Here is a 119,022-nt window from a genome sequence, read left to right as displayed (position 1 = left end):
AGTTGATTGGTAGTACTTTGTAGTGACTTTTTTTTTTGGTCCCTAACATTCATCGAGCTCTGGACTTAGTAATTTTTTTTTTCACCATTGTGTCACTACCGAAACGAAAGTTTGTCACTACTGAAACGAAAGTTAAATCCGAAAAAATCACTAAGTCCAGAGCTCGATGAATGTTAGGGACCAAAAAAAAAAGTCACTACAAAGTACTACCAATCAACTCTAAATTGCCTGAAACGTACTCCTAACAGGTTTTTGGGCGGACGATTTTAGCCTCCACATTTAGTGATTTTTTTCGGATTTAACTTTCGTTTCGGTAGTGACAAACTTTCGTTTCGGTAGTGACACAATGGTGAAAAAAAATGTTACTAAGTCCAGAGCTCGATGAATGTTAGGGACCAAAAAAAAAAGTCACTACAAAGTACTACCAATCAACTCTAAATTGTCTGAAATGTACTCCTAACAGGTTTTTGGGGGGACAATTTTGGCCTTCACACTTGGTGATTTTTTTCGGATTTAACTTTCGTTTCGGTAGTGACAAACTTTCGTTTCGGTAGTGACACAATGGTGACATTTTTTTTTACTACAAAGTACTACCAATCAACTCTAAATTGCCTGAAACGTACTCCTAACAGGTTTTGGGGGGGACGATTTTGGCCTCCACACTTAGTGATTTTTTCGGATTTAACTTTCGTTTCGGTAGTGACAAACTTTCGTTTCGGTAGTGACACAATGGTGAAAAAAAAAATTACTAAGTCCAGAGCTCGATGAATGTTAGGGACCCAAAAAAAAAGTCACTACAAAGTACTGCCAATCAACTCTAAATTGCCTGAAACGTACTCCTAACAGGTTTTTCGGGGGACGATTTTGGCCTCCACACTTAGTGATTTTTTCGGATTTAACTTTCGTTTCGGTAGTGACAAACTTTCGTTTCGGTAGTGACACAATGAGTGTCACTACCGAATGTTAGGAACCAAAAAAAAAAGTCACTACAAAGTACTACCAATCAACTCTAAATTGCCTGAAACGTACTCCTAACAGGTTTTTGGGGGGACGATTTTGGCCTCCACACTTAGTGATTTTTTCGGATTTAACTTTCGTTTCGGTAGTGACAAACTTTCGTTTCGGTAGTGACACAATGGTGAAAAAAAAAAAGATAAATGTATTTGTCTTGTTTGTTGTTCAAGTCAAAGCACCAGGAAGGCTGTATTCCTTGGCCAACAGTTAGCTCAATGGGTTGAGACGCAGTATTCATGATCCAGAGGCCATGAGTTCAAATCCCACTGGTGTCTTTACTGTGATGCTTCCCTTTGCAGACTAACTTCTAGAAAAACAAGTTAAAACCACCAGGAAACCTTTAACTCTCAGCCAACAGCTTAGCACAACTGGTAGAGTGTCTGTCCAATAACATGACTTGATTTGAGTGGGTTCGATTCCCACTCGAGTCAAGTGTCCCCGGTAACTTGGGGCAACAGATAAATTGACTGATATCCTTAATGATGCTTCCCTTTGCAGACTAACTTCTAGAAAAACAAGTTAAACACACCAGGGAACCTGTAACTCTCAGCCAACAGCTTAGCTCAACTGGTAGAGCGTCTGTCCAATAACATGACTTGACTTGACTTGAGTTGGTTCGATTCCCACTCGAGTCAAGTGTCCCCGGTAACTTGGGGCAACGGATAAATTGACTGTTATCCTTAGTGATGTTATCCTTAGTGATGCTTCCCTTTGCAGACTAGCTTCTAGAAAAACAAGTTAAAAACACCAGGAAACCTGTAACTCTCAGCCAACAGCTTAGCTCAACTGGTAGAGCGTCTGTCCAATAACATGACTTGACTTGAGTTGGTTCGTTTCCCACTCGAGTCAGGTGTTCCCGGTAACTTGGGGCAACGGATAAATTGACTGTTATCCTTAGTGATGCTTCCCTTTGCAGACTAACTTCTAGAAATACAAGTTAAAACCACCAGGAAACCTGTAACTCTCAGCCAACAGCTTAGCTCAACTGGTAGAGCGTCTGTCCAATAACATGACTTGACTTTGTTGGCTGAGAGTTGGACAGCACACTCCTACAAGTTATTCTACGGATATCAGTCAATTTATCCGTTGCCCCAAGTTACCGGGGACACTTGACTCGAGTGGGAATCGAACCCACTCAAGTCAAGTCAAGTCATGTTATTGGACACACGCTCTACCAGTTGAGCTATGCTGTTGGCTGAGAGTTACAGGTTTCCTGGTGGTTTTAACTTACAGATTTCCTGGTAGTTTTAACTTGTTTTTCTAGAAGTTAGTCTGCAAAGGGAAGCATCACTAAGGATAACAGTCAATTTATCCGTTGCCCCAAGTTACCGGGGACACTTGACTCGAGTGGGAATCGAACCAACTCAAGTCAAGTCATGTTATTGGACAGACGCTCTACAAGTTGAGCTATGCTGTTGCCTGAGAGTTACAGGTTTCCTGGTGGTTTTAACTTGTATTTCTAGAAGTTAGTCTGCAAAGGGAAGCATCACTAAGGATAACAGTCAATTTATCCGTTGCCCCAAGTTACCGGGGACACTTGACTCAAGTGGGAATCGAACCAACTCAAGTCAAGTCATGTTATTGGACAGACGCTCTACCAGTTGAGCTAAGCTGTTGGCTGAGAGTTACAGGTTTCCTGGTGGTTTTAACTTGTATTTTTAGAAGTTAGTCTGCAAAGGGAATTATCACTAAGGATAACAGTCAATTTATCCGTTGCCCCAAGTTACCGGGGAGACTTGACTCGAGTGGGAATCGAACCAACTCAAGTCAAGTCATGTTATTGGACAGACGCTCTACCAGTTGAGCTAAGCTGTTGGCTGAGAGTTACAGGTTTCCTGGTGGTTTTAACTTGTATTTCTAGAAGTTAGTCTGCAAAGGGAAGCATCACTAAGGATAACATCACTAAGGATAACAGTCAATTTATCCGTTGCCCCAAGTTACCGGGGACACTTGACTCGAGTGGGAATCGAACCAACTCAAGTCAAGTCAAGTCATGTTATTGGACAGACGCTCTACCAGTTGAGCTAAGCTGTTGGCTGAGAGTTACAGGTTCCCCGGTGTTTTTAACTTGTTTTTCTAGAAGTTAGTCTGCAAAGGGAAGCATCACAGTAAAATTTATTTTACCGAAACGAAAGTTAAATCCGAAACAATCACTAAGTGTGGAGGCCAAAATCGTCCCCCCAAAAACCTGTTAGGAGTACGTTTCAGGCAATTTAGAGTTGATTGGTAGTACTTTGTAGTGACTTTTTTTGGTCCCTAACATTGAATAACTTAAAATAAATGTGTTACTTTTCACATTCGGGTCCACTGCCCAAATACTCGTCAATTTGGGGGGTTGACAACAAAACGTTTTAGAACCACAGACTCCAAGGAAACAGCTGTAGGTGAATGGATAGAGTCACTGACTAGTGAGCCACAGGTAACAGGTTCAAGGCTCAGCCACAGCAGCAAGTCAGGATGTCAAATCAAGTAGGTATTAGTAGGAGTGAAATGGTTGTGTTTTTTCACCCCAACTGCACAGGACAGCAGTTTTATATCTGTTTACATGTACGTGATTTTCAGTGATGGAGACAAACCGCACAGACGTTTACTGTACTTTAGTACATTTTGTAAACTTATGACTCTGCATAGCCTGACTTAAACAAATAACAACTTAGTATAGTCAGAATCTTTTTTACACAACTTACATTTTGTAAAGCTTGACTCTGACTCAGTATAGTCAGACTTTTGTTTCCTTTCATTTTATGACATGACGTTAATCAGAGTGCCATAGCAGAGTGGTTAGTGGGCCTGCCTTGTGAACCAGAGGTCCTGGATGTCCTGTGTACGACCCCAGGTCAAGTCAACAATGTGGCAATCTTAGAGTGATTTGAGGCTGTTAGTTGTTAAAGTGCAGAGGACACATTTCACGTATGTGCCTAACAGTATATACTTAGTGAGCACACTGACGTTTTTGTCACAACGTATTCGGCCTGTTTTTTGACCCCTAACTAGTCCTTCATACTTTTAGCTACAAACTCCGTTCCAACTCTACAACGTTCGGCCTACTCAGGCAATTTAAAGTTGATTGGTAGTACTTTGTAGTGACTTTTTTTTTGGTCCCTAACATTCATCGAGCTCTGGAATTAGAATTTTTTTTTTTTTCATTTCGGTAGTGACACCATTGTGTCACTTGTGTCACTACCGAAACAAAGTTAAATCCGAAAAAAACACTAAGTGTGGAGGCCAAAATTGTTCCCCCAAAAACCTGTTAGGAGTACGTGTCATGCAATTTAAAGTTGATTGGTAGTACTTTGTAGTGACTTTTTTTTTGGTCCCTAACATTCATCGAGCTCTGGACTTAGTCATTTTTTTTCCGTTTCGGTAGTGACCGCAATCTACCAATCAACTCTAAATTGCCTGAAACGTACTCCTAACAGGTTTTTGGGGGGACGATTTTGGCCTCCACACTTAGTGTTTTTTCGGATTTAACTTTCGTTTCGGTAGTGACAAACTTTCGTTTCGGTAGTGACCCAATGGTGAAAAAAAAATGTACTAAGTCCAGAGCTCGATGAATGTTACACTTAGTGTTTTTTTTCGGATTTAACTTTCGTTTCGGTAGTGACAAACTTTCGTTTCGGTAGTGACCCAATGGTGAAAAAAAAGTCAGTACAAAGTACTACCAATCAACTCTAAATTGCCTGAAACGTACTCCTAACAGGTTTTTGGGGGGACGATTTTGGCCTCCACACTTAGTGATTTTTGCGGATTTAACTTTCGTTTCGGTAGTGACAAACTTTCGTTTCGGTAGTGACCCAATGCTGAAAAAAAAATTACTAAGTCCAGAGCTCGATGAATGTTATACTTAATGATTTTTTCGGATTTAACTTTCGTTTCGGTAGTGACAAACTTTCGTTTCGGTAGTGACCCAATGGTGAAAAAAAAAGTCACTACAAAGTACTACCAATCAACTCTAAATTGCCTGAAACGTACTCCTAACAGGTTTTTGGGGGGACGATTTTGGCCTCCACACTTAGTGATTTTTTCGGATTTAACTTTCGTTTCGGTAAAATAAATTTTACCGAAACGAAAATTACCAATCAACTCTAAATTGCCTGAAACGTACTCCTAACAGGTTTTTGGGGGGACGATTTTGGCCTCCACACTTGGTGATTTTTTCGCATTTAACTTTCGTTTCGGTAGTGACAAACTTTCGTTTCGGTAGTGACACAATGGTGAAAAAATAAATTTACTAAGTCCAGAGCTCGATGAATGTTAGGGACCAAAAAAAGTCACTACAAAGTACTACCAATCAACTCTAAATTGCCTGAAACGTACTCCTAACAGGTTTTTGGGGGGACGATTTTGGCCTCCACACTTAGTGATTTTTAGGATTTAACTTTCGTTTCGGTAAAATAAATTTAACCGAAACGAAACATTTTCCAGATTTTTTTGGGTAGGCTTGAAAATTGGAAAAATGGCAAAGACATTCTTTGATTTTTATTCTGGGATGAAAGATTTGGGGAAAAAAAATATTTTGAGCTTTTCAGTGTCAGTCCCAAATCAAAAGAAGCCAAAATACTAAGCAGAATATCAGAAAAATTGAGCATTTTCCTGATTTTTTGGTGGGATAGAAAATTGAAAAAATGAAGCAATACGATACAACTTTGTCAGCTTTCACCGAAATTTGCTTTGTGTCCATGACGTCACCGTTCAAGATACAGGCAGGACATATACACAATACATTACACAAAGTACATTACAGGACATACATCACAGAAGCAGACAGAAACAAGCAATGTTTTATTTAGGTTCTGAAACGAAAATCAGTAAGATAGACTTGAGAAGTGAATTCGAATTGAATCTCAGATTATACTAAGATACCTTCACAGGGCCCGGGGGATCTTAGTATAATCTGAGCTTCAAATTGGAAGTGAATATTTGAAAAATTGAGCAATATCTAATTTGGAGTCTGAAAGGAAAATCAGTAAAATAATTGTTTAAAAAGTGAATTGGAATAGAATGTGAGATTATTCTAAGATCCCCTGACCGACATGCATGCTTGAGATTTTTTCTTTGAAATCATTTGTAGTTTTGGAGATATTTAACTTTAATGTAGTTTTAAGGCAGGCTTAAAACTACATACTTACGCCTAGTAACCTCATTCATACTTTAAAATGTTCATCTTACTGTGGACATGTTTGCCTGAAAAGGAATCTTTGAAATGTTTAATAGTTTTAGAATTGTACTCCTTTAAAATTTCAGAGATTTATAATGGAGGTCGATGGACGATTTTGGGACCTAAAATAAAACACTGTCACCTAGAAACTCCATTCACAGTTCAAAATTTCCACCTTACTGTGGACATGCATGCTTGAGACTTTTTCTTTGAAATCATTTGTAGTTTGGGAGATATTTAACTTTAAGCGTCCAATGCATTGACAATGCGGCAATGGACATTTAAAGGCAGGCTTACAACTACATACTTACGCCTAGTAACCTCATTCATACTTTAAAATGTTCATCTTACTGTAGACATGTTTGCCTGAAAAGGAATCTTTGAAATGTTTAATAGTTTTAGAATTGTACTCCTTTAAAAGTTCAGAGATTTATAATGGAGGCGGATGGAAGGTTAGGGTTAGGGTTAAGGGACCTCAAAAAAACACTTTCACCTAGAAATTCCATTCACAGTTCAAAAATTCCACCTTACTGTGGACATGCATCCTTGAGAGTTTTACTTTGAAATGATTTGTAGTTTTTCAAATATTTAACTTTAAGCGCCCAATGCATTGTCAATGGCAATGGATATTTAAAGGGAAAAGGGTACAAACTTTGCCAGGCTAAGTTAACAGAACCTCTGTGGTGCAGTGGTTTAGATACAAGACTTGCAACCAGAAGGTTACCGGTTCAAATCCAACCAGATCTATTCTCCAACTTTTACCTGGCGCTTTTACCTTTATCTAATCTTTCAGTGAAAAGCACGCAAGTGAACATGATAAGTAAGAACCACTGTGTCAATCTCAAGCATACATGTCCACAGTAACCCTGGAACAGCGCCCTCTACTGGCAGTGACGTCAGACTTCGGTGCTCTATATCCATTGCCAATTAAACATACTCCAGCACTTTTGAATTTCTTTCTGTGAAAGGTTAACTAGACAGAGTTCTTTCAGAAAGAACCCCCCACCTTCACAGAACAATCAAATACTGCCATTGTGATTTGCATATCAAAAACTCAAGGAACTAGCCATGAATGGCTGTGGCTGCAAATCAGTGATAATAATAATAATAATGCTATCCCTGCCTTGTTGACATAATTATTTTAGCCTGCTTTATGTAACCATGGCACAAATATCACAGATCATGTAACTTCGACTACACCACTTTGGGAGTTTCGCCCAAAGAATCAATTAAAGTGCTAAAGTAACTAACACAGGTACAACACAGGTTCGTTTGTAATTGACTGGAGCAGAGACGTGCTTCTCAAGGTAATCAATGATATTTATTATAAATGCCACCGTAATGTTATCATGCTTTTACAGTACTTTAATTAAACAGGTACATCACAATTGAAATCACAAATAAAAGGTTAAACTGATCAAAAGCACTATAAAATCTATCAGTGAGAGACACAGTCAGACTGTAGGGGGGGAAGGAGAGGCGGAGGAGTTAGTACAGTGACACTTCAAACACTTCAAACACTAAAAAACACACTTACACACAATACTAGGTGGGTTAGGTGCACACAAAACCACACATACGCATGCAGTGGACAGTAGAAGGTCTCCCCCACAGTGCGACTGGTCGCCTCCAACTAATGGGGTACAGAAATAGCAATTAGATAATTATAATAAACAGTGGCATAATCAGTGGCAGTTGGTGATCGATGCAAAAGTAAAATACAATAAAGAAATAACTAAGAAAAAGGGGCAAAGGCAGCAATGGAGCGCCTATAAAACAAAAGCCAACAGTTAGCCCCCACCAGGCATTATAATTATAAATCAACATACTTCCAAATCAAAATACAGAGCATTAAATACCTCAACAGTCAAGGTCTGTGTCTAGGGCAGGGGCATGGCAGCATACAGTGGCACCAAAGCAGCACTATACTGGCGGGAGAATACAGGGGCCTATAAGTACAGAATAATGTTATAACCACCATACTGTAGGAGGGCACAATCAATACAAAGGCAACTTTACACAACGTACCTCAGATTAAGTGAGGTTTGGGCCCTACTTGGCCTAGAAACCTCTTGGCCTTTGCTCTGCGCTCAACAGTGAGGCAGAGAGGAGGGCGCCTGAGGAACATTAATACCATTAATAAATACAAAACAACAGTAAACAGTTTAAAAGCAAAACAACACTCCATTGCCTACCTTGCTCAGACAAGCCAGTGCCTACCTACAGAGTCAGAGAGCCAAGGCAGAATGAGTGCATGAGCACTAGGCTTTATAGGGGAGGGGTTAATCAGCGATTACCCACACATGTGTGATTGGGGTGTGGACCCAGAGGCCTGAATGGAGGCAGGTCTCCCTGTTACATTTACATTATGTTCTTTATGGTAGTTAATATAGCAGTCATGTTTGCTTTATTGATTTAGAGGGAGGGGAAGGGAATTTTTTACCATTTCTTAATTCATTTTCAGTAATTAATCCCACCAGCGTCTTTTTGTGACGAGGTCTGACTTGGACGTTGTATCGACCTTGTATGGAGGTCATTTTTATCAGTGGTGAAAAGTAACTAAGTAGCCTACATTATAAGTTAACTTAACTTAGTTAACTTATAACTTAAGTACAATTTTGAGATATTTTTACTTTCTTCAGTATTTACAAATTTCCTTGGCCTTACTTCTACTCGACTACATCTCAGAGGCAAATATTGTACTTTTTACTCCACTACAATTTTTACTTTTGGTTATTAGTTAAAGTATATTTTGATGCCGATACTTTTGCACTTTTACTCAAGTACATTTTGAATAGGGGACTTACGGGACTTCTACTGTAACAGAGTATATCTAGGATGCAGTATTGAAACTTTGACTGAAAGTAAAACAAAGTGATACACGTACTTCTTCCACCACTGATTCGACAGACAGAGAGGTCTATCTTGGTCGTCGTATGGACGTTGTATGGACGTCTCTTTCGCGACGTCATATTGCGACGTTTGCAGAGGTTTGACTTGGACGTCGTAGGGACGTCGTATGGAAGTTGTATGGACGTCTTTATGCGACGTCGTATTGCGACGTCTTGGGTTGGGCGTTGCACAGACGTCGTATGGAGATTGTATGGACGTCTTTTTGCGACGTCAGATTGCAACGTTTACAGAGAGTGTTGTGGTCTGACTTGGACGTTGTATGGACGTCCGCAGCAGTGCCATCTCTGGTCCGCAGGTTGTGTGCCCAGTGGCCAGAGAGAGGTCCGTTGAAATGCAACGCTTAATCATGGATTTTTGATTGAAAAATAAACGTTTTTAGATAGCTTTCCCAACCTGTAGCCTATAACTCATGAACACCAGTGATATTGTCTTCTCAATGTGATGCCAAAAATAAGGTAATTACAGTGAGGTGACAAAATCCACCCTGAAAAATTAAATCAACACCAACACAACAAATTATAAATAACACTTAGTTCATTCCCCTACTAGCTTGGCTGGCACAGAGTTTAGAGTTTACATGTCAAAATACAAGAAGTAGCCTATCACTAAATACTACTTTTAATTTTGGTCTACTAAATACTACTTTTAAGTATTAAAACCCCCCTCAGCTCTCAGGAAACAGGGGGAGGGATGTGGTTAGTAAGTCAAGTTTGAAATACTCCAGCATTGAACTATTTTGAAGGCTTCATGTGTATGTTATACTTGTTTATTAGTTGAACATCCAAAAATCTACAGCACTACACTACTGCATTTAACTAGAGTAGGACTTGGACTGGAACATGGAATCTCCATGCTGAAAGTCAGACCATTACACCCAGTCACTCTCAATATGTGTGTCTTACACCATTGTTGAAGTGTTCTTTCTTTTGTACAGAATGTTAGCCTTCAGTTAGTAATGTTGAAATACTCCAGCATTTAAAACTGCATTATGTAAATTTTTAAATTCTAACCCAGATTTGAACTCCTGCATGAGTCCTGACATCATTACCCTTGAGCTAGTCGAGCCTGCTTGTTCAGGGTAGAAACAGGATCTTCAGGTCAAAACTCATGTCAAACCAGAAACATGATCATGTCAAACTATAGACACAGGATCTAAATACCAAATACAACCTACAACTAGTTGGGCATGATCTCACTTTAGACCGGGTTTAATAGTCATTGAAAGAAATGGATCACCAAAGTTCTGAATATAATAATTTGGGGAATAATGTCAGTCAACTTGTCATGGTGGTGTAATCACCATTCATTTCAAGGAGACAGCTTATTGTGCAAGACCACGGCTGTGTCCGAAATCACATACATATACATAAACATAAACATACAGTTTGCCAAATTACTGACCAAAAGCTTAGTAGCTACTAAATAGCATTCAACAGTGGACACATACTGTTTAGTAACAGTTGATAGGTCTACAACTATGCAGTAGGCTGAAAATAGCAAACTGTAGTAGTAGTAGTAGTAGTAGTAAAGTTAAGTATGCCTGTGATTTCAGGCGCAACTCATGTGACAGGATTTGATAACAAGAAAGGAACCCTAATGAAGCTAGCTGCTGCCTGCTAGGTCTAAATGTTGATATATTCCTTGTAGAAATACCTCCCTCTAGTGGCAAGTCTTACAAAGCAACTACGTATATGTACTCAAGTACTGTACTTACAATTTAGATATTTATTTATTTTCTATTATTAACCTTACTGGTGTATTTCCAAATCTCAATACTTTTACTTCTACTGATCTCCATTACACCTCAGAGGCAAATATTGTACTTTTAATCCACTACAATTATTGGAAAACTTTAGTTACTTTAACAGTTCAGCCCTAAATATACTTCAGCTATTTGAAAATAGCCGATCTACAAGCACACAACAAGTCACATCCCGACACGTTGTGAGCTTGTAGATTGGCTATTTTCAAAAGACATGAATACATTTTGAAAACGTGCTAAATGGTACATTCTGCTAAATGAGTAGCCTACTTTTACTTTTGGCATTAAAAGTAGATTTTGATGCCAGTACTTTTGGACTTTATCTAGAGTACTGGACTTTTACTTATATGGATACTACTAAAAATATGGATTTACTGGTATGGATACTTTTAGTAAAAATGAAAAGCTACCAACTCATTTAAAATTAATAATTTTACATTACTTAATACATACTATATTATTATTCTACCCCAACTTACAAGTAGTCATAATTTTGCAAGAGGGCAGTTTCTTAAAAAGAACAGATCTACAAGCGAACAATGCATGGCGTCACATGTTGATAGCTTGAAGGTCTGCTCAATTGTTTTTTTAAGATATGACAACCATTTACTACAGTGTATAAAGTATTAGGCTTAATATAATCTTATCTCGGTCCATAACAAATCACGGTCATTGTAACTCAGTTACTTGAATAGCTAATATTACTGTTTGGCTATTAATGTTTGGCAACTGTAATATGTTACACAACTAGTTCAAAATAGTGTAACAAAAAAGCAATATTGCAGTAATATATCGTTGCTGTCGGGTGGAAAACTTGTATGTCCAAAACCAATTTGTGTGACACTTGTAAGATAAAGGTCATTACTTTACGAAAAAAACATGAAAAAGTTTAAATTTGGAGACAAGAGGTTTCTGCCCGACATCAACAATGTAACTTAACTGACTAGTTACTGCTAGACACCCCCTCACACACACAAACATGCACAGCATCACCAGGCAGACAGTGAGGCCAAAATGGTTAGCCATCTTTATTATGAAACAAATAATTGGGACCAGATCATACAGCTGTTACACTTGGGTTTTGGGCCGCTCCAGTCCCTGTCCGTCCGAACATCCGTTCGTCCGGCACGCCCCTGGGACAGCCAGCCCTCTCCCAGCTGCGTACAAGGTGCTTGGTTCGAGGACCGCCCCCGCCCTGGGAAGGGGTCTAATTCTCTCCGCCGCCGGTACTGGGTTCCTTCTCCAACTTCCTCCCCATGTGACAAAGTTAGGTTCCCTTTTACAGCAGGGCGATTGAACAAGTATTATCTGCAACTGGTGTTGCGCTGACGCACAGCAAAAAAAAAGGATATATCTGCAACTGATGCGTGGCAAAAGGGGGCTCCTGTTATACGGTTGTTATACATGCGCTGTGGGTTTAATGCTTAACGTATTCTGCGTCGTACGGCGGTGTCGTGAGGCGGACATAGCCAGATGGCTATTTCCACCTCGCGACACCGTTGTAGGACAAAGTATTAACTCAACATCGAAGGGAATTCCTGCTTTGTTTAGGGTTGGTACCAACTAAGTGCCAATCGGAATAATTTAATGGAGGGAACCAAGAGGGGTTAGGAGAAACAAAGCAAAATGGCTCCTAGTTCCTCATGCAAACATAAGTGCCTTCTTAACTATGGATTCAGTGCCTTCTTAACTATGGATTCAGATCATCTCTAACTTATATCTACATTACAAAACAAAACCCGTCATGGGACACCATCCCGGCTTAAGAGAGCAGGGTTTTTGTGCCATTTAATTTGGCACTACAGACACAAAAAAAGCATTAATAAAAACCACCATTATGCTCTCCGGGTTAACTCAGCATGTTCGGAGTGTAAGGTCAAACCAATTCTTTTAAAATTAATTAATCATCACACGACTCCAACCTTCATTTTTTTCTTTTTTTTACTTTTTCCTTTCTTTTTTTTTAAACAACGTATTGAATAACAGGTGTACTGTGATATGATTCTACTGTGTGGGGGGGGAACTGAGAGCTGGCTCACTCCACAGAATACAGTGCACATCCAGAAGCTGCGTTCAGGATAGATGGGTGAAAGAATGTGGGGAGCGGGGGGTAGTATCACACACCTCCAGAACCTTGCTATGTCTCATAATTTCTTATTTTTTTATTATTTCCTTAACCAAGACAATTTATATAGATTTTTTTTTTTGCATTACGTAAAAGATACACCGCTGATGGTTTGCAAAGAGAAAAAGAGGTTTAAGGATAAATCAAACCAAAACATTTCCTCAAACAGGGAACAGAACTCGGATAAACTCAGGTCGGCGCTGGGGGCGGCCTGCTAAATCTTGCATGATGCTGCTTACGGAAAAGAGGGACAACGCTAAAACAGAAACCTTCAATGCGTTTTTGTTTTGTTATGTTTTTTCTCTGAAAAATGTTTTTTAGACACTTTCCTTTTCTGGCAAATTTTGTCAGCTTTTTTTTAATAACAATTAAAAAAACAAAAAACAAAAAAAGATGTAGAAAGTTAGTAATGGCCTGGAGCTACGTGACCAGGAGGAGAAGAGGAGGAGAGGGGAGGAGGACTTGGAGGAGGAACCATGTCGGATCCACAGCGAGTCCTTGGGTGGGGAGGGAGGCTGTAGGCGACCATCGCCCCGGTACTTCAGGAGAGCTGCTCCTGGCCTGCTAGGATGATGTGTGTGTATGTGTGTGTGTGTGTGTGTGTGTGTGTGTCAGAACAGGTAGGGAGGAAAGGAAAGGGTGTGTGAAAAGCATTGGTTCTCAAACTTTCTCATTTCAAGGACCCCCGTAACTCAGAGAGTGTGCAAATGTAACCGAAACTCAGTTCCGTTTGCACACTCTCAGAGTTACAGACCAGTAAGGGTCCATTTGGAACCCGGCTCAAGGAACCCTGAGGGGTTGAGAACCACTGGTGTATTGGGAGGGGAGGAGAGAGAGGGAGAGAGTGAGTGAGTGAGTGTGTGTGTGTGTGTGTGAGAGAGAGAGAAAGGGGGAGGGCAGGGATAGGTAGCGAGAAGGCAGGAAGAAGATATTTGGTTGGGCGAGTGAGATGAAGGGAGGGGGGGGGATAAGAGGGCGAGCGAGCGAGATACGGGAGCACACGCTCATCGGAGGGGAGGGGGGGCGTGATCAGTCCATTGGCCGCTTTTCACCGTGTTTCTTTGTAAACTCCTCTGCATTCTTAAAGAATTTTTTACGGTCCTTTGAGTATTCTTCTGCTAGGTCTGCCCTCAGAGGATGCTCCGGCTGCGGGTCGTTCACCAGGGCGATGAGGGACTGAATTACTGCAAGAGAAATAAAAACACAGCGGAGAGAGAGAGGGGAGAGAGAGAGAGAGAAACAAACACTTTTAAGTCTGTCTGAAACAAACCATTGTAGATTTATTAGGAGAACCCATTTTCAATAGTATCTTCATATAATAGGCTCTATGCACAGCAGCCATATTGGACAGAAATTGGGCCCCTTCCTTGCTTCCTTCACAGGTGTTACCAATGACACTAATGAAGGCTCTGTTCCATTTAGTGTAGCACAGTGGTTCTCAAACTTTTTAATTTCAAGGACCCCCATAACTCTGAGTGTACAAATGGAACCAAATGGACCCGGGAGGGTCCATTTGGTTCCATTTGTACACTCTCAGAGTTACACCCTCTCAAGGAACCATGAGGGTCCCTGGACCACACTTTGAGACCCACTAGTATTTCTAGTGAGCCAACATGCACAACATCAGCACCCTGACTCTGTTTGACCAGAATGGAACAGAGCCTTCATTAGTATCATTGGTAACACCTGTGAAGGAAGTCAGAAGAGGCCCAATCTTTCTCCAAAATGGCTGCTGTGCATAGAGCCTATTGGTCCACTCCTCACTAATGGTGCGTTCACACAGGAAGATTAAAAGATACAAAGATACAAAAATACACCGCATCTTTGTCGCTGCGTTGCTCAATGCGGTTGCTGACGGGCATCATCGGAGCTACAAATGTACAAATTCAAGTTGAACCCAGCTCAACTTGAATTTGTAGCTTTGTATCTTTGTCGCTAGAGCTACTAACGTTGGATGTATCTTCATGTCGCTGGTTTCCATAAAAATAGAATGGTAGCATGCATCTTTTAATCTGCCCGTTTGAACGCACCATAAGGCTCATTATAAGATGGGCAGTTGGGCACCATTTCTATCTACTCATTCTGTGTCTCACTGTTGGTGGGCTGTGGACAGTTCAGAAGCCTGCCTACCTAGAACATCATTGGTGGGAATTGAAAGTGAATAGAAACTATAGCCTTTCTCTTCCTGGAAAGTTAGCACGCTGAAATGGAAGCCTTCCTTCTTGTAATAGAACAATTTGGAAATCGTCTTTGACCTGTAGTGCCTACTGATGATGTCATTAGTAGGAAGGTTTCTCAACTGTCCACAGCCCACCAATGACAGACATTGTGAGTAGAAAGATGTGGTGCCATATTATAATAATATTAATGTGCATTAATGAGGACCAATTATATGAAGATAATGTTGACATGGGTTAAGTGATCCTTTAAGGCCTAATTTACTTCCATTTTTAATGTTATATATATACAATCTAATCTCATATTCTAGTTCTTTGTTTCTCTTTCACAAATGTTTACACAAGCACTTTACCCATATCCAATGCAAATTATGTTGCATTATAATTTACCATGCTATAGGAATATCTTTCAAACGATGTGGCCGTATGCCTGATTTATTGCTTATGTGCAGGAGTCACGCAACAAAAATAGCAGATATTTGTTACACTGGGATGCTGTGTAAGCTTGTACCGGCTATTTTCCGTAAGAAGTGTCATTCAGGCTTTAAAGGGCTATTTCACTTTAAAACACTTCTGGGGTCATTTTTACGTAGTTTTAAGGGTTGAATATTACAACAATGTTATATATTTTATTACCGGTATATTAAAACTTAAAACGCTAATGTCTAGCCTGTTAAGCTAACTTGACTGCATTGTCCTAACAGGTGAGGGGTCGTGTTTTTTCAATTACTTTATTTGATTGTATTTGTTTTTATTCTATTGCATTTATTTTAAATACAAAACTTTTTTTTAATAAACAAATTTAAAAAAAGAGCCCCCATCAAAGCCTGACCCCCATTTAAATGACCCCACACGCGTTTTCAAGTGAAATACCCTTTTTAAGTACAAGACCGGATAGTGAAGCGACCTTATAACTGCAAATCCCCAAATCCCTGGTTCGATTCCGACTGGAGGCTGGCGTTACATCATTCAGCCCCCTCAGCTTCCCTAAAGAAAATTCTTCCAGCTAGTTACTGAGCTTGCAGATTGGCCATTTTGGATTAATCTTTGACAAATTAAAAAGAAAATGCATATTCTCATCACAATATCACGTTATTTGGTTAAAATATATTACTTGATTTAGTTCACATTGCCCGGCCTTCGGCCTGTCACAATTTTTACATAATAATCTAATGGCAATTATTTGAGATAATCACAATTATTTTTGCATAATCGTCATAATCATTTCCATGTTGAAAAATGTTCATATATTTTCAAACATTTTCAAAAATAGTGGAAATATCAAAACGTTTTGAGCTTGTAGATCAGCTATTTCCACTATAGCCGATCTATATATACTATGTATATATATATATATATATATATATATATGTTTTTTAAATTAAATTATGCAAGTTATTAGTCATATCTGCCCTGTGCACCTTTTGTTTATGAAGCCTAAAGGCAAAACAGAAATGTTTTAAACCGATAGAAACTCAATTAAATCATTAATCACAATTATTTGAGTGACAATTAATCGTCAAGTAAAATGTCATAATCGTGACAGTCCTTACCGGCTCTAAATGACCAGACCAATAAGCAAGGCACCAGTGAAGCTCATAAAACGTACACAATGACTCACAGTCTCTGGATGCTATGCATTCAGGCCATGATGACATGCTGTCTTTACACGACTCACGACAGCATGGCCACCGACTTCCTGCTGTCAATGTCATGGAATATCTGATTGTTCAAGTTACACAGCTGAACTTGTAATTTAGGTTTTGCAGGTTCAATATGAACATTAATCGGGAAAAACAGCACATTGACATAGTTATGCCAACATATGGATTTCTACTTTTCTTGCAACAGCGTAATGTGTCATTCAGGGTTGTAAAACAATTAAAATGGTGGTATAAGTTATATTCTTTGGTTAAAACAAAAGATGGTAATCATTGATAGAGTGTTTGTTCACCAACATGTGTTTCCCTGTCTCTACAGCTCTTTAATAAACAGAAAGAATACATGTTCAGGTAGGTTACCAATTTCATCCGATGAGGAGAGAGCACGCATTTATCAGCAAAAAAAAATGGTGTTCCAATTCCAAATTAGCTTTCTCATATTTTGTTAATTCACTTCCAATTTCCCTTGTGTCTCCGGCATGAGTTCTCTCTCCTGATTGGATTAACTTGTTATTCCGGCCTGAAAATGTATTTTCTGTTCACTAAGTAACTGGAGAGAAAGGGAGACCCCTGTTACAGAACACTATAACAATGATTACTATGGGAATAGAGCTATATTAACACTTGTATTAACATAAACATAATTTACACCACCTTTATTGTACCTTTGGCTTTAAATGAACAGTGATTCTCAAGGTCAGTCCCATCTAGTTTCCTACGTTTTTAGGGGTCGTGCCCATTGAAAGGCTTTTTTCCCAGCTGCCAGCGCCTTTCTGTCATACATTTCTATGGTAAAGACTCTGCTATTAGTGCTAATAACGCAGATTACACACAGTTTGAGCACAGCATTGGTTGATAGGTTCGAACATCGAGCGTTGCGGGCATCAATAAATGCTCCGCGCTCCGAGCGCTCTGAACATAATATCCAAAGTGCTCTTTCGCTCAATAAACTCTTTCTGACCCTAAAATGGACTGCTATAGAAATGCATAGTCATTTTCTGTGCATTATGATGGTTAGGGATGCACAATACCTAAATTATATCCAATAACCAATTAATTGCACTGTCAAATCGATTGCTATACCCATTTTGAAATCGATATTGAAATGTAATTTCACAATGCCTTATGAGCTTGTAGATCGGCTATTTATTCTTTTCTTTTTTTTCGGTTAACACACCTTGGTCAGTTCTGGTGGCTGGCTTCCAGTTCTCCGCGCTGATCACAGGCAGACAAACCTGCCCTTTCTCATCGATGTTGGGGTGGTAGATCTTTGTCTTGAACGTGATCTTAGGAGGCTTGAAGGGGTACTCGGCGGGGAAAATGATTTCAATCCTGAAGGCCCCTTTGTCATAAGGAGGGTTATCCTGGAGAAGAGGAGGTGCACACATGGTCAAACTATGGCGGGAGTGTCACGAGACACGATGATGAAGCAGTGAACAGATTTCAGACAATAGGCTCTGTTTGACATGAAGGTGCCGTGTGTCTCCCGTTTATATCTGCTACTGGGACCATACACACATAAAGCTAGACGCCTCCTCCGGCTCTGGGGCGTCTGTATCTCGGGCGCCATTTTGGAGAAGGCATGCTTCCTGACTACTGGCCAATCACAGCATGTCTTTTCCGGGACTTGGCAGAATCTAATTGTGTAAAAATATAATGGGATATTTTTATACAACTAGATTCTGACAAGTCCCGGAAAAGACGCACTGTGATTGGCCAGTAGTCAGGAAGCATGCCTTCTCCAAAATGGCAGCAGCGATACAGGTCACTCCAATGAACTGCAGAGGCCAATGAGGTATCTAGGTTTCTATATCTATGACTGGAACAATCAAACAAAACTATGGGACACTGAACTGGAACAGGAAACAGGTATGCCACCCTCTGGAAACCTGAGACTTGAGTTGTGAACCGAGCCGATTCAATTTACAATTTAGGCATTGAAGCAGACACTCTTAATCCAGAGCGATTTACAGTAAGCAAGGTAAACAGATGATTTAAAAAAAGGAGTTGTCCCACACACCCTTCACTTACAAAAAACTCAGCTACCTAATGAAGGTCAGTTGACCGAAACGTTGTTCATCAATGAATAAAAAAAGACAGTGTGCGCGAGACAACTTCTATCTTATCTACGTTGGCTGTTCTCTCCTACACACCTGTCCTTGTAAGTAGTAGTAGGTATGCAAACGCACTTTATCTACCAAGACAATTCAGAAGCGACTTACAGGAACAATGAGCCCTTGCCATGTCAATATGTTTGATTCATCGACTTGAATGTTCCTGAAGTTTTTCATTCCAGACTTGCGAAGTTCTTCGAGTTCCTAAGAGAGCGAGAGGAAAACGAGTACAATGTAAATGACAGTTATGAGAGGAGGCACTGTGTCGTCTATGTATCCTCGCCAGTAGGGCTGGGCAATATCGACAAAATTAAATGCCATGATATTTTTGACCCAACACCTCAATATCGACACTGTGATAATATATTGTGATATAAAATAAAAAAAATGTGAAAATAGCCAATCTACAAGCTCACAACGCCCTGCGATGCGAAGCGTTGTAGATCAGCTATTTTTGGAAATCTCTGACCATTTTTACACAAGTATAAAATAAGGCTTACATGGTTAAAAACAGGACAAGACAACACTCATGCCATACATATCAATATGATAAAGAGACTATCTGATTTGGCCTGGAATTTAGGCTGATATCGATATTGCCCAGCCCAACTCGCTCACATCACTCACAATAACACATGCTCCTAGGGTTGCCAATTGTACCTTGCCATACGGAATAGACCCTTATTAGGAAACTAAAAACACATGTCCCTTGTTGAACTGATAAGGGACACACTTTGTTCCTTTTTGGGGGTAATAAACCAATGACACACCTCTTGGTCTTACAAGTTCAAACAGCTCATACATTATAATACAGGCTGTTAACCAGTTAAACCCTCTAGAGTTGTCTCTGTACTTTGACTGCATTTTTCTGTATACAATAAATGTCTTTGCATAAAATAGACGATCTACAAGCTCATGTGTTGCAACGAGTTGTGAGCTTGAAAATGTTTGGCTAATGACCCCCCCCCCCAGAATATGGATGCTTTGTTTCAATTTGTTGATATAATGTATAGATTTTATCTTTTTCTGGGCAACCCTTTTTTTGGTGTCAATTATGAATTGCAGGTAGTTGGCAACCTATACCTACTCCACAGGCAGCTAAGTGTAATGACTGATCACGTACATGTCGGACATTGAACCTGTAGTGTACTGTGACACAATTGTTCACAATGTAGACAGGTCTTTCCAGTAAGTAGTCCGTGAAACTTAAAATTCATACACCATCGCACAAGGGTGTCGCTCGCCAAAAAGAACATATCTACAAGCTCTATCAGTAGCGAGATCTGATTGTAGCTAGTGTAGATAGCTTCTTTTTGGGCCAGGGACACCAGTTGTACAATGGATTATAAATTAGGCTTTACTTTCGCTTTTGCATAACGTCATTGATGATGATGATGATGATCAGCTGACGATATAATTCGTTAAAAAAAATACACAAGTCAACTTAACGGATCGAGGTTATCTTATCAAATCCTTAAGTGTTATTTTTTCCCCATGTGGTTCTAATTTGTACTAACAGGAGTTAAATGAACCCTTTGGCTTTTACTGCGTTTGCCGGCTGCTAACAGCTAATCTGTCCCTTAAGTTGCGTGTGGATGTTTGACGGCTAGAGACTTGACGTCAAGCTAAAGTGAAACCAGAGCAACACAAACATCGGGTTTGCCTTTTTATAAATCGCTGACAACAACATTACAAACAAATAATGAAATTGATATGAATTAAGCACGTCTGCCTGGCTTAATTCACACGATATGATTCCCCACCCATCCCCAGAATGACGAAGTCCAAGTCTGAACCATACTAGCACCACCTAGCCTAGCTAACTTAAGCTAAAGCCAGCGGTTGTTTAAGCTACCAAACACAGTCAGCAGCGGGTTAGCATGCTAGCTGGAGACTGATATGAGGGTTGGGGAGGTTAGCATGCTAGCAGGACACTGATAGAGGTTAGCATGCTAGCTAGAGACTGGTAGAGGTTAGCAGGCTAGCTGGCTGGGCGACGGATAGGAGGTTAGCATGCTAGCTAACTGGTTGGAGACCGATAGGGGAGGTTAGCATGCTAACTAGCTAAGCTAGCTAACAGGGTTAACGCTCGTGTCACGGAAGGAGGGGGGGGAGAAGAGCGTCCGAGAGCGGCTGCGGACTCGAGCTGTTCGCGGTGTTAAAACAACGTTAGCCTAACATGCTAAGAGCCATTAGCTCGGCTTTGGGACGACGACGACGGGAGGTTCTCGCTTTCAACCGTGGTTCTCCTCCCAAAGCCCCGGGAGTTCCCCCCTCACTCTCGGAGAGCCGGCAAAAATTTAGGCCGGAGAGAGTTTTTCCGGCCTAAAAAAAATTGCCGGCTGCTCCGCTTGCCAGGAATCTTTCACAGTTAGCATCGCGGCTAACACAGTGAGGAGTGACTTCTCGCTTTTAGCGGGTTGTTTAGCACTGAACCCAACACACACACACACACACACACACGGGGGGGGGGGATATTGTCCCGCATTGGTCTCATATTGTCCCGTATGTCTCTTTCGTGAGACGTTACGACCCCCGCGCCCGCCCGCCCCCCTGGACGTCCCCAGTCCGTCATTCTACGTTCACGGGGATGTGATGGGGGGGAAAAAAAGAAGATCGGGAGATTTTACCTTGTGCAGCCTTCTGCTCGCCGCCATCTTGAAACTACTGTGTCCTTCCCAGGATTCACAGCGCGGCGGCTTAGATGCTTCCCCTTCTCTGCTGCTTTCCTGGCTGTCACGCCGAAAGCGGTGCCCCCCGTGTGATTCTTGAAACCACCAGAGGGCGCTGTTTTCAGACAAACTTTTTAACTCTGACAGTGGTACACATAGTGGTACTGGTACACATGGAACCCCTTTACTCAGTGGTGGAAAAAGTAGGCTACTGAGATATTTTACGTAAAAGTATCAATACTGCAATGTAGACATACTCCGTTACAAGTCAAAGTACTAAAAAGTTTGAAAATAGCCGATCTACAAGCTCACGTGGCTTTGCGACGCGTTGTGAACTTGTAGATCTGCTATTTTCAGATCGCCTATGTATAACATAGGGCTGGTTAATGTGTTTTATAATATAATAATTGACAATTGCAAAGTAACTAGTAGCTAAAGTTTTCAAATATTTGTTGTGGATTAAAAGTACAATATTTGCCTCTGAGATGTAATGGAGTAGAAGTAAAAGAACTGAAAACTGGAAATACTCCAGTAAAGTTAAAGTTGTACTTAGTACAGTACTTGAGTGAATGTTAGTTACTTTACACCACTGCCTTTACTTAGGGTCCATTTGGTTCCATGTGTTACACTTGAGTTACAGGGCTGTAACTAGGGTCCATGACCATGTGGTTCCTAACTATTTCGCTGGGGACCCTCTGGAACCCCCTCAGCACCCCATGGGGGTCTCCAAACCCTTCTTTGAGAACCACTGTCTAATAGCCACCAGTATTTGTAACATTAATGGAACCTTAATGGAAACAAGCCCTGGGGCTTGTTTAGGTTATCCTTATTACCTTATAGCATTATTTTTGTATAAATCTGTGCCACCACGCCTTTTTTTAAACTGTTAATTAAGTATTCCACAAAATGAAAAAAAGAAAGAAAAAAAAACTGTCTGTATAAAAAAAACACAAATCTTTTTCAAATCTTATGAGGAGACTTCACTTTAAGTGTGGATTAGCCGAAAACAGTGACCCCTGCGGTCACACAATTCAATAGCACACTACGTTTGGTGTAATAGCCTACATGTTCAGAAAAGTGAAACTGTGATGTCCAGAATTACTGTAAATCATAACTCACATCATGCAAGATAGTGAAATACTGGAGAGGAGAGGAAAATAATGAGATCCCGTTTGTGTTTACCGCTTGAATATCTTAAATACTTAAATACAACTGAGTCTGAGGCTATGTTACACAACTAAAATATATCCTACTCAAATAAGTAGACCTACTTTTAATTGACTTAAATATTACTCAAGTAGATGTAAGAATAGTCCTGCCACCTATACATGTCGTTGCTGTTGGGCGGAAACTTTTAGGAAATATGGGGATCCATGGTAGCCTATATTATACAAGTCACAATTGCTTTTGTTAATACTTTTCACTGGTTAAATTTGTTTAAAACCCACAGACAGACTTTGGCACCCAAAATATTTTTTGTAGATCGGCTGTTTTCACTAGTTTGGGTCCTAGGTAGACATCAAATGTATCTTTTGTGTCTCAAACTTTTAGCCTATAATGACATTCACAAAATAGGTTGAAAGTTGTTCAAATATATTTCTTTGGGTATATAATTTAACTCTGTATTGGGAAGTGTGAACACAAACTAGTGATAATTCATAACTTTTGTTTTACAGTAGTATTGCAGGAATAATGTGTGGTTGTCAATCCCAAGGCACACTTGGAGGGCGTACCATTTGAGAACCATAGGGACAAATCAGTGTTCTGAAACATATTCATGTCAAATGGATGCACATTATGTCACCGACCCTCATTTGAAAATATTTTCATATAAGATGTACATGTTAATAGATTATATTCAGTAGAGAATTCTAACTGACTATTCCAGTGTTTCACAAACTTTCTAGCTAGAGACTCAAGAAAAATGTGGTGTCTCCCCATGCAGGAGCCAAACTTACAAAAAATATGTTGAGAATGAACCACTTAATTTAATTGTGAAAGTAGCAGATAATACAAGCTGTGAGTTTGCAGATCTGCTATTTTCTCTTTTTCTTTTCTCCTGTGCACTGTAACTGCATCTATTATTTCTTACTTAATAGCTCACATAATTATCGCTATATAGTTACTTACAGTATATAGTTATCGTGCTTAAGTGTGAATGGCGCTTTATCTGGATCTTCACCAATGATATGTTGTTTAATACTGGAGATTCATAGGGCACATGTACACTTGTACGCAAATACTGATACACAGACACAAGGACAACACTAGCTATGTTTTTCCATCCAAGTATAGTTATGGGATTACTTCAGTGTTCTTACTTCTTTGCATCCTAATGTCATTTTATAATTGAATTATTGTGTTTCCTTTGCTTGATGTTTTGCGTAAAGCACATTGGATTGCCCTGTTGTTGAAATGTGCTATACAAATAAAATTGCCTTGACCTATTACAACTTTCTGGACAAAAAAAGGATATGTTTTTTAAACTTTTGAAGTTATGACAAACAATTGTAGGAAACGTAAAAAAAAAAAAAAATTAAAAAGGGTCCCGACCGACCGTTTGGGAAACACTGGAGAAAGAAACCTATGATTTGAATAGTCAATAGTATACATTATATTACTGCATTACCTTGTAGTATCCAGTGAAATAATAGTGAAATGAAACTGTTCCTCATTTTGTTGGGGATCCCGAAAGCCCATCTGTGTGGGATGTGGGTTAGATGGCAACATATCTTATTCAGCCACTGACTGTTCTGTAACAATTAATGAGTCTTAAAATCCCTCTTGTTGAGACAGGTCAAAATATGATACATGTTTTCCCATGATTGTGTTCAGTGTATATGTCTTGTAGTTGTTGGTGCTGTAGAGGGCAGCCAAGATCTACTGTGATCTACTATATCATTATTACTTAAGTACATTTTTGATGTACTTTTACTTTACTTGCTATGTCCATTTTTCAATACTATACTTGTTCTACACCACTACATCTCAGACTTAAATATTGCACTTTTTAGTCCTCAATTATTTCACAGCTTTAGTTACCAGTTGCAAAACAAAGACCAATTGTATAGTTTGTCAATTGAAAAATAATTGATATGAAAGATTTTGACAAAAATGGGTGACTTGTGAAATGGGACATTCTGCATGAGTACTTTTACATTTGGTACTTTAAGTATATTTTTATGCCGATGCTTTTGTAATTTGAAGTCATAATTTTGAGTATAGGACTTCTACTTGTAACACAGTATTTCAACGTTGTAGTATTGATCATTTTACTTAAAACAAAAATCTCAAGAGTACTTCTTCGACCACTGGTTATACGTACATCAGCATCCTTTCCCTCCTGACTGTCATAACAATAATATAATACCATGATACTACCACTGACTGTCAATAACACACTTAATCATCAACACTTTGAAGTCCCGTTTGTTTTAATAATTAACAACATTTTACAAAATAATTCCTTCCTGTTGGCAGAAGAAACTGCCACATCATTGCTGTCGGGTGGGAACCTTGTATGTCCAAAACCATTACTTTTCAACAAATGTAAAAAAAGAAAATAAAAAGAACCTGTGTTCCAATGGATCCAATCTATGTATTTAGTCACAAGCTCTTGTTAATACTTTTCACAGGTTAAATATTTATAAAACCCACAGACAGCATTTATAACGTAATTTAAATTAGATCTACAAGCTCTCAACGCATTGCGATGTGGCACGTTGTGAGCTTGTAGATCAACTATTTTCGTGACTATTGCTCGACACTGTCATATGGCAAACTAGGACATTAAAAGACAGAAGGAAAACAAAAAAACGTAAAAAGTTTAAATATGGACATACATGGTGCCCGACACCTACGATTGGTATTCAAACCTTGTTAAAGACTGATCCGTTTGCACATAACATTAATATACAAAACATAATGATTAAGACATGTTGATTAAGATGTATTAAGTGATGCTGTTCGCTTATAAAAAAGGCAATTAAAGGAACAAGTTGTTATCAAAAAAGATGAGGATGCACTGGGGAAACTGCAGTGTCAGAAGATGACACGTACCCAGTAGAGATGCTGTTCGTTAAACTCATTTAAAGTGTGAAAATGAAACTTTCAGAGTTGAAGTTTAACACAGACAGGATTTTATAGTTTACAAACACTTACAAACCACACAGAGAACAAGTAGCAAAAATGACAGCAGCATGATAACTGATCGCTTTATCTTAAGCATGGATCCAGAGTCACTCTCTTTCTAGAAGTACTGTATTCTTCCTGTATGAAACTGCCATCAGGACAGATCCCTGGAAATGTGTGTCTGAGTAGACAATTATTATTTGTTGACTCCTTTATTCTCCCACTTAAGTTGTTATGCCAATTAGTTCCTCCCACTGCTTGCCACTGCTGTTGTACCCTATACTCGCTCACCTGCCAGTGAGGAGCCCCCAATGGGAGGACATGGCGCCGCCGTCCTACTACTCCCACTAGGCTCTACTCACAGCAGCCATATTGGAAAGAAATTGGGCCTCTTCCTTACTTCCTTCACAGGTGTTACCAATGATTCTAACGAAGGCTCTGTTCCATTTAGTGTAGCACAGTGGTTCTCAAACCTTTTAATTTCAAGGACCCCCATAACTCTGAGAGTGTACAAATGGAACCAAATGGACCCTTATTATGGATCCATTTGGTTCCATTTGTACACTCTCAGAGTTACACACCCATAAGAGGCCATTTGGAACCCCCTCAGGGAACCATGAGGGTCCCTGGACCACACTTTGAGACCCACTGGTGTAGCAGAATGTTTCCAGTCAGTCAACATGCACAATATCAGCACCCTGACTCTGTTTGACCAGAATGGAACAGAGCCTTCATTAGTATCATTGGTAACACCTGTGAAGGAAGTAAGAAGAGGCCCAATTTCTTTCCAGTATGGCTGCTGTGCATACAGCCTCTTCCATATTCCTCACCAGCAGGCTCTGCCCCCAGCCCATAGGGTTACGTTCAGCGACAAAGATCGCCCTCCCCCAAACACGGGTCAATTGTGTTCGTATCTAGACGCTCAGCAAGCCGGATGCACCGCGGAGGATTCAAACCCCTAGACTCCGTGGTGGTGGGCAGGTACTTTAACCCTGCGCCACCCGAGCGCCCATGTCCATTCAGATTCAGTACAAATCAACCAAAGTCATTGCTCATTTCGGGCAATGTTCCATTAAGTGTTGAACATTTTTAGCACTTATTCAGGATATGACACAGGATATTATTATACAGTAATATATTATGTAATAATACACCAACATAAGTTAGATATGACCTACAGTAACATATGATGTCATTATAAACTAACGTTTAAGTTAGAGGCATTTCATTGACAGAAAAAAGGCACTCCAGTCAAGACCTAAACAACAAGAGAATTACAGGACCATTTTAATGGCCACACAGAATAGTAATGGCCGAAATATACCACAAAAAAAAACATTGTGATTAGAGACCTTTTAGAAATACTTTTTTTTGCATTTGGCACATGAGAATTCAACAAACATTCATTCTAATACAAATCGGTTCTGATTGCATAAGGGCCTATGTCCACAGAAAGCGTTTTTTTTTTGGGACGGAGCGCTTTGGATATAATGTCCAGAGCGCTACACATGCACTGAGCACGTGTTGGCTGTGTTTCTCTAACCTTCAGCATAGGAAAGTGACATTGATGGGCGGCGCACAGCCGCCCACCTCCTAAAAGTTGAACTATTTTTCTACTTGAAGCACCCAGAGCGCTCAGTGCCTGTAAAACGCTTGCTGAGAGCACTGAATCGTGATGCTTGGCGCTGAGTAGCGCTCCAGCGCGTCTTTACCATAGTAATGCATGGCAGCTCCAAACGTTCTGTGGACACGGCAACTAAAAATACAATGTAAAGGGCCATTCACACCAAGCGCGACAACGATGACGATAACTATAAATATGTTGCTTTAAAAATGGTTCCAACTCATATGGATGGCAGCGTCCACACCACAACTATAACGACAACTATATCGTTTGGATCACTTTCAGTGCAATTTTATGAACGATAGAAGCATTGACAGCCATTCAAAATCCATCTGACATCTGGGATGCAATCTGTCACCCACCCTCACCCTCAGAAAGTTTTGTTATTAGTGCAGATGAGGAGACTGTCAGGAAGCTAACCTCAGGTATAGGGTACAACTATCTCATCTCCTTACAATTCAGAATCAGAGTTAGATTATCCGTATATCTTGTTGCTCACATAATTATCGCTATATAGTTACTTACAGTATATAGTTATCGTGCTTAAGTGTGAATGGCGCTTTATCTGGATCTTCACCAATGATATGTTGTTTAATACTGGAGATTCATAGGGCACATGTACACTTGTACGCAAATACTGATACACAGACACAAGGACAACACTAGCTATGTTTTTCCATCCAAGTATAGTTATGGGAATTCTGACCTATTCCGTAAGAAAAGATTTAATTGGAATGGATTTGGATCCATTTCCTCAGTAGCAAAACAAGCCGTTTCTCTCGCTTTAGGAGAAAGAGTGATGGAAATCCATTTTGTCAATTAAATAATGAGTTGTGTTCATGCTGGCCAAAGCAGCAGCTTTCACACTTTTTATGTTTTTGGTTTTCAAAACAGTGGGTGTAGGTTTGATAGCGGCTGGTTTTCTCCGCCGTTCAAGCAAGTGGTTCTCAAACCTTTTCATGTCAATTAAGGAGCCCCAAATTGATATGTATTTAGCCACGGACCCCCATTAGATAATATTTTGTGCCCAGGGACCCCCATACAAGATTCTTTTTAAAATAGCAGATTGGCTGCTGTAAGCGAGACTGTAAGCTAAAAAAACTAAAAAATTGTCCTCCCCTTTACATCCCATAATACTTTAACGCTATACAATAGAAAATCATTTCACACCTTGGATTAGCGTTTTAAAAGTACAAATTATTGCATCTTCAAAACCTTTTGCTTTTTTTTGGCGCTGTTTTAGGAATATTCCACAACCTTTCATTTAAGTAATACTTAACAGCAGGTACAATACTTAATAACAGGTAAACTAGTAAAACAAACATCTTGAACTAGTTGAAATGTCATTTTGAGTGTAGAAATGGACCGATAAGGGAACAGTAAAGGAATGTCTCGCCTCCACCCCTCTTCCGTTTCACCATTGCAGTCCGGTAAATAAATCCTACAAGAAACCAAATTAGCCGAAGTTTATCTAGCTGCTTGCTGCTTATAGCAGAAATTCCTAAATATATTTTAAAATATATTTTCGTGAACGCAACAATGACAAACAGCTGACAGCCTCCGGTCAAAACTTTTGCAAGGCTGAGACTCTCTGTAGCGTTGGGAGATTGTTCAAGAGTTGTCTGTTTTAAGAGTACAGGTCAACTAAATACGAAGGGATTATTAAGGTGTTAATCTCGACCGCTCAACTTGAACGCAAACAACTCTAAGAGCCTTTTAATGAGCCAGTAGGTGGGAAGATTTAAAGGCTGTGGATTTCATTGACATATAAAACGTTATACAAAACAACAACACTAATTAGATGTACGAACGTTATGGTTAACACCTGTGTGTTATAGCACCAGGCGGCAAACACAAAGGCTGAGAGATGCTCAGTAGTTTGGCACACACTTTTGATTCATTTCAATCTGGGTTCCTTGGCCGAGCAGTAACCAGTTTTAAAAAAACTATTTCTTTACTTGTGACTTACTGCCCAGAAGCATTCTGGGAGTTGGAGTTCTCTGTAGCCTCTGCGGCCGCTGTGGAGGAGTCTTCAGCAAGGAGTTGTTCGGGCGGGCGCAGGAACACCACCAGAACTGTAATGTTATCGTTAGAACCGGCCGCTTTGGCGTGCGCCACCAGCTTCTGAGCGACACTCTCTCCCAAAGCGCTCTCCTCCGCTGTGTCGCCCCCCTCCTCCGGGTCTCTGGGCTCCCGGAGCGCCCCCAGGACCAGCCCTGGGACCTCTTCGAGTTTCACCGTGTCGAAGAAACCGTCGCAGGCTAGCAGCAGGTAATCCTCGTCGCCATCTAGCTGGACGGTGGAACAGTCTGCATCTCCTGACACGTACGGCTTCTGGTCAAAATCACCTGCAGCGGACACAAAAGGTGGAATGATTAGTAGTTAGTGGTCTGGAGCAGGAGTTCCACAACATTTTTCAGCTTGAGGGCGAAACGATATCTTTTATGTTTAACAAAAACTCTAAAGAGCTATTTAACCGATTAAAGTCTCGCGGGTGCGCAACGCATGGGCGCTGCGCTGCGCCCGGATAATGCGTTGCGCCCGGATAATAAAAATGCGGTTATTATCCGGGTTTGTTACCTTTTTAGGGGGGTTTTGTTACTTTAATGCGGTTAATTTGGTTAATTTGGTACCAAAGATGTACTCCATGAAGTGAAGATGTCGGTGTGTTTTTTCTTTTTTCTTTTTGTGTGATGAGTTTGTCATGGGTGCTCTTCATTTCCCCTGGGTGCTTTAGCCCCGAAGCACCCGCAGTATCGGCGCCCTTGAACTACACCATATCTAGTCGCCAGAAATAGCAAATCTACAAGCTCACAAGGTGTCGGGTTGTGACGCATTGTGAGCTTGTAGATGTGCTATTTTTGGCTGATGTTGCCCCCAGAATATGGATGCTGGGGTTCAAGTGGTTAACACTTATTTTAACAAAAAGAATATCACTTAGGCTCCCTTTAAGCCCCCAAAAATGGGGAAATGGGGAAAAAAAAGCCAATCTACAAGCTCACAGCGAGCCACATCGTGATACGTTGACACGTTGTGAGCTCGTAGATCGGCGATTGTCTACTACTTTTGAAAATGTTTGGACATTTCTGAAGATTTGCCTTTTTTATTTTGGATTTTTTTTTGAATGTTTGGTAAACACTGACCTATAGCTCTGGACACGGCATAGGTCCCGTTCACACGCCAGCAGCCCATGAACGCAATGCAGCCGCCCAGGTCCTCGATCCTCTGCTTCTCATCCTGGGGGGGGGGGGGGGTGGCAGGCAAAGGTGACAAGTTAAGGTGGGTGAATTTCTGTCTGTCTGTGGTTAGACCTAATAGGCTCTATGCACAGCAGCCATATTGGAGAAAAATTGGGCCTCTTCTTACTTCCTTCACAGGTGTTACCCAATGATACTAATGAAGGCTCTGTTCCATTCTGGTCAAACAGAGTCAGGGTGTTGATATTGTTCATGTTTTGGCTCACTGGAAACACTCGGCTACACCAGTGGGTCTACAGTTGGGGTCCAGGGACCCTCATGGGCTTCCAAATGGCCCCTTACAGGTGTACAGATATACAAGCTCATAGCGCGGCACGGTGCCGCGCTATGAGCTTGTAGATCTGCTATTTTTGAAAAATCTTGGAAAAAAAATGTTTCTATCTTTTTCCAAAAATATTTTTTTTAAGAATCGCCTCAGGTCTTAATGGGTTAATATCAGTACGGTATATACTGTTAAACAATTAATATCCCATTACAATTATCTCCTTGTTGAACTCGTACCTGTGAGTGTGTGTGTGTGTGTGTGTGTGTGTGTGTGTGTGTGTGTGTGTGTGTGTGTGTGTGTGTGTGTGTGTGTGTGTGTCCGTGTGTGTGTGTGTGTGTGTGTTCCCCCACCTCTCTCTCTGGTTTGTGAGGGTCCATCAGTGTGACAGGCTGTCCCTGTCGGACCAACATGCCCTGAGAGTCTCCCAGCCAGGCCACGCTCAGACTGTGTCCCTGGAGCAGCATCGCAACCCCGGTGCTCCCACTGCGCAGACGCTGAGCGCACAAAACACACACTCATTAAACACTTATCTCCATCTAACTTGTTGTGTTTTTTTCGTAAATTAACGCCCTACGTGATCATACTACAGCGTCACACAAAAGCATCAAAAGTAGCAGGTCTACGTTTCGAGCTTGTCGATCTGCTACTTTTGCTATTTTTGAATATGAGGTTTCCACCCGAGAGAGACGACTTAACAGCGGCGGAAATGAACTAAGTACATTTACCCAAGTTGCTGTACTTAAATACAATTCTGAGGTGCTTTTACTTTACTTGAGTATGCCCGTTTTTCCAAATACTTTATATACTTCTACACCACTACATCTCAGATGTAAATATTGTACTTTTTACTCCACTACAATTATTTGAAAACTTTTGTTACTGTTACTTTTACATTCAGATAATTAATACAAACAAATAAGTAAAAAAAAGACGAATGCACATTTGACAATCACTTAAAACAAACGCATTACACTTTAACTAAACCTGTTACTTTTTTTTTGTCAACTAAATCAACTGTAGTTTTGGTTGATAGATATGATATCTATCCAACTGAAATTTACATTTTTTTCATTTTCATTTCAGATGACTAAAATGTGTCTAAAACTAAAATGGAATTTTATTCAAAAGACTAGGACTAAAATAAAAAACATGTGGCTGATGCGATGGAAGGCGGATTTGAGGGTTATGGTTACGGTTAGGGTTATGGTTACCTCTCTGTGTGCCTTGCCTCTGAACATGTGATCGGTGCGGTGGAAGGCGGATTTGAACGCGGCGTCGGGGTCCTTGTGCAGAGCTTTCTGTTGGCTCAGGGCCACGTGGAGGTGGGCGGCGGCATAAGTGGCGGCGTCCAGGCCCCCGTGCCCGTCGAACACGCCGTAATACGCCCGCTCCACGCCGTCCTGCAACAGAGAGAGAGAATGTTTCAGAGAGAAAGAGAGCAGAGTAGATAGTATCTACAGTACTTTGTGGACCACTGATCACACAATGGTGTCGCTTGCCTAAAAGCTGACATGCGTGCATCGTCAGATTGTAGATCAGCTCTTTTTTTGGCAAGTGACACTGTCGTACTGCATTGTATAAACTACACTTTAACCTACAACATAAATGATAAGTAGGATCGATAAGGCAATCAAAATGGTTCAAAATGTACGATACATATCCCTAGTCTTCATGAGGGTTAACGATATAGTATAGTGCTGAAGAGGTATTGTAGTGCTGTGTAACTTCGGTTTTGGAATCGGCACCGTTTAAAAAAAATACCGGTTACGACCGGTATCGGATAAAACCCAATCGATACCGAAACCTAGATCACATTAGATCACTGTTGTACGTACCTGCAGGCCAAAGAGCTGGTTGAACTCGACCAGCGCCACGTGCTTGTCCTCCATCTTCCTGCGTGTGTTTCTGATGGCGTGCACGGAGCACAGGAGGTAGTGGCCCCTGGAGGAGGCAGCCGGGAGAGCGGGCGGACTGCGGTGCCAGGCCGCGGCCACCTCTCTCAGCTGGTTCAGGAAGAGACGCTGAGCCGCCTCCGATTGGACCACTGTGGTTCGGACAGACCGACAGAATCAAAATAAGTGTGGAATAGGGATGAAACCGTGTACTGTTTTATGTCAGTGGTTCTCAAAGTGGGGTCCGGGGACCCCCAGGGGTCCTTGAGAGGGCTCCAGGGGGTCCCCAGCAAAAATGTGTGAACATAGCATCAAAATCAGTTGATTCACTTTAACACCATTGTCTATTTTCAAAAACTCAAATTTTTTTCATGTTTATTTTTTTGAACATTTTAACAACACAAATCTTGTATGGGGGTCCCTGGCACAAGATATTATCAGATAGGGGTCTGCGGAGGAATACATTATACATAATATGGGTTGAAAAATATGGGTTCATTGATATGGAAAAGTCTGAGAGCTGTTTTATGGCATACCGTTTTATGGTACGTAAAAACACAATTCAATCTTTAAAAGCAATTGTTTGTTTGACAATTACTCATCAAGTAAAATGTAATGATGGTGACAGCTCATACGGGGGACACTCACACACTCCTTGTTCCTCGTCCTTCTCTGTCTCAGGCTGTTGGGGACAGTGTAAAGGTGAGAGGTCGCTCTTCAGCAGCTGTGCCAGCGCTTTGTGGCACATCGTGGCACCAAGCGCCGCAGGGGCATGCCTGACCACGGGGAGAACAGAACACAAACTCACTGTGAATATAGAAATTATGAAAATGACATGGCAACACATCTAATTATTGAGGATGACTCTGAGGAAGCGTTGAAGAGTCATTTGATTTTTTTGAACTCAGCACCAGCAAAAGAGGCTTCAATAGGCTCTATTCACAGCAGCCATATTATGAAGACATTCACAGGTGTTACCAATGATACTAATGAAGGCTCTGTTCCATTCTGGTCAAACAGAGTCAGGGTGCTGATATTGTACATGTTGGCTCACTGGAAACACTCTGCTACACCAGTGGGTCTACAGTTGAGGTCCAGGGACCCTCATGGGCTTCCAAATGGCCCCTTACAGGTGTTTAACTCTCAGAGTTATGGGGGTCGTGGAAACCACTGTGCTAGACTAAATGGAACAGAGCCTTCATTAGTATCATTGGTAACACCTGGGAAGGAAGTGATAATATGGCTGCTGTGCATAGAGCCTATTGTCCGAGCTGCTCCAGTGTCTCCTCTACATATTATTATTATTTTGATGATTACCAGCAGGCGCTCCGTTTCTCCAGTCCGTACCAAACTTGGCCCAAACACTGTTCAGGGATATGAGAATAGTCACACCCTAAAAAACTAAATTGCACACATACTGCGCTACAGCAGTGTTACAGCAGTGTATAGCACTTCAAATGGCCATAACTCAGCGACAATTGCACTGATCAGCGCAATATCCGATTAGATTTGAAGTCCTGAAAATCTAGTGTTTATAAATGTGACTAGGGCTGCAACTATGGATTATTTTCTTGGTCCATTATTATTTTTCCATCGATTATTTTTTCAATAAATCAAATCATCTGCCCCAGTCAATAAACTAATAAATCTGGAGTAACACCAGTAAAATTACTGTATCGATACAGACTCTGATATTTGCATGGAGACTGTAATATCAGTATGTTCTATTCCTCAATAACAACCATAGGGTGCGGTTATTGTATTGTACTGATAATACTGTTGACACTGTATTGATATCAGTGTATTCTGTCAATGTCGCAACAACACTGTGACTGTGTGTATTTGTTTAGGCTAAGGGTGGGATAATGCAATGGCACTGTGACTGTGTGTATTTGTTTGTGTATAGTAGCCTAAGTCAGTAAGTATGTCGGTCAGAGAGGTTTATAGCCGGTATCAGCCGAGAACGCGGGAGTCTATCCCCATTACATTGCGCTAGGCTAGACATCTGGGAGATGGAATGCTGAGGTGGAGCGCCACACCTACCATCAGCACCCAGTACTTGCCGCACCCAAGCCATGCTACTCATACGCAGTGGTGGAAAGTAACTACGTACATGTACTCAAGTACTGCCCTTAAGTCAAATTTTGAGGTATTTGTACTTTACTTTCCAATAGCTTTACTTCTACTCCACTACATCTCAGAGGAAAATAATGTACTTTTACTCCACTACAATTATTTGAAAACTTTATTTATTAGTTACTTTGCAGATTACAAAACATACATTACCCACTTCAGCCCTATATAGACTTTGGCTATTTGAAAATAGCCGATCTACAAGCTCACAACGCGTCACGATGCGACGCGTTGTGAGCTTGTAGATCTGCTATTTTCAAATTATTTTATACATTTTGAAAACATGATATGGAAGATTTCTGCACAATTCGTACTTTTATTGTTGGTACTTTTAAATACATTTTGATGCCAATTCTTTTGCACTTTTACTCAAGTAAATTCTGAATACCAGGCTTGTACTTGTAACAGAGTATTTCTGCATTTCAGTATTGATACTTTTACTTAAGTAAAAAATGTTAGTACCTTTTCCACCACTGGTACTTAGCGCACGACTTGCCGCACCCAAGCCGTGCTACGCATACAGTACGCCCAGTTGGCGCTGCCCGAGATCTAACCCATGACCTTGTGGTCCAAAGGTGAGAGCTCTACCGACTGAGCTACCCGGACACGGGTCAGATCAGGATACTGTGCCAGGTGTATACCATTGTTTTACAAGATAATGTGTATTCATATACTTGTCCAGCCGACTCTCATTGACTTCAATGCATCCCGTGCAACTTCCGCCTCCAGTTAGTGCCTGGCGAATCTGCCATCTGGAATTGTTACGTGACGTTTGTGTGTCATCCTTCATTTTTAGAATCCTTGAGCAGGAGAGCAGGGAAACACAGGAAGCAAGGAGAACAATGGCTGGTACACAGGCAGGAAATGATGTCGTTCTGACGGGAAGCGCCTCGGAGGACGAGTGCAAGTGAAAGGACACACACAGGCCCGTGTTTCCTTGCTTCTGTCACGACTGAGGACCTTTCAGCTTATTTCCTTTGAGCTGAGTGAGGCAAGGGATTTGTCCTGATTTCAGCGCTTTGTGCGTGCATGAGTGAGTGAGTGAGTGAGTGAGTGAGTGAGTGAACTTGCATCTAAAGACTGATTTGTACGTCAGGCTGCATGACAAATCCCCTCTCATTTAAATCACTAGCAAAAGTGGTAAACACATTGGTAGGTAATTGTATAAAAAGTGTGGCCTAGCGCATTGGTTTCCAAAGGATTTTCGGGGGTCCCCAGATGTTTGGCTTAATCTGCAACATTGCTTTCTCACTCAACGGTAAACAAACATACAGTATAAGTGTATACAGGGTATCTGCACATTTCTAAAGTTACAATTGAATGACTTTTAAGATATTTTTTAATACTAAATTGTCAACTATTATGTAAGAAAGAGGCAAACATTGTGAAAATAGCCGACCTACAAGCTCACAACGCCTCGCACTGTGAGGCGTTGTGAGCTTGTAGTTCACAATACTTATTTGTGGAACCGAGTCAAACTAAATGTAATGCCTACACTTCCAAGTGCTTGTCAGGGTGGGGGGTCCCCAGTTCAGAAATATGATTATTTTGGGGGAACCCATGGCCTAATGCATATCAAACTGGAAGTCCTTGAAATTAAAAACTCCCAGGTTTTTGTAAGCATTAAGCAGTTTGCCCCTGCTGGTCTATGTATGCTACTGTATGCCTATGAATTGGACTTTAGGCTACAACATTCTAATGTTGTGTTTGCGTGGTTTGCCCCAGGGAAAAAACTAACAAACATAGTCTAGGTGGTAAGTTACAGGCCTTGGTATGAGGATTTTATCGATTCTGTTTATCAATTCTGGAGATAACAGAAGTAAATGGTATAGTACAAACTATTAAAAAGTTTTTTTTTTAAATATTGATGTAATTGGTCATTTTATAATGGATTTTGTTCTATATAATCGATTAGTTCGATAAACTGTTGCACCTCTACTGAGCATGACCATATTGCTCAGTGAAAATAACAGCTTTTCAACTGAAAAACATCTTATACTTATATTAAGAACTTATATTGTTGTCTGTTGCTTCATTACTGAGATGTAAATCATTCACAGGCAGGAATGTGAGGAATCCACACACACACACACACACACACACACACACACACACACACACACACACACACACACACACACACACACACACACACACACACACACACACACACACACACACACACACACACACGAAAAGTGTGTACTGTCCAATCCTAGCCGTGGAATACCTGCAGTGCAGCATACACTAACAAGTAACCTATCTGTCTGTCTGTCTGTCTGTCCCTTCTATGCCCATGTAATGGAGATCCCTGATGTCATCAATATGTTGCCATAGTACTGACAGAAAAATTGAAAAACGTAGCAGATCTACAAGCTCAAAATGAGTCGCAGCGCGACGCATTTTGAGCTTGTAGATCAGCTATTTTTGCTACTTTTGTGTGACATAGAGTGGAGAAGTACGGCGTTCATTTACAAAAAAAAAGGTGTCTGCCCAACAGTATATGCAATGTGGCCCTCTGGAGTGAGTGTGGAAATATAGTGGCCCTCTCGCTCTCCGTCATCAAAGTTGCCAGTTGATAAGGTAATCGATAGAATACTCACTATAACGACAACAATGAAAGGTTGCATGATCCCTACACTGAAAACAAGAGTCTCACCTGGCGGCCATCAGTCGCAGGCCGAGCTCCAGGCTCTCTCCAGGAAGCTCGTCCAGGCTGAGCTTGTTGCGACTCAGCGGGCAGAGCGGCAGCGGGTCGTCCGGACCCAGAGCCGCCGGGAACTCCTCCAGGAAACGACCCAGGAAGGACTTCATGGCTGCTTCCTCCGCGCTGTCACCCATCCCCACACACCAACCAGCTCCTGAATGGGGTCACAGCGGGAAATGGGAAAATGGCAGTGATGGAAGAAGTACTACATTTTTTTACTGAAGTAAAAGGAATTCAGAATTTACTTGAGTAAAAGTACAAAAGTATTGGCATCACAATGTACTTAAAGTAGCAATAGTAGAATGTACTCATTACGCAGAATGTCCCATTTCACAAGTTTTCAAATGTATAAAAACCTTTTGAAAATAGCCGATCTACAAGCTCACAATGCATCGCGATGCGACGCATTGTGAGCTTGTAGATCGGCTATTTTCAAAAGGAAAATGGTGAAAAAAGAAGCTACTGTTAAGTGCCTTTGTTCCCTCCAGGCCCAAATCTCAGTCGAGTCCCTTGTCTGTCAGATTGGGGACAGCACCATACAAATTTGAAACTGGAACGCTATTAAATTGAAGCTGAAAAAAAAAATCTCTCTCCTGGCTGGAGAAACGGAGAGACGACTGTTACTGAAAATAAATCTGTAGCAAATGATTAGTGGAGCTGCTCAAATTTGGCCGACAGTAGAAGACTGTGGCTGTACTGGGGTTTTAATGTGTGTGTCTGTGTGATTGTGGAGTAGGTTTTAATGATTGTGTGTGTCGGTGTGATTGTGAAGTAGGTTTTAATGTGTGTGATTGTTGTGAAGCAGGGCGTTGCTGATAAAGAGCACTCACGCTCAGCATACCCACCCTAACCCTGGGCAAATAAAGGTAAAACAAAAAGAAGATGTGGTTTTACTGTAGTTTCATATACCTGTGTAGCCATCTCTTTACATGCATTTTGCTAGTTATACTCAGTGGTGGAAAAAGCACTATTTTTTTTTTACAAGTAAAAGTATCAATTCTGCGATATAGAAGTACTGTTACAAGTAAAAGTCCGGAATTCAAAATGTACTTGAGTGAAAGTACAAAAGTATTGGCATGTCAACATGTACGTAAAGTACCAAAAGTAAAAGTACTCAATTATGCACAATGTCCAATTTCAAGTTTTCAAATGTATAAAAATCTTTTGAAAATAGCCGATCTACAAGCTCACAATGCGTCGCGATGCGACGCATTGTGAGCTTGTAGATCGGCTATTTTCAAATGACCGAAATGTTAACAGTGGGGCGGCCATAGCTGAGTGGTTAGTGAGCCCGCCTAGAGAGCCAAAGGCCCCTGTTGCCCCAGGTACGATTCCAGGCCAGGCCAGCAAATGTGTTGATGAAATGAAATTAGTCCCTGAGCAAGACTCTTAACCCCTAATTGCTCACAGGCCCTCATTGGAAACAAGACCATTCATCTTTCATGAACGGACCTGCTAAAGGAATTATCCATTATCATGTATAATGCATAACATACGACCATTTGGATAACATACAGTAATATAAGTTAAAGGTCATTTTTTATAAATATATATATTCAAAGCATATAGTGTGTGTGCATGTGCGTGAGTGTGTGTGTGTGTGTGTGTGTGTGTGTGCGTGCGTGTGTACCATTGCCCTGTTTTTACATAACAAATGAATATTTTAATATATATATATATATATATATATATATATATATATATATATATATATATATATATATATATATATATATACACATTTTTACCAATCATTTCCCGCTATACAGTAGCAGCAGTTTACCTGCAGAAACACTTTGCCCTCTTTCTGTATTTTGGTGTTTTCACTATTGTTTTGGTAGACGGGATGTTTTTGGTCTACCAAAACAAACAGTGAAAACACCAAACTACAGCGAGAGAGCGGTGAGTTTCTGCAGGTAAACACCACCACACTACTCCAGTGACTGATTATGACTGGAAATGATGGGTAGAAAATGTATATATTGTTTTGTTATGTACATACAATGCCGTTATAGCATGAACACCATGCAAAGTACAGGCAACATTAAATACAGTGTTGTAACACACAGTGATAGAAGTTAAAACAGCTTAATGCAGTGATTTTAAGTTAAATCAGTGTTTTATCATTCAGTGATATGAGTTTAAACTGTGTTTTAACATACAGTGGTATAAGTTAAAGGTGATGCAACACGCAAGTATTATTTAAAAAAAATTAAGCATGAACACCATGCTTAAAGGAGTAGTTCACCCAAAACATGACTTATTTTCTATCAATTACACACCCCATGAAGCCTTGAATTCATGGAGATTTTTTTGTTTGTGTCACATTCCTGAGCCAATAATTTGATGACTCTTACTGAGTCTCCTATCCCCATGAATTCAAGGCTTCATGGGGTGTGTAATTGATAGAAAATAAGTATTTTTTTGGGTGAACTACACCTTTAAGGTAAGTGATGTTTCTTTGTTAAAATAAGTGTTTAAATAGCTCTTCATTCGCATAGTAATCATTGCTATAAAGCGTTTGTTCTGTAACAGGAGTCTCCATGTCTCTCCAGCTCTTTAGTAACAGAAAATGCATTTTCAGGTCAGGATACCATTTTTATCCAATCAGGATAGAGAACTCATACATGATGCACGATACACAAGTGGAAGTAATGACAAAGAAATGAGCAGACAAAATTGAAACTAAATTAAAACTATCAAATTGAAGCTGACAAATAGGTACTCTCTCCTGATTAGCTGAAATTGGTTAAGCGTTTGGTTAACAACATAAAAAACAGTGTTTTAATATCAATGGTGTAAAGTAACTAAGTACATTTACTCAAGTACTGTAGGCCTACTTGTACAATGTGAGATATTTTTTACTTTACTGGAGTATTTCAACAATCTCCACTACAATTATTTGAAAACTTTACTATAATGACTTTGCCGATTTTGATTATTATGACAAAACATACATTAACCACTTCAGCCCCAGGCTATGCATACTTAGGTTATTTGAAAATAGCCGATCTACAAGCTCACACTTGTGAGCTTGTAGATCTGCTATTCAAAGCATTTTTATGCATTTGGAAACTTGTGAAATGGGACATTCTGCAAAAGGAGTACTTTTACTTTCAGTACTTAAATATGTTTATGCAAATACTTTTGTACTTTTACTCAAGTATAGTTTTAAATCCGGACTTATACTTGTAACAGAATATTTCTACATTGCAGTATTAATACTTTTACTCAAGTAAAAAAATTGAGTACTTTTTCCACCACTGAGTGCTATAAGTTAAGAGCACATTGCGTGTTTGTGGACATACAGTTATGTCTTGTTTACATGCAGTGATCAGTAACATTATCAGTGAATCGCCCTGCAACACACAAACTAAACATGACTGATCCTTATGTTACTCATTCATCTAAAAGGGCCCAGAAAGAGCAGGAATGTGGATCATATCTTACCTTATGAATATGCTATGTTATGTTTTCAGATCAGATCAGACAGACAGACAGACACTCCCTTCAGGTTGTAGCAGGAGTCTCACAGCCTGGAGACACAAAAGGCAGCGTTGCCAGATCTTGTGAGAGAAATAAGCAACCAGGTCTAGGAATACAAGCCCAAAAGAAGCAAGTAGGGCACTAGGCCATTATGAGCACTAGATTTATAACTTGAAAATAGCCGATCTACAAGCTCATAACGTGAGCTTGTAGCTCCCTGGCTCCCTGGCACAAAACATTTTCAGATGGGTTAGGGGGACAAAAATACAAATACATAATTAATTCGGGGGTCCATCCATGATATGGAAATATTTGAGAACCACTGGTTAAAATAATGGGAAAAAAATGTGAAACAAGCCCAAGTAATCACTATAACCAAGTTTACAAACAAGACCAAAAAAACGCAACCCGTCCGCAACTACCATTATTTACAAGCGACTTTACAGAAAAACAAGCCCAGAGTCGCTTATAATAAGCGGACATGGCAACACTGACAAAGGGACTGCTGCACGCCTGCACGGAAGTCTCATAGGGTACTTGTTTTTGCCCTGGTTCCATAGTAGGTAAGCCTCGGAAACCGATCCAATACTAGTCTAAGTTTCTAATCATCATCATCATTGATAACTTAACATAATTTAAAAGTCTATCAAGAGTAGGGGTGCAACAGCTAATCAAACGGATGTATTTAATTATTAAATACTAGTAATTATTAAATATTAGTTACATTAAATCAATACATTTTTATTCATGGTCAAAAATTGTCGATTTTAGAACAATAAATCCAATTTCATAAATGCGGTCTGTAAATGTCGGATCTACAGTCAGGTTCACAAAACACAGTGATGTGATGCATTGTGAGGCATTGTGAGCTTGTAGATCGGCTTGAAAAAATAATAATATATATACTGTATATATATATATATATATATATATATATATATATATATATATATATATATATATAAAATATATATACCCCTGGTGGTCCCCGGACCTAATGGTGAGTACCAGTATATTTATAAAGCGTGGGATAGAAGGAGAAGGGTGACTTATAATAGATGAGATTCTTTATAAATGTGTATGTATTCTATGTGCAGGTATATATAAATGTATGTACTGTATGTATGCGGCGTGTTTCAAATCAGGCTGCTGTACTATGAGTTGCTGGTTGGGTGTACACTGGAATGTTTGTAATTTTGTTTTGTGTTTTAAAATTGATGTGTCTGATAATAATAATCCCATGTGGGATGGGTCAAGAAATTGTCCGGACACGGAAATAAAACATTCATTCATTCATTCATTCATTCATTCATTCACCAGTGTGCTGAGGTCCAGGGATTGTGGGTAGTGTAGTTTGGCTCTTTACATAATGCGTGTAGCTGTTTTATTAAGGCAAAAAAAGTACCCAATGCACGGAAGTTGTAATTTGGCTCGAGGTATTGGGCCCATTGTCATAGAATAATAACAATAATAATAATAAAACAACAATAACAATATATTAATAATTTCCTCTATGCTGTCTTATTGGCAGCCCCTGGTCATGTCCCACTCTCTTTCCAATGACAGGTGTCTGCCATCACCACTTGAGTCATTAACCAATGACAGTCCAGGTGTGTCCCTATAAAAGTCCTCACTCAGTCCACATCAGTCATACCTCCAACCATGTGTTCATGACCAATATAAACCTTTGTTCTGTATTTACTTGTATGCTTTTGATTACATTCTGAGGTAGACATTTGATTTACTTTACAATATCTAACTTTGGTTGCACAATTTAACTGCTCGTTATCAATTTGTTCCATTGTTTGCTTTATTACCAGAACACAGCAGAAAACTATTTATTATATATAAATAGGTATAATCCATTTTTTCCCGTCTCTACTGAAAAATAATAATCCAGGCCAGGGCATGAAATGTCCAGGAATGTGAGCCTTTTGGGGTGATGCATAGGCTCGCTATATATTACAGATGACATGATGACATACTACAGCAGTGGTTCTCAAACATTATTTTCAGCTGAGCAGCTTATTGGCGGATGCTGGCTGAAAAAATACATATAATAAAAAGATTTAAGTTTGAACACAGAATAAAATGTTCATAACCAAACCAATATCACACAAAATTAATAAAAAATAGTAACTTTCTGAATAGCTTTAGTACCCATGGATAGCTAGGGGTAGTACCCCCTATACTTGGGTCCTCTTAAGCAACAACTGTTTGCTTAATAAGTTAACAAGTGTTAATTGCAGGTGTTTTAGCATGAAGGTAAATGTACGGGAGATGTCAATGTTGGCACACACTAACACCTGAAACAAACACACTATTAATGTTATTACAGTTCAATATCAAAATGACTACTGTGAAAAAGGCCTACCAGCCATTCTTGATTGTGCTAGCTATCTTACTAGCTATCTTACTAGTAATGGGATCAAATTAAATACATAATTTGTGTTCTGCCACCCAAGCTGAATATTTTGAATATGCACTTTCAACCTGGCGCCTCTATTTTGGGCATGTCATTGTACTGTAGGTGAAGCAACGTTTCAGTCATGTAGAGCAGTGGTTTTCAACCTTTTTCATGCCAAGGACCCCTAAATTGATATACATTTGGCCGCGGACCACCATTTGAAAATGCTTTGTGCCAGGGACCCCCATAAGCAAAGATATCAGTTAATTTTCGCTTTAAAAAATATAAACATTCAAAGATATGCACACTTTTTCAAGGTTTTTAAAAAATAGCAGATATACAAGCTCATAGTGCGGCACTGTATATCTGCTATTTTTGAATAGCCAAAGCTAAGTGGTTCAAAATGATTGTGACGGTATTAACTAATTTTGCTGGGGACCCCCTGGTACTCCGTCAAGGACCACTGGTGGTCCCCGGATCACTGGTTGAAACCACTGGTGTAGAGACGTTCCACAGGCATCGTTGAAAACGCTGCTTCACATCCAACTTTTTCTCTTGACCGTGCAAGTGGCAGTGTGCAAAGATATTTTATTGTTGATATCTTCTACTGTTTTTTGCCCACGTACTTGCTTTTAAACTTTTTAAATCTAGGTGTGCGAAGTGTTTCTACACAATTGCACTGTAGGTAAAAAATATTTCAAAATATTTTACAAAATGTGGGAAAAAATCAGTTATATGAGCTCAAAACGTGCTTCGACACATTCAGTCGTGTGACAAAGCATAAAAAGGGCTTCCTTGTCCCACTGAAAAACAACTATGATGACAAACATTACCAGCAACAGAAGAGACACTTTTTCAGATTACTTTACTTTTGATGTCAACGACTAAAATAAGTATTTTCCACGATGAACATACAGTAGATGTACCTTTTATGCTAGTAAATACATTAATGTATAATGTATTAAAGACCAGCTTAAATAAAAAAATGTTTTTTCACACTTTCAGAGCATGATATCTGTGGTCATAATAGAGACATAAGCTAATAGATAGATATCAAAAATCCCTAAGTATGAATTACTTCCTGTCAAACAAAAACGTAATGCGTGATTACATCAGCAGGTACTAACCAATTTCAAACAATAATATCATGTCTTTAATGACAACCAATTAGGTTTATCTCATTACACAGACAGACAGTGTAAAAAATAACGCGGTACAGTACATTATGACTGGAAGACGCATGTTCAAGTTGAACAAAATAAGCAAAGCAGAAGATGTCAGACAAAGTAAGCAGCCAGGGCGGCCATCTTGTCTTTAGGCTTTTTGGGGTTTCGCCCGCGGCCTCGGCCTCTGCCGCCGCGGCCCCCCCGCCTGGCCCCTCCCCCGCGGTGCATGGGGTGCCTCATGGTGGCGTGTTTGAGCTCCACCAGGTCCTGGAAGAGGCGGTCGCAGAACACGCAGCCCGTGTGCTGCGTCTCGCTGCCCGGCAGGGGGTTGTGGTTCTTGTTGAAGTCCACCGCCACCAGGGAGGCGTCGCAGGAATCACAGCTCTCCTGTGCCACCTAGGGGAGAAGGGAGGGAAGTGCACGAGCGTCTTAGTACAGTCACAGACTACTGTCATATATAGATCCAAAAACAGATACAGACATGGGAAAATACAGTACATTAACCACTTAAACCCGTACTTAAAAAGGTGCTGCAAGCGATAATTGTTTGTTAAAATACGTGTTAGATTGCTCTACATGTGTATTACCATAGCAATCATTGTTAGTATAGTGTTTGTTCAATAACCGGGGTTACAGCATCTGTCCAGCTTTTTAGTAAACACTAAACAGAAAATAAATGTTCAGGTCAAGACACCATTTTGAAAAAACAGGAGAGAGACATCATACAGGATAAACAAGTGAAATTGGAAGTGATGACCCAAAGATATGAGCAGACGAATTTAGAATCGGAACCCAAGCTGGTAAATGTTCTTTGTGGGGTTCTCGCTCTAACCCGACTACGCCAGATGGAAGAAGCTTGCTTCACACACCTACTTCCATCTGGGATCTTGGTAGGCCAACCGCTGAAGAGGGCGATCCCTTTTTTCAAGCTACTTGGCACGTGATTGGATGGGACCGTCTTGTCTATCACCGTCTGGGCGTGCTAACTCCAACCAATCATATTGACGTGTCTACATGACGTATAGTAGCTGCACAACTTGTAGTGTTGTTGTTCGTGGTAGCGGCCATGATGAATATCTCTATACTAGGTCCGCTACTTCTGTCCTTCTACACCAAATCTAAAACTCCAAATATGTTTTATATAACTGATTAAATTGATTAATGATAATGATAATGATAATGAATTTACATTCCCCCTCTGCTGAGTTGCTGAATTATACATTTCCAGACATCGTCACAAAGTGCTTTACAGAGCAGGATAAAAAGAACAACATGATAAAGCATTGGAGATAAACTACAACAGACGATTAGAAAATAAAACTCATAGTAGGCACAAAATGTAAATTAAAACCATACAGATATATTCAAATGAAACAAAAGTGTCAGGAAAAATGTAGGAAAATGCCTTAGCATAGAGATGGGTTTTCAGAAGAGTTTTAAAAGATGAATCCTGAAAGTTCGATTAACTGTTGCACCCCTCGTCAAAAAAAACACACCCTCGTGCTTACCTGTACCCTGTGTGCGTGTTCAAAGAAGTGTACGACTACGTTGCATTTGTTACAGGCCATCTTCCATTTGGGACCCGAGGTGGTGTCGAGCACCAGGACGCCACTCTCACACTCCACACACTGACCAATCCCCAGAGAGCTGAGGGAATGCTGGCAGGACGGATGGGTGCACTCGTTACATCCACTACCTGGGAGGAACACACAGGTCGAAAGAAAAAAGGAGTGAGAGGGGAATGCCTGATATATACATAAATAAGAAAAAGAGGTTGCGAATCAGCAATGGGTTTTCTCAGTGGAGTGCTAGACCCAAAATCCAGTATACATATCAAAAGTAGGAATTGAAAAAAAAAAAAAAAAGCCCGATATATATCGTCTGTCGGGTGGAAACCTCATATCTCCAAATCTGCTACTTTTCAGGATTCAAATTCAAGAGCACCAAAAGTAGCAGATCGACAAGCTCAAGTCAAAACGCGGCGCAAAGTGACGCGTTTCGAGCTTGTGGATCTGCTACTTTTGCGTGATACTGTAGTATGATCAAGTAGGGAATTAATTCCCTACTCCTGAGCGGCAGTGGCTCAGGGGTTGAGTGGCCAGATGGGAACCGCGAGCCACAAGGTTTCCCAGTTCGATTCCGGGCTCCCCCAGAGTTAGTGTCGAAATGTCCTTGGGCAAGACACTGAACCCTACATTGGCTCCAATGAGTCGGTCGGCGCTAGCTTGCCACCATTGGTGTGTGAATGTGGGAAAAGTGAGGACTCTGGCATCGACTGTTCGCCGCTTCACCTCCCGATAGTCCCCCCCCTGTATGAATGAATGAACCACTGTAAAGCGCTTTGAGAAGTTGGAAAAGAGTAAAAATGCAATTCATTATTATTATTCATTTACGAAAAAACACAAAAAGTTAAAATATGGAGATAAGAGGTTTCTGCCCGACAGCAACGATATAACACACACACACAAACATTTTATGTTAGGTAAAACACCTACCTTTCTTCATGTCCTGGAAGGGTGTGTTGCTGAAGCAGTAAGGACAGAGGGGGTAGCTCTTTCCCCGGGCGCCAGACGTCCACAGCACCAGCTCAAAGTCGTCCAGCGGACAGCGCAGCTCCTTGTACAGCTTGATGGCTCCCATCTGCGGCAGGCTGTACGTGTCGTCACAGTGCGAGCAGTGCAGGCGGCTGGGCTTGGCCTGCAGGTCGGTTTTTGACAGAATGAAACATTTTGATGGTTCCTGTGGTTGGTTACTGTGGTCCACCTGAGCTTACGATGCATAGTGGCCCCGTCAGGCCGGTAAGAAACAGCAGTCTCAAAGACAGCTCACTGCCAACTTAGAGCAAGGGTTCCCAAACTTTTCAGGCCGCAACCCCCCAAAATAATCATATTTGAACTGGGGACCCCCCACCCTGATAAGCACTGTAGACTACAAGCTTAAAACAACTTGTGAGTTGTTTGTTTACTGCTGAGTGAGAAAACGATGTTGCACATTAACACATTCCATGCCAGAGGTTAATATCATAATGTACTCACAAGTGCCAACGTTTTATTGTTGTTTTTTTCACGTCGCCATAGACCTTGGTAAAATCCTTAAGATTGAGCTGTGCACTGTTTGTTTTGTTTGCGGACATCTCCCTGATTCTACCAGTGAAGACCACGTGTCAAACGGGGCATACATGTTGTAGTTAGAACGGTTTATGTTAAACAGTGATTAGCGAGGAGAAAAAACAACAAAGAGAAAATGGAGTTTCAGTTTCGTCATTAGAACGGGGGCCGACGGGATCGGCAAAACCGGATCCCGAATAATTCCGTTTCTGGTGGTGTTACAATGAAATGTGCCGTATCGAAAATTGAAAAAAAAGGAAAAAGCACCAGTTGGCGCATAGCCCGTAGGCTACGGGATCAGCGCTTTACGGTTGGATTTATCGGCCCGTAGGCTACGGGCCTGGCGGTCAATGTGTTAAGCTAATCATCCGGGAACCCCCCCCCACAAAATAATTTCAGTCCTAAAAAAAAAACATTCTTTCCGTCATGTTTGGTTAAGACTTTCTGCCGTGCATTTCTACCGTAAAGACGCGCTGAGTGCTCCTCTTCCCAGCGCTTCAAGCAGCAAATAGTTCCAACTTTTGGAGAGAAGCACCCCTCATCAATGTCACACTTGATCCTCCTGGCTGTGTGTGACTGACAACCCGGACATTTATGACCCGACTTTGGATCATTACAACAACCATGAGAAGTCTCAATGTTTACCGTTGTTTCAGATAGGCTATTTGTGATAGATGACATGGAGCACAATGGTTCGGTTGATAGGTTCGAATGTTGCAGGCATCAATAAACGCTCTGTGCGAGCGCTCTGGACATGATATCCAACAGCAGATCTACCAGCTCCACAATGTGAGCTTGTAGATCTGCCGTTTAAGAACAACCGAAGTATAAAATAGGGCTCAAGTGGTTAATGATCAATAGTTACAGTCCAATAACACGGAGGATGTGGAGGCTTGTTCGTAAAGTCAGTAAGAATACTCTGAAGATTCTTGTAGGGGCCCTCATACACGGTCATTATGATTATGCATGCACTTCATGGTATCACAACACCTCCAAGGCCCTAAAAACAAGGCTCCAAACATCCCAAAACAAACTTGTAAGGCTACTTCTTGGCCTCAATTACAAAGCCCATCTAACCCATGCCCATTTTGCTAGGCTTGGATGGCTTAGGGTTGAGGACAGAGTACAGCAACTTGCTATGGGCCTGGTCTTTAAGATACACCACAACATTGGGATCCCCCTGTATTTGTCAAAATACTTCCAAAATGTTAATCAAGTCCATGATCATAACACCAGAGGCAGCTCCACAAACCATGTTCAACCCAGATTTGGCACAACAAAGGGAATGAACTCTTTCTCATGCTATTCATCTAAAATGTGGAATGCCCTACCAAAAGGAGTAAAGGAGTGTAAAACCCTACTTACTTTCAAAAATGCCCTAAAGATACACCTTCAGGAGGCTGCAATTCAAAAATGGCCCCTGTCCAAGTCCTAACCTACCCCATGTCCTAACCTAACCTACCCCCCCCCCCTCTCTTTCTTTTTTGTACATATTTTTCACCCTTCATACTTCATACCAGTAACCTGTAAACTGATTGTATGACATTCTGTATAGTAGTGTGTATATCTGTCTGTCTCTTATATGTCAACATGATTTGTGTGCATGGGGATCTCATCTTAAACAAGCTACGTGCTTAACTGAGCTATCCAGTTTAGTAGACCTTGTATTGCGAATTTGTACTTCCATGTACTGTTATGTACTGCCATGTACTGTTCTCATGTCTTACTAAATAAAGTACATCAATCAATCAATCAATCAATGACGTGACATAATATATTATTCTGAAATAAGCATTCTGCATAATGAGTACTTCTACTTTTGCTACTTTAAGTATGTGTGGATGCCAATATTTAGATTTTTCACTTTTTAAGTAACATTTTGAATACAGGACTTTTCCTTGCAATAGAATGTTTCTACTTCATTCCTTCTGACCGCCAGAGGCAGTGTTTTCAACACCTGGATATCCATCGCGCGCTCGCGCATAGGTCGAATATTAATACCAACAAAGTCACTCGTGACCTGTGTACGCGCACGTCACCTATATAGGTACGGTGGACACAGCGATCATCCTCTTTCATCTTTTCGCCTCCGGGGCGTAGGTCGATTACTCGCGGCTGCGCGTGGAGTCTCGCAGCCAACACGGCTGGGGCTACGGACTCTCCGTCCTCCAGAGACTGCGTAGTCTGCTACCATGGAATTACGTTACCCCGTTCACAGGGGCTGTCGGAAGGGAACGACAGAAGGAAGGAGAAAAACAAAACAAAAAAGCATGTACAAACAGCCCTGCACGAGTCACGACGGTGAATGGAGTTAGCTGCTGCCTGCTAGCGTTGGTAGCTAACTGCAATGGCTTGGTGGCTAACTACAAGAGCATCGAGTAGCGTACCGCAAGCATTGGGGGTGTGTCTCGCCCCGCAGCGGCTGGTCGCTGGACAACATAACAACAATAGCAGCGTGGGCTGCCCGCTGCACCGTTGCGGTTTGTCCTGAGTGACTCCTGACACGGATAACGTGGAGCCATAGCTGTACATTGGCGACGGTGAGTGAATGTTTGGGCTGTGTTTACAGAAATAAGTAAATAAAATTAGCGTGAGGGACCGCGGTGCGCGGCCCACCGTAATGTACCGTTAGCAATTAGCAGTGGGGGTGTATCTCGCTCGGCTACTGCTGGTCGCTGGACGGAAGAGGAGAAAAAAAGGGGAAAAACAAGAAATGACTAAAGTCATAATATAGCCGCTTGCGGCAGGCTTTTTTGCCCCAATCCTTTCATAGACCTGATTGCTTGTTTTTTTTGGATTGCTTGTTTCTCTCGCCAAACCTGGCAATATTTAGCGTCACAGAATCTGCGACGCTAAACGCTCTAATGTGTTTTATATAAGTGGTGGCAACATTTTGTGACACCACACAGGTCTTCCCAACAATAGCTAAGATTGAAGTCAGTGTGAACATGGCCAAATAATAGAACTTAATAGCCAAGCTAGGTCTAATGAAGCATGCTAGCATTTAGGCTACCCCCCCCTGCCTGAGGCTCTCTCCGCTTTCTCTCTCTCTGCTGAGAGGGGGGGGGGGGGGGGGGTGCCGCAAAGGGCCGTCTCCCCATTGGGGGAAGTGTGAAGGACTTGATGACTAAGTCATATTATACCAGGGGCTGTGTCTTGGATCCTGCTGGAGTCTCCTGACAGTGTTTCTCACTCCGCTACTGCTTGTCGCTGGACGAAGGAAGTGGAAAGTGTTAGCGCTGAGTGTATCCCATTCTGCCGCTTTGAGGAACCACGTGCGGACCACCGCAACATGGCGTCAGCGCCGCAACATGGCGTCAGCGTAGTAAGTGTTTCTCACTCCACTACTGCTTGTCGCTGGACGAAAGAAGGATAAAGTATCAGCGTTGAGAGTGTGTCTCGCTCTGCCGCTTAATATACTGCAAGCATTGGGAGTGTGTCTCGCTCCGCTGCTGCTGGTCGCTCCACTACTGCTTGTCGCTGGACGAAAGGAGTGGAAAGTATTAGCGTTGAGAGTGTGTCTCGCTCTGCCGCTTTTGGAGGGACCACGCCACTGCGGCGTGCGCCCACTGGAATATACCGCTAGCACTGGGAGTGTGTCTTGCTCCGCTACTGCTTGTCGCTGGACGAAGGCGTTGAGAGTGCATAGTCTGCTCTGCCGCTTTGAGAGACCGCGGCAGAACTTGATCGCCTGACTGATGTCTCATAGGCGGTGCTCTCCCCTCGATGACACGACGGCGGTGGAGCCAGATTGACTGGTTAAGGTGTCTCATAGAAGGTGTTCTTTCGCCTCGAGGAGACGACCAAAGCGTTAATGAGCGCAGTGGCGGAGAACTGACTCCATAAGTACAAATACCTAAAGCGGAATTGTACTTAAGTACAGTACTGAGTACATGTACTCAGTTACGTTACACCATTGTATGAGTGCTCTTCTGTGAATGTTTTGGCTAAGAGTGGTTCTCACTCTAACGCAGACATTCTATCTACCAGACATGTGGCGCTTGTTAGCGCGATGGCTGCAGCTAATAAAGGACACCCAGAGGGTGCTTTGCTCTGTCGTTGTTGGACGATATACTGTGTACCTATTACCGCATGTACTTGGTGCTATGTTCAGAGAATGGCACACTGCCGGACAGGGGTGTGCATACAGGTCACAACTCCACTGAGCGCCAAAACACATGTCAAGTGGTAAACGCTGCTCGGTACTGATGCAGCATATTTTGCCCGTGATATACAGGGGTATGCCAATACTGCCACTGTGTGTGCTTAACCTCACAGTTCGAGTACGGATCATAGCTTGAGTGTGACTCTGCTGCTATTCGGATTATACTGTTTGTGCTTGGCAGTAAAATGGAATTATAGTGCTAGTATGGTTCAAGTGTGTCTCGCTTTGCCATCACTTGGTTATCATACTGTGTGTATTTGACACATGACATGACACTGTGGCTTGAGGGGTTCTCGCTCCTTGCTACGACGACGTTGCATATTAGTAACATTGTACTCGGTGTACTGATAATCAATAAACTTGTCAATAGATCCCCTCTAGCTGCGGCGAAAGGACAGCCAGCAGCTATTCTTCCTGGGGTCCAAGGCAACGGAATACATTAACAAGTACATAGGTACTTGACGCTGTAGCTTGAACGATTCTCGCTCTTTTGCTATGGCTACGTTATCAATAGCACTGAGTATCTCGCTCTTCTGCTGTTACCCACTAATACTGTGTGTACCTGGTACTCACTACTGCTATTCAACATATGCAGTATACTGTGAATACTTGATATCATAGCTTGAGTGTATGTCGCTCAGCTGCTATCCAGATAATACTATGTGCTTGGTAGTGCAATAGTCTTAAATAATTCTATATGACGAGGGAAGTGTTCGGCTTCACCACTTCTTAACTATCATACTGTGTCCTTGACACTGTAGCCTGAATGATTCTCGCTTTCGCTATGGCTACGTCATCAGTAGTATTGAGTGTCTCACTCTGTTGCTGTTGCCCATGGATTATTGCAACAATGGCTGGTCCCAGAAGAGAAGGTCCATTACTTGCGCCAGTCATGTCCTGACTATGGTGCCTGACACAGGCTATGGCTGTGAATGTTTAGCTAATTGGTCAGCCATGGGGAGTACAGCCCAATATGGCCTAGACCTAAGGCTAGTGGTTGATGCCAACATTGCTTACTTTACTTACCTTACTGTAAGTCGATCCGTTAAGAGCGCCTGCTAAATGCCTAAACTGTAAACATTGCTTCTCTGGTGGTGTCACTAGATGAAGCTGTTGAGCTGGATGACTGTTGCTCATGGCCACAGTGTTAGTCTCTGGTCTGCTACCTAGAGCCATGCCACAGCAGCTGGAATGGAATGTATTGGACATTCCCTTAACTACCTCGCCCTAGCCCTCCGGCATGCGAGTGTTGATACGCAGACACAGCGCCTGTACAGCGCCTATGCAGCGCCTATCACTCTAGGCGTTTGCTTGCATGATTAGAGAATCAGCAGACTGTCTACTTGCATAAGGTCAGTGCCACGTGTGGCTTTTCTAAGGTGGCCATAACTGAGTGGTTAGTGGCCTGCATGGGGAGCCAGAGCCTCTGGATGTCCCGGGTTTGATGCCAGGCCAGCAATGGGTCGATGTGTGTCCCTATCTGAGCCCCTAATTGCCCCCCCCTGAGCGCCGGTGAATGGCTGCTCACTGCTCCTAGTAGTTCTAGGATGGGTAATAGATACAGCGGATGAATTTCACGCATGTACAAATGTGAATAAAAAGGGGGAAAGGAGTGTGGACCATTCCAACAGGCCCCACTCTCATGGAGAGGCAGTGAGACACTTCAGACTCTCTCTGCCTGTCATTCCAGGCCAGACGTTTGGGGCTGCTACCCAACATGCCTTGCAGCATAGGGCACCGTGAACAGGCAGTTCAGTTCAATTGGAAGGTTTCTGCTTGACCTACTTGATTTACTCATATATATATATTTGTGGCTTGGGCCTCGAACCCCAAGACTGCAACAGAATGGTGAGGGTCTCAGCCAGTGTCGTTGATGCACTGGACCTGCATGCAGTGCACCTGGCCCTCAAGATGTTTATGACGTGTTCAATAACACAATATGTCAACAGTCTGTCTTCTGGGGCGCTTGACCCAGTCAGTCTCTGCAGGAGGCTTGGAAGCTCCTTCTGTGGGCCTTGCCTCATCTTGCAAATTTCATAGCAATGCGCTTGTTGGGTGTACAGTCCAGGCTGCGGACGTGTTTCCCACTGGAAGCCTCTTGGATCCGATAGCAGTTCGGGTCACGTGCATAGGTATGGCAGAGCGGTAGTACCGTTAGCCTTGAGGGCATAACGCGTTGTTGACTGTAGGTCTCCCTGCCGGGACAGACCAGTCCGTTAGGGCAAGATGCTCTGGCCTACTGCAGCTTCTCAATGAAGTGCCTTGGCCTCTCCACGGAGACAAGATCTCCTGTCACAGTTTGGGGGGGGAGGTGCATGTGGCATCCTCACTCCTAACCTTCAGCTGCGTCATTGACCACTGAAATTCAAGACTATTGTCCGAACATTACTGGATTTTCGTACATCGTACCAAAGCAATAAGGATTAGCGTTGAGGGTGTTTCTCCCCCTGCCGCTTTGATATACCGCAAGTATTGGGGGTGTGTCTCGCCCCGCTGCTGCTGGTCGCTGGACGACAATAGAAATAAAACAATAAGGGTTAGCGTTGAGGGTGTTTCTCACCCTGCCGCTTTGATATACTAGGGCGTTGCACGCCAGCGAGTGTAAACTGTGCTCTAGTTGGGACCACTGTATAGATTGGAGCGTTGCTCTGTGCTTATGCCGCTCTAGATTTCCGCGGAGGATGTTAAATGAAGGGTTCAGCCTCTCTACCATTGAGATGCTCTCCGCGTGTGGCTCCCACAGGTTGCATGGGTGCCTTCATGATGCTTGCCTGTGGTATTGGAAGCTTTGTCCCCAGCCGGTACATCAGGCTTCTCTCAGATGACCATCTGTTAGTGCTCTTTGTCCTCACTGCTTCATCGGCAGAAGTGAGTAGGTGGGCTTCATGCCCTGGCCATTGCCAGAGACTGTTAAAGTGGGACTCCGATGGGTCTGGGTTTACCATATGGCCAACCCCTCCTTACGTCCTCAGAGGCTTTCTGCCTTTCACGTCAGCTAGCCTATTTATTTGTTAGTTTGCTCCTCAACCAAGGATGGAGAAACTGCATTCTAGTACCTGCCTATTGTGTCCCGTCCGGGCTCTGTGGCAGGACATAGCTGTGGTGGCTGGAGTTTGGTTGTATTTGTCTGTGATGAAGGGCACAGCTGTGCCTTGGCTTAATGGAGACTTTCATTGCTGCGTTCAGGCAAATGTACGTCTTCAGTGGACCTCTAGGTTTCCCCCAAGGTATTTCTTGACCGCGGGTGTTGCCAGAGCCTCTCCCTCAGTGATACAGGCTTGGAGCAGGCCAGGAGATGCAGCTTCATCTTTCATGGGTTTTTGCCCGCTCCTGTATATATATATATATAGTCAACCTGGCCGTCTCGCAGCGACGGCTTTGTTGTTGTCTGTTCATTCTGTCTGCAAACCGACCTTGGTAAGCGCAGATTCCTCGTGACTATGTTGGTATTAGTCATCCAGGTGTTGAAAACACTGCCTCTGGCGGTCAGAAGGAATGAAGTAGAACGAGAGTTATGCATATAACTAAGGTTCTACGAATTCCGGATGACCGCCAGAGTTGACTGTCACTCGGAATCTCATTCTCGACGAAAAGATTTCAAGAGGATGATCGCTGTGTCCACCGTACCTATATAGGTGACGTGCGCGTACACAGGTCACGAGTGACTTTGTTGGTATTAATATTCGACCTATGCGCGAGCGCGCGATGGATATCCAGGTGTTGAAAACACTGCCTCTGGCGGTCATCCGGAATTCGTAGAACCTTAGTTATATGCATAACTCTCGTTCTACATGGTGGTATTGTTACTTTTACTTAAGTCCAAAATATGAGTACATCTTCTTCCACCACTGGGTTTATAAGTGGTTAAAAGCTGTGCTGAAGGCCACAGCCACAGGACCATGCATTACATGAGCTGGCTGGAACAAGCTGCATTCATGGAGCCATGGCCATACAGATGGTGTGCGTCACTGTCTGGCTCTGTTGAAACCACTCTGTGTGCATCTGTTTTACCGGGCTATTTTTAGGGCCAGATTAAAAATTCAAGGATAGACATTTAGTTCTAATGATTAAAGTTTGGGTTAGGGGAAGTTCATTCATATGGTTTGCCGGAAACAAATTGCCACGGTCCTCACAAGTATCATATCGTTGCTGTCGGGCAGATACCTTGTATCTCCATATTTCAACTTTTTTTCGTAAATGAAAGCAGCGAAAATAGCCAATCTACAAGTCTCCCAACGTGTTACACTGCGATGGGGTGTGAGCTTGTAGATTGGCTATTTTTGCCATTTAAAAAAACATTGTGTGTTGATGGATTTTATAAATATTGAACCAATGAAAAGTAACACGTTCTTGTGACTAAATAATAACCACATTGGACCAATAGGCTCTATGCACAGCAGCCATTTTGGAGAAAAATTGGGCCTCTTTTGACTTCCTTCACAGGTGTTGATGATACTAATGAAGGCTCTGTTCCATTCTGGTCAAACAGAGTCAGGGTGCTGATGTTGTGCATGTTGGCTCACTAGAAATACTAGTGGGTCTCAAAGTGTGGTCCAGGGACCCTCATGGTTCCTTGACAGGGTGTAACTCTGAGAGTGTACAAATGGAACCAAATGGACCCAGGAGGGTCCATTTGGTTCCATTTGTACACTCTCAGAGTTATGGGGGTCCTTGAAATTAAAAAGTTTGAGAACCACTGTGCTACACTAAATGGAACAGAGCCTTCATTAGTGTCATTGGTAACACCTGTGAAGGAAGCAAGGAAGGGGCCCAATTTCTGTCCAATATGGCTGCTGTGCACAGAGCCTATTGGAACACAGGTTCTTTTTTTCATTTCCTGAAAAGTATCTCTATTGGACATATGAGGTTTCCACCCGACAGCAACGCTATTAAAAGTGTGTGTGTGTGTGTGTGTGTGTGTGTGTGTGTGTGTGTGTGTGTGTGTGTGTGTGTGTGTGTGTGTGTGTGTGTGTGTGTGTGTGTGTGTCACTGACCTGGATGTACTTCATAAAGCGATTGCACTTTCCACAGCGAGACAAGGGCTTGCCGGAGTCAGCGATCGGGGAGAAGGACACTTCCATAAGCTCATCCATTCCTGCCAAAGACAAGAGAACCACACATGAGGACCACATTGAAAACATAGCATAGCTTTTTTGACTGTACTTCCGTACTGTTAACGTATTCAATCCATCAAACAAAGATGCTGGGTTTAATCAAATGACACATAGCAGTACATGTACACTCTGCATTATGTGCAGTCATTCTTCACATGGCATACGTTGTGGCCGGTTTTGGCAAACACCGCTCTTTTGAAAATGTTTGCTTCTTTCATTTCACATGCAAGTCGATCATTAACATGAGATATTGTTAGCCAAGGACGTGAGTCCGCTATCTTCGTTTTTACACGTCGATTTCAGTACTGATGTTTAGGTGAACGATAGACATTTCAGGATTTACAACCTGCAATTAAGTCACTTTTGACCCAAATTAACACATTAACCGCCAAGACCGTAGTCCTACGGGCCGTTAAATCCAACCGTTAAGCGCCGTAACCGTAGTCCTACGGGGCGGGTGTTTTCCCATGTTAAATCGAACAGGTGCAGATTCCGTTTTTTTTTTTTGCACTTCCGGTTTCGGGGGGGGGGGGGGGGGGGGGGGGACCGGAAACGAAATAATACTGTTTCCGTTTTTTGTCCCGCCTCCGTTTCCTGTCTAGCGATCAACTTTGGAAGCGGTTATCTCAGCTTGTTGTTTTCCTCTCCGCATCCCCCACTCTAATGTTTTTGTCTCGTTCTCCAAAATGGAGGCACGGATCGCGTCGCCGTCTTCAGTGTTTTGTTCTCTCGGATCCCGTGCTTGTGTCGAACCAAATGAACGCGGATTTTAAACGGATTTAGCGGGGGCTATGGCGAAATCAAAAAAACAAAAAAAGAACAAAAAGAGCTTGGCACTGGTAAGTACATCATGAGATTAGCCCTTGGCGGTGGATGTGTTAAGACAGTTTTTTTCACCCCCCTCAATCATGCACGTGTGGGAAAGCCCAGCCTCAATCAAGACCAACCACATATAATAAAATAAAATATATAATATAATATTCGATTTATCGAAAAAGCAAGATAGATAATCGCTAAGATAGCTGTGGCGCTAGTGCAGGGTAAGCTGCGGCCAGTGGACCCACTGTTGATGGAGTCGACGAAGTAGTGGAACTTCCTCTTGAAGATGTCCAGGGTGTGTTGGAGGACCTGCTGGAAGTTGGCCTTGCCCAGAGCGATGAGGGTCAGCTGCTTCTCCACCGCACTGCGGATGGTGGGCAGCACCAGCTCCGCATCTGGGAAGTACACACACTATAATTATGAACATGATTTTTTCAAATGTATTTCTTAGATGAGCATGACGAATAAACGATCTGACAATGCGCCAGGGAATAACTCACATCAAACTACCGTATTCATTTGGTAATGGGTCATACACGTTGAAGTGTATAAGTATCAGCTCAGTGGCCTTGAGGTTAAAATGTCCACCCTGAGATTTGAAGGTTGGGGTTCAACTCCCCGGCCGGGTCATACCAAAGACTATAAAAATAGGACCCAATGGATCTACTCAGCATCAAGGGATGCTGGGTAGTTTGGGGGTGAGTCCCTGCGAAATACTAGCGTCACGTTCAGGGGAATATGTACATCAAGCTGCCTCATGCTACAAAAACAGGAGATAGGCTCCGGATCATGAAGGCTTACTTACACGTTGATGCTCTTATTTGTGGTAAAATATCGACCTCCTTGTTGAGAAATAATCACGTCGCAAATAAAATATATAGGCTACTAGTATGCACTTTCCCGTTTAGTCCTATACCAGAAATCAGTACCTTTTTGTGAACACTATGACAACATCCTTTCAGCACTGGGAGCAGTCATGCATGCACAAGAAATATTATGGGGGGTACAATATCACATTTTGACTAATTCGGCCCACACCCTAAAATGAGTTTGACACCCCTGGTGAGGGCCGTTGTGCTGTGACCTGTCTTCACCAGTCTTGTAGTAGCCATGGACCAACAGGTTGGTGGGTTTAAATCAGGGGTCTTCAGCAGGGGGTCCGGGACCCCTAGGCGGTCCTAAAGAGTTACTACAGGGGGGCCGCCAAAACCTTGGTGTGATAAGAACTTCTTTTACATTAACCACTTGAACCCTATTCTGGGGGGAACATCATGCAAAAAAAGCAGATATATAAGCTCACAACGCCTTGCGCTGCGAGGCGTTGTGAGCTTGTAGATCGACTATTTTCAGCGAAGAGGTTTGGGGCAGGGGGACAAAAGTACGAGTTTTCCAAGTATTGAGGGTTTAAGTGGTTAACTGCCTGAAAATACACATTAAAATGAATCCAACACAAGGTTACACATTGACAGTACTGTCAAACAAGTCTATGAATCTATCAATGAAAAGGTTTAATCTGCAACACAATGTTATACAATATGTAGTGGGGGGGGTCCCTGCTTCATCTCTCTCTCAGCTAAGGGGTCCTTGGCCTGAAAAATGTTGAAGACCCCTGCTTTAAGTGATTACCCGTCTTGTAGTAGCCATGGACCAACAGGTTGGTGGGTTTATTACCTGTCTTGTAGTAGCCATGCACCAGCACTATGCCCAGGTTGGTGGGTTTATTACCTGTCTTGTAGTAGCCATGCACCAGCACTATGCCCAGGTTGGTGGGTTTCAGCTTGCGTCCGCTCTCTACCGTCACATAGTTCCTCTGACAGACGTTGTTGATGTGAACAGGGATGCTGGCATCCGTACCTAAACAAATAATAAACATGAATAAATTCCTCGAATGTACAAAAGGTCTCCAGCCATCACGTCATAGTAGACATCAGAGGTCTTCTCGAACCCAAAATACCCGACACGGTACCCGAGACCCCGACCGTACGGGTCTGTGTTTTATTATGGTCAACTGGGTCCGGGTTGGTTCGGATGCTATTACCTCGGATCCCAGGTCGGTTAACACCAGAGTGGATCCGAGAAGACCCGTACTCAGCGCAGATCAGTAGAGAACAGCATGAAGCGCAGTGTAACTTGCGGGATGATTAGGCTGACCTAGGGTCAGATTACTGCAGTACAGCTGCCAGCATGAGTTCAGTGAGTTGGGAGAGCACATCAAACTATACCGTCATGGGATCAAAGGTGCGTGCACCATGCATGACCATGGATTCCTTCTTCATCGTCAAGTGAAAACATGCAATTTAATTGTCTACATAGCAGATAGATTCCCTTATAAAGCAGCCTATAAATGGCATGTACTGGTAGAATGGCATTTTTTTAGGTAATTATTAGGCTTGTCAGGTCCATATAATACTAATAACTAACACTGACTGTTGTGTCAGAGTTAGTTCTTTAGTATCTCGGAACAAATCGGATCTCAGAACAAATTCCACAGGTCCGTGTCTGTCATTTTAGACCCGTGAAGAGTACTAGTAGACATTACTATCAGGGACGCGGGAAGTACTTTAGAGCAAGGGGTGCTGGTAAACGGGACCCATGCACGCGCGCGCGATTTTTTTCGGGTTTCCCGCGGATAAAGTTACTTCTTTTGTTACTTTATTTCGGTTTTAGGGTTAGGGTTGGATTAGGGTTATGTGATTTAATTATTTTGGGGGAGCCGCGCCCACCGGAGAAAATCTCTCACACACACACACACACACGCACGCGTTCAGCCTTTTTTTTTTTTTTTCCTCACAACGGAGGGGGTGCTGCAGCACCCTCAGCACCCCAATTCCCGCGTCCCTGATTACTATGACACAATGCGTCATATTGCACCGCTGTTGTGAGCATGTACATCTGCCATTTTTGAAAATCGATTATTTCCTTAAAACTGGTTTAATTTTCTTACAGTACATATACTAATCAATCACTTGGATTAACCCCCCTCCCCTCCAGTGGAGACATACGTACCGATGCCGTGCTTCTCCATCAGCGTGATAAGCTCCGCCTCCGTCAGGTAGTCGGGGGGGCTGGTCTGCTTCTCCACCAGTTTGATCTCATCCACGGTGAAGACGTCACCGCGCTCGCACACCGGCAGCGCCTCCTCCAGAGGAATGCCCTGCCACGGCATCACCGCCGTGAACCCTGGGAAGGAGAGAGAAATCACACCGTCACACTTGAGTTGACTTTATTAGGATCCCTCTACCAATTCTTCCAAAAATGTATCTACAGACAACCAGTATTTTAAAAAGGCAAAGCACGATTAAGAACAAATTCTTATTTACAACGAAAAAAAAATATTTTGAAAATAACTCCTAAAAGCTTACATGGCTACATTGTTTAGCATCAGGTTCAGTTGGGCTTTAGAGCTTAAAATGATTTGTAACCAATAGGTCTATTTACAGTATACTACTAAAATGTCATGATGACGACAGCTTCTCTCTACCTGGTGACATGAGGGTTTTGCCGGTGCAAGAGAAGCTTTCAGTCCCGATACTGAAGTCGATGACGGTCTGCAGGTACTTGCAGTCCTGGCTGACGGTGGCAATGAAGTGACGCGTGATGTACTCATACAGTTGCCAGCCGTCACTTCCTGTGGGATGGGGAGACCACAGCGGGAAGTTACAGCCGTTTCATTTTCTTAAATGACTCAATTATCATTTATACATTGGTTGATTGTTTTTAGATTGACAGAAATGCATATCAAACATGACCATATTATAGCTGTAGGATAAAAAGGATAAAACCTCCAAAAAGCTTGGAGTTTATTTGCATTGTGGTCATTTGATTGTACATGTACCGGACACGTAAAAGAGAGAACAACATAAATGGAAGCTGTTACAACTCAACTAATTGATGGGTTATCATTAGGTCCATGGGGCGGCAATGGCTCAGGAACGGCCACCTGGGAAACGGAAGGTTCCCAGTTCGATCCCGGGCTCCCCAGAGTTAGTGTCCTGGAGCGAGACACTGAACCCCTAATTGCCCCCCGATGAGTCAGGTTGGTGCCTTGCATGGTTTCCTCTGCCGTAGGTGTGTGAATGTGTGTGTGACTGTGTGTGAATGGGTGGACGTAATGTAATGCACATTATAAAGCACTTGGATAAAGGCACTATAATGCACCATTTACCATTTAGGTCCAGCACCTATTCAGCTAGCCCTAGAATGTCTGTGATCTTACATACATTTCAAGTATTCCAAATACACAGTCATAGATCACCCTTGCTGACACGCTGTGTAGTTGCGATCTGCGCGGCCGTAAAAGTGCTCTAAACTCCGTCTGTATTCACCCAATAATTAATTCCTAAGACTTGGAGTCATATATTGTCCTCTAGTTTCATATCCATTTGAAAGTTCTGCCAGAAAACGTTTAGTTTAGTCAAATATCTCCATTTTTTCACGAGCTGCACACGGACGACTTTCTGTACGGGCTAGGGGGGCCCGACTTGAGTGACCGACCGAATTTACCCAAACATCCTCTTGTCATCACAAACGTCCTAACAAATTGACACAGGGAAACACAAACGAATGGGGCACACAATTGACAGGTGCTTGTGATTGGTGCGGGGTAATGAATCACTCCATCTGCCAATTGTGAGTCCCAAACATTTGTGCGTCCTAAAGGAAGTTTACACATATTCAGTCCTGTACTCATTCCAGGCCCCTCGCCCGTACAGAAAGTCGTCCGTGTGCAGCTCGTGGAAAAGTGGAGATATTTGACTAAACTAAACGTTTTCTGGCAGAACTTTCAAATGGATATGAAACTAGAGGACAATATATGACTCCAAGTCTTAGGAATGAATTATTGGGTGAGTACAGACGGAGTTTAGAGCACCTTTACGGCCGCGCAGATCGCCACTACACAGCGCGTCGGCGAGGGTGATCTATGACTGTGTATTTGGAATACTTGAAATGTATGTAAGATCACAGACATTCTAGGGCTACTATTCAGCCAGCTCTTTATGTAGGACTTGAAGTTAGCAATGGCGCTAATGGATTCCACATGACTGCTGCCGAGTGTAACAAGCGTCATAGGAACTTGGGGAGTTTTTACCAATAACCCTAGCATCCCTATTACGAGGGAGAAACATTCGCAAAGAAGAGCAGATCTACAAGCTCACAACGCGTCGCAACGTGTGAGTGTGTAAGAGATTTAGGTGCAGAGGTGGAAAAAGAGCGGACCAAGTACAGAGCAACAGTGCCTGGTCTACTAAGTATTTGATTTGATTTGATTACTAAATGTAGAGGGTTGAAATAGTTAGCAAAGTATTAGTTTACTAATATATAAGCTATGGAGCTCACATCAAAGCAAGCTGCCCCCCCAAAAAAAACACTCAAAACCCACCTTTTCAGACAGGTTCTCAAACTTGTTTAACTGTCAAGGGCCAAGTTTGGTATTTGGTCAAGGACACCCATAACTCTGAGATTGTACAAATGGAACCATTTTGTACAGACCTGTAAGGGTTCATTTGGTTTCCAACTAATCATCATTTTACCTCCTCAAGGACCCCTGGGGGTCCCCAGACCCCACATTGAGAACTCATACCCTACCTAATTCTAATCCCCCTTTTATTTCTATGTTTTTCTTTTGTGTTCTTCTAAGTTTTTAAACCTTTTAGCTAGTTTTCTCCTAATTACGTTATTTTTATTTTGTTTCTGTAAAGCGACTTTGAGTATTTAGAAAAGCGCTATTGTACATTGTATGTAGGGGTGTGCCGATATATCGTCCCGCGATATATCGCGATACGTTTTCGCGACGATATGTATCGTTTTGGAAAAAAAAAATATCGTTTTGAAAAAAAAATATATATATTTTTTTTATTTTTTTTATTTTTACACCAATCAAAATAATCAGGCATGCAAACAGCCCCGAGGTGAAAAGGGTGACAACATGTTGTTTTTTTTCGGGTCAGGTGTCACACTATTGCCCTATTTGGATTCAAAACGGCTGAAAAGCTACAAGTTTGCATGTCTGAATAATGCAAAAACAGAATTATTTGTTTGCATTTCCTTTTTTTCTCCCCCATTTATTTTCATAATAAAAAAAGTGCGTATCGTATCGAAATCGTATCGAAGTTGTGAGCCAAATATCGTATCGTTTCGTGAAATTAGTGTATCGGCACACCCCTAATTGTATGTATTAGTATTATTATTATTAGAAGTGTAGAGTGTCTCACCCAGCTCTCCCTCTGAAGCGGCTCTCATGGGGGTGATGGGAGGGTGATCCCCAGCATCTGACCCCTTCCTGGGTCGGTTCAGTCCGTCAGAGAGCAGAGCTTTCACCTGGTGGAACCACAACACACACCTGATTTACAATTTAGGCATTTAGCAGACTTTGCGAGATCAGAATAAGCAGAGTACACATGAACTCTAGTCAACCAACAACAAGGTAAATAGTCACAGAGTGCAGAGAAAACTATGTAGTGCCTCAAAGAAACTAGGAGGGCAGGTAAGCAATGAATTTTGCCAAATAAATCAATCAAGTCTAAACATCATTCTATCTAAATCACATTCTGTAAATTTGAAACTACAGTATACCAGGTACACAGAGAACCTGTATCTATCTGAGTCTAAAGAGGTGAGTGCTAGGGGGTGAGGTGGAGTCTGAAGAGGTGAGTGCTAGGGAGTGAGGTGGAGTCTGAAGAGGTGAGTGCTAGGGGGTGAGGTGGAGTCTAAAGAGGTGAGTGCTAGGGGGTGAAGTGGAGTGTGAAGACGTGAGTGCTAGGGGGTGAGGTGGAGTCTGAAGAGGTGAGTGCTAGGGGGTGAGGTTGAGTGTGAAGAGGCGAGTGCTAGGGTGAGGTGTGAAGAGGTGGGTCTTCAGGCTACAGGCTTGTGGCTCCATACCTCCTCTCCCCAAAAGTGGTTGTTGGCCTGTTGTCTGAGGGTTCCCTTCAGATCAAAGTTTTCTGGGTAGTGGGTGGTCTCCGTACGGGGGTAGCTGATGTAGCCCTGTGTGTACAGGCGCTCCGCTATCTGCATGGTATGCTGCGGGCCCATGCCTACCCAATGGACACATCACATTCACAATGTTAAACATCACCTACGTCGGTGGTTCCCAACCGTTTTATTTCCATGGAGCCCCCCTTCTTATAACTGACAAAATCTGAGACCCCCCCTCGGAGTGCCTCACTGAAGACGTATTGCTTTTATAAAACGGTTATCAAATGTGAAAATCATAGACATATCCCAATGACAACAGTTTTTAATAACAATTTCAGTACAAGAATACATACAAGAAAGTAGTCCCTGCGACAGCCTGTACAAACCAGGAAGTTGCTGTGCAAATGCTTTGAAGGTACTGGCTTGTTTTAAAGTAATGCATTTGTTGTAAAACGTTGCACATGCACAGGATGAAAAGGAGCATTTTTCTTACCGTGTGATATTTATTTTGAATTTAAATTTAGAATAGCCAATCATTTTTACCCTTTTTTTCTCCCAATTTATTCATTATACCAATTAATTCCTCCTACTACTTGCCACTGCTGTTGTACCCTACTGTCTCACCTGCCAGCAGTGAGGAGCCCCCACCGGGAGGACGTAGAGCCTCCGTCCTACTCCTCCGGTTCAACATTACCCGCTGACAGGTTCCGCCCCCAGCCTGTAGGAGTACGTACGTGCAGTGAGAAATATCACCCTCCCGCCCAGCTTCCCTCTCCCAAATACAGGCCAATTGTGTTTGTAGTGACGCTATGCAAAGCCAGATGCACTGCAGTGGAATCGAACCCCTAGACTCCACGGTGGTGGGCAAGTACTTTACCCCTGTGCCACCCGAGTGCAACCCATAATTTCATGTTAGTTGCTGCTGACCCACCGAGGGAGGAGCTGGCCACACGCAGCATCTCCACCGTGTTCAAGGCCTGAGGTCGCTGCTTTGCCTTCTCCTTCTTACTCACCGACTCCACCTACAGGAGAGGGGTAGAATGCCAAAAATCACCATCTAGCACTTCTGTTGTTTTTAGGACACCGCAATTTAAATATCCTGGGAATGAGATGCAATATTATGCTATAGAGAATGTGTTAACCACTTAAGGCACCACTTCACCTATTTTCAACCTTATCTTCATATAATTGATCCTTGTTAATGATCATTGTGAGATGACACGATTTCTGTCAACTCACTCTGTGTCTCATTGGTGGACTGTGGACAGTTCAGAAACCTGCCTACCAATGACATCATTGATCGGGATTCCAAGCTACAGCCTTTTTCTTCCTGTCAAGTTAGCATGCCAAAATATTACATAAAGAAATTGAATTAAAGAAATGGCAGAAGTCTTGTTTGAAATAACACCTGATGTGTACTCTGTATAAGAGCATTATTGAGGAATTATATGAAGATAAGGTTGAAAGGGTCTGTACTTGGCCTCCTCCTTTTTTCCACCTACAAAAAAGCTCTTTGCCGAAAATTGCCAATCTACAAGCTCACAGTCACAACACATCCCAAAGCGAAAAACTAAAATACATTACCGGGTCGGGATACCAACTTAATCCAATCAGGAGAAAGAAGAATTAGAACACAAACAAAATTAAGCTGATGAATGGGTTCTCTTTCCTGATTGGAGGAAATTGGTGTCCCATCTGAAAATGCAATTTCTGTTTACTAAAGAGCTATAGAGACGGGGAGACACTTTTTACTGAACAAACACTCCAGCAATGATTCCTATCAGAATATAGAGCTTTAACTATTAAACCAAAAGGTTTTAGTTTTAACCAAAACATATCATTTACAGCACCTTTAACTAATGCTGAAACTAAAACGTAAGGAGGTCTCTTACCCGGGCCTCTCTGGAGGTCTTGGACAGGTTGACAAACATCTGAGCCACGTCTCTGTCAAACACTCTGACCCTGTCCCAGTCCAGTGTAAGAGGGCTTTCCTTCCCTTTGAACACCTGCCACGAAACAAAAGTATGTCCATTAGAGCACCCTGGAGTTTTGATGCAAAAGAAAGGCACACAGACTATAGAGCCAAATTCCAATACTGAAACGTCCATCCTCGTGTCCTCCACTCGCGTCAGTTCCTTGCGCCTTAACCTCCGGCGAGGACAGAGGAATTGATCGGGTTCGGCTTAAAGGACGACTTCACCGATTTTCAACCTATCTTCATATAATTGGTCCTCACTAATACTCATGATAAAATGGTACAATTTTTTTCTACTTGGTCTGTGTCTCATAGGAGGGCTGTGGACAGTACAGAAACCCGTCTACCAGTGACATCATCGTTAGGCATGATTTTTTTTTCATTTCACATTTTTTATTTAGATTTTTAGCGGTGCCAACCGCTCTACACTTGGCTTTGACACCGTGTCTGTGTGTCTGTGTGTCCGTATGAGCCTGGGATGAGCACGGCAAAGAAGCAACACATACAAACACACGCACACACACACACACACACACACACACACACACGGACTTGGAGATTGCCTATGCCATCTCTCCTCTCATTGGCCACACGTGCCACTGGTTATCAAAGAGGGGTCCAGGGACCCCCAGGGACGTCCGCCCGTATGAGCACGGGATGAGCACGGGATTTTAAACAGCTATAACTCCAATTTGCAGCATGCCACCAAGTCCAAATTTGGTATGTGGACTTAGACCACCAATACGGGACCAGCATGAATTGCTCAAGCCCCGCCCCCCTCTGTCTTCCCATTGGCTGGCCTTTAAACAGCCATAACTCAAGTTCGCAGCATGCTACGGAGTACAAATTTTGTACATGGACTAAAACCACCTATAGGGACGAACTGTAATTACTTAAGCCCTGCCCCCTCTGTCTGCCCATTGGCTGGCCTTTAAACAGCCATTATTCCAGTTTGCAGCATGCTACCAAGTACAAATTTGGTAAGTGGACTCAGACCACCAATAGGGACGAACTGAAATGAGTTAAGCCCCGCCCCAAAGGCACCGCTTCCTTCACACAGGGTGTGATTTTTATTAACACGAGAACAATGGCTTCTTTCATTGCATTGCAACTTTCCAGGAATAGAAAGCCTGCAGTTTCTATTAGCTTGGATTCCCCATTGATGATGTCACTGGTAGACGGGACTCTGAACTGTCCACAGCCCTCCTCTGAGACACAGACCGAGTAGAAACAAATTGTACCATTTTATCATGAGTATTAGTGAGGACCAATTATATGAAGATAGGTTGAAAATAGGTGAAGTCGTGCTTTAAAGCTTTAAGACCGGGAACGCGTCTGTGTCATTTTCAGATTTCTTTGGCTATTGAAAAATAGCAGATATACAAGCTCATAGCGCGGCACACATGAGCTTGTAAATCTGCTATTCATGAAAATGTGTGCAAATCTTTGAATATATATATATATAGCGAAAAAATTTTACTCAAACTGAACCACTGATATAGAAACATGTTTTTTTTTTAAACTTCAGATTTAGAAGACATTTGTAGAATCCACAGAAGTAAAGATTTGAGTTTCAAATGTTCGCTTCAAAGAAATGTATATATTTACAAATGTTCACGATTTAAAAAAAATAGCGGATCTACAAGCTCATAGCACAGCACTCGGTGCCGCGCTATGAGCTTGTATATCTGCTATTTTTGAATAGGTTAAAGTGGTTAAAATCTAAAATGACAGATGCTTTTCCCGGTCTTAATGGGTTAAGGAATGGGAACACTCCCCGCTCAGTCAGCATCATATTCTTGACGTGTTACATAGCCGGATCACTGGTAACAGATCGTACAGTATGTCTTATTGCTCAGATGTCATGTTGTATTGGATGCTGTGTTTCTCTATATGCTTAGGAATTGAACTGTATGACATGCATTCTCCATCAGACAGCAGGATTGTGTAAATAAAGATGGATCGTGTAAGTGTATATCACATGATCATGTTTATACCACTGGGTGAGACGCACTGAAAATAGCTGGACTACACTTTTTGGCATTTTTGAGCGGTGCAACCGCTCCTATAAGAGGGTTTAGGACCCATCCGTGGCGAAGGTTTTTTTTCCGTCGTGAAAATGTGTCTTTCGCTGTGACGCCATGCTGTGGAAAACACGCCCATAGGCTAACCTCTGCAGGACGTGCTGTGATTGGCTAGCGAGACACATGATGAAATTAACTTCAAACTTCGCAGACGCGCTGTGATTGGCTAGCGAGACGCATGATGAAATTAATAATAAGGTAACAAATGTAAGCACGTCACTTCGCAGGACGTGCCGTGATTGGCTACCGAGATGCATGATGAAATTAATAACTCATAAATATCACCGCTCACTTCACACTGGGTGTGATTTTTTTTTACCTTTGCCTGCAAGACCCAGTAGGTCTCTGGCTTGAAGGATTGGATCTTGTCATGGCGCTTCACACAGAAGCCCAACGTCGGGGTCTGGCAGGGTCCAAATGAGATTAACGTGGAGTCCAGGTTACCGTATTTACCCTGGAAATACTTGGTCTGGAACCTGAACCGGATATGAACGGCAAAGTACAAGAACACAGAGATCACATTATGGCATTAGTTGGAGGGGGGAGTGAATCAGTTGAATTGGAATTTATTTATTTAAGTGGATGTTTTCTGTGCGGTTTCAGCTCCGCTGTGCCTAGTGTTTTACCTACCGAGTGAAGGCACAGCCGATGCGCAGGTCCAGCTCCTGGCGTGCGTCCACAGACAGAGCCTCGTTGCGGTTGGGCTCTCCCAGACTGTTCATGGCCTTCCAGATGTCCGTATCTGTGATGGAGCTGAACTTGGCGCGGTACACCGTTTTCTCACTGCCGTACGGATTGTTCATAACTGGCTGGATGGCGTCTAAGACCTGGGAGACAGTAACATTATTACTTTAACCAGTGGTTCTCAAAGTGGGGTCCCCCAGGGGTCCTTGATGGGGTTCCATGGGGTCCCCTGCAAAATAATTTCATAAAGCATCAGCTTAACCCTATGTAGATCGACTATTTGAAAATAGCCAATCTACAAGCTCACATCGCGACACGTTGTGAGCTTCTAAGATAAGCAATTTATTTTGAACATTTCTTTATATTTTTGAAAAACACAAATCTTGTATAGGGGTTCCTGCCACAAATATTTTCAGATGGGGGGTCCATGGCCAAATACATTCCTCCATAAATACTGTACATGCATAATTTTGGGGTCCTTGACAGGAAAAGCTTTGAGAACCACTGAATTAACAGCTGGTATGCAGGACGTTGAGTGATTTAGAACCAGTGCTCTCCAAAACAACTTCCCCTCACACACCTGGCGATAAGTTAATGCAGGTGTGAAACACGGCAAGAGAAGAAGAATCATGCCTTCACGGAGTTTAGTGACAGAACGTTGCTCATAAAAACAACAGTGGATTCCTGTGAAACAAAGCCTTAACAGAGACAAAGAGGATAACCCAAGCTGTCTGTAAAGGTGCAATATTTACACGTTTATAATATAATTGTTAATACGATCAGATTAGACTTTTCTGTCTCACACCTGGGGCTGCCACGGTCAGTGGAGGGAATTGCAACTTAAGAGGTTATGGGTACCCTCCATGTTGTTTGCGGCTACTTAAAGGAGTAGTTCACCCAAAAAATGACTTATTTTCTATCAATTACACACCCCACAAAGCCTTGACACCATGGAGATTTCTTTGTTTTTGTCGCATTCCTAGGCCAATAATTTGATGACCGGCGGAGTCTCCGGTAGGACTCAAAAGAGTCAAAGAATCTCCTACCCAGTGTCCTATTGACCCGTTCATCAAATTATTGGCTCAGGAATGTGACAAAAACAAAACAATCTCCATGAATTCAAGGCTTCAAGGGGTGTGTAACTGATAGAAAATAAGTCATGTTTTGGATGAACTATCCATTTATGGTAAATAAGTGACAACAATCACAGCAGTTTTAAACCATCACATTTTTATGACAAACGATGGCTTACCTCAAAACAGATGTTCTCTCCCTCTTTGTCACAGTCCAACCACAAAACCACATAGTCACATCCTTTAGCTTCAACCTATAGACCACAACATCACACATGTCAAAAGGCTACTCTCCAGGGTTGCAACAGTTAATCAAACTAATTGATTTAATTGATAATATAAATGCTACAATTTTTTATGAAATGATTGATTTTTGTGAGTTTGTAGATGGGCACGTACGATAAAATATATTATAGGGCTTAGAGGGGAATTTTGGACTAAGGCTTTCTTACCTTTTCTATGACGTTATGATATGTTAGGATGAATGGTACAGTAGAAAAATGTCATAACTCCATCCCGGGTCCGCCACTGCTTAATAAATGCGCCAATAGGCCTTGTGCTAGATCGCGTATTTTAATAGCTTTGCACTATGCAAAAAAAAAAAAAAAAGTCTCGCTAGACAAGATTGAAATCTCGAGATTTCGATCTCATCTAGCGAGACTTCTGTTTTTTTTTTGTTTTTTTTACAGTGTTCTGTCACTATGAACGTCAGATCTCACAAAAAACAAACACAAAAAAAGCTATTAAAATACGTGATCTAGCACAAGGCCTATTGGCGCACGTTTTAAGCTATGGCGGACCTGGGATGGAGTTATGACATTTTTCTACTGTACAATTCATCCTAAGATATAACATCATCATAGAAAAGGTAAGAAAACCTTAGTCCAAAATTCTCCTTTAAAGGATCTACACCATGAATTAAAATATATATATATATATTTAATATCATATTGTTTATGTCCCTCAAACGTTTTTCAAAAGGTTTGAGCCTAAATCAAGCCTCAGATATACTCATTCCAACTAACTTCTCTCTGGCTTATAAAGCACTTTCACCTGCAATAACACATTGTCCTGTTTGGCACGGGCACTATTGAGCCAGTTTGTATGCATGTTATCTCCTGGTTCTGTGTGGAAAAAGTAAAAAAAAAAAAATATATATATATATATATATATATATATATATATATAATTATTGTTTTGGTTGGAACTGAAAAACGGGAGGGATTGTACCCTGATGTGACATCACGGTGCAAATCAGTTTGGCCTGTTTTGAGACCAATTTACAGAAAACCCCAGCTTTGCTGTGAAAGCCTGAGTGTTCAAACTGGGGTACTTTTGGGGATAGAAGAGAGGTAGGGGAGACCAAAAACACACAAAAAAGAAGAAAAAGTTCAAATTCATGGTGTAGTCCCTTTAAGTTGTTAATCACTCTTATCAATTTAGTCAAACTAAATTGATAGAACTGTACTGTAGAACTGTACTGTAGAACACAATGAGTGCAAAGAGAGAAATATATTTCTAACTATGGTCTAGAGCAGGGGTCTTCAACAGGGGGTCCGTGACCCTTAGGGCAGGGGGTCCTCAGAGTTACTACAGGGGGTCAGTCAAATATTTGTGTGTGAGGAACTTTAACCACTTGATCCCTAGCATTCCTATTCTGAGAACTTTAGCCAAAAATAGCGGATCTACAAGCTCACAAAGTCTCGTGCTGCGAGGTGTTGTGAGCTTGCAGATCGGCTATTTTCGGCAAAGAGGTTTGGTGTAGAGGGAAAAAATAGGTGCAAAGTCATTGAATATCTGAAAATACACATGAATCCAAAATACGCTGATGATTGTGCCGTCAAACAATTAAACAAATGCATATGGAATCTATAAAAAGGTTGTGGGGGTCCCTGCTTCCTCTCTCTCTCAACTAAGGGGTCTTTGGTCTGAAAAACGTTGAAGGCCCCTGGTCTAGAGATAGTTAGACGTGATGAATGAATGCCATATACCTGGAGGAACCTGACCATGTTGAGTTTGGGATTGGCTTCCTTCTTCTCAGTGGGGGCTGTGCTGAATAGCTCCGCCGGGTCCACCTTGTCCCAGTTGTTGTACTTCCCTGGAGTGACACAATAACCACCTTATGAACATATACTTTCATCTAGGGCTGGGCCACATGAGCTAAAATGTAGCCCATATCAATAGTGGTATTTGGCCAAATATATTGTGATTTAGCCGCTAAATCAAATATCACATTGTTTGGCCAAATACCTCCCATATCAAAATTGTAATGATAATATAGTACTGTAATGAAAATATAAATGTTCTTTTCTTTTTTTTTTTAAATCAGTATAAAAAATAAAGCATGTGATTAACCCATTTAGACCTGCAACCCCTATACGTAACTATACCTTTCAATCCTGGAACCCCTTTTGGGGTTGTTATTGCCATGTGCAGTACATGTACAGACGTTTTTCAGAAAACTTCAGGATCAGGTCAGGATTTAGAAGGCATTTTTAGAATCGGCATCAGGTCTAAATAGGTTAAAACCAGGAAAAGACAACACTCATGTCATATCACGATATGAAACTATCCAAACTACCAGACACTATCTAGTCTCATATCGCAATATCAATATGATGTCGATATAGTTCCCAGCCCTACTTTAACCCATTAAGAACTGAGGCCGATTCTACAATTGCATTCTAAAATCAGTAGTTCTCACACTTAAGATTTTTCAAAAATGTTCAAAAATAGCAGATGTACAAGCTCGCAGCGCGGCACGAAGTGATGCGCTGTGAGCTTGTATATCTGCTATTTTTGAATAGCCAACGCAAAACTCCGCCATTGCTGATAGCAAACAAGGAGCGATTTATATGGATGATACCAACCAATGAAGTCCAGGCTCATGACGTGCCCACAAACAGACGTCATCTTGAAGCGCACGGTCTGGCCATTGAAGGTGCCGGTGTAGTCGTGCACGGAGCATGCTCCGTTCAGCCCTTTGCGACTGACACAGCTTCCTGGCAACAGAGACAACAGAGGACCAAGTTACAGCTGGTTAATGGCCGCCATTAGAAGCGGATTTAATTGGGATACGCCTATGGTTGTCGTGTTGCCATAGAGTAACCATTTTAGAAAAGCAATAGGCCGCGCAAGGTCGTGGTTAGGGCTGTCACGATTATAAATTTAAATAGTCACTGAAATAATTGCGATTAATGATTTAATTGTGGGTTTGGCGTTGAACATTGGAACATATGAAGCCTTTTAGGCTTCGTAATCAAAAAATTGCACAGGGCAGATATAACAAATAACTGAAATATACAAAGAAATTATTGACATATTCAAAACAAATTATACATGTAAAAATAGCAGAAAAAGCTTAAAACACGTCAACGCGTTGTAATCGCTGTTGCAGCTTTTTTAATATTTAAAAATGTGTGAAAATCGTTCAAAATGGAAACGATTGACGATTATGCAAAAATAATTGTTTTTATCTCAAATAATTGCGATTAGACGATTATGCAATAATTGTGACAGGCCTAAGACGTGGTTTACCGGGTTTTTGTCACGTATGTCCAAACTAGTTCAGAAATCCTAGTTCAGAAATCCACGGTAAACCACGGCCTCAGGTGGCTTTATTGCTTTAATCTATCTGTTGGTTGATGTCAGCCACATGCTGCGGGAAAACACCAATTATGAACCTCACACACCCAACAAGAATGTGCAGGTGTACCGCTAAAAATGTACACATTTATTCTTGGGTACCACCAGAAATGGGGGTCCCAGCTTTGAAAATACCCGATCTACAAGCTCACAACGCGTTGCAGCGTGATGCGTTGTGAGCTTGTATAGATCTGCTATTTTTGGGTTAGGGTTAAACAAACCACTAAAAATATTCAAAATTACAAAATCGCCGTCCTAAAATGTTTATGTCCTCACAAGTATAGTAATGCAAATGTGCACGCATCTTACTCACAGAGTAATGGCAGCTGACAAAATGTCATGGACATCTGTACTTAAAGTTTTTTATTAATTCATCATTCATCTGAAACGTTAGTGCAAGTTCTCCAGTTTGATAAATCAACATTTATCAAACTACTACTAGGATACAACTTTAGGTGCAAGAGTCAGACATGCAGAAAATATGGACCTTCAAAGTGGTACAGCAGCGGAAACGTAAGGTCCAGTGACCTTGTCCCCCGTCTGTGGCGGCTTGCATCGCTTAACCTCTTAAACCCTACATACCACAGTCCCCCAGGGCTGTATACTAGGCCCCCTCCTGTTTTTGCTCTACAAAACCTTATATACGACTCAGGCATACAGTATTTCTTGCAGCGGAGTTATGGCAAGCTGCCCTGCTTTAATATGGGGGCGGCATTGACATACTGCCCCAGTGGGCTGGGCAATGCGGCATCTACATATTTGTCCCCAGTCGTTGCTATGGCCGACGATTAACCGAGGATGGAATCCCGACCTCGCGGTCTCAGGGCGGACACTCTACCCGCAAGGCCACCGAGCGGGTTTGCATTGGTTACCTGGCCTGAAATGCAAATGATGACGCGAGATTGCTTTTAATGAAATGCCACTCTCAAGGATGAGCGCTAATGGAAGTCACGATTGTGACGCAGCAGCCAATGACCGACCCCCTGCCACACATACAGCCTATCGTCTGATGCACCCCCCCCCCCTACCTCCACCCTCAATAGCCCATGCCACTTCCGGTGGACAGTGGGTGAGTCTCCTATTCAGACCCCAAAGCAATAAATACAACTGGGTCTGGGGGCCATCGGTACAAAGCAACTCCAGGACCCAGCGGAGGCGGCACACAGAGTAGACAAGACAACCAGACCCCATCCACAACTCAACCATGGAACAGCTCCAGGTAGGAGAACAGTAGAGCAGTTAGTACTTAAAGTTTTCATGTCAAGGACTGGCCATGTACTTGGCCGCGGACCCTCTTCAGACAATATTTTGAGCCACGGACCAAAATGTACTCTTTTATTTTCAGATTTATTTGAAAATAGCTTATCTACAAACTCAGAACGCGTTGCATCGCAACACATCGTCAGATTTTAGATTGGTTATTTTCAAATAGCTGATGTTTAGTGTCAAGGTGGTTAAAACTGATTTTGATGCTGTATGAACTCATTTTGGTGGGGAGTGGGGACCCACTGGAACGCCCTAAAAGACCCCTGGGGGTCCCACTCCCCGGGCCCCACTTTGAGAATCAGTGCAGTAAAGCTCGACCAATATAGCGGGTTTGCTATGTATGTATCAGTCATTATTTTACTTTTTACTTTTTTAAATCACATTTGTATAGCATAGCCGAAATAACGGTAAACATGGACCTCTTATGGTTGTGGTAACGATTCAAAGTCAGGTCAGGTGGTTAATGGTTGTCACACACAGCCAGAGGGATCAAACATGACATTGATGTTCTCCAAAATGTTCTGCTAGAAAATAGCATCGCAAAGAATGCTTCACCCTGGACCCCACCCCTAACATCTCTGCCGTCTTTTGTCCATCTCACGCAGCTCCTGCGTCTCTTCGTCCTGTGCACGTTGACCGTGTGCCACGGTGTGTCCATTCCACTGTCCAGCCAGTGTGTGGACGAGTCCTTCTGCACCAACAGCCTCCAGGAATACTACAGCCAGCTGGTCGACCTGCCCACCCGCATCAACGAGCGCAGTGTCGCCACCTGGAGATACGAGTGAGTGCTTCTCGCGGCAACGCTTTAAACCTAACTCTCATATTTTCTGTTTTCTCTTTCTTGCAAATGGCTCCCAAATTATGGCTGCATCTGCTATTCCAGCTTACAGAACATGCAAGCACAAGCACATAGAAATGGCATAGTTTGTTTATACTGCTATTCATGGTCTTGGAACAAGTTACCCCCCCCCCCCCCCCCCCATCCCAATATCGAAATAGCCCCTACCATTGAAACTTTTGAATCTTAAGTTCCACTTATATAGCTTGGTTTTTAACAGAGGCTCTGTGCTTGCTTTATGGTCTGTTAGTCTTGTATTATTTGGGATCAATGGCTGTTGATGACTGTGTTTTAGGGTTTTACTGTTTTATGTTATTATCTTTTAACTCGTAATTATTATTATTTTTTAAAACTTTTTTGTAAGTTACTTTGCTATTGTCCTAAGCTGTATGTACTGTCTGTCGCATTATGTATCGTTTATTATTTTGAGCATCACTTTGGTGACCCTGTGTTCCCTTAAATCGAGATTGGATTGGTTTGGTCTCTTCACAGGGAGAACGTCAACTTGAACAGAGTGCCTCAGATCATCCATGAAGCCGTGTGCCAAAGCAGCCACTCGTGCCGGGGCGCGGTGGACAGCGTGACCAGCCTGGAGAGCATCCCCATCTCCCTACGGGTGCCCGTGCTCAAAAAGAACCCAGAGTGCTTCCCCAAGACCATCTACTCCCTGGAGTTCGAGTCCATCAACATAGCCTGTATCTGTGCCACCTCAAGACTGCAGAGCTGATAAACACACTGCTCTGGGCGATTAACCAAAACACACTGATTGGGCGATTAACCAAAAATATATCAAAATCGACATTTAGAACACAAAAACAACTAAATGTTATTTTATTTGTTTCTTATAGATCAACAAATCAACACAAAAACGTTCTAATAGATTTTTTTAAAATAATCGACCAGCTATGTTGGTGGATCGCCAGGTTAAGTTATCAGAATAATGGAGTGTCATGGACCAAATATTACCTAAAACACTAGAATACCTAGTTTAGAAGTCCATTTTGGAGCCCCCTCCCCTCTTTTATATAGCCTAATTAATTGCAGCCTCTGTGATTTGGAAATTGCAGTAGTTCATATTGTGATTTTGATTGATTGTTTTGATTAATTGTTCAGCCCTAAATGCATGGTTGTGTAAAGATAGCCATTACTGTAAAAACAGCATCACTTTAAGCAGGTCAGCCATCATTTGTTTGCCAAAACTCACTCATCAGTTTAAGTAAATAAAGACATTTTACATTAAATTGTGTCACTGGTGTGTGCTTCAACTCACGTTTGAATCCATTTTTTTGATAAAGGGTGTGTGAGTGATATTTTCTGTTCAGTAACAACCCGAAAATAAACCGAAAATACAGGTTTCAGGTCAGGATACAAATTTCATCCAATCTGGAGCAAGAACTCATACAGAATACAGGATAAACAGTGTTTATCCTGTATGAGTTCTGTTTATTAAACACGTGACATTGGAAGTGATGAAACAAAACCATTTGCAGATAATCTGTTTACTGGATCGAGCTGGATAGACTGAACCAACACGCTACCAAAAAGAGCCAGTTGACACACATATATATATATATACATATATATATATATATATATATATACATATATATATATACATATATATATATATATATATATATATACATATATATATATATATATACACATATATATATATAATATATATACACACATATATATATATATATATATATATATATATATATATATATATATATATATATATATATATATATATATATATATATCGTTTTCTGGATCTATACGCCACGTTCACTGAAAATGAAAAGTGACAGCACAGCCCAACTCTGCAGCAGTGCAGAGTTTTATTCTTCCAACTGTTTTATTGACACTTTCTTGACAATAGGCTCTATGCACAGCAGCCATATTATCAGTTCCTTCCCAGGTGTTACCAATGATACTAATGAAGGCTTTGTTCCATTTAGTGTAGCACAGTGGTTTCCACGACCCCCCATAACTCTGAGAGTATAGGGTCCATTTGGTTCCATTTGTACACTCTCAGAGTTACACACCCGTAAGGGGCCATTTGGAAGCCCATGAGGGTCCCTGGACCCCAACTGTAGACCCACTGGTGGTGTAGCAGAGTGTTTCCAGTGAGCCAACATGCACAATATCAGCACCCTGACTCTGTTTGACCAGAATGGAACAGAGCCTTCATTAGTATCATTGGTAACACCTGTGAATGTCTTCATTCACTGTGAATAGAGCCTATGAGCCCTCCCTGAAAGACTGACACATTATTAGGTCAATTGGAAATGCTTTTAGATCCATGAAATATATTGCCATTCATGTTTCTGGTGACACAAACAATATTCTATGAAAATAAGTGCCCAAACTATTCTAATATGTTTTGGGGACACAATATGCGTTCGTAATTAGGGAAACCCCCACATTCCTAAGTGAATAGGCTCTATTCACAGCAGCCATAGTATGAAGACATTCACATTTTGGTCAAACAGAGTCAGGGTGCTAATATTGCAAGCTTCTTCCATTTGACGGTGTCAGGTTAGGTTACTAATATTGTGCATGTTGGCTCACTGGAAACACCAGTGGGTCTACAGTTGGGGTCCAGGGACCCTCATGGGCTTCCAAATGGCCCCTTACATGTGTATAACTCTGAGCCCTTACGGGTCCATTTGGTTCCATGTGTACACTCTCAGAGTTATGGGAGTCGTGGAAACCACTGTGCTACACTAAATAGAACAGAGCCTTCATTAGTATCATTGGTAACACCTGTGAATGTCTTCATAATATGGCTGCTGTGAATAGAGCCTATTCCACGTGCGTTGACACATCTGTTGATAGCCTGAAATAGCAGATCCACACGCTCACAATGAGTCACGGTGCGACGCGTTGTGAGCTTGTAGATCTGCTGTTTTTCGTTGAAGCGGTACCAACCTTTGGAGAGGATCTTGGCGATGGACTGTGCCAAGGACGGCTTCTCTGCGACCATCAGCACCGTCCTCATTGTCAACAGTTCATTCCCTAAAACCTCTAATTAAAACGTGTTCATTAACAGACTGCCGCTTCAAATAAACCAGGCAACACGTGTATTATTAATATTATTATTATTTGTAGTTTTTTATTATTATAGTCTAGTTACATTACAGACAATACCGAAACGGCCGCCATGACACTTTTCTTCTTCGTGGTTTCCGGTAGGCTGTACACTGAGACGTGCAATGCTGCCCTCCACAGGCAAGGGGTTTACTGCTTTATCCTGTACTTTAGAACTGAACAGCGGTTCTCAACCTGGGGGTCCCCACATGATTTTGAGGGGGTCCCCAGATAACAGTGAAGTGACCATAGGCTCTATGCACAGCAGCCATTTTGGATAGAAATTGGGCCTCTTCTTACTTCCTTAACAGAATCAGAAATCAGAATCAGGTTTATTGTCACATCACAGGTTTACAAGGTAAAAAAAGTGGGTGAAATTCGTTTTTGTACAACACTCCCATCGCAACGTTAAATTCCGTAGAAAGAAGAGTGGGGAGAGAGAAGAAGAAGAGGGGTAGGGGGTTAAGTGGGAAGGAGATCAACAGAGAACAATAGAAGGCCAAAAACAAGTTATCTACATATTTACAAAGTACCTGAGATAAGACAAACTAAGGTGCCTGAGCATAGCAGCAATGTATGTATACTGTGCATGATATACTTATAGACGCTAACAGGTGTTACCAATGATACTAATGAAGGCTCTGTTCCATTCGGGTCAAACAGAGTCAGGGTACTGTTGTGCATTTTTAAAAGGTGTGTAACATTATATCATTCGCAAAATTGTATCATTGGCAAAACCTGTGAAGGAAGTAAGAAGAGGCCCAATTTCTTTCCAATATGGCTGCTGTGCATAGAGCCTATTTAAGGACTTTTAAGACCTTTTTAATACCTCAAAAAGAAAGAAAAGAAGAAACCAGATCACTGCATCAAAAGTAATCAACAAACTACACTATAGAAACTCTGAAAATAGCAGATCTACAAGCTCACAACGCCTGCTTTGTGCAGTGAGCTTGTAAATTGGCTATTTTCAAAAATATATATCTAGAGTCAAACAAAATGTAATGCCTCAACTCCTACATTCCAAGTGCTTATCAGAGTGGGGGGGTTCCCAGTTAAAATATGATCATTTTTGGGGGTCACAGCCTGAAAAGGTTGAGAACCTCTGCTTTAGCATTTGAGCCACGGACCACCATTTGATGAGATTTAGACTCTCAAAACATACAATATTTAGTTACCATTGGATGAGATTTTGTCCTCAATTCCATGCTGTATTGATGTTGGTACCAATAGGAGAGATAACAGGCAAGCATTGATCAAAATAACAATTATTTAATTAAGTAATGCAGATGTTTAACAATAATTAAAGCGTAAAATGAAACCAAATGGACCCGTAAGGGTCATTTTACGCTCTGAAGAGTTAAAGATCTATATGGGTCAATTTGGTTCAACTCTCCATCATTTAGCTAGTTTCCCGAACAGTGGGTCGGGACCCATTTGTGGGTCGCGAGGGAAGATTCACACATGTTCATGAGCTGCAAACAAATTAAAACATTTTCCAAAAATAATTAACATGAATCAAATACAAATAATCAAAGACAAGAATTAGAAAACAAATATTTCAGGACGTGGCTTCGTGCCACGTTATGAGCTTGCAGATCTGCTATTTTCACTAGTTTGGATGCTGGGAAAACATCCGACTTCTCTTTTGGGTCTTGAGCCAAAAGGTTTGGGAACCATTGCTTTACAGACCAGTTGAGTGGAGAAAGCTCAAGAAAGAATGCTCTTAGTTCCAATAGGACATTTTGACAATTCAACTCTGCTGTAAAGTATAGCCTCTTAAAGGGAAGTATTTGAGACCCTAGAATAGATCTGCCACTGCTCTAAACAGCCAGCAGCCTCTATTGTCTGGATGTTTACCTATGACAAGGGTTCCAAAACTTTCAGGCCGCAACCCCCCAAATAATCATATTTGGACTGGGGACCCCCACCCTGACAAGCACTGACTTAATTGTAGGCATAACATTTAGTTTGACTTGGTTCCACAGATAAATATTGTGAAAATAGCTGACCTACAAGCTCACAACGCCTCGCTCTTTCTTACGTAATATCACAATTTGGCCAATTTGGTATTAAAAAGGTCTTAAAAGTCATTATAATGTATAGTGCAGATACCCTGTATACACTTAAGCTGTATGTTGGTGGTTGGTTTGTTTGAGTGAGAAAAAAATGTTGCACATAAAGCTATAATCATCTGGGGACCACACAAAATAATTTGGGGACCCCCAGTTTGGGAACCACTGACCTATATTCAAGCAACTGGCCAGACCACATTGTCCCAGTCTCAGCCTGGTCAAAACAACATTACCCCTTATTAATATTTATCCCAGAGTTCATCATACATTTCTTACTATTGATAGATGGATACACAGCAAAAAACACTGCCTGCAGCTCCTTTGCTCTTCTGCCCACTCTTTTTGCCACTGGAGCTCTTGGACCTTCAGATCTCTAGTTTCTTTTCCAATGGTAGAAAGTGACAAAGTATATTTACTCAAGTACTGTACTTAAGTAAGATTGAGTTTTTTTTTCTTTTTTTTTTTTTACTTTACTTGAGTATTTCCAATTTTGAATCTGAGAGGAAAATATTGTTTTACTCCACAGCAATTCTTTGAAAACTTTAGTTACTAGTTACTTTGCAGATATACATTATTATATTATAAAACATACATTAAGCAGTTTAGCCCTATTTTATACATAGGCTATTTTAAAATAGCAGATCTACAAGCTCACAACGCTTCGCATGCAATGTGTTGTGAGCTTGTAAATTGGCTATTTTCAAACATTATAGTAATTTAAGTATATTTTGATGCCAATACTTTTACTCAAGTAACATTTTGAACACATGCCTGTTACTTGTAACAAACAGAGTATTTTTATATTGTGGTATTTCTACTTTTACTTATGTAAAATATCTGGGTACTTCTTCCACCACTGTTCTTTTCTCAGAGATTTCTTGGCTATGTTGTCAGAGGTTTCATCATCACCCTCCTCGACCCTGGCCCTGAGTGCCCAAGTGTTCACATCAGAGAAAGCTCTTCCTGGTTATTTTTCTTGGTTCATGGCAAGGAAGATAGATCAAGGAATGTCATTTTCTCTGTCCAGCAAACAAAAACTTTATGGAAACATGATTTAAAGTGAATTGACTTATTACTTGGTTGCCGTTATTGTGTTTGTTCGTTGTTTGTTTTGTGCCTTAAACCCTGACTGCTGTACACAGTAGCTTGAAACTGTGGTATCTCTTGGTCATTTCTGAGTTCAACCTTAAATTTGAGTCTAATTGTTTAAAGAATTTGGTAGAACTGTCATTACTACATGATGTCAATAATTCAACTTTATTTTAATACTTAATTTTATCCTAAATGTAATAGGTTGTTTTTAAAGTATTTAACCATCTCATTGTAAATGAGGGTTGCCGTTGTCATTTAAGAAATATTTAAATGTTTTGGTTAGCCACTAGATGGCGTCAGAGGCCTTCAAATGGGATGTTATTGCAACCACTCCACTGGAAATGTCCAGGATTGCCTGTGTCACTATCCATTATGTTCTAAATCTAAACGATTATTCTATTGGTACATTGTTTTGATTAATCAAATAATTTTGAATAAATGTTTTTATGTTTTATTACATTTTTATGATTCAATGAATCCATGCAAAACAATTGTAAGATATTTTTTATAATCAGCTAAATCGATTAGTCTCATTAACCACTTAAGGTGCCAATTTCACCCAATCAAGAGAGATAACCCATTTATCAGCTTCAATGTCATAGTGTTACACTTCCAATTCTGTCTGCCCAGATTATTATAACTATGGTCTGCCCCCCTTTTTTCCCAGCACTTCCAATTCTACTCTCAGAGTAAAATGAACACAGTGTAGATTGGGGTCCCAGAGATATATATATATATATATATATATATATATATATATATATATATATATATATATATATATTTTTTATATATACAATGGTGGTTTGCATCAAACTCTTTTGGCTTGTACCCCCTTTCTGTGGTTTCTGAATCCAAGTAACTCATTTACCTGACTAGACTACATTTTGCTCACTAGAAAATCATAGCTAGGATATGATGCTATGAATGAATGATAACCCACCTTTTGAAAAATACATAACATTAGAAATAAATGCAATGAAATACTGCACTTGCGATTAGTACCTGCTGCTCTGGTCTAACACTTCAGGTTTTGATGTCAATATGTTCAAATAATGTGGAAATTCAGTATTGCTTTCTACTAGTCTAGTTTTTGATTAAACACTTTACAGATCAGTAAGTTCACAAACTTTGTGTATATGTTTTATCATTAAACATAAAATCAAAACTTCCTTAATTTTCATAGAAACCATGCATATCCCTAGGGGTACAAGTACCCCCCATTTGAAAAACACACCAAAATGAACCACAAAGAAAAAACGACAACCTTTTTCCCCATTTTAAAGTGTTTATTAAATCATTGACGATCAGGACAAGACATTGGGTTGAAATCTGATGTGTTAGACGTGTGTGTGTGTGTGTGTGTGTGTGTGTGTGTGTGTGTGTGTGTGTGTGTACCGATATTAATATACTTGAGAGGGCCAAATGTCCCCACAAATATAGTAGAATTTGAGAAATAGACATTCATTGTGAGGACGGTTTTCCTGGTCCTCACAAGAGAAATAGTTGGGGTTACAATTAGGAAAAGATTCAAGGTTGAGGTCCTTAGACATTTAGAGGTTAGGTTTAGGGCTTAGGGTTGGAGCCATGCCCGATTTATACTTAGTTGCACGCCGGTGTCATGCACTGAAAATAGCAGAGTTCACAAGTTCACCACAAGTTTCTGTGCCATGTGTTGTGAGCTTGTAGATCTGCTATTTTCAGTGTGCGTCCCCCACGCCCAACTAAGGTATAACTGTGGCTTTAGGGTTAGGATTAGACATTTAGACAATTGTTTTAGGGTTAAGATGAGACATTTAGAGGTTAGGTTTTTAGGAGTCGGGGTAGGAGTTTTGTCTGATTTATACTTAGGTGTGCGTCACCAAAAATAGCATCTCTACAAGGTACAATAGCTCGTAGATCTGCTATTTTCGACACCAACCCACAACTCAGGCTTTAGCGTTAAAAATAGCCAATAAAAAAGGTAAAAACATTTATAAAACTTTTTTTCTGTCCACACAAATAGTAGTACAATGTGTGTGCATGCCTGTGCACGTGAATGTGTGTATGTGTTTGTGTGTGGCGTGAAGGTGCGCGTGTACGCCTGCTTGCGCGTTTATGTATACTTGCCTGCACGCATGCATGTGGTTGCGTGTTTGCGTTCGTGCATGTGTGCATGCCTTGGCGCGTGAATGCGTGTATGTGTTTGTGTGTGACGTGAAGGTGCGCACGTACGCCTGCTTGCACCTGTGCGTGCGCGTTTATGTATATCTGCCTGCACGCGCGCATGTGTGCATGCATGCGTGTATGATTTTGTGCGTGACTGTGTGTGTGTGTGTGTGTGTGTGTGTGTGTGTGTGTGCACGCACGCACGTACGTACATGCTTGTGTGTCTGATGTGCGTGGCTCCAGGTTAGCAGAGGGACGCTGTGCTGTGCTGTGTGGAGGCCCAGCTGATCGATGCCCTTTCATTATTGCACTGCTCGCTGGCAGCTTCCCAGTAGTGCAACAGGGAAAGAGTGTCAAGCAGAGAGCGCACGAACAGCACGGGACGTCCCTCCTCCTCCAGAGCACAGGGTGGCGCCTCACCGCACGACGAGACGTCATAATCATCACCACCTCCACCTGTAGAGGGCTCCACCCTACCGCTGTTGCATCGTCCTACAGCCCCACCTCAACCACGCCCAACCACCACCCATAGGCTAGATTATTGTTGCTGTCAGGCAGAAACCTTGTATCTCTCAACTTTTTATATTTCTTCCGTAAATGAATGCCCTACGTCGTCGTACAACAGTGTGGCCCAAAAGTATCGAAAGCGGCGGATCTACAAACATTTTGAAAGTGAAAGTGTGTCTGTGGGTTTTATAACTAATGAAAAGTATTAACAAGAGCTTGCAACTAAATAACTGAGCCATTGGAACACAGGTTCTTTTTTTTTGCATTTCCTGAAAAGTAAGGTTTGGACATACGAGGTGCACCCAACAGCAACAATTCCATTATATGCATTACAATACCCCCAAAACTACCATGTGGCAGTTGGCATTGAGTTTATACATATTTACACTATAGAAAACTGAATCAATCAATCAAAATTATACTCAATGTACTTTTCTACTAGCCAGGGCAATCTGGACAAAAATGAATAACAACATTTTTTACCAAATATCTCGATAGTGACAATAAAAAATAAATAAACGTTTCAAACATTTAAAAAAAAAAAGAAAATAGCCTATCTAGTACAAGCCTCCATCGCGTCCCAATGTGACGTGTGTCGCTTGTAGATCGGCTATAGCACAATCCCAGACGATAGCTTGACGAAATCAATGTCGATATATTGTCCAGCCATACTTTCAACACCAGGGGGCAGTAAACAGCCATTATGAAAATGGTACCATACACATATAGCCTGTGTGTTCGCTTCAATCTGAATTAACCCATACAGGGCCATTTTGACCCTTTCATGGTTAAACTAATACTGATTTTTTACCTAGTCATCATCCCAGCCAAATGGTTTGTGGAATCAGATAATATGCATTTTGTAGTTCTGCTTTGGTGACATTGTTGCCATTTTTAAGAGTCATGCCATTCAAAATAACATTGTCGAGAATTGTGAATTTACTGGAGCAATTTCGGCAGAATTATCAAACTATCTAGTCAGTGATATGTGCTCCTTTGACCTAGCCTTCACAATACAATCCTCAGTGTTCATTTATCTGGTTGAAACTCAGAGTGTGCCAATGTAATTTGGTTCCATTTGAACACCTCAGAGTTAACGATACTGTAAGTGATATCTTTGGGGGTAAAGTAGAACTTTCTCTTTTTTTAAGCTGTTTTGAAAGCCTTTATAAAACACATTGAAGATGTTTTACCTACCAATGTTTGGTATCAAAATTGTTTCACTTTGACATTATACTGTTGTATCAACATATTGGACACAAAAGCTCTGATAGTAATCAATGCTATAGAGTGTTTACTTTGTTATGTAACAGGGGCCTCCCTGTCTCTCCAGCTCTTTTGTAAACAGAAAATACATCTTCAGGTGGGTCACCAATTTAATCAAAAAAATCATGTACACCCCCCTTTAAATGAACAGTGAGGATTTTGTGTTCAGTTTGCACACAGCACAGCTGTAGAAAGGTCAAAGTTCACTTTAGGGTTTGAGGGACAGGGCACTCAAAAATAGCAAACCAGAATATACTTATTTTTTTGTCATTGTTAACTATAACATACTGTATACTTTCATGGGACACGGGTGTAATTCCATTTGTAAGGGCTTTTAATTAAACTCTTGTGAATCAATCTTATTTGACTAAGACATTTTTATTTCACCCAAATACGTTCTTAATTATACAACCAACAACGGCGCATAAATAAAAACGTATACAAATTATACAATCACAGCCATTCTAGTCACACCTCTAAAGCATGCTGTGCCCAAACAATCAGGAAATTATTAATTATAGTAGGATTATTTTAGAGGGTATTAACTAGGGTTGCAACTATTTATGATTTTATTAGAGGTTACTCCCCTTAACACATATACTGTATACAGTACACACTATGAACAACCGACAATATGAACCATGCACGTTGCGTCTGCACAGAGGACGATTATGGGTACAGAGGAGGATTATGGGTGTGAAACGACAGGTGACTGAACCCTCCAAGTCAAGACCCTATAAGCAATATTGCACTACTCCCTCAACACTCTAAAAAGCAGAGGCAATATCGATAGGGTCTCGTCTCAGAGGCCGTGCCGAGCACAAAGACACACAGCGAGAAAAACAATAAAAAACAAATCGATTAAATCATCACATCGACAAAATCAACAACAACAAAAAACACCACCACCACAACAAGCCAAGACTGTATAGAGCAGTAGTTCTCAAAATGGAGTCCGGGGACCCCCAGGGGTCCTTGAAATGTTATGGGTCTGTGACTCTTAACTAAAAGTGTGCTCACACCGGACTCGAAAATAGTTGTTAGAGTGGCGCTATTACATTCAAAGTCAATGCAAAGATACTTCTTAGCACAACGTTGGATTGAGTGGCGCGAACGAGAAAACCGGGCAACACAAACAAAGCTTTTCGTCGCTTCAGAGTCTTCACTACGGGTGGAAACTCCCCAACTGAGGCGGCATTCGCCTCAATCTTTCTCATTTTCACACACACAACTGGCAAATTATTATAGTTATTAGATTTCGATACAGATTCCACAGCGTATGCACAGTGATTGACAGCATGCACGAAGAGGCGATTAGCTGAACACGCCAGCGACCAAAATGACGCGATTCAAATGATTAGAAAAGAGCTATGTTTCTCGTTCAAAACATTTTCGTTTTCCCATTCAAAACAAGGCAGATGCGCCATCAGAGACTTGAGCCCCATGAGGCACCCCGGAGCGAGCCGTTAGGTGAGCGAGGTGCCATGCCGAGTGGTGTGAAGTTTGCATACCGTTAGAAAGAAAATCATACAATCATCAGTCATCATCAGTGACAGTGACCACAATGGAGACAAGCCCCCTGGGGCTTTTTGTGTTATCCTTTTACCATAACGTTTAACTGTTACTACCTGTACTGTTAACAAAAGGTGTTTTATTAACTATTCAATCAAAGTTCTCGTCAATGCGCAACACAACGGGACAGGGCCCCATTGCCTCAACATCTGACACAAGTGAGTCCAGTCGCGTGAAACGGGTGCCACGTGGTCAAATCCTGTCCCAAACTGTCACCCATTTGATGCAAGGGGTGCGAGAATGCTACGACGCGTTGTGAGCTTGTAGATCAGCCCACTGGCTAGGAATGGCTGTACTAAACTATCCTCTAGGTGCCACGGTCGCGTCCTCTCCGACAAATCAACACCTTCCTTAGGTCAGTCTGCTGACCCCGTAGAACTACAAGGTGGCTGGCGGCCTACTGGGTAGGCTATGTAGCCTATGTAGAGATAGAGAGACAGGTCGGTTGACAATAAAGACAATTCAAAACGTCATCCAATTAACTGGGATAACCCCAGAATGAGCACATTCTGTGGGACATTCCAGCTGAAAGCCCATAGGCCCCGCTGCTGTTGCGTGGCGCTGCGTTTCCGCATCGCCACAGCGGAGGAGGAGGAGGAAACGTCGGGGTCATTTTAAACAGAAACAGCTTCTATGGAGCCTCTATTATTTTCAGTGGCAGCAACACTGCTCTCTGACCCCATTAAAAGGCAAAGACGTTGGAGACCGGGCAGATGTGAGAAATTCCACCGTGTTTTTCTCCCCTCTTGTTTCCCAGAAATTTGCGAGAGAGAGAGAGAGAGAGGCCCTCGGCGTGTTCCACCACCGTTCTGTCAACGCACTGGCCTCTCTCATCTCCTGTGCTACTTATATATGCAATGCTTATATATCCGTTGCTGTCGGGCAGAAACCCCCTATCTCCATATTTCAACTGTGGGTTTCTTTGTAAATTAATGCCCTATTTGGTCATACTACAACTAGAGCGACACACAAAAGCATCAAAAGTAGCAGATCTGCAAGCTCGAAACACGGCGCAAAGCAACACGTTTTGAGCTGGTAGATCTGCTACTTTTGTTATTTTGGAATTTTAATCATGCAAAGTAACAGTTTTGGACAAATGAGGTTTCCACCCAACAGACGATATGCAAAATTAAACCTATATTTAAAAAGGTTAAATCTCTATATTCGCTCTATATTCTGATAGTAATCATTGCTTTTGAGTGTTTGTTCAGTAACAGGAGTCTCCCCGTCTCTCCAGCTCTTTAGTCAACACAAAATGCATTTTCAAGTGGGTTACACAAATGTCTTCCTTTTTTTTTCTAAAATGGCATCATTCCTGCATGATGTTGCTACAGGTTAACCTTCATATAGGCTCTGTCTGGTATTTGCCTGCCAGCACAGTGAGAGAGAAACAAGCTTATACTTGCAGTAACGTTGAAAGTAGCCATAAACATCGGGCCCCATTCTGTCTTTTTTTCAGTGATGGAAAGCAACTAAGTACATGTACTGATATATTACTTTACTTGAGTATTTACATTTTCCAATACTTTATACCTCTACTCCACAACATCGCAGACTTTTTACTCCACTACAATTATTTGAAATAGGCGATCTAAAAGCTCAAGATCGACAAGCTTGTAATCTGCTATTTTCAAAAGATTTAGACAAAAAAATATTTTTACTTTTGAAAAAGAAAAACATTCTTCATCTCAATTGACAACACACCGCTTGTTGGTCACATCTAAACACTGTCGCTAGCCTTCAAGCTCTATGCTATTACACTGAAATGTGACGTTATAACCATGCCATTACACTGCAATGTGTGAACATTTTACACACACTCACATCTACATGACTGAGACACACACAGACACACACACACACACACACACACACACACACACACACACACCACAAGAACATGGTAGGTAATCAAGAATGAAACGTATACTACCAAAGGCGGGCCCCTGCTCTCGCTCTCTCCCTCCATGCTGTAGATCGGGGGGGGACCTGCCCTCTGCATTCCTCACGAGGAGCCCCCACCCCCACCCCGCCAACGACCTGCCACAAATAGGAAACTTACCCCACCCCTGCCACCCCCCCATTTCCCACCCACACACCGTAACGTCCTCACGTCTATAGGATCCGTCAGAGAGCCGACAACAAAACAGAAAGGCTTTGAAAGGAAAGTCGACGTGTTGTTGGTGGGAGAGAGAGAGAGAAAAAAAGGAGGACTCGTTTAAAATGCGCTGTGCGACCGGTTTGTTTAACTCGAGAGAGTGTAGGCTACACACATGGAACCAAAAGGCTTGTTTAACTCAAGAGTGTAGGCTACACACACATGGAACCAAAAGGTTACATTAACACTGAGGATTTGCACCATGTAGCAGGCCTACACAATGACAGCAGCCTTAGAAAGCAAATTTACAGTTTTTGATTAATTTGCAGCGGTTATTTGCTATTTTCTTCAAAATAAAATAGGATTGCATATAACATATACACATACATACAAACACACACACACACACACACACACACACAAGGCTATATATGATCGGATGATTTAGAGACAATAAAAAAAACATGTATTTCAAAATACAGCATGCTATTTTATATTTTGGCATTTTCTACCAAAAGGGCTAATTTACTCTTCTCATAAACGTCCTGTTCATTTGATTGATGGAGTAGATCTAATGTCTTGTAATTAAATAGGTTTCATAACAAATGGGGATCATCATTTTACAAAATATTCACAATCAATCCCTTTTTTGCGCATGTCATCATAGAAGAAAAGTGTTGAAACTTTTTTTTAAAATAGTGAAAATGGCCGAAGCCATTTTTGCGCGACACTTTTGTGGGACAAAGTTTAAAATAAATTAACCGATTCGTTGATATACTGTGTATATATATATATATATATATATATATATATATATATATATATATATATATATATATATATATATATATATATATATATATATATATATATATATATATATATATTTTTTTTTTTTTTTTAAAACATTTAAAAACACACCTCTCGATTAATTCATTTAAATAAATAAAACCTTCAAAAACACACTTCTCGATTAAACGGAAAAGTAATCGACAGAACAATCGCTTAGAAATTTATCAGGCCTTCCAGCCCAACAATATGCACCAATCATCAGCCTCTATCTTTCAACAGCACCATGTGAATGGTTGACTTGACAGTGTGACTTCAAAGTGTATTGCTCAACCTGACATGTGGGCCGCCATGCACTAAACACACACAAGGCCTCTGAAGTTCCAGTGAACAAAATGTTCTTTTTTTCCCCCCCAGAGGTGTGGTCAAAGAGGCCCTTAACTGCCAGTATAATAATAATAATAATAGTAATAATAATAATAATAATAATAATACACAGTAAAACTCCACATAGTGTCACCTGTGAGAGAGTTTGTGCTCTCTCACAGTTAAATTAGCACTGAAGATATATAGCTATATGTGGATTCGGGGGTAGAACCTACATTATGATTGGAGGGTGGGATGGGGTGGGGGGTTCGTTTGGGGAGGGGGGTGCAACATTAGCTAAAATGTGGCCCCTCCTTAGGAATCCACAAAGGAATCTCTCTCCCAGTGCTTCTGTTTGATGTCCAGTTTAAAGCTGCAGTCCGCAGTAGTGGCCTGCAGTTACTCAAGTGCTCTGATCGAGTACAATTTCAAGGTGCTTTTGCTTTCCTTGAGTATTTGCATTTCTTGATGCTTTATAGGCTACTTCTACTCCACTACATTTCAGGGGCAAATATTTACATTTGACAGCTTTAGTTACTAGTTACTTTGCAGATCTAGATTATTAAGAATTGATAAAATTATGATTAAAAAGAATCAAACTTAGCATAGCAGATCAAGGCGTCTTGTGAGCTTGTAGAACGTCTATTTTCGAATATCCTAAGTATAAAATAGGACTTATGTGGTAAATAATCAGTAATTATTGTCCAATAACATGATATATACAATTCTGAGGGGGCATGGGCATTCTGAATAATGGTAATAATATAATAATAATGGCTACTTTTATTTTTTGCCAACACTTTTGTACTTTGACTTAAGATTTTGAATGCAAGACTTTTACTACAAAGTTAAAAGTAGGGCCGCAACTATTGATTATTTTCTTAGCTTTTTCGATTAATCAAATAATTGAGACGTGTTTTCTGATATTTTGAAATTGTTTTATACATCAACGAATTGAGCTCAGAACGCGTCGCAGATATTGATTATCGATGTTTTTTTAATAATCCATACATTAGTCCGATTAACGGTTGTACCCCTATAGTTACACGTACAAGTGAGTACTTCTGAATTCCGCCACTGGCGTGAATCCGCAAGACTTGTCACGTCCTAGCCGGGCGGGACTCGAACCCGGGTCCCATGGTGGATCAGCGGTTGAACTGGCAAAGGCCGAATGCTATGACAATACTATTGCACTGCTTACACGGATGGAACAGTAGTGCAACATCGTCAAAGCAGCTGACCTCTGCGCACGTAAGGGTGACAGGAGCGCACGTAAGGGGCACACGCACACACACAGAAGTTGACCCAATGGGACTTAACAGTCCACACTGGCCAGCCAAGTTTTTAAAGTTTTTTTTGGGGCTTTACCACTTAAAATGGTAAAGCGATTATTTTGTTAAAACAAAAAAGTATTATATAAAAATGTTAAAGGTCTATATTGTGATAGTAATCATTGCTAGACTAGTGTTTGTTCAGTAAACGGGGCCTACCATTTCTGCAGCACTTTAATAAACAGAAAATACATTTTCAGAGACAAGGACACCCCTTGTTACTGAACAAACATTCTATAGCGACGATTACGGTCAGAAGATAGAGCTATTTAACACTTTATTTCAACAAAACATCCCTTTAGCACCTTAACTCTCACACAAAAATGCCGGAGCCACAGTGGACATTTAAACAGAAAAACAATGGCACGGTGCACATAATACATCTATGACACATAAGCCTACTAGGCTATGTTCAATAAAGTATACCCTCATCTATGCAAAAATCTATCGAAAAAATAATCTCAAATAAACTAAAGTGAAAAAAAAAAAGTTGAAAGTGGGGACGTTGTGAGCACGGGGGGGTGGGGGGTGGGGGGGGGCTGAGGAGTGGTGGATGTTTTTCTTTTTAGTCGTCAGCCAATGCCCTTTTAATATTGCACTGCTCATCTCATTTCACAGTAGTACAACAGAAAAAGGGCGTCGGACAACGCGCTGCTTCGCCTGAAATCCACTCGATTATACGTTTAAACCCCCCGACAATACTAAACTATTTTGACAGCCTCTGTGCGTGGTGCGCGCACCCCCTTTCTCCCCCCCTTTACAACACATCCCCCAGAAACTTGACAACTATACAAGCATTTGGATTCGTTACGCAAAACCAAGAACCGTGAAACAAAACTGACTATTATCGGCTTAAAAAAAGACTTACTTTAGACACAGACACACACACACACACACACACACCTATGCAAAAACGCTTTGTAAAGGACATAATAGGAGGGCTAATTGTCTATAAACAGTGCAACTTGAAAGAAAACATCCCTGTCAGTGACTAATGTAAAACAGACGTATATACACGTCATTATTATGATTTTTTTTTTGGGGGGGGGGGGTGGGGGGGTTTATGAACATCCATTGCAACATTCCAAAAACAAAATCCACACACGTAGAATAAGGCCTGGCTTTCTAATAAACACATTCCTTTGCATTGTTATACAAAGTCAAAATTCTCAGTGATGCTGTAACCAAATGGACCAGTTTTACTTTGACCTATAACCCTACACACTAGTATGTATGTAACCACAAGGAATAAACATGTAATAAAAACAAAACCTGTAAATAAAAAATAATAAAATATATATATATATATATATATATATATATATATATATATATATATATATATATATATATATATAATAACAACATTGTTTGCAGTAAAATGAATCCTCAGTGTTAATGTAACTCGAGAGCCCAGAGTTACATTTGCTTTTATAAAACAAACATTCAAAAAATCATAACAAAACCAAAAATGTTTGTTCACATGGCTTTTCTCCACATAATATAAGCAGTGTTGCCAGATTGTGCGAGAAAAATAAGCAACCAGGTATAGGAAAACAAGCCCAAAAGAAGCAACTTAGGCCACATGAGCACATTAAACCTATATGCCAGAGCTATTTTAAAATAGCTAATCTACAAGCTTGTGTCGTGATGCCGCATAGTGAGCTTGTAGATCTGCTATTTTCAAAAACTCTTGAAATAAAATGTGGAATATTTGGAATATTTTGTTGTAACATTCTAACAAAACGAAAGCTCCCTGGGTACGAAGCATTTATGAAAATATTTGAGAACCACTGGTTTAATTCATAATTACAAAAATTTGTAAGCAAGTCTAAATAAGCAACTACACTTTAGAAACAAGCCCCCAAAAAACGCAACTCGCAACTAACCAGTATTTACATGCAACTTTACAGAAAAACGAGCCTAAAGTCGCTTACAATACGCCGACATGGCAACACTGCACATAAGCTAAAAGAACTTCCAGAACAGGGACTTGTTGGCCCCCAGGAGGAAGCAGGGGCGGAGCCGGGACGTATATATATATATATAAATATATATAGGGCAAAGAGCACATTCCGCCCCTGCGATACAATACCAGAAACCTTCATTTAATACCGTATACTATTCTTGTCCCCTTTAGGCCCAAAGTGGCAATTTGAAACCCTTTCCTCGTTTTAAGGGAAGGAGAAGGAGGAGGAGGAGGGTTATTCCCCCCCCCCCAAAAAAAAAATGTTCAGAGAATCATGATCAGTGGTGCAACGCATTGTGAGCTTGTAGATCGGCTATTTTCAAATGGCCGAAATGTATATAGGGCAGAAGTGGGTAATGTATGTTTTGTACTAATAATCAAAATCTACAAAGGAACTTGAGTTTTCAAATAATTGTAATGGAGTAAAAGTATAATATTTGCCTCTTGAGGTGTAGTGAGAAGTAAAAGTATCGAAAATTTGAAATACTCCAGTGAAATAAAAAAGACCCCAATCTACTTGAGTAAATGTACTTAAGTTACTTTCCACCACTGCCAATACCATAAACACACCACAATGCATATTAGCTGCAACTATAGCTGCATGCACGAGCTTTAGGTTAAAAATTAAAATAAAATCAACAACATTGCAGTGAAAACTTTAGGGCTAAAATGACCCATGTTTTTTTTTGTTCCTGGAAGTGAAGTCAAAATTGACATTGTATTAGTTTTCTTCAATATCAGAAAATAACGAGGTTACATAAATTCCTTAAAACAGCCAATACAGGCATGTGGATTTTGTATGGAGTATTAGACTGTTATAGCAGGCCTACTGTTGTTACTGCTGAGTAAAGTAGGCTATTGAGGCATTTTGAAAAGGCATTAAAACTGGTTCCTCCACCGACCACGCATATGTGTGCTATATGTGTATGCTGAGTAGAATATATAGGACCACAATAAACAAACCCACGGAGAGTTGGAGGAACACTAATATTACCCTTTCCACGCCGCGTGGAAATAGCACTTATTTTGCACTTATAAATAAGAGGAAGGGTGTGCAACCTACGTGTTGTTTTTAATACATACACCTATAGGCTGACGTACACACAGGCTACTGCATGATGTCAACAACACACAATATATACAGTATCCACTTGTCAATCACATGCATATCTGACCCTGTAACCCCCCCCCCACACACACACACACACACACACACACACACACACACACACACACACAGTATGAGTGTGTGTGTGTGTGTGTGTGTGTGTGTGTGTGTGTGTGTGTGTGTGGGGGGGGGGGGGGGGGGGGGGGGGGTTCCAAAGCCACACACACGCGCGCCTGCACGCACATACACAAACACACGCACAGTAGGGAAAGATCAACACTTAAAAGTACTTGAATACCGGAGATGAGAAGCATGCGATCCCCTCCCAAATGGATCGCATGGGTGCCTGCCTGCGACCACCTCCCCACCGTCCACCGACATCCATGCAATGCATGATGATCATCCAACAATCTCCTCTCCTACCAGACCAGACCCGATCAGACCACCAAGCAGCCAGCAGCGATCAGAACGGCCGCTGGCTCCCGCCATATGCACCCCCACCGAGGTGCTCCCCTCCCCGCCTTTCATGAATGGTAGCAGAGGAGGAGGAGGAGGGCCAATGAATCCACGGAACACACCAAGAAGAAGAAGAAGGGGAGAAAAAAAAAAATCACACACACACAAGATCTCCCCCCCCCCCCCCCCCTCCCACCCCACCTCCATAAAAAAAAAAAAACCTAGTAAAGTTGAGTAGTTGGATGGAGAATGCCGATCGCTCTTCTTCTTCTTCTTGCACGTTCTCCTCCTCGGTGTAAATTCTCCAAACGCGCGTGTGTGCGTGTCACCACCACCACTCGCCGAAGCCAGGCATGTTGTTCTTCTTGGAAACGTTTTTGCGCGACAGATAGCGCAAAAATGTCGCTTTTCTTTCTTGATCGCTTCACCCCCCACGCGCACGCGGATCAAAGAAATGCATGTTTGTTTTTAGTTAAGATCTGGTAGGTAAGGTAAAGAGGGGGGGGCAAGGAATCGAACCGCACGGCCCTCGATCACACGGCTACACTGGGCACCATCTTTGACTAGTTGACATTCAGCTCTTTTGCCGAGACAAATTCTCCTCATTTGAATGGCCCCGCCCCGCCGCGCCCCCATTGGTCCGTTCCTGCGCCCGTCCTGCGCCCCCCATTGGCCTGATCCCCATCTCGTCGCGGCTCGGGATTGGTTCGCCGCTGCGAAAGTGGGAGGTGCCGGGGGAGGGGGGGCGGGGACGTCATCGTATATAGTTTAATTTTTAACAATGAACTGCTAAAAAAAAAAAAATGCTCCCGGTTCCATCCATTCACAAATCTGTGATTACTACCCGCCTCGGAGGTGCCAGGTTTTCTTTCTTTCTTTTTTTGTAGGGCCACCCAAGACTTTGTGCGTAAAAAAATCCCCAGTGTTAATTTATCCATTTGTAACACAGAGAGTGTACGGGATGTAACCAAATGGACCCGTAGTGGTTACATCCCGTACACTCTCAGTGTTATAGATTGTACAGTGTAACGTAAATTGGACATAGAATAGAATCACACTACAGGGTGAGTCTGCACAGGGTGTAAAATATCTAAAGGGTGGAGTTTTAAAGGTCGTTATTCCAGTTTTTTTTCTTCTTTTTTTTTGGCTGGAGGAGGAGGTGGAAGGAGACGGTCTCCACTCCACTGAGGAGGTGAGGAGCAGTGTTGCCAGGTTTTGAGAGAGAAACAAGCAGCCATGTCTATGAAAACATATACATTGGTTATTTGAAAACAGCTTGTAGATCTGCTATTTTCAAAAGTCTTTTTAAAAAATGCAAAATGTGGAATACTTTTGAAACGTGATTCTAACAACACAATCCACAAATCTGGTATGGGTGCCGTGCCTGTCCCTGGAACAAAATATTTCCAGATGGGCTGGGGGGGGTCCGCAGACACATACATATTCATTTGGGAGTCTTTGACATGAAAAATGTTCAAACAAGCCTAAATAAGCAGCTACTCTTTAGAAACAAGCCCCAAAAACCGCAACCACCAATATTTACAAGCAACTTTACAGACAAAACAATCCCAAAGTCGCTTAATAATAAGCGGACATGGCAACACACCGGAGAGAAGCGGGGGTGTGTGAAGGAGAGAAGGAGGAGAGGTGTAAAAGGAGGAGAGGAGGAGGAGGAGGGGGGTCATTGGGCTGTGAAATGTGGCATTCCTGACCAATGGAGCTGAAATAATGGCATTGTCCGGCTGGGAAAGAGCCCCGCCCCCTCCCCCCTCCCCCAGTGATTGTGCAGCTAATCGGCGGAGAGTCGTTTGATGTCCACCAGCAGGGATGCCAGATCTGCTCAGTATAATTTCCCCGCAAGATTTTTATTTGAAAATAGCTGATGTACATGTTAAAGTACTCATGTGGCCCATAGTTGCTTCTTTTGGGCTGGTTTTCACATAATCTGGCAACACTGTCCACCAGAGAGAGAGAGAGCAAACCACTAGTCCAGAGGGGAAAAGAGCAGTGGTGTAAAGTAACTTAGTACATTTACTCAAGTACTTAAGTAAAAAAAACTTGAGGTATTTGTACTTTACTGGGGACATATTTCCAATTTTCGGTACTTTTAGTCTTATACTTCTACTACACTACAACTAAGAGGCAAATATTGTGTTTTTACTCCACTACAATTATTTGAAAACTTTAGTTACTGGTTACTTTGTATATTTTGATTGTTATTACAAAACACAAATTAGCCACTTCAGCCCTATATGCATTTCGGCCATTTGAAAATAGCCGATCTACAAGCTCACAATTAGGCCTTGTGTGGCCATGTGATGCATTGCCAGCTTGTAGATCTGCTATTTTCAAAAGATGTTTATACATTTTATTACTTTAAAACTTGTAAAATGGGACATTCTGCACAATGAGCACTTTTACCTTTGATACTTTAAGTACACTTTGATGCCAATACTTTTGTACTTTTTACCCAAGTAAATTTTGAATTCTGGACTTTTAGTATTTCTACATTGCAGTATTGATACTTTTAAGTAAAAAAGAGAGTGGGGTGGGAGAGAGACATTTGAGTGCACATGTAGAGGTGTCCTCTCTCTCTCTCTCACGCCCCCCCCCCCCCCCCCCCTCTCCCCCTCTCTCTCTCTCTGACACACACACACACAAACACACACGCGCGCGCACACATGCACACACGCACTCTCTCCCTCTCAATTCAATTGAAAAGGGGCTGTATATTGGCATGGGAAACATACGTTTACACTGCCTGCCAAACCAACTGTAAAGTGTGAAATAAAACAAAAACAAAAGGTATTCACATGTACAGTTATGGATATTGGGAAAAACATATGCAATGCATGATCATCACAACATAACGCAAATGAATGGTATGACTTGTGTTGTATGTCAGTAGTATTCTCTCTCTCTCTCTCTCTCTCTCTCTCTCTCTCTCTCTCTCTCTCTCTCTCTCTCTCTGGCCCCCTAACGTACTTCGATGAAACATGTCTGCTGTGATGTGTTTGAGATGCTATGTAAGGAATGCGCGCTAGCGCGGATGTGCACGCGCAACAGGGCCCGTGTGTGTGTGTGTGTGTGTGTGTGTGTGTGTGTGTGTGTGTGTGTGTGTGCAGTCCTTTGTGCGTGTGCGCGCGTGTTACACGGGGGCGGAGCCGCGTGCATAATTGGCAGTCGCAGAGCTATGTGGGCCAGAGGAAGTCAATGCCCATATATGGTCATGACGGCTGGGTGAATTTGGTTGACATGCACTTAAAGACTATCGCCACCATACCATTTTGCTAACTGGCTCGCTTACTTCACTGATTCTCAAAGTGGGGTCCGGGGACCCCCCCATAGGGTCCAGGAGGGGGTTCCAGGGGCCAAAATGAGGAACAGTTTAAAAATAGTTTAAATGTAGGAAACAGAAAAAAAGAGGGATATTTACTCGCGACCCTAAAAAAATTGGGTTATAGTGCAATTTTAAAAGTTGACATAAAGCATATTTACAAATAAATCATATTGGTAGCCTTGAATAGGAATATCCATTAGAAATGATCCAACAATGCTGTAATTCCTGCTGAATTTGTCTTACCAACATGTTTTTGTACACCTTTGTAAAAATGGAAGCATACATAACTATAGCTGTTGACAGAACTTTAATAAGAAAATACATTAACAAAATAAAACAGACCCAATGGAAAGGATACATTTTCAGATCAACCTTTCCACGGCCCCACTTGAGGTCCCAGTCCCATAGTTTGAGAAACTCACTTTTAAACAATTCAGCTCTATTTCTTTGGCCATATATTTGAAAATAGCGGATCTACAAGCTCACAATGTGTTGCGATGTGAGTTGTGGCACGTTGCAAGAGTTTCGATTTGCATGGCACACAATATTGTCAAATGGGGTGTGTGCCCAAATACATATAAATTTGAGGGTCCTTGACGTATGAATGAAGAACCACTGTCATCTTCTTCCAAAATGTGCAATGATGTGCTGCTACAAGCTTTTTGCTCATTTGTGCAACTGGTTTTCCATAACAGGACAGTTTTAGTGTGTTCGTGGCTGTACAGCCGGTGGCCTAATGCATGGCCAGGGTCCACATTTGTTTGTCAGTGTATAGGCCTATACCTACAGCTTGCAAAGGTTAATATTTACAATGCGTTGAGCAAGAAGAGAGCACACAGATCACGCATGCTGTGAACATAGACATAAAACTACGTAGAGCTGTGATTCTCAACCTTTTTAATTTCACAGACTTGCAATTTGATATGCATTATGAGCCACAAACCCCCATTTCACATGTTGTTGATTTTGTATTTGTATAAATGGTACCCCATATCTAAACACTGTAAAATCCTCAGTGTTAATTTGACTCTGAGCTACAGACCCGCAAGTGTCCATTTGGACACCTGGTGGTCCGCATACCCCACGTTGAGAACCAGCCACATACTGTAGATCCAAATTAAAGGACAACTTCACTCATAATCAACTTATCTTCATTTAATTCATGGTCCTCACTAATGCGCATCATAAAATGGTAAAAAAAAAGTTTTACTTGGTCTGTGTCTCAGAGGAGGGCTGTGGACACTTCAGAAACCCGCCTACCAGTGACATCATCGTTTTAGGCATCTAAAACTAGATTTAAAATAAAAAAAAACAATGGCTTCCATTATAGCATGCTACCTTTCCAGGAATAGAAAGCCTGCAGTTTCTATTAGCTTTGGATTCCGCATCGATGATGTCACTGGTAGGCAGGTTTCTGAATTGTCCACAGCCGTCCTATGAGACACAGAAAGTGAGTTGACAGAAATGGTACCATATTGAGGGTCACGGTGGCACAGTCGGTAGCGCTGTTGCCTCACAGCTAGAAGGTCCTGGGTTTGATTCCTGCCAGGGACGCTGTGGACGCTGGGGGCGTGTTCTCTCCTCCGCTTCATCATTGCCCATACCCTAGGTGGGGTTGGCGAAAGGGCCTTTCTGTGGAGTTTGCATGTTCTCCCCGTGTCCCCTAGGGTAGGTACCCTCACAAAAACATGCAGTAATCCTGGCCTCTATACTGCCTCCCCCATGTCAGCCGGGCGCCTGATGGAGGGGAAAGGAACTGGTTGGAATAACGTGTTCCTTCCATGCGCTACGTCCTACCGGGGAAACTCCCGCCTGTCAGGTGATAAGAAACGGCCTGCTCACTCCTCGTGCATTGAAGGAAGTATGAGCTCAGTTCGGGGCTCTCCCCAGGCTGGCAGAGGGAGAGTAGCGCCCAGGATTACAAGCTTTGGCACAGGGTGAAATATGGGTTACAAAATCGTGAGATAAAACATTTATAAAAAATAAAGAAAGAAATGGTACCATATTATAATGAGCAATAGACAGGGATGTTTTGGGCTACCAAAAAACAGACAAGTGAAAACACCAAAATACAGGAAGAGGGCAATGTGTGTCTGCAGGTAAAAAACACCACACTCTACTGGCACTCTAGGTGGAAATGATGGGTAGAAAAACATATTTGTTGTTTTGTTATGTAAACACAGGGCAAAGTTACATACTATGCTTGTGAACCAATGACAAGTGAAATAATTCAGACGGAGTGTTTCAGTGTGTTGGGCCACGTCCCCCCCCGGTGTAGTCACACGTGATGAGATTTAAGCACACCTCACACATAATGTATGCAACCCCACTGTGGGCGGGGCTCCAAAAGTAGGGTGCTATAATATCCAGGGGTGCACTGGGAACTAGTAACTTCATTTACTCAAGTATTTAAGTCAAATTTTCATCTACAGTATATATCAATAGCAGAGCCATCCCCTCCCCTATAGCGAATTAAACCCTGGGTGACGTGAAATCCTTTTGGAAGAGACTGTTGTTAATAGGTCATTGATTCTCAAAATAATTCATAAGGACCCCCCAAATTAATATGAATTTTGAAAAGAAGTTGTGCTATTTTTGTGGGTGAACTACTCCTTTAAAGTGGCTCGTTCAACTGATTTTTATCCTATATTAACTAACTTTGCCGGGGACCCCCCTGGAACACCCTCAAGGACCCCTGGGGGTCCCCGGACCCCACTTCGAGAACCACTTGGTGTAGGCTGTAGAATACGGAGCGACTCGCCCAAGCTGTTCAAACAGAGGCTTCCTTATGTCAGTATTATATACAACTCTTCTCTCCTTTAAAGAGGTGGGCCGCTGCCCCCCCCCCCCCCCTCCTCCTCCTCCTCCTCCTCCCTCCCTCCCTCCCTTGCCATATGACCTCTGACCTCCTAGGGGTCAGCAGTCGTAGAGCAGCCAGATGTCAGGACGGGGAGCTGTGGGCACCGAGGGGACTCAGGTTACCCCAGGCAGCATGGCGCCATGGCCCTGAGAGAGAGAGAGAGAGAGAGAGAGAGAGAGAGAGAGAGAGATGTCAGGGGAAAGATGGGGGAAAGGGAGAGCAGAAAGAGAGGAGGAGATAAGAAGGAGAAGAAGAAGCAGCACAAGAGAAAGAGATGTCAGATGAAAGGGGAAGAGGAAGCGAGAGGGAGAATGACTCACAAAGACGGACGGGAGGGAGGGAAGTCAGCGAAAAAAGGGAAGAGGAGAGAGAGAGGGAGAGGAAAGGAAGAGGGGCCAGAAGAGAGCCAGAGAGGAGAAAGAGTGAGAGAGACAGACAGACAGACAGACAGACAGACAGACAGACAGACAGACAGACAGACACAGAGGCAAAGACACAGAGGCAAAGACACAGAGGCAAAGACAGACAGTGAGAGACTCTCTGTCTCTCACTGTCTGTCTGTCTGTCTTTGCCTCTGTGTCTTTGACTTGCAGGTCTATGTGTTGTTCTGTTATTTTTCCAGCGCTCTAACCTGGAGTTGAACTCTGCGGGCCCCGGGGCCTAGGGGCCTCTTCCACCTGGGAGCAGGTGGGCCTCAAACAGCATTTCACTCATTCTGTGTACAACACTGGTTCCCAAACACACTGGAGGGCTACGGACCCGTGTTTATGGATTACAAGTGAATATCACACAGATAAGACAGCTGAGGACAGCCTGGCACTGTACACACGGTACAGTGGTCTCGCGTGGCCAGACTGTTGCCTCCCACATATTTTTTAATGCTTCCGGTCATACAGTCTGGGACGCGGAAGCTCTGATCATGAGTAAAATACAAAGCGGATGTGAACCCTCCGTTTCGTCTTTACAGTTGCGCAAATGTATCCTGATATAAATCAAAATCATCTAAGCATATATAGCTTGCTGCTTAGTGGGAATGGAAATCAAAAAATAAAATGTAAAGATATTTTAAAATATATTTTCGTGAACGGAAATGACAAACGGATGCCAGCTTCCGTTACTTGGATTTGGTGTAGTTCCAGACTCTCTATAGCATTCGGAGATTGTATAATAGTTGTCTATGTGTACAGTGTTCCTGTCACTGTGGCTTCCTCTCGTGACATCATCACTTCCTGTTTGGCTGACAGAGGTCACATGGGGGATTTCAAACTTTCTTCATGAGGTCACATTACGCCCATTTCAAATGATTCTGTCCTATAAGAGTCCTGACATAAACATATGTTTTGGTTTATTTAATTGCCTCAATGTCCGGCGAAAAAAATATTCATAAAGATTGTTGTCAGTCACTCATACATTTTCTGTATCGTAATAATTCAAAAATGTGTTGAATTGTAGTTAATTATAATTTAATTATTAATTATAATTAAACTACTGCTAGGGGACCCCCTGGACCGGTGGGGGTCCGGGAACCCACTTTTAAAAGCAGTGTACTGGACAAAAGAATGTGAGTATACACATGCCTGCAGGCATGGGTGCCAACATTGGCAGAGGGGAAGGTGATCACTGGAACACTGGTATAGATGTGAGAGAGGATTTTTGGTTTAGAATTTAAAAAAAAGAAAAATAGAAAAATAGAAAAAAAATTGTCTGTAGGCAAATTACATCCTGCACATAATTCTTCATTCATTCAAACTCTGAACTCTGACTGGGGTGGGAGTTTGGGAGATAGGTGGGGTTATTGTCTAAGGATAGAAAGAAAAAGAAAAACAAAGCGCAAACTGGAACCAAAATTGGTTCTTCAGAGGGACAAGTTTAGGTTCCATGGGACCAAGGTTCTTTAAAGAACCACTTACTCTAATGGGTTATAGGGCTCCAATGGATCCCCGGGAGACATCAAATGTCTCTTTTGGGTCACGGGTTAAAAGGTTTGGGAACACTGCTATAGAACCATATAATGAGGACATTGAAGGACCATTCAATGACCTTTTAACCATTTAAGAGCAATTATTTTTCTGTGTACAACATAGTAATATATTGTATGCAATATATGCTACTTTTACTGTATATGATAGTAATAAACTGTACGTAATAGTATAATAATTTGTGCAAGTATGTTATTTTAAAGTTTACTTGCCTATTGATCAAAACTAAAATTGGGAGATGCACAGTATGTCTATAGTTACTGTTAAATTCAAGCATTTACATCAATGTATTAATATTAATTGCATGTTTTCCATTTAAATTGCAAGTAATATCTGAGTTTACAACATTTGTCTGCTCCAAATAATTGTCAGCTCCAAAAAATTGTTATTGATTGTTTAACGCTGTTGAAAGACGTGCCAAATAGACAAATATCAACTCTTCTTTACCTACAATTAAAGATCAAAGGCCACAATTTCAAATCAAAACTAAATGTTTGATATTGATGTCTAACAGAATGATCATAATTTTATTCAGTTTTGATGAATACTGAGTCATAATCTAAGCTTTCTATTTTTCACAGAAGTAAAAGTAATACCACAATGTACAAATTATAGGCCTACTCTGTTACCAGTAAAAACCTTGATTCTAAATTTTACTTGAGTAAAAGTACAAAACTATAGACATGAAAATATACTTACAGTACTAAAGTAAAAGTAGCTACTCGTTATGAATGGCCCACAATGCATGTTGTGAACTTGTAGATCGGCTATATTTGAGGATAAGGACTTAAGTGGTTAATGCATATTTTGTATTAATAATCTAAATCTGCTAAATCACTTGCAAGTGTTCAAATAATTTAGTGGTGTAAAACAAAAAAGTACAATTATTTGCCACTGATTTGAAGGTTGAAAAATTGATATACTGAAGCAAAAGCACGACAAAATTGTACTGAAGTCTGCAGTATTTGAGTAAATGTACCACTGTAGTCAGTGGTGGAAGAAGTAAGTAGCATCACAATATAAAAATACTCTGTTACAGGCAAAAGGCCTGTGTCCAAATGTTACTTGAGTAAAAGTACAAAAGTATTGGCATCAAAGTATACTTAAGGTACCTAAAGTAAAAGTACCAAAATGTTTGAAAATAGAAGATCTACAAGCTCACAACATTGTGAGCTTGTAGATTGGCTATTTTCAAATAGCCTATGTATAAAATAGGGCTAAAGTGGTTAATGTATGTTTTACAATGTAATCATTTATATATATTTATATATATAATTGTAATAAATATATATATATATATATATATATATATATACATAATTACATAGATATATATAAACTATAAGCATATCTTGTATATTTGTCTGTCATTAAATGTTTCGATGAATTGAGTACAAATGACCCCAATGGAAACAAGCCATAGGCTTTCTTGGCTTTAAAATCCTCTTAGCAGACCTTCTATTGAACTGTACTTTCCTGTGCTTCTTTTTGCAAACTGCTAAAAAGTATTCAATCAATCAATCAGTAGAAGTAAAAGTATTGCAAATTGGAAATACTCCAGTAAAGTAAAAAGTTAAACTAAAAATTGTACTTAAGTACAGTACTTGAGTAAATGTACTTAGTACTTACACCACTGGCTGTAGTAAACATTATATCCAGGGTTGGAACAGTTGATAGGCAGCAGAGAAGAGGCGTGGCACTCGCATTCCAAGGGGCGGTACTTACATTCTACTACAGAGCCCATAGGCCACGCTGTGATTGGCTAGTTGGTTGTCAGGGGCAACTGCGGACGACTGACACACACGCACGCACACACTCTCTCTCTCTCTCTCACTCACACACACACACACACACACACACACACACACACACACACACACACACACACACACACTATCTATATATATATCTATATCTATATATATCTATATATATACATATATATATATATACATACATATATCTATATATCTATATATCTATATATCTATATATATATATATATATATATATATATATATATATATATATATATATATATATGATCATATACTAAATATGAATAAGTGTAATAAGTTAACATTATAAAAGTGGAACTGGCGAATATTATTAACCCCCCCCCCCCTTCCTTTCTTCTGGCCATGGGACCCTAGACTCAAACATCCTATCCCCTGAGCGGTTCCATGCTCGCCACGGCAGAGCTCATTAACTCTCTAACACACTGTGTTTAATGCTAATAAAAACATATCAAGCAGCTTTTATTCGCAGCCAGGCGTCGCCATGATATATAAAGTTTTTTATACAGTCTTTGTTTCTGTTGGTGAACTTTTGAAAAAATATATTCAGTGTTCATTGTGATTGTTGTTAAAACAAAGACACCGAAGGGTTAAAAACGTGAGGGAATTGGACACACGCCAGAAGGAATGTGAGCAGCGTTGCCAAATTGTGCGAGAAGAATAAGCAACCAGGCCTAGGAAAACAAGCCCAAAAGAAAAAACCTGGGCTAATTTATAAACACCGGCTATTTGAAAATAGCCAATCTACAAGCTCACAACGCACACCTTGTGAGCTTGTATATCTGCTATTTTCAAAAAGTATCGAAAAATCTGGAATAAGTTTTAAACATTTTAACAACACAAATCTTGTACGGGGGTCCCTGGCAAAACATATTTGCAGATAGGGGTCCGTGGACAAATAGGACATATTAATCTGGGGGTCCTTGGCATGCAAACGTTTGAGAACCACTGGTTTAAACATTAGCAAACAAGCCAAAAATAAGCAACTATACTTTAGAAACAAGTCCAAAAAAATCGCAGCTAACAATTTTTACAAGTAACTTTACCGAAAAACAAGCCCAAAGTCGCTTATAATAAGCGAACATGGCAACATTGAATGTGACCGATGCAAGCGGCTCATCAGTCATCAGTCTACCCAGCAACAGGCCGAAGCAAACAGCCTGGCCCTGCCTTTAGGATTATAACTGTACCCTAAACCTAGCAAATGTCAAATATCACCCCAATATATCACTCACAATGTTGCCATTTTAGCACCAAAATTTCGAATTTAATTATTCTTAACGAATTCCAAAACATTGAGGGCCTTGTTGAAATTGTTTTGCTATTATCATGCTATTCTCTTTTTTTTGGGGGGGGGGGAAGGCTCTCTCTGATCTGGAAGCAGTTATTTGGTTTGTGATTGTCACCTTTGACCAAGTCACAAAGATAGTATAATAGGCTCTTTAGCTATTTGATCAAATGTGTCTGAAAATAATGTGACAATGTGGACCTATAATTAAATTAGTTAAGTTTGAACAAAAAAACGATTATTGCATTTAAATGATCATGTCTGATTAGGCCTATTATAGGCTGGATGAAACATAATAGCAAACAAATATCAACAAATGTATCAAAAATGTATTTGCTTTCATAAGGGCCATGGGGTGAGATTGAGTGCACCTATTCTTTCAGAAATGTATGATTTAAAAAAACAACTAAAAAACTATACACCACTAAGCCAAATACAATAGTGAAAATAACCATTGTGACCTAGTAGATTGGCTAAATTGCTGTTTTAAATTTAAATTAAAAAAATCTAAATGTTGGCATTTTGACATATACTTAAATATCAAACATACAGTATCAGACAGTATCCGTACATTTCCAAAAAGGAAATGCATGTATTTAATGCATTCTCAAAAAGCTGGGTTAAAACATATCCCCACGGGCCATAAAAATGAATGACCAGAGGAGGGATATCAAAAGCAGAGGTATGGACCCCCCCCCCCAACAAATCCAGCCCAAGGCAGACAGTATAACTATATAAGGATTATAATAAATTATGGTCAGTGAGATCACACACTGTATTGAAATGAAATGCTTTAAATACAAATAGCAATGACAACTCTGTCAGACAAGTGCATACGTGTCAGACACTTTTAATTTTCAACTAAAAGTGTTTTAATTGAAAAGTTACATCCCTATATTCTGATAATAACCATTAATATAGCTAGAGCTGGGGTCTTCGAGGTTTTTTTTCAGGCCAAGGACCCCTTAGCTGAGAGAGAGTCCTTCGCTACATAATAGTATAACATTGTGTTATGTGTTTAATTAATGTTTTTTTGTTAATTTTTATTAAATATGTTGGATTCATGTTAATATGTATTTGAAGACATCTAACTACTTAAACCCTCAATACTTAGTAAACCTGGCTGTTGGCTCTGTACTTGGTCAGCTCTTTTTTCCCCACAAACCAAACTTCACTTTGTGAGTGTTGTGAGCTTGTAGATCGGCTATTTTCGGGTAATGTTCCACTCAGAAAAGGGGTGCTAGAGTTGAAGTGGTAAAAAAACAAAACAAAGTTCCTATCACACAAAGATTTGGTAGCCCCCCTGTAGTAATTCTGAGGACCCCCTAGGGTGATGACCCATGGTATATAGAGTGATTGTTCAGTAACAGGGGTCTCCTGTATGTCTCCATCACTTTAGTACAGTATTTCTGTAGTTTTTGTTTCATCATTTTCAGTGCTTATCCTGTATCCTGTATGAGTTCTCTCTCCTAAGACCCCTGAACACTCTATAGCAATGATTACTATCAGAATATAGAACTATTTAACACTTGTTTTAACAAGACTAAATATCACTTACACTGGATTTCAGACATCTGACCTAGAATTACTTTTTATAAACTAGCAAATACAAAAAGGTCTATGTAAATGTATACAATTAGGCTGTGGCAGCTGAAAATGGCCATGAATAATGTGATTACTTTTGACTGTAAGAAAGATTTATAGTGAAAAAGACATTTATGCTTTGTGAAAATATATATACTAATGTATCACTATTTCTACATGAGTGACTGAAAATATAGTGACGGAATCTAACCTCGTACAGCTAAAGCTGTTAAAGCTACAGTCACTCATGTGTGTGTGCGTGCGTGTGTGTGCGTGTGTGCGTGTGTGTGTTTTTTATAACAGGTCATAAAAAAGAACAGAGCTCTAACTTAATATGAATTGAAATAATTGGTACAGTTGTACCTTCTATACACGCATATAGTCCTACTGTCCTACTGTTTCTGTAATTTCTGCAAAAATAAAGAGCAAACATGCACACGCGCTCGCGCACACACGCACACACACACACACACACACACACACACACACACACACACACACACACACACACACACACACACACACACACACACACACACACACACACACACACGCGCACACACACACACACTACCCCACCTCTCTCCTGCAGTGCTGACCAACAGAACCTAAACCCGCATAACCAGTTAATCAGTTAAACTCCAACTTCCAACCATGGATGCACAACACCAACCAAACGCACCAGCCTGTTTTCACCTGAAGCCTGCAGTTATTCATTGTCTCGCATCTGCATCTGCTACTATATCTAACACTTTTTAACTCATGCATATCGTTGCTGTCGGGCAGAAACCTCTTAAATAAATATTCTAACTATTTGTTTTTTTTGGTAAATGAATGCCCTACTTGATCATACTGCAGCATCAGACAAAAGCATAAAAAATAGCAGATCTGCTACTTTTGCTGTTTTTGAACTAGAATCCTGAAAAGTAACAGTTTTGGACAACATGAGCTTTCCACCCGACAGAGATGATATACATTATATCCGTTACCCCCTGCATACAGCATATTTAGCTGCTATTTTAACTTCCTCATTCCATTGCCTTATTTTGGAATATCTGACCTGCTTGTATATGTAGCCTATTATGTTTCTCTCTAATCTTAATACCAGTCTTGAAGTTGAGCTCAAGTTGATCCGAAAATAGCTGAAAATAGCTGATCTACAAGCTCCCTCATACAGGATATAAATATTATTAAATGTTAGCAACATCACATCAGGATTAAACGTTGCAACACCAAACAAGTGAAATTGGAAGTGATGAAAAAAAGAAGAAGAAAGCAGACAAAATTGGAACTGTAACACTATAAAATTGGGTTGAATCAATTATCTCTCCTGAATAGATGAAATTGGTTGTATAAACCACCTGAAAATGTATTTTCCATTTACTAAAGATCAGGAGAGACCTCTGTTGGTAAACAAACACTTTCAGAATCTATAGCAACGATTACTATCAGAATAACAGAGCTTTTCCCCTTTTAACTGTAAACATTTTGTTTGAACTAAAAACATCACTTACACACCACCTTTAAGTTGAACTGTTGTACAGCACCAGCATGCTTGTGCTGTGTGTACATTGACCACATACGACCACATCAGTCATAGGCCAGGCGTTCACATGTTTGTGTGTAATTCACCCATCATAACATGGTTTGTACTTGTACGTGTGTGTGTGTGTGTGTGTGTGTGTGTGTGTGTGTGTGTGTGTGTGTGTGTGTGTGTGTGTGTGTGCGTGCGTGCGTGCGTGCGTGCGTGCGTGCGTGCGTGCGTGCGTGCGTGCGTGCACATACGGTAAATGTTCGATTTGTAGAAATAAAATAAAAAACAGTGGGGGGGAATTCTTAAACCCTACACTTTGTCATATAACAACCTAGCAGGAATAGCAGATCTACAATAATAAAACAAATATATATATATATATATCAAACATATCAGATCTACATGTGTAATTCAGTCTGACCAGAAGCAGAGATAAAACATATCCCCACCGTCCATAAAAAAGGAATGACCAGAGAGGAGATATCAAAAGCAGAGGAGGCATGGATAACCCCCCCCCCCCCCCCTCCAATCCTATCCCTGTATATACGTATGTATGTATGAGTGCATTTGTGTTGATGGCGATTCTCGATTTGACAATGTTGCTAAAACAATAAAATCTACAAACCGTGGCATCTGTGAGAGGGGCCCCCTGTCACGCCCTCGGTGGCCCTTGGAAAACCGGTAGCACTTCAAACGAACTTCCTATCAATTAGATGTCATTAACAGTTATTAAGGCACTTATTCACTGTTGCGTCTGGGACAGACAAGACACAGCGCGGTGCGTTCGGGGAGCGCGGTGCGTTCAGAAGGAATCTGGAGTGAGATGCGTTCAGGGAGTGTGGTGCGCTCAGCTCAGAGGCATTCCAGCGTTTAGCCCCTGTACTCTCCACATACCTCACTCACCCTGCAGGGCTAAAAGGTCAACGGTCAACCGTTGCAATGCAGAGCAAAGTCTTCTCAAACATCCCCTGAAATTCCAGGTTGTTGACGGAGAGAGGCTATAATAGGGCGCTCGACTGCCCTGTCAATAATTTAGTCCTCTGTCCTTTTTTTCTGACTTGTACTTGGTCCACTCTTGTGGGTTGTTTTAATGCAGTGGTTTTCAAACTTCTTCATGTCAAGGGCCCCCAAAGTGATACGTATTAGGCGGCGGACCCCCATCTGAAAAGATGTTGTGCGAAGGACTCCCATAAGAGAAGATTTGTGTCAAAACATTTATAAATTATACCAACACGGTTGCATTGTGAGGTTGTAAGATCAGCTATTTTTGAGCAGCCAAAGTATAAAATAGGGTTAAAGTGGTTGAACTGATAGAGATACTGTATTCATACATTTTGCCGGGGACCCCCTGGAACCCCTTCAAGGACCCCGGACCCATACTTTGAGAACCGCTGTTTTAATGAAGGGAGAGAGATAGAGAGAGGAAGTACGTCAACGCGCATCAGAGACGAAATCAAAGGGTGGAGATCCAGGTGTCAGCATCACTGTTCCAGCGTTGGATACAGTGCAGCGCGGTGGATGTAAAAAAAAACAGTGATGGAAGAAGTACTGTTTTACTTAAGCCATTGAGACCTGAAGCCGATTCTACATCTCCTAAATCCCAACAGTTTTCTGAAAAACGTATGTTTCTGTATCAGTGGTGCTCAATCTTTTTCATGTCAAGGACCCCCCAAATTATATGTATTTGGCCGCGGACCCCCATCAAAATATTTTGTTCCAGGGACCCCCCAGAAGCAAAGATTTGAGTTAAAAATGTTCGCTTTAAAAATATATTACGTTCAAAGATTTGCTATTTTTGAATAGCCTAAAGTGTAAAATAATGCTTTTTAGCTCAAATCTAAAAATGACACAGTTCCAGGTATTAATGGGTAAAGTAAAAGTATCAATACTGCAATGTAGATATGCCTTCTCTGTTACAAGTAAAAGTCCTGTATTCAAAATGTACTTGAGTAAAAGTACAAAAGTATTGGCATCAAAATACACTTAAAGTAGCCATTGTGCAGAATGTCCCATTTTAAAGGTTCAAAATGTATATTTTGAAAATAGCAGAACTACAAGCTCACAATGCATCGTGGCACATTGAGAGCTTGTAAATCGTCTATTTTCAAATGGCCGAAATATACATAGGGCTGAAGTGGTTAATGTATGTTTTGTAATGATCGAAATCTGCAAAATAACGAGTAACTAAAGTTCTCATATAATTGTAGTGGAGTAAAAGAACAACATGTGCCTCTGAGATGTAGTGGAGTAGAAGTAAAAGTATTGAAAATTGTAAATACTGAAGTAAAAAGAAAATACAGTACAATAAGGGTTATATCATGTCCGCTTATTAAAGCGACTTTGGGCTTGTTTTTCTGTGAAGTCGCTTGGTAGTTGTGGGTTGTGTTTTTTGGAGCTTGTTTCTAAAGTCTAGTTGCTTATTTGGGCTTGTTTCCCAATGTTGTTTAAACCAGTGGTTCTCAAACATTTTCATGTCAAGGACCCCCCCCCAAATTAAATTGTAATTGTCCACGTATCCCCATCTGAAAACATTTTGTGCCAGGGACCCCCGTACCAGATTTGTGTGTTATTGTTTTTTTTGAATAGCAGATCTACAAGGTCACAACGCATTGTGAGCATGTAGATCGTCTATTTTCAAATAGCCGTTTAAAGTGTTAGTCACTTCTTTTGGGCTTGTTTTCATAGACCCGGTTGCTTAATTCATTTGCAAAATCTGGCAACGCTGGTACCAGAGGCCTCAACGCCCTTGTTTTGGCCCCTCTCTCTCCTGGTGGTTCCTGGGGCTCTGTGGCCCCTGAGCGAGGAGAGGAGAGAAGAGGACTACCCCCCCCCCCCCCCCCCCCCCAGCAAATGGGTGTCAGAATCCATAGGCTGGCGGTGGAATGCTCTGAAGCCTACTAAAGACACGCACGCACACGCGCACACACACACACACACACACACACACACACACACACACACACACACACACACACACACACACACACACACACACACACACACATATAACTCATGGAGGCCTGTGAACTGAAGAAAGAGGATGCTGAGGAGAAAGAGGAAGATGGTTTTACTTTCCACAATAGCCCGTGGTGGAAAGTAACATTTCGTTGCTGTCGGGCAGAAACCTTGTATCTCCATGTTTCAACTTTTTTTTAAATGTTTTCCCGTAAATGAATACCCTACTTCATCATACAAGAGTGTCGCACAAAGTTCTGCACATGAGTGTTTATTCTATTAATTACAGTAATAGGCTCTATGCACAGCAGCCATATAGACCAATTATTTGTTTACTAACATTGAGACTGGACGCACAGGTGATTTTTTTTTTTTTTTTTATGCAATCAATTCCCAACCTGTTGTTTCGGGGTGCGCTGGTACCCCAACCCCCTCTTGTGTGTTGGCTAGTGAGGCGCGTGAGATCTGACAGAATGTGTTTCATTGCGCGCATACTGGTTGCGCGCATAGTACTGGTTCTGATCAGTGTCTGTTAAGGGCTCTATTGGAAAGAAAGTAGGCCTCTTTCTTTCTTCCTTCACAGGTGTTATCAATGATACTAACGAAGGCTCTGTTCTATTCTGGTCAAACAGAGTCAGGCTCAGTGTTGCCAGGTCTGCTTATTATAATTTCCCCACAAGATTTTATTTGAAAATAGCAGATGTAAGCTCACAACGCGGTGCGATGCAACGCGTTGTGAGCTTGTAGATCTGCCATTTTCAAATAGCTGATGTATATGCTTAAAGTGCTCACGTGGCCCATAGTCGCTTCTTTTGGGCTTGTTTTCCTATACCTGGTTGCTTGTTTCTCTCAAAGAACCTGGCAACACTGGTCAGGGTGCTGATATTGTGCATGTTGGCTCACTGGAAACACTCTGCTACACCAGCGGGTGTCAAATTGGGGTCCAGGGACCCTCATGGTTCCTTGAGCGAGGGTTCCAAATGGCCTCTCATGGGTGTGCAACTCTCAGAGACGAGTTATGGGGGTCCTTGAAATGAAAAGGTTTGAGAACCACTGTGCTACACTAAACGAAACAGAGTCTTCATTAGTATCACTCGAAACACTAACACCTGTGAAGGAAGTAAGGAAGAGGCCCAATTTCCTCTGCTTTTGATATCTGGTCATTCATTTTCATGGATATTAGCAGGTATATGTTTTATCCCTGCTTCTGGTCAGACTGAATGAAATGCATGTATTTCAGACTGTATGCATTTTTTAGACTGTCCGATATATTTGATATTTACGTTCGATAATATCATCAAATGTATGTTAACCACAGTAACCCTGGTATCTCTATTTTGGGGACATTTGTCCAAAAAGATTTCACTTACATTATCTTTAAAAAAAAGAATCATATAAGGCTTAAGTGGTTATGAAAATGCACAAACACAACACAACACACAACACACGCGCGCACACACGCACGCACGCACGCACGCACGCACGCACGCACGCACGCACGCACGCACGCACACACACACACACACACACACACACACACACAGTCCTCTGCTTCCATCTGCAGACAGAACAGGCAGAGTTCAAGATGAAAAACAGTGAGTCAGCAAATCTAGCTCTATTCACATGCTCTCTCTCTCTCTCTCTCTCTCTCTCTCTCTCTCTCTCTCTGTCTGTCTCTCTTGCTCTCTCTCTCTCTCTGTCTGTCTCTCTTGCTCTCTGTCTGTCTCTCTCTCTCTTTACATACCTCAGGCCCAGCACCTTTTCCGCTCCAGAGGGCCAGCTATGCCCCATGTCAGCCTAAACCCCTCACTCTCTCTCACACTCTCACACACACACACACACACACACACACACACATTCGCTCGCTCTCACCCGATATATTCCGTTAACTGGTGTCCCCCAAGGCTCCATACTTGGCCCCGTCCTTTCCCCCGTCCTTTACCCCCATCCACACCAAATCTATTTGGGACGAAAAGAGATCTGGTATTGTTGCAGAACGTTGGGCTGACATTAGGGACGCTAGGGTTCATGTGGTTTCAATGCGGTTGTGGCACGCACGCGCGCGCACGCACGCACGCACGCACGCACGCACGCACGCACGCACGCACGCACGCACGCACGCACGCACGCACGCACACACACACACACACACACACACACACACACACACACACACACACACACACACACACACACACACACACACACACACACACACACACACACCCCCCCCCCAGAGTAACGGTGCACGTGAATTGTGCTATATCTGCACGGCTGCTATATGGCCGAGATAGGTTCTTGTGTGTGTGTGCGTGTTACAGTATGTGCATTTGTGTGCACATGCATGCAAATAATATGTGCACGGCGTGTTGCTGCATTGCACCATCGCCGCGAAAGCTCACATTTTGCTCCCATCCTCGCACACACACACACACACACACACACACATACATACCCGCGTACGTACACACACACACATTGCACACTCGTCAAATCATGAAAAAAAGTAAATAAATAAATGGACAAGCATTTGCATTTGTCGTTTTCTCGCGTCAGGAAACTGGTATCAGCCCTCTTTGCTGGTTGTCTGCCTGCCTGCCTGCCTGCCTGTCTGTCTGTCTAGGCTGATGGAACCGAGCATGAGGAAGCGAAAATGGGAGAGCGTCGCCATAGCAACCGGTGCTGGATGCGGCACGCTATAGGCAGAGGAGGGGGGGGGGTGGTTGGCTGTTCAAGCTATAGAACATATAGTTCTGCACTCAGTCGGTGAACCTCTCACCATGGTGAGCCATGGTGTCACGCGAGGGTCAGTCACATATGTGCAGCACGGCTCGACATGATCTTTGCTCTGTTCAAAATGGAACCCTCCCAGCCGCGTTCTGAGCCTTAGATAATACTCGCCGCATTAGATAATAATGCAACGAATGCAACCTGAACCAAACTGAGGTTCCTCTATGGGTCAAGGTTTCCAAACCTGAGGTCCAGGGACTGGGCTTGGGGGCAGCAAAAGATCATAACGGGAGGGGGGGCGTGAGGCCTTGTCTGTTTGAACTGGAGGCAGTCCAACATTTTAAACAATATTGCACAAAAATTACAACTTTCTTTCGTCGACTGTCTGCCCGTCCAACTTCGTCGTGCACAATTCTATACAATATTTCTTTCAAAATTGTTTTCAAAAGTTTAAAATAGTGAAAATAGCAGATCTACAAGCTCACACCGAATTGCGACCCGACGCTGTGTGATGGCTATTTTCGCTATTCGTCGTACATAGAAGTATTTAGTGCTTAACTGCTACTGCTCAGGATGTGAAGTGCGTGCGTGTGTGTGCGAGCGCGCGCGCGCGCGTGTGTGTGTGGGTGTGTGTATGTGTGTGTGTGGGCACGTTGGGGGATGTCAGCTTTTCTCATATCTAAGAGGGGGGGGGGGGGGGGGGTTGGGGGGGGGGCGCAGTGGTAAAGTGCAGTGGTGCATCCGGCTTTGTCGGGCGTCTATACGAACACAATTGGCCCGTGTTCGGGGGAGGGAAGCCGGGATATTGGTCACTGCACATACTCCTACGGGCTGCAGGGGAGCCTGTCAGCGGGGAGTGTTGGGCGGGAGGAGGAGTAGGACAGAGGCTCTACGTCCTCCCGGTGGGGGCTCCACAGTGCACACGGGCTTGCGAGTCAGTGACAGAAGTGACAACACACACTAATGTGTGTGGGGAGGAATCAATTGGCATAATGACTAAATTGGGGATAAAAAAGCGGCTAAAAATCCAGAGAAAAAAAGACGGGGGAGGGGGGCTCCAAGGAAAAAAAGACACAAAAGGTTAGAATATGGAGATAAGAGGTTTCTGCCCGACAACAGCGATATTTAGCAACAACTAAAATGACACAAAGGCGCTCCCAGCTTGAAAGGCATAACAACGTGTAGGTGTAACAGGTCTAAATGGGTTAAACCCTTGGTACTTAGTTGACCGGGGTCCCTCAGGGCTCAAAAGTCAAAACTAATAATTTGGAATCATTTCGATTTTTTTTTTTTAAAAACACAATATTCTCTTTTGGGGTCTCTGGCCCAAAGTCTTTTCAGATGGGGCTCTGCGGCCAAATACATATTAATTTGGAGGTCCTTGTTGACATGAAACCATTTGAGAAGCACTAGCCGTATAGGAGGATGGATGGTTATGGATCAGATATGGATGGATGCTTCATCTTGAAGTATACATGCATACATACACACACACACACACACACACACACACACACACACACACACACACACACACACACACACACACACACACACACACACACACACACACACACACACATATATATAGTCCCTCTTGTCCCCGCTGTTCGTCCTCCATGGACTGTGTCCACGGGTATGACAGCGGTATTGATGTGTGTGTGTGTGTGTGTGTGTGTGTGTGTGTGTGTGTGTGACTGTGTATTAGCATGCTGCGACCCGCACTGATCGCTTAGGATCCATTTGAAATCACTTGGAGGTTGCACACATGGTGCACATGCACACGCACACACGCACACAGAGGGTTGTGGGTGGCCGACTGATGACTCATATACAATGTGAGTCACCACCAACTGACTGTGATATATACATCCCCCAATTCCCTATTGACTGACTGACTGACTGACTGACTGACTGACTGACTCTCTCACACACACACACACACACACACACACACACACACACACACACACACACACACACACACACACACACACACACACACATTAGTACACACACATTAGTATGTGCCTCCTGCCCATGCCTCACGTTGGTTTTATTTATTCACATTTCAATATTTTGCAAAGGGACTATTTCCACCCTTTGTTATCTACATGTACATGCACATGCGTGCGTGCGTGTACCGGGGTTGAATGGGTAATTATGTTCTTTTTTCCCGCCTAATTTTGAACCAGTTCAGTGTTTCCACTGAAAATAAATTGGTTCAGAACCCTAAAAGTTGGTTTCGAACTGGAACCAAAAATGACTGTCACTATTCTACTATTCTAGGTTGGAAGTGCAAATGCGATACAAACAGTGGCAAAAGCAAGTGAAAAAATGAATTAAAAAAGGAAAGCGAAACTGCCTTTGACGATTGAATTTCCCCCTGTTAAATGGACTCTTTTACCGGTCATATTCGACACATTGCTGGCCAGGCCTGAAATCGAACCTGGGGCAACTGGGGACTCCTGCCCCTAATTACAATGCTTTAAGCTGGTGGAAACGCAAGCCGGTTTGCGGCTGGTTCCGTGAAAGCACCAAGGTTCCAAGAACCAGTTATAGAACAAAGTTCTTTCGGTGTTTTTTCCCCCCCATTTTTCAGCTATTTGAAAATAGCAGATCTACAAGCTCTGTAGAGCTTTTCAGATGGGGGTCTGTAGCCAAATACATTTTAATTTGGGGGCCCTTGACATGAAAATGTTTGAGAACCACTGCTGTGTGCTACTTAATATCC

The 119,022-nt window shown here is 41.7% G+C and overlaps 3 protein-coding genes across 3 annotated transcripts; all 3 read right to left on the bottom strand.

Annotated features, from left to right (window-relative positions):
- Window positions 1–11,846: 11,846 nt before the first annotated feature.
- ube2l3b (ubiquitin-conjugating enzyme E2L 3b) lies at window positions 11,847–21,658 on the bottom strand. Its single transcript, XM_084054579.1, has 4 exons — window positions 21,555–21,658; window positions 19,033–19,128; window positions 17,988–18,174; window positions 11,847–14,156 (listed from the first exon to the last, which is right to left on the bottom strand). The coding sequence occupies exons 1-4, from the start codon at window positions 21,579–21,581 to the stop codon at window positions 14,002–14,004; spliced, it is 465 nt and encodes a 154-aa protein (XP_083910705.1). The 5' UTR covers window positions 21,582–21,658; the 3' UTR covers window positions 11,847–14,001.
- A 3,360-nt stretch (window positions 21,659–25,018) lies between these two features.
- ppm1f (protein phosphatase, Mg2+/Mn2+ dependent, 1F) lies at window positions 25,019–41,125 on the bottom strand. The gene is made up of 8 exons (XM_084056061.1): window positions 41,056–41,125; window positions 37,558–37,759; window positions 33,414–33,541; window positions 32,709–32,917; window positions 32,085–32,273; window positions 31,224–31,367; window positions 30,495–30,588; window positions 25,019–29,699 (listed from the first exon to the last, which is right to left on the bottom strand). The coding sequence occupies exons 2-8, from the start codon at window positions 37,737–37,739 to the stop codon at window positions 29,317–29,319; spliced, it is 1,329 nt and encodes a 442-aa protein (XP_083912187.1). The 5' UTR covers window positions 37,740–37,759; window positions 41,056–41,125; the 3' UTR covers window positions 25,019–29,316.
- A 3,142-nt stretch (window positions 41,126–44,267) lies between these two features.
- top3b (DNA topoisomerase III beta) lies at window positions 44,268–79,527 on the bottom strand. Its single transcript, XM_084054910.1, has 18 exons — window positions 79,290–79,527; window positions 73,471–73,602; window positions 72,592–72,698; window positions 70,780–70,854; window positions 69,474–69,670; window positions 69,163–69,319; window positions 66,677–66,790; window positions 65,716–65,806; window positions 64,749–64,903; window positions 64,082–64,187; window positions 61,351–61,497; window positions 60,876–61,049; window positions 59,595–59,723; window positions 58,115–58,264; window positions 56,931–57,031; window positions 47,160–47,361; window positions 46,173–46,360; window positions 44,268–45,060 (listed from the first exon to the last, which is right to left on the bottom strand). Exons 1-18 carry the CDS (start codon window positions 79,357–79,359, stop codon window positions 44,776–44,778), a joined length of 2,580 nt encoding a protein of 859 aa, XP_083911036.1. The 5' UTR covers window positions 79,360–79,527; the 3' UTR covers window positions 44,268–44,775.
- Between the last annotated feature and the right edge of the window lie 39,495 nt (window positions 79,528–119,022).

This window comes from Gymnoscopelus microlampas, assembly GCF_963454915.1.
Source record: "Gymnoscopelus microlampas genome assembly, chromosome: 4".
In the NCBI taxonomy this organism is placed as follows: domain Eukaryota; kingdom Metazoa; phylum Chordata; class Actinopteri; order Myctophiformes; family Myctophidae; genus Gymnoscopelus; species Gymnoscopelus microlampas.
This window is presented reverse-complemented; position numbering and strand designations above follow the sequence as displayed.

Bases quoted from the DNA above. Each gene is read 5' to 3' on its own strand.
- ube2l3b (XM_084054579.1), bottom strand. From the start codon at position 21,581: ATGGCGGCGAGCAGAAGGCTGCACAAG. The intron at 19,129-21,554 runs GTAAAATCTCCC...TCGCTCTCTTAG, and splicing joins CGAGCAGAAGGCTGCACAAG to GAACTCGAAGAACTTCGCAA. The intron at 18,175-19,032 runs GTAAGTCGCTTC...CCTCTTCTCCAG, and splicing joins GGCAAGGGCTCATTGTTCCT to GATAACCCTCCTTATGACAA.
- ppm1f (XM_084056061.1), bottom strand. From the start codon at position 37,739: ATGGGTGACAGCGCGGAGGAAGCAGCCATGAAGTCCTTCCTGGGTCGT. The intron at 33,542-37,557 runs GTGAGACTCTTG...CCCCGTGGTCAG, and splicing joins CTGCGACTGATGGCCGCCAG to GCATGCCCCTGCGGCGCTTG. The intron at 32,274-32,708 runs GTACGTACAACA...TCTCTGTTGCAG, and splicing joins ACCAGCTCTTTGGCCTGCAG to GACGGCGTGGAGCGGGCGTA.
- top3b (XM_084054910.1), bottom strand. From the start codon at position 79,359: ATGAGGACGGTGCTGATGGTCGCAGAGAAGCCGTCCTTGGCACAGTCC. The intron at 59,724-60,875 runs GTACGTATGTCT...TTATTTGTTTAG, and splicing joins GATGGAGAAGCACGGCATCG to GTACGGATGCCAGCATCCCT. The intron at 58,265-59,594 runs GTAATAAACCCA...TGTACTTCCCAG, and splicing joins GCATGGCTACTACAAGACAG to ATGCGGAGCTGGTGCTGCCC.